The 144,179-nt window shown below is 36.3% G+C and overlaps 3 protein-coding genes across 3 annotated transcripts; 2 read left to right on the top strand and 1 right to left on the bottom strand.

Annotated features, from left to right (window-relative positions):
• Nucleotides 1-11,314: 11,314 nt before the first annotated feature.
• On the top strand, nucleotides 11,315-13,380 carry LOC117933176 (protein FAR1-RELATED SEQUENCE 5-like). The gene is made up of 3 exons (XM_034854570.1): nucleotides 11,315-12,349; nucleotides 12,421-12,498; nucleotides 13,060-13,380. Exons 1-3 carry the CDS (start codon nucleotides 11,315-11,317, stop codon nucleotides 13,378-13,380), a joined length of 1,434 nt encoding a protein of 477 aa, XP_034710461.1.
• Nucleotides 13,381-15,593: 2,213 nt separating this feature from the next.
• Nucleotides 15,594-16,571, bottom strand: LOC117934276 (ubiquitin-like-specific protease 1A). The gene is made up of 5 exons (XM_034855947.1): nucleotides 16,544-16,571; nucleotides 16,373-16,465; nucleotides 16,110-16,250; nucleotides 15,924-16,024; nucleotides 15,594-15,824 (listed from the first exon to the last, which is right to left on the bottom strand). The coding sequence occupies exons 2-5, from the start codon at nucleotides 16,460-16,462 to the stop codon at nucleotides 15,614-15,616; spliced, it is 543 nt and encodes a 180-aa protein (XP_034711838.1). The 5' UTR covers nucleotides 16,463-16,465; nucleotides 16,544-16,571; the 3' UTR covers nucleotides 15,594-15,613.
• A 9,253-nt stretch (nucleotides 16,572-25,824) lies between these two features.
• LOC117933752 (structural maintenance of chromosomes protein 6B-like) lies at nucleotides 25,825-124,631 on the top strand. The gene is made up of 28 exons (XM_034855272.1): nucleotides 25,825-26,110; nucleotides 26,201-26,306; nucleotides 30,257-30,390; nucleotides 42,359-42,414; nucleotides 44,142-44,228; nucleotides 44,318-44,638; nucleotides 49,935-50,054; nucleotides 50,506-50,640; nucleotides 56,531-56,607; nucleotides 56,692-56,767; nucleotides 56,962-57,036; nucleotides 63,937-64,041; nucleotides 69,880-70,049; nucleotides 70,156-70,258; nucleotides 70,343-70,455; nucleotides 71,534-71,738; nucleotides 82,399-82,530; nucleotides 82,631-82,745; nucleotides 82,834-82,919; nucleotides 83,067-83,162; nucleotides 99,909-100,042; nucleotides 100,124-100,226; nucleotides 109,095-109,174; nucleotides 109,312-109,390; nucleotides 109,554-109,611; nucleotides 119,416-119,513; nucleotides 119,631-119,725; nucleotides 124,327-124,631. The coding sequence occupies exons 1-28, from the start codon at nucleotides 25,954-25,956 to the stop codon at nucleotides 124,382-124,384; spliced, it is 3,174 nt and encodes a 1,057-aa protein (XP_034711163.1). The 5' UTR covers nucleotides 25,825-25,953; the 3' UTR covers nucleotides 124,385-124,631.
• Nucleotides 124,632-144,179: the final 19,548 nt, after the last annotated feature.

Raw genomic sequence — 144,179 nt, 5'->3', positions numbered from 1 at the left:
ATAAAAAAAAATTAATTACTGGATGTGCTGATGTTTAGGCATCATGTTTCCTTGTTACGGTAGGGGATAATTTTGGTTTATCTTGCATTACTTCATCCTATCAATGTGTTATATAGATTGATAATTCTGTTTTTCGTCTTTGGGAACAGATTTTTTGGAGGATGGATTCAATACAGGCCTACAAGTTAAGATTGATAATTTATCTTGCATTACTTCATCCTATCAATGTGTTTTATATATTGATAATTCTGTTTTTTCGTCTTTGGGAACATATTTTTTGGAGGATGAATTCAAAATAGGGCTAAAAGTTAAGAACGAACCTGGAAAAGCCCATAACCTTCCATTTTTCCCCAAATAAGACGAGCTGAGTGAGGAAGAACTTGAAAATATGGTAGACGAACGTTACAAGGCTTGCATGTTCTGAAGGTGTTTTATCCACTTCTCTATCTTCTATATCCTCCTCGGTCTTCTCCTATGCGAGTGTTTCAGCTTCAGTTTTGACATCCTGCTCACTTTGAGGCAACCTAACATTGCTTGTCAACTCTCTTGATGAGAAATAAGAGGAAGGGTATTTCCCTTGCTTTGGTCAAAACAACTCTCGTAATGCTGCAAATGCAAAAAACTAGAGGTTTTTATTTTAATACACACAAAATTCATAAAAATGAATAAAATGAGAAAGCACATAGTTAAACTAGCATGTTTCAGAGCCAACAATGTATGCTAAATTGTTACATCTTTTGAAAAAGATCAATAAATGCTACGTGTACAACTGAGAGAGAAAGAGAGAGCACATAGTTAACTTGCATATCACTAAGTATGTAAGTTTATTCAAAATACATGACTAACTTTCTCAAGCTATAACATATATCCAGTTAGTTTGGGATTTCATTTGAGTCACAATCTTGGTTTTAGCAAGTATGGTTTTTGTACTTTATAATTTGTACTCCTCAGACCAGAAGTAGTCGACACAAAGCTTGGATCAGCTGAGTTGATTTGGGTGGAGTTGAGTTGAGAATACTCTTTATGGTGAGAGTTCTCTGTATTCTTTCATGGATGCAGTTACTAATGTGACTAACCATGAAAATTCTAATGTTTCTATTTATGTTACTCCTTCTGTTTAAATTTTCCAGGTTATGTTGATCCTAAAATCGCATTTCTGCACAGCTATGGGTTCCCAATTGGACAAGGTAATGGCAATATTGCCATTACAACAGCTTTAACAATATAAATGTTTAACTGCTAGCAGATATAAGAAATATCTGAGAAGGAACAAATGCAGTTAACACTAACACCATGGCCACTATAATCTAATAAATAAATTAATTAATTAAAAAAAAATCATCAACATGAGATAAGAAGAATGCTCAACAAACTTACTTTGATCTTGAGGGACCAAGAGACATAAGTGTCTGAAAAATGGCCTATGAAGTCCCATCAACCACACCCACAGCCATTATTGCAGGATGATCATCTCACTGTTGAAGATAAAGCATGTTCAATGTGATGTTCATATTTTAACAACAGGCAGTCAATTAGAAAAGCTACCAACCTTTCCCTGAGAACCCCTATCTTTTGCTTCTTTAAATAGCCGTAAACCTGTATACCACCCATAATTTTAAACATGGAACTTCAGCCATCTCAAAAAGATGCAGGGACCTAGATTCGCACCCCAATGCGAACTGTAGGTGATGATGCAATTTGCGATAGAAGTTGTCCAATACTTTGGGCCATTGGGAGAAGAACAGGTGAGAATTGTGGAATAGCTAGGCTTGCCTCATGCAAAATTAGAAATATAAGATAAAACCGTGTTAATCTCAAACACTTCCAATTGGAACAAAAGGTAAGAAAGATATAAACCAAATAACTGTTATTAGCTTAGGGCATACATTGCTTTCAAAACTGAAAAGGATGGATGTGTAGCCTTGAACCGGTCGACCGGATATCCTCTACCGATTGGCTACTTATCTCAACCGGTAGCCACTGGCCATTTGACAATGCAGCAACTAAAAGGGTCAGTGGCTACCGGTTGAGATAATTAGCCAACCGGTAGAATAGAATCGGTCGACCGGTTGACATACTTCATTTTGTTTTCATTTAGGTATGTCATATGGCTTCTGATTGCAAGGATTTTGAAGATTCAATTGTTCTTTGGGTTCAATTACCACATTTTAATGATGCAAAACACAACCTTTTTTCTAATATATCTTGATTGGTTTTGTTGATAACACCATCAAACTCAGCACTCTTCATGTTCATTATTTTAAAGAATATATGTGGATTGAATTTTAATCTTCTTAGCATCTTTCCTCTTTTAGTTTACTTGTAAATATCTTTCTTCTTACCAAATGAATTTCTCAGAATTCATAATCTGCCATCTCATAAATAAAAGAAGTCATGCCTGTCGATAAAATGTGATGACAGAATGAAATCCATCATAACAATCAAAATAATTGTTTCCTTAAGGTTTGAATAACAGAAATAATGAGATAAATTTCCATATTAAGAACAGTTGCTAGTAAAGAAAGTAGGGAAAACCAGTCACAAGAACTCTTAAAATTAATAGAAAATAATTCTTACATTCATTACATAATTCTAACAGTCACAATAACTCTTTCGGACATTTTCTTCTAACTTAACTATGCCAATCAAATTTAAAAGAGTGACATCATTCTGGATTAGGCTTAGCACCAAATAGTTTGACACATGAGGCATATTAATAACATGATAGGTCCGCGAGATACAATGCATGCATCAACGATATTTAACTTAAAAGTGAATCAAAAAATATTAGAGAATCAAAAAATTTGGTAATTTATATTTATTGAATATACTAACACTATTTATCAATGATATTTAACTTAAAAGTGGTTTAGTTCTTAACTTAAAAGTAGTTTTATATAGATACTTTAGAGGTTTAATGTAGACTCCTTGACGTATACAACCTCCTTTACATGTAACATGGAAGAGCAAAGAAATACCAAGGCAACTAGTAAGGACTATTACAGGTTCATATTATCTTTAAGATTACAAGCAATGTAGACTTCTTTGAATGTTAGGAGCCTCATATTTACAAGGAAACATCATCAGAAATATGTTCAATGCCGTACATTTTACATGGCTTTTCAATTAAAAGGAGGTGTCCCAATTTTATAAAGCAGGGTTCAATGGTTCAAAATGTTCACATTAGCCATAAAAAATTCTAAAGATTATGGTTTTTCTTTCATATATCCGTAGAAAAGTTTTATGAATAAAGAGAAAATCATTTGATGATACAAGTAGTCTAAGTAAAACAAATTACATATTGCATAACTATTGGAAAAATCAAAATTAGACTGTTACTCACATTCATAGTTTGTTTCAGTTTCTATTAGTTAAGTATTATAGTTTTAGAGTTATTTTATAGAAGATAAAATTGTCTTAAGGTTTTATTATAAGAAGATAAGTCTTTATATTGATAGGATTTCTAATTGAATGAGACACTAAGTTTAGGATTTCTAGATATATTCTAGGTTTTGAAGAGAAAACTCATGACATGACAAATATGTAAGAAGGAAAACAAAGATAGAGCATGAAAACATGAGCTTCATTCATGCCTAATTAGGCATGGCTCATAGGAGTGAGGAAATATGTATATAAATCTTATTTAGCCTTCACCAGAAACACATGTTGCTTCTCACTACATCATATTGCAACTTACAAAACTGAGGGTGAACCGGTCGACCGGTAATGTGCTACCGGTATAACAATTATCTCTACCGGTAGACACTGCCAATGTGATTATGCAGCACACAAATGTTGTGCCAATCAAGACTAACTATGCATCATCACCAACAAAGCCCTTAACTTCCAATCAAACAAAACCAATATGATTCCCGGAAGATAGATTATCCTTATCAATCCAAGTAACCAAAGCTAAAGTAACCAAAGTCATCCACACTCCTTTATATAAGGCAATGCAACTCATTAAATATTTTTTAGGTGTATAAAGCTAAAGTTTGTAAATTATTTATTATATTCATAACACAAAACCAATAACTCATTCTTCACCAAATCATAACTCAATTGCCAAAAATTAAAAGAGAAACCATCCCTACCAACAGCCTTCTTCCCATTAAACTCTAACAGTGAACTATACACCTCCAAAGCGGTTCCAGTTATATCCTTCCCTCAATCCTTAATTCAAGGATCCAGCTTCTACTCAATGATTTTGATAAATTCAATGTTCATAGTCCCCCAAATCCAAATTACAATTTTCTACTCAATTGCCTTCCATCTTGACAAATTTAAGCAAGTATATATATTAAAAACATCAAAAGGAGGCAAACCCAATAAAACACGGGTTGGGGATTGGTGTGGGTATCGTAGGAAGCACAAAGGAACAAGAGAACCAAAGGAGAAGACAAAGACCAATAAAAATCCCGAAGCACTAAGTCAATCTAATAACAGCCTATTCAAAACATTTTAAGAAACATAATACACCTCCCTAAAAAATTTATGAACAATTAAACCAAAGACCTGAGGAATATACTTTTCAAAAAGATCAACTAATAATTAATATAATGTCAATGGCCAAATGGCCAAACCTATGTGGGGAAAGGAAGTGCTTGCACTTAGGAGGGTAAAGGCTTAGAGTGTGTCTCCAATAGTATAACATAAGAATGGTTTTAATAAGGAATTTTGTAGACAAATGTTCTTGAGGATTTAAGACTTCTACTAAGGATTTATTTTTCATTGTCAACCCAATATGACCCTCCTCATTTCTCCTAGGCTGAGATCAGCTTTTAAAAAAATTGACGTTCGAGACATGACACTTGTGGGAATGGAAGTGATGGGAAACGCTTAACTACTATACCTAGTGTTGGACATAACAATAGGCAAGTATGTAGTATATAATGCACATGACAAACAATAAGTTTCCATTGCTAGTAAAATTCCATCTGACCATTGACATGTGTTGAGCATGAAAATTGTTAGTCAGAAGTAAACACTACAGCTGCAGTTGGATGTGTAATGGAAATTTAAAGGCTCACAACAATAGAAATTAATGGCTCACAAGTGAGGATTAAAAATTAAAAGTTAAAACAGTGCCCCTCTTAGGGAAGTGAAAATTGCTCCCATGCCATCGGGCTGTTACCAGGAATCTCATTTTCATTGATAGGACCAATGTAGAATTGAGATTGGAACTTCAAATCTATGCAAAACACAATGGAGATATTTGTTTTCATAAGACATCCAAATGCACCTTAAATAAAATCTATTTAAAATAGTAAATCAAAAATGGTTTTAATAAGGAAAAAAGAGGGCCAAAACTTAGTACGATAATGTATGCAAGCAGGCAAGCATATCGCAACCCATTATAGTAATGATGAACCGGTCGACCGATTATATGCAACCGGTTGACATGTTCACTCGACCGATAGACACTGGTCATTTCTTGATGCGCGTCCCAAAATGGCCAGTGGCTACCGGTTGCAAACCAAGATGCGACCGGTTGAGGCTGTTTCTCGACCGGTTGACACTGCCATTTTTTTTTTTTTTGCAAAACCAAAATGGGCACTTGCTACCGGTTGATGCAGTGCCTCAACTGGTTGAAAGTGCCCAAGTTTTATTTAAAAAAAAAATATAGTAGATTACACATTATAGTAGATTAGACCAAGGGAGGAGAATACATACGTTTTACGAGGAACCAATACTCAATATAACCTTCCTAACGCATGATTCTTCTATGCTTTTGATGGTAATAGTCATAATCTTCCTTTTGCCATCCGAAACCAGGGATTACATAATCAATATTTAAAACACAAAAATATCCATGCCACCCAAATGGGAACCTAAATTATGTGATGTCCACCAAGAATTTTAAATCTACAGAAGAAGGTTTAAAGAGATGAAAAGAACCTATATATCAAGAGCTATAAACAAAATAAGCTAGATAGAATATATACATGTAGACGAAAATACATCATCCATATACCATCATCAGAATTGAGCGAATACATTTACGCCATTTATGTGAATGGCCGATCACTACATCCATAAGTAATACAAGAAGTCATAATTACAAAAGGTCATTTATATTAGCCAAATGTCCAAAAACATAATGAAAGTTTAATAACTATAAAACTAGTACAAAATGTAGAAGGGGTCATATATGGTCTGGTCCATGAAGCGGGAAGTGGGATCGCAAGAAGACCATCATCTCATCATGCTGGCCTCGTATAACTTGCATACCCTCCTTGACTTCCTCGTGTAAACCATCAATGCGATTCTCCAGAGATGTCAAACGTCGGTCATTGGTTAATACAATCTCGTCCAAGCGGGTACCAAGGGAGCTAATCTGGGCATTGAGGTTATCTGATGCCTCTGAGTCGTCCGGTCCAATTTGTGAACGATGATTTGCATCCGCCCTAGCTCTTACACCACCTGTTGACGGTATTCGTGTGACATTTTCTTTTTCAGAAGTTATTCCGTCTACATCCTGATCTTCATATTCTTCATCCTCGGAGGACCCATTGTCTGAAGACACATCAACCTCTGAGGGGGGAACGGAAGACTTCCTTGCCCATGAACCATCTTTCTTCCGAACAAAATGCATGTGCCGAAGTGAAGCCCGATCATATGTATCAAATGATTTGAGTTTTTTCCCGTCTGTCTCATTGCGCAAATTGACATTGAAGTATTTGACAATCTTTGTGATAAACATGCCATAGGGGAGAACTGAATCTTCGCTTATTGAACATGCTTTCATATGTTGGAAAATTATGTAACCAATATTAACCTTTCTTTCTGTGAGAATGCTATCAACCAAAAAAGCCTCCAAGAAAGATACATCATCTCGGTGCCCTCCTTTAGGGACGAAAATGTACGAGATCATGTGCTGTAGGATACGACTCAACACAGTCAACAAATGGGAAGTTGGTCTACTAGATCTCGGGTAACCACATAGCCTCTGTATAGATTCTGTAGGTTTGAAACCTTCCACCCTTGGCCACTTCTTAGCTTCATACAAACAAACCCCTTCATTCGGAATCTCTAAAATCTTACATAGTTCAGCAACATCAAAAACGATCCGTACACCGTTAATCGTGGTAGTAATGGGTTCTTCATCTTCGAATGTCATATTGGAGTAGAAACATTTGACAACCTTGGGATAAAGGAACTCTTTGACGGAGACAATAGGAAGCCAACCCATTTTCGCGAAAAGCACATCGAAATGGAAATAACTAAGCTTTGCAAAATCAATGTTCCTACCCGGGATAACGGTCCGATTCGCAAAGTATCGTTGAAATCGTTGGGCTAGCTATGGGGTTGTGAACGAAGATCGATCAAAGGTGGCCTTTTTTCGAATCTCAAAACTTTCTTCAACGACCGGTCGTTTCCCTTTGTTACTGGGGTGTAGTGCTTCCTCGGTTTGCTTCTGTTTGCTGCCGATGCTCCGTTGTGGGTTGGATCTCTTGCCTTTGGTCCCAGCCATTTGTGCGTCCTCCCTTGTCTTTCCTTTGCTGCCGGTGGAGGTGGGTTCGGCCGGACCGCGTTTTGCACCCATGGCCGCAGCTCGTTTTGGAGCCATGGCCGGTTGGTTTGGGGTAGAGGGATTTCGTGGAAATGGACGAGAAGGAAGTAGAACACGGAGGGGGGGTTCAAGGATGGAAGATCGGTTGCCACATGGGTATTTCGTGAAGATGAAGAAGAAGGCAGAGGAATGGGAATGGTTGAGGGACGGTCGACCTTCCTATTTAGTGTAATGAACTTGTAGTTAATTGTTTGATAGGAAATTAACCTGTAGCTTATCAATTCCTACATTTTAAATAAGTTCTCATTTTAGATATATTAAAAATTAATTTGCAACCATATTGATTTTAAAGTTTCCAAATCGAATTAATTTAATATATAATTGATTGTATAGAAAAATGTTTGGATATACCTTAATAATAGTACAAGAGGTTTTTTTATAACAAATTTAAAATAAGGAGAATATAATATGAGAACTTACTTGTATTAATATAGAATAATTAACTAACCTTTCTCATAACTAGGATGTAGTATGATAATTTTATTAAAATATAGTTAGGTTAATACATTAAAATGTATAATAACAACCATATACTACAATAGCAATATTTCAATTATTTATGGTTCTAAGACAAACATTTTCAATAACTACGATATAGCATGATAAGTTAAATAAATTAATGGATATGAATTTATTTAAAATTTGTCATAAGTATGATATTGTAACATAAATCATTTAAGTAACTAAGTGTAATTAAGTAACATATCTCATAACTAGGATATAGTATGAGGATTTTATTCAAATAAAGTATAGGTAATATAGTGAAATTTAGCATAACAACCATATACTAAGATATGGGCATTTAAATTAATTTATCGTTGTATGACAAGCATTGCGAATAAGTACGATATAGCATGGTAAGTTAATTAAATTAATGTAACTGAATTTATTAAAATTTCTCATAAGTATGATATCGTAACATACCTCAATTAAGTAATTAAGTTTAATTAACTAACCTTTCTCATATATAGGATATAGTATGATGCCTTAATTACATATACAGCACGTGAATTGATGAAACTCTATACTAAGTATGAAATGGTATGAAAACATAAAGACAATAAATTTATGAAAGAACATTAAGATATGTAAATATTATCAATAACTTTATGAAAGAACATTAAGATATGTAAATATTATCAATCAAAGCCAAATCTCCACTTTATATTTTGTTAAGTTAAACATATATCAATTGAAATGGGTGTAATAATCGAAAGTATAGGCTGATTTTCCCTCTTGCCTATAAATGTTGTATTTAATGTCACCTAATAAATTATGCAAAAAAGGCAACCTTCAACCACCAAATGTACCATTATGGTGGTTGTTTTGCTACATGTGGCAACATATTAAAATATGCAATAACTTCATGCAACAACCACATATAAAAGTTAGTATATATTTGGGAGGCAACAAGATCTAAGGAGTCTAGAGAGTGAATGTGGTCTTCTATAAAGTAGAGCATAGCTTACAAAAAACACATCCGGAAGACAATTTTGGAGGTGAAGCTGGAGGTCACTTGCACTTTCCTTTTTGAAGGTATGATCATGAACTTCATAAAGATTTGATATACAAAAGCCATAAAATTTTGTATAAAACTGAATTGCCTCTACTTTCGAAGTGATGGGGAAATTATTTCCAAACCCTAATAAAGGTAATGTAATAATATGTAATGATTTTAAAAAGTTGACCCTTGTGATTGTCTAACTTACTTTGTTACTATTTTGCATGAAATGACTTTTAAAATGGTGAATTCATGGGGAAATACACACGTGTGCAGTGTATACCGGTGGAATAATTTCTGAACCGGTTGAATTATTTCTCAACCGGTTTGAATGTTTCCTCAGCCGGTAGACACTGGAAAGTGGAAAATTTTTTAAAATAAACACCAATAGATCGACCCAATTGAAACCGGTCGAATTGCTTATGCGAACTTCCATTAACAAACTTGAGAATGGATGACGTATCTGATTTTGGTATATCTTCAATCTAATTTACTAGTTCATACTCATTTGATTTTTTTTAATGCATTTATATATAGATTAAATAATTTTAAAATACGTAAGTTTGTATTTAATTTTAAGCCATATATTGTTTGCTTTAATAATTTGTCATAAAACAACTAAATATTCCAAAATAATTTGTCTTTTCTTAGTACTTTTTAGGAACCATACATAACCTAAAATATTTAAAAACAACAATTTTTTTTTTATTTTCTAGATACTTGTTGGGACAAGCCTAACGTAATGTATTTTAAAAGTACAACAAAGAAGGGAAAACATAACGACAAATACCATAGACCTCATTATTTGATCATTTCAATTATGTTGAAGAATTGTACTCAAGCAAAACAAAAATTTAAATGTACTACAAAAGAGAATTAAGGGAAAGTGCAACCGGTCGTATAAACCGGCCAACCTCCTCCATCAACCGGTCTAGGAAATTTTCACCAGTGGCTATCGGTTGAGGAATTTTCCCAACCGGTTGAGGAATTTTCCCAACCGGTTGAGGAATTTTCTCAACCGGTAGCCACTGGTTAAAAAAATCCTCAACCGGTTGAGTAAATTCCTCATCCGGTTAAGGACTTTTCTCAACCGAAAGCCACTGGTTAAAAAAATCCTCAACCGGTTGAGAAAAATTCTTCAACCGGTTGAGGAATTTTCTCAACCGGTTGAGGAAATTTTCACCAGTGGCTACCGGTTGACGAATTTTCTCAACTTTCTTAGTACTTTTTAGGAACCATACATAACCTAAAATATTTAAAAACAACAATTATTTTTTTTATTTTGTAGATACTTGTTGGGACAAGGCTAGCGTAATGTATTTTAAAAGTACGACAAAGAAGGGAAAACATAACGACAAATCCCATAGACCTCATTATTTGATCATTTCAATTATGTTGAAGAATTGTACTTAAGCAAAACAAAAATTTAAATGTACTACAAAACAGAATTAAGGAAAAGTGAAACTTGTTTTTACAAATATAATATAACAGTTAGGAATATGAGATTTGTTGGTTTATGGAGCGTTAGGACCACTTGATTGCTTTCTTGTATGTTCCAATGGTCGGACCACTTCCTCCTTGAATGTTCCAAATTGTTTGATCCCCACAATAATTAATATGTTTGTTTTTTATTTAGAGGATATATTTAAGAAAATAAAGTTTTGTGCAAAATATTACAATATTTTGATACATTTTTAAAATATACTATATGACTTTATTATAGTAATTATGCTATGCATTGTACATATAGTTAATAATATCAACTTCATTTTATACATATAGAGAGAAATTGAATGTGTAACAAATAATCATATTTAACTAATAATGAATTTGAAGTAGTATATAAAAATAAAATATTTAGAATCCATTAAATTATAAATTTTCATTTGCATAACCTATTTATTATATTTACCCTATTTTATTGGAAGCCTTAGTTTTGTTAAGAGAGTGGGTAAAACAAACACATAAGAAATGTGCTTTCGTAACTAAATTTTCAGGTGAGATTAAATAATATAATGGATATGTTATAGTTTTTTATTAATGTTGATTCTTGGGCCTGGGCTTATATATGGCATATTGTCAAATGAAAACATTGAAAAGGTAAATGCGTAAGACCCATATTTTCAAATATCCTATGTGGACTTTATCGTAAATGATATATCAATCAATATGACAGTGATAGGATAATTTGTTAAGGTATTATGGAGACACTTTTTGACATAATTTATGAAATGTAGGTGATGGAGAAAACAATCAAGCAGGAGTTTGAAGTGAAAGCGGAGGACGTTGTCAATGACGATGCATATACAGGTGGAACTTACAAGCTGGGTGGAAACGGTTGGGAAGAGAAAGTGTTGAAGGGTATTTCAGTGGAAGAAGTATGCAAAATGAAATTTGCTTGCATAGACAAGGCCGAAACATTTTACAACATGTTAGCAAAACTAACCGGATTTAGTATTCGAAAAGATGATTTGAAGCGAGACAAGAATGGAGATATAATATCTCGAAAGTGGGTGTGTTCCAAAGAAGGACATCGAGCGACAAAGTTTATTGAGAATGACAACCGACAGCGTGAGCCACGATCGTTGACTAGAGTTGGATGTGAAGCTGCATTTCGTGTAGGCTTGAATAGGAAAGATGGAAAGTGGATTGTAAAGGAATTTATAGGAGATCATAATCATAATTTGGTCGATGCTATCAACAGACAATTCCTTCGGTCTCATCGAACAATAAGTAATCCAGATAAGGCACAAGTTGATGTTTTGCGTAAAGTAGGTGTTAAAACCACACAAATTATGGACTATATGGTCAAACAATCAGGGGGACATGAGCACGTCGGTTTCACACAAAAAGATATATACAATCACATTGATGCAATGCGTAGAAGTGAAATTAAAGACGGTGATGCAGAAGCGGCATTGGCTTATTTGTGTGAAAAGGCAGAAATGGATTCTTCATTTTTTTATAAATTCAACATTGATGAAGAAAGTCGACTAGCAAATTTGTTTTGGGCTGATTCAACTGCTCGAATGGATTATGCGTGTCTTGGAGATGTCCTAGCATTTGACACAACCTATAGGACAAATGCCTATAAAAAGCCTCTAGTAGTGTTGGTCGGTGTTAATCATCACCACCAAACTGTTGTATTTGGTTGTACGTTATTGATAGATGAAAGTGTTGGGACATATGAATGGGTGTTGGAGACATTTCTTGAGGCAATGATGAATAAGAAACCCATATCTGTTGTAACCGATGGGGATAAAGCTATGCGTAAGGCAATTAAAAAAGTATTACCCGATACGTGTCATCGATTGTGTTCATGGCATTTGCAACGAAATGCATTCAGAATGTGCATATTAAGGACTTCTCAAGCATATTTGCAAGGTGCATGTTCATGCGTGGGAATGAAGAAGAATTTGAAAAGGTTTGGCATGAAATGGTTGCAAATTTGGGACTTAATGAGAATCGTTGGGTGACCGAGATATATGGGAAACGTAAAAGATGGGCAGAGGCGTATTTACATGGAAATTTATTTGGAGGGATGAGAACCACACAAAGGTGTGAGAGTATGAATGCATATCTAAATAGATTCTTAAAAATTCGCTTGCGACTGTATGAGTTTGTACAACAATTTGATAGAGCCATAATGAGAATACGGCAAAATGAGGCAAAGGCAGAGTTCGAGTCGAACAATTCTTCACCAGTGCTTTCAACCAAACTATCCATAATTGAAAATCATGCTGCGACGATATACACGAAAGAATCTTTTATTAAATTTCTTGAGGAAATGAAAAATGCAGAGTTATTCTTTGTGGTAGGTCTTGTAAGTGATCATTCAATGCGGGCATACACATTATCCAAGTTTAGACACCCGAACTTAAATTGGGAAGTACAATTTTGCCCGGATATTGTAACATTAAAATGCTCATGCATGATGTTTGAGTCAATTGGCATCCCATGTTGCCACATGGTGGTGGTTATGAAGGTGGAGCATTTGGAAGAGATTCCTCAGTCATGTATTATGAAGATGTGGACAAAGTTAGCAAAGGTGTATACAAGATCAGTACCAGTGAATGAGACGGATAACGACATGGATCGGTTTGTACGATATGGTTCATTGAGTTCGATGTGCAACAAGCTCTCCTACTTTGCGTCAGATACGTCATCTTCATTTATAGAAGCCAAAAATGAAATACAAAATTTGACGGCGAGAATGGAGGAACTCTATAACTATAATTTGAAAGGGAATAAAATAGCAGCAGATGGAGCGACAGGCACTAACCAAGTTCGTGATCCAAAATTGTGAAGACTAAAGGGAATCCAGGCAAAGTGGCAATGAATGTTCAAAAGGGAAGACGATGCAGTCGTTGTAAAAGAGTGGGTCACACAATTCGAAAGTGTCCAGAAGCTACAATCCCTCAAAATGCTCAGCCGGGTTATATGGTATGTCATATTCAATAAAAAATTGCCCCTAAGATTAATTTTTGTAGTTGTACTTACATAAATGACTAACATAATTGTTTTGATGGCATTATGAGTACGTAGGAGGAAAATAATTTGTCTTCCCAATGTGACATTCAAATGGAAATGATGCCTTCAACAAATTCAGCAGTGGACATTTTTGCAACCATACATGTAAGTACAATAGGCTTGTTATATAATTTCCAAACATTGATAACATATAATTCAATAATAATTGACAACACTTAATTATTGAAAAATGCAGGGAATGTTAGGGGAGCAATTGTCGAATGACCGATCTGACATATACATAGATTGTGGTGAACTTAATAATGTAAGATCGGGAATAAAGAAACACTTTTGACATGAATTTGAGCTATGCATTATTTAATGATTAGGTTTAATTAATTGGAATGGAATTGGACAGCTGAAAAAAACAATGGAATGTGCATGTGCAGATAGCAGGATTTCAGCAACATGAACAAAATATGACAACACCATGTCAAGGTGGGGATCCAAACAAATATCCAAATGAAAAGGATATGCAACCTTTTTTTTATTCCTTAACGGAGTAAGGGATGGTAGGTATTAAATCTGTATTTTTATTAGTTGATGTTATCACTTGCAGTAATGTGTACTTTTAACAGAACTATTTAATGATAAGTTTGAATTTTAATTAAGAGTCAAGTTGATTGATAGAATGCAATATCCTCCACATTTATAATTTAATTGATAACAAGTGATAAAATGATTGGTAAATGGAGAAACCGATTCATTTATATTTGTTTTAAAAAAACGGTTAATTATGCGGATTTTATTAAATTCAATTGTGGCTAAAGTTTGACAATTAGGTGGTTATCAGTTAACTATAGGAAAGTAATCAATATGATGTAATTCATATGAAATAGGTAAATTAAGTGATTTTACTCAAAATGGGTAAATCGTGGTTAGGTAATTTGTAATGCTAGTGTCCATCAATTTCAACCCTTTTAATTGAACTTAATGGTAATTTTCCGAATGTTTACGTAGTGAAATATTATTGGTACAACTCATACCTTTTTTGTGGACGGTAGTCGTACTCCTAAATTGCACAATAGCATTGCAAGTCTCGACCGGTCGATGAAACCGGTCGATCGCCTCCATCAACCGGTCGAGACACTTTTAACCAGTGGCCACCGGTTGAGGAATTTTTATCAACCGGTTGAGGAATTTTCTCAACCGGTAGCCACTGGTTAAAAAAATCCTCAACCGGTTGAGAAAAATTCCTTAACCGGTAACCACTGGTTAAAAGTGGCTCGACCGGTTGATGGAGGCGGTCGACCGGTTTCATCGACCGGTTGTCGTTAGTTAAAAATATCCTCAACCGGTTGAGCAAATTCCTGAACCGGTTGATACCCATCTTCAACCGGTTGCCACTGGTTAAAAAACCTTCAACCGATTGAGAAATTTCCTCAACCAATTTGCTATATTTGTGAACCGGTTCCCACTGGTCAAAGCATTCGTCAACCGGTTGAGACAATTTCTTCATTGATCAACCGCTTTGCACAACTTTAAAAATTGCTCACTCCCTTTAGAAAAATCTTCAATCACTCAATTGAATGCCGACACGGGGTCATTCTGCATCCAAAATTGTTTGAGGTGGTTGGGACAAATCCTCAACGAGTTCACACTGCATCCATAGGGTCATTATCCATATGAGGAATGTTCTCAACCGGTAGGCATAATGCATATGCCTATGAAAAGTGGACTTAGCTAAATCGTTGGACTGGTTCTTACGGGCTGAACGTCATTCGTCAACCGGTCTATTAATGTACTAACTATATATTGTTAGCATAGATAAATGAATATTTACAAATCTGATTAGGTTAAAGAGCATACAAAAGCACACATGTCGAACATGAATGATACCAATATATTACAATTTCATTTTGCCTACCATATTGAAAGAAGAGTATTTGGATATTCAAATAAAATGGACTTAATCATTAATAATGTATGATCATCGAATCTCACAACTTCCCAATAAACATGACCATATGTGGAGATGGAAATGATAAATATTAGAAAAATAACAAATATCATAATAATAATTTTTTCATTGCTCGTGTCGACGTCTTTGTACAAACAATAGCCACAATGGTTTGTTTTTCTCTATTTCCCTCGTGTAAAACTAAATCACATGCTATTTCTCGACGTATTTTAGCAGAATTACAAAAGTCGGATATCGTCATCGAATCACCATTTTTGAATCTCTGCATATGTCTAATGACATGCACTCCACAGTCCCACCTAAGAAAGAGAAAAGAAAAGCAAAACAACTTATTGAATGGTTGTCTAATTATACATCAGAAAAAAGAATATTAATGTGAGTTATGTATTCATACTAACCCATTATCTTGGGTCGGAATGGAAGGAGCCCAATCAATGGAGAATTGGAAGACATCTTTCCCTATGTCATACAGTTTGAAGAACGTCTGACAAAATTCAACCTAATTTATTTTGAAAGTGGTTAATAAATATAGAAGAGAAAAAAAAAAACCAAATAAAAAGGAAAACAAAAAGGAGAAAGCATACCACTTTTTTCACACTCTTAAACCGGAACTCGTCCCGACTCTTCGATCGTAATGAATCCAAAATTTGGATATCAAAGTCTTTGAAGTCAATGACGCACAGATACCAATGACCAGGGCAATCGTCATGCATTGGAATAAATAGCTGTAAAGGTAGGAAAACAATATATATGAGTTGGGCCACAAAAAATATAGTATATTATAGGTGAAAACGATATCTACTCTAAATTTCATATATGCAATTAAACATTACAAATAATTACTAACCTTCTCGCAATCATCCAATTCGCTAATGTACTTACTCACGATGGATGTTTTTCTATCGAAAAAAGGTTGAGGACTCCCGTACAAAATCATTTGCTAATAAGAAAACATAATACGAACATTAGTATATTGTACTTAATATGTAAGTAAACAACAAGAGAAATATGAGCTTACTGAAAATGTCGTGGGAAGATAGCATCTTATACTTCGTATGCCTATGAATTGTCTTTCAAAATAATTTAGCTTTGAGGCTTCTAGATTTATTACCTGTTGTTGAACAATAACTTCAATAAATTTATTTAACTAATATAGCACGCATTTGATATAAATGGAGTAGGTACTTACAACATCCATCAAATTTTGTCTAGGACGTAAGCACTCAAAATCTCCACGAACTCCATGTTCATGACCAAAGTCAACAAGAAGCTCACTAAAATAATAATATGTTCAAATAAACTTGAATAAATTGGAAGCATATGAAGGCTAAATTTGTAACAACACATGTTGTGAATGTTCTAGACACGACAAACCTTTTTGACAATGCTCTATTGAAAACATAATCAGCGACAAGAGATTGAAGTACATTGAATGATTGAGTATCCACCACGTCTTCACGAATGGACATGGGGATTGACTAAATCGAAAACAAGACATAATTATTAACTATATATGTTAAGTATCAAAAATAAGAACAATGATATTAAACTATTTCTATTATACCTCTGATGCTTCACGTTTTACCATCTTCCTTAAATTGTGTACAAACGGGGAGACCTTGAATTTACTTGGTTTCCTCTCCTTGATGTACGTGTTTTCATGACATGATTAGGATAACCACATAGTGCTCGTAATGGTTCCTAATATGGAAAATGCCATTAATATACATCTATTTACTATGTAATGGTTAAGTAGTTGTAAAGAAAATAATTTTTTCTTTTATATGATACATACCTTTCCATAATCTCTTCTACTCCTTTTGATTGGAAGTGGTAAAATATTTTGATTTTCGTCTGGAATGATATGCACTTCAATTGATGTAGCACATGCATCTTCATTCTTTTCATTCAAGTCCTCGGTGCATAACTTCTCATTTGACAAAGTGTGAAGATAATGTTCATTAACATTCATATTGTTCGTATCTTCCAAACTTCTCTCGCATGAGAGAATGTCATTCTTCGGTCCTTCCTCGTGCATTCTCAAAGGTTTTCCGCTTGATCTAAGGAAGAGACCTTTCACTGTAGTATAATTCTCCTCAAATTTAGCCAAAATTTGATCACAACTACTACTACTTGCACCATAAGCCATATCAATTAGTTGTGTCTTTAATTGTTGAAAGGTTTTATCCATCTCCATTAAGTTCCCACCATCAACCTAGTGATATATACGAACGTGATTAATAACATCATAATACAAAGGATCAATGCTAATACAGATAGTCACGATGAATATTGTAAAACACTTACTCGTTTAATAACATCTTTGTTTAGATTGATTACAAATTTCTCATCGTCCTCATTCTCCCTCGCCATTGTCGTTGCATTTCCATCAACGCAATCCCTTATCTCATTTTCTATCACCCATATTTTGAGCTACAATATATTCATCAAAATATAATACATATCAGATTTTAAATCACTAAAAACTTAAATAAATAGTAAACGACTTTCAAAACTATAACTTACATTCTCATTTGCATATCCACCAAGTTTTTTCAATCTTCGTTTCCTGTCCAATACTTCATCATCTCCCCAAGCAGTAATCCGAGGAGAAGGTCGAGTATATAACGGTAGAAAAAATTTCTCTTCAAATGATATATGCTCGTGGTAGAATAACTACGAGTATATTTGACATAGATATATAGTTAATTCATAAATTATATTAAAACAAAATCGTAATTCACTATGATGTAAATTAATTACAAGGACATTACCATTAAAAACAATAAGCAACCGCAAACCCCACTTTGTTGTTTCTTCTTAAACTCTTCAATCCCGTGCACAAGATAGGACAACACAAATTCTGCCCAATTCATCTTCTTTATTGAATCGATGTCTTCCACAAGATGTAAGAAAGAACGATTCACAAAAAGCTTCATTGTTGGGCACAATAATGCACCCAACACAAATAATACAAAATGAACTTTAAAATCGTTTCCACCCTCTTTATCCTCCCTAATTTGATTTTCTAACATCACTAATGGCAATCGCCCTTTTTTATCACAATATTTTTTACATAATCATTCTTATGGCCAACATCTTTGTTCATGCCAATCTTGAACCCTCTTGCCCTCAATCCCATAATAAATTCAACATCAATGGGGGATAATTTGATACAAGTATTATACAATTGTAACATATAAGTGTTCGGATTAAAACTATTTATCAACCAAAGACATAACCCATGATCAATTTTCCTACATCGAAGTTGCAAGAGGCTACCAAATCCTATTTCTTCTATGGCTGCCTTTTGCTTTGGTTCCAATTTTTCAATCACTCTAATCACTCGCTCAGGGGAGCATCGAGTCTGAAGATATAACTGAAAAGATACACAAACATCAAACATGTTTACATTAATATAATTTCCAACAAATACATAAGTAAAGAAATTAAATTTTCATTACAAAAAAAAAAAAATTACCTTTGGAACAACACCCTTTTGAAGTGAATATTGTTTTGAACTTTCTTTGGACTTTGCTATGAAATTTTCTTTTTCTACTTTTGAAAGTGCATTCCACTTCTTGCCCAATTTTTTCCTCAACTACATTAATTGGTCACATAATTTAAATTCTAATTTTAAAATGTAATTATATTAGACATAGCAATATTATTCCTTACATCATCATTTATCTTCACTCCTTTATCCTTCTCTTTCATCATGGCTAATTGATCGTTACTACAAAACAATTTCAAACAAATTTAACAATAACAACCACAAAAAATACATTAAAAAACATTATTTTACATATTTCTATTTTCCCTTACTAGTAATGTATCCAAGTGCCGATAGGCCTCTTTGGATTTCGAACAACTTCAAGACCGTCGCGTTCGCTCCTAAAAATTAAATCAAATCATTTAAGTCAATTTTTATAATATGATTTCGGATATAATAAATCAAACATACTTTCACCACCACATTACCTCAACATAAGTTTTTTTCACATTTCAATAAATTTTATTTTTATATCTTACTACAATCAATCAAATGCCAAATAAATACAAATACCATTACAACTACAACATCCTCCCTAAATATCTTTACATTTAAAATGATGACAAAATTAACATATAAATTTTTTTCAATGTTCAATAATCTAACCACCCTCTTTTTCTATAATGTAATCAATCCATAAATCTAACAAAAAACATGAAATATAATGGACACAATATTGTAAAACACATAATTACTACTCACATTTTTTTCCCTTTATATAGAACTCGCCAAATAATTAGGATACAAGCGCCTTTTGAGTAACAAACAATTGTGTCCTTCTCAGCTTTCTTTTCCTTAGTACTACACACCCTCTTCTTCTTCTTCCAGCTACGTCTTCAATTCGGGTTTTTAAACCATTAAATTTAGAACCTGAAAACAACCCCTTACACCTCTTAAACAAAATATAAAATATGAAGAAAACATAACGGTTATGAAGATTCCACTAAAATTCTCCGTGTGAAAGAACCGAAATTATTCGTCTGACAAAATGCAGGGGTAGGGGGGAGAGAAAACAAAAATTCAAAAAATTTACATAAAATCTTCGAGAAGAAGAATCTAGCAGAAAAAATAGCTGACCTGGACATCGGGAGAAATGAAGTCTAAGACTCGGATCTTGGCACCGACCTCGCCCACAATCCTGAGCTCGCGGTCCTTGAGGGAGACTTCTTTGATGAGGTCAAGACGTCGGCTTGGAGGAGGTTGGCCCGGTTCACGACGATGGTGGTCTCCACCCACCTGTGAAGACATCTTTGATCCTGGTTGACGGCGAAGGTGGTCTCCACCTAGCTGTGGAGACGTCTTTGATAAGGTCTGCGACGTCGCCCTCGAAGAGGTTGGCCCGGTTGAAGCCGACCGTGGTCTTCACCCAGCTGTGGAGAATCAGTGGAGAGAAAAACGGGAAAAGGGAGAGAAAACAAAGATGAGAGCGGGAAATGGGTGAGCTGAGGAAGTCGGCTATGGAGGATGCGTGAGACAGCCAGCTATGGACGGGAAGAAAGATGAGAGCGGGAAATGGGTGAGCTGAGGAACGACTATGGAGGATGCGTGAGGAAGAGAGCAAATTTGGGGGGAAAAGGAGGAGAGATGAGGGAGAGAACGGGAGGGGGAGGTACCCGGTAGAAATTTTTTTTGAAATTTTTTTTTTTCATTTTCATTTGGACGGTTGAGATTTAATCATTTTCATCCAATGGATGAAAAAAAATGGAGGCATGGTACCGAAGGAGGTATTGTAGAATTTCCCTAATAATTATATGATACTTTACTATTGAGTTGAATGTGATCAAGTCCCAAAACTGTAACAATATAAAAATTGGCATATACCTTTATATATCAACACGTTTGTCCTAGTGCCCATTATTGCTTTGCTATAATTTGGTTATTCTCATGTGTCTTTCAAATGTTGGCTAGTCTTAGGTCTTTCAAGTGTATATGCATGTTTATTTTGTTAAAAAATTTCTCAATATTTTTTACATGATGTTGCAATATAAACCCATAATTGCCTATCTTACTTTTAACTATTTCAATTTTGGTATAATTCAAATTTTTACCTGAAATTTTTAAGAATTGGAGAAAAGAATTATTATTTTTATATTTTAAGATATTGGAGGGATTTAAAAAAACATGTTGTCTAACAAAAAAATGAGATACTGGAAAATTGAGAAATTGTATATTTCATTTTTGTTCACATCTCAAGGGTAATAATTTGTTTTCGACCTATTACACATGTTATCACTTCATTATCTCTTGCATCTTCCAATCGAAAAGTTGTATTTAAAATTATTTAAAAATGAAATAATTCCTTATATATATATAAATTATCAATGTATTGGTTGGGGACAAAATAGTATTAAGTCATATTTATATGAAAAAGTTTAGTTCAATATATTTGTTAGTGTTGGATTGAACGAGATAATAAAAAGTTGCAAAAGGAAATAATTCCAATAACAATGGATATAATCGTGATGATATTCAATGCAAATAGCCATAGAAATGATGTTAAATGAAATATTCAATGGATATGAAGGTGAAGTTATTCAAGGAATTAGTTCCTTTAGTCATTCTCAAAATCTAGCCAATGATTAAGGTACTAAGGTCAATAATTATTTCTTTGATAAACCAATTTAATAACTTAAAACAACTTAATAACTTAATTTAAGTCATTAAAAAATTAAGTATGTTTGATAAAATAACTTAATGATATGATTTAAAGTAAAAAATAACTTTAAATAATAAGTAAAAATAATTAATTTATTCTTAAGTATACATCTTTATTTTATTTTTTCACCTTCATTTGCATTAATTACCTCTTCGATCTTCTTTGTTATTCAACGACCTCCGCTATTCGTCTTCCTTTACCCTAATTATAATTTATGATAATAAATATATAAATTTGATGATTTAGAATAAGTTTTAAGTTAATTTTATCGAACAACCTTAATCTTTAAAGTAATAATCAAGTAATAAGTTTTAAGTCAACACCTTAAGTATAATTTAACTTAAAGTTAACTTAAGTCATTAAGTAATAAGTATTAAGTTTTATCAAACACCCCCTTAGCTTATCACTAATTCAACTATGTCCTTTGTCAACTCCTATAATTACTATTTTTTATTAATTAATGTAAGCCTATGTACATGTATATTGTAGGAAAACTTCATATTACCTTTTTTAAATATGTAGGATCCATAAAAAAAAAATAGTTGTTTCTCCTTTTAATTCTTCCTATCCAAATCGTGAATGAAATCACAGTAAAATCAAGAACCACTCCGTTTCACAACACAAAAGTCTTTTACGTTCTTTTATTAATTAATCACAAAGTTCTCTCGATCTTTCTTTTCCCAGAGAAAAATAAAAGTGAGAGAGATAGTTTTTTATTATTATTATTATTATTGGGTGGTTTCTGGGCAGTTTCTGACAGTTCCAACTACCAGAAACAACTCCTTATTTATTTTTTTTGTTTCGATCGAGATGGGTCAACCCAACTTGGGCATCCACCTTACTTCAACATATATATTTATACTTATTCATCACCGAAAGGTTAATATTTCCTACTAACAATTCTTTACGCATTATTTTCATATAGCATCAAAGTTTAAATCTACAAGCCTAAAAATCATATCTTTTTCTTTTTCAAACCCAAAGGAAGAACTTCAACTCAATATTCAATCCTTTCATTAATATTCTAGTGTGATTTCAGTCAAGTTAAGCACCACAAAATTTCTCTTATGGTGATATCAGATTCTTCCCTTAGTTCGCAACCTAGGCATGCTAGGAAATATGTTTTGTTCTCGAAAAATACAAAGAAAAGAAAAAAAATGTTAAGAAAATTTTTTTTCTCATATTTAATTTTATTATGAAAAATAAAAAAGAAAATCAAATAGAATTAAAATTATATTCTTTATATAATGCAACCTAAAATTTATATTCTTTATAATTTAGGTCACATTCTTTATATAAGCACATTTTTTGTACCTTATTATCTAAATTTAGGTCACATTATTAGTACCTTAATACTTAAATCATATTTTTTATACCTTAGTACCTACATCATATTATTTGTACCTAGGTCACATTTTGTGTACTTAAATCACTTTTTTTTGTACCTTAATACTTAGTTCACATTTTTCTTATTTGAATATTTAGGTCACACTTTTTGCACCTTACTATCTAAGTCATATTTTTCGTACCTTAGTACCTAAGTCACATATTCTATACTTAGGTCACCTTATGCCTAAATCATCCTTTTTGCACTTTAATAATTATGTTACATTTTCGTACCATAGTACCTCTATCATTTTTTTTCATACTTTAATACCTAGGTGATGTTATTTGTACATTTATACTTACGTTACATTTTTCATACCTTAATATCTAGGTCATATTCCTATACCAAAGTCACATTTTTTATACCTTAATACATAGGTTACTTTTTTTGTACCTTAGTACTTAGTCCTATTCTTTGTACCTAAGTCACATTATTTGTAACTAAATACATAAATTACCTTCTTATACCTTAAAAATTAAGTCATTATAGACCCTTTTGTCTCCTTAGCACATACCCTATTAGGTGTTCTTTCAATACTTCACAGTAGTTCCCCGGTGGCCCATTGCTACTCATAGAACTTACTTTTTTGAGTTGCTTTGGTAAAGTCATGACAACTTGATAGTCTTATGTCATGACTCACCATAGGTCATATCCAATGTATAACCATACACACTAGTACACTCACAAAAATTCATCTCAATGACCAAAATCAATCATCCTTCATATTAGGAGGTAGTGCCAACAACCTCTAATGGGTTGCCTAGGCCTATGAATTGGTTGCGAACAAGTCATCTACTTCCAAAGAACCCGTGATGTAGATCTTTTGTGCAACTCCTAATGCACCCGAATCACGTATAATGCAAGAGTTGCAAGTCAAAATGTTTACAAGGTATGATGCATGGAATGAAGATAGATAAAAGTGAACTAGAAATTTTATTAATAAATAATAAAATCTAAAAATTTATTACATCATATCATACTTTTAAGGAATCTATCCTAACAATAGTTACTCCTATAAAAAATGGTGGACTTTCAATGGAAGTTCCCATCTTTAGTTGTTCCATAATGGATTAGTAGGATCAAGAGAAAAAAAATTATTTTTATTAAAAAGCTCACTCTAATACCAACTGAAAAACATGTTTGCAGTAGGGTAACACCTAGAGGGAGATGAATAGGTGTTTTAAATCAAATTAGCCCAAACATTTAATCTTTTTTTATACAATTAACTATGAGAAATTAGGAATTATCAATAATAATCTAACACAAATGAGACAAAGGTTTTTTTACATGGAAAACCCGACACAAAATATGGAGATAAAAAACCATAGGTGAAGAGACCTCGAATTAACAATTCACTATATGAGAAAATAATACATAAAACCTGACAGATGTTACCCTTAGACTTACTCTCCAAAATCTGTAGTAAATTCCACATCCACGATGTAGTACTTCATGTGCTCCAATGTATCTTGCCTCAACACTTGAGGAGATGCAGATCTCCTCTAATAACTCGACAAAAGTTACATATCTTCTTTAAGAGATTTGGTAACAGCCAACAGGAAGGCAAACTAGGGTTTTCTAAAATGTGAGCATCAAACCCTACAAAGAATTTAGGTGGGTTATATATAGGCTCAAAGGTCTAAAGGATTAGATATAGAATTAACTTAAAAAATAAAATTTCAATTTTCTAAAACACAAACTACCAAAATCTGGCAACCCCAAGATCGAGCGCTCAACTCACTAAAGCATCACTTGAGTGCTTAAATAAGTGCTTGAGTGTTGGTTTCAATGCTTGAGCATTGCAATCAATGCTTGATTTCTCTTGTATTTTTTCAAAAATACATTTAAACCATTTTTGCACAATTTTAAACATTTGATCCAACCCTTACCCTTTCAAATCTAATTGGTCTATACCCAGACCTTTCCAAACTTACTTGTAATATCCTGGTCAATCAATCAGCAACCTTGTGTATTTAATGGATAGTAACTATCTAAAAAGAACTTATGCCAGAATGAAATAAACAAAATTGTCGATCATAAACTACAATGCTCAATGCACGAAGACTTATTTCATTGTTTCCTAGGAAAACTATTCCTAAATTTTTTTGTTATTCTATGCTTAAACCCAAACATCATGTTGACTTTAATACTATTTGTTATTTGACAGTGTATCTACATTCATGGAAGAATAGAAAATCAATTTATTATATACTCAAAGGAGTAATTATAATCTTAAAACTTTTAAATTTTAAAGTCTCAAAAAAAAAATTTTTAAAAAAGAAAAGATTGACTATTTTTGGTCAAAATCTTTGCTGTTATTTTTTTTATAAGAATATTTCAAATGGGAAAAAACCAATTTTTATAACAAAATCTCACCATAAAGCACTTTCTTTGTAAGAATGGAAAAAATCTTTAAAAAAAAATTATTTAAATAAAAGATATGAAAAAAGACTTAGAAATATTCCCAAAATTGGCATACACCTTCATATATTCAAACAGCGGTTACATTCTAACCAGTCAACTACTAGTTATTTTATATTACATGATATTGCAATATAAATCTCAATAAGTTACCTATCTCAATCCATTTGGTATATTTCACATTTTTACTTCAAATTTTTAAAAATTAAGGGAAAAGAAAAAATGTTTTATCTAAAAAAATTAATAGTTTTCCCCACATTTTACAGTCCAAAAATGCGATAAACGTACAGCGGACAGACACAGCGCTCCAATTCCCGCTTCCCGCCATTCCTCCATGGTTTCCAATCACTCGCTTCTTCAATTCTCTCTTTCAAATTTCTAGGGCTCACGGAGTCCCTTACCTACACAACCATGGGAGATTCTACGGTTTTCACCCAACCCCTATCGGCATCTCATAGATCTTCTGCTGGCATCATCTTAAAGATCCGATTGGAGAACTTCATGTGCCACAGTAGCTTGCAAATCGAGCTCGGCGAGTGGCTCAATTTTGTCACTGGTCAAAATGGAAGTAATTCTCTCTTTCTCTATATCTGTATGCTAGTGTTCAATTGGATGAGTTTTGTTGTGGACATGATTGCTTGATTTTTGATCTTTACAGGTGGTAAGAGCGCGATATTGACTGCGTTGTGCGTTGCGTTCGGGTCCCGAGCTAAAGAAACGCAAAGGGCGACCACGTTGAAGGAGTTCATCAAAACTGGTTGCAGGTTTGTGGCTTTTGGCCTGTGTGTGTTGGGGGGTGGGGTAGGGAGGTTTGTTGATTTGTGGAAAGAGTGATTTTTTTTTTTTTTTTTTTAAATTGTATTTTTTATCATTTATTTTTGATAAATCATTAAATAGAACCTTTTGGCCTCCAACCATTAATAACTATCACTTCAACAAGATCCAAAGTTTCACAAACTGAGCATCTGGCTTCTATGGTTCCGCCATGTTCATAGAAGGAATGTTGACATATAAAGGACTGAAGCTCATTATGCAAATGAGGAAACATTCAACCCTTGGGCTTTAGGTCTAGGCTGACCTTGGAGAACCAAATATCTGTAGCAGAGCACATCATAGATGTCATACCCGCTGATGCCTAACAATAGATTGATCTTCTTGACTCACTGATTCCCTAACTTAGTTGTACCCTTGCTCTCTGAACATGTGCATCTCTAACATCTAACATATGGCTGCTCCAAATAAAAGATGTATTCCTTGTTTTAAACCACTCCAAATATTTCCTACGGACAGATGAATCTTCCCTTCCTTTCGTCTATCTCAACTTGAGATGCAGACTGATCCAATGGGGGTTTGCTTGTTAACAGAAGCCTTAACTGTGTAATAAGCCACATGACCGCTTTTCTCAAAATGAGAAAAGAGAGGCCTGCTGACACCTGCTCTCTCTCTCTCTCTCTCAAAATGAACATACCTGTCTCTAGTGCTTGTGCCAGGATTTTGCCTTAAGGGAAGCAAATAATTGTTGATTAATTATAATTGACCTCTTAATTTGATGACATTAAAATTAATATATTCAAATGATAGGTCTTGCCTACTTCAACTTGCCGATATGGTGTCCATGTTGCAAAAGTTGTAGTTTGCATATATGTTGATGAAGCCCCAGCCCCTTGCCTGGCCTGGAAGGTTGTACATGTGACACACAAGCTTCATATGACTCAATAAAGTGTGATAAAGTTATTAGTGTAGTCTTCTCATTTGATTATGAGCAAATGATCTAGGGTTGGCACCTATTTGATATGATTGAGTAGATTAAATGTTTTAAAAATTAAATTAATGGTTTTATTTCTTAAGCTACCAGCTCTCCTAAAATTTTAAGTTGTTAGGATAAGTTCACATTGTATATGAGGCTAAGACCCAGTTAAAACACTTCCTCATGTGCGGCCCTATAGCTACCTGTGAAGAGACAAATCAACTACAACTGAGCAGCAACGGTAGATAAATAGATGAGGACTGAGTTGGAGAGACTCGATTTTAAGACTTCTAGTCAACCACAACTTGGATATCATGTTAAGTTACCAACTTTCTTTTAGAAGCTTCAATTGTTAAGATACGGGCCAAGAATGCATATCAGAATTGTAAAGACCTACATCCAACCGTGTAGATATTGTCCGTTCTGGACCTAAAGGGGCTTTTACGGTTTTAAAACACGTGTACAAGGTTTAAAACACGTGTACAAGGTTAAGAGGAGTTCATACTTATCCAGTGTTAGGAATTTTCTCCTTTATCCAATATAGGATATCACAAACACCCCCTTACGTAGACACAACATTGTGTCCCAAGGGATTGTGGGGTCAAATAGATAAACACCCCCTACAGGGCTAAACAAATCCTCACACTAGAGTCGAAGATCAACTTTGATGCTATTTGTAATGATTCACACCAAACCGTGTAGATATTGTCCACTTTGAACTTAAAGGGGTCCTCACGACTTTAAAATACGTTTACAAGGTTAAGAGGGGTTTATACTTATATAGTGTCAATAACTTTCTCTACTATCTAATGTGGGATATTACAAGAATAACATTATTTATTTGAGTCTAGTTAGATTCTTTGGACTATAATAAAACCTTTTATATTGTCTGAAGATGGTAAACTCATTTTATCAATATTTTTTCTTTCTTCTAAAATATTTTTTGCTAGAGTTTAAATTTCTGTATACAATAAGTTTTATTCTGATTTTGATGCTGGGCATAATCACAAGATCAAGTGAGAATTTCTCATTCTGGATTCTGTTTGCCTCTGGTTTTGTCACAAATCTCCAAATAAAACAATTTCTCAAATATAAACAAACTCCTAGGATCCACTTCAACATTTTGAAACCCTTGCAGCTCAGGCAGTAAGAGATCACCTGGGTAACTTTGTGAGTGCTTGTTTGCTTGTGTCTCTCTATAACTGTTGTAACTAAATTAGGCTACAATCACAAACTTTAAGGGTCTATTTGGGGTTTTTTTTTTCCAAAATGATTCTTTAAAAACAGTTTTTAAAACAGTTCTCTTGTGATTTCAAGAACAAAAGTCTATTTGGGAACTTAGAATTCTCTCAACTTGTTTCTTGAATTTTCAAATATAACTTAAAAATAACTTTTATTCATAATGCTTTATTTCAATCATTCCCCATATTTAACATTTTTTTTAAAACCCTTAGAAAACAAGTGAAAACAACCGAAAACAATTAAAATATGTTTTCAGAAAATGCCGTTTTTAGAACAAATTTATTTTCTATCAAAAAATTACCGAACTTTTTTTAGAATCTAGAAAACAATTTATGTTTTTAGGGAACATAGAACTATTTTTATAAACAATTACCAAATGGGCTTTAATTTTACTGAACTTTGTTATCACCAAGGAATTTAGCTATATATAATTCTATAATTATAAACTGTAATGTGTAATATATATATATATATATATATACAATTTCTCTTAAAGTTCCAAGTCAAATGAGTGACAAATTCTTCACCTTTCTTCTAATTGCAAAGTTTCATTGTGAGCAATCACTTATGCTTGTCTTTTGTTTAGAAAAGGATCCAAACATACAATGTGGTACATGGCCATCATAAATAGAGGAATAACTTTCTTTTTCACCTTTTTTTTTTTCCTTTTTTTTGAAGAGACAAAAAGATTAAAGGCATAGTTAGTCCCAATTAGTGCATCTTATGTGTGGGGATTGAAGAGTCAATTAACCATCTCTTTCTACATTGTTTGGTAACTTTGGGGTTATGATATAAGTTGTTCAGTCTAGCTAAGATGGATTAAGTTTCACTTAGGAGTATATGTGACATGATGACCATTTCTTATAAGGGATTGGGGAGTTTCGTTGGAGGCAAGAACCTTTGGCAAATCGCTTGCCTCACATTGCCTTCGCTTGTTTGTGAGATAGAAATGCTATGATCTCTAAGAAAAAGTAGAGGATAGTATAGATGTTGTGGAATTTACTTTGCTTCTATTCCTCATTTTGGGCCTCTTGTATTGTTGCATTTAAAGGCATTCAACTTAAATTTATTCAACTCAATTGGCGTTCGGTTTGTAATTCAAAAGCATTGGACAACAATGAGAGGAGCTTTGTTCGGAATTGATTCATAGCGTGTAGTGGACTAAACTTTTTGTGTAGGTCTCCTTGTATAGTGGAGGAGTTCGAGTCATACTTTGATCAAATTCCTATATTTTATGGGGAGGACCTCTTATCTTTCTCTTGTAGTTCTCATCCATAGTTAATATATCCTTATTTCTGATAAGAAAAAAAGGATTAAAGGCTTAAAATCTTAAGAGAAGTCTGATGCAACATGTCATTTTGTGTTGGACACAACACATTGTTTCTATATTAGGAATGAAGAACTTTGCATATGAATATTTTTGCCCTTGTCTCTTTAGGTTATTCTTTTTGTTTCTATTAGGTTATTATTTTTCTTTTACTTCGGCCCATGTTTTCGAAGGGGTGGCACCTTAAAATGTTCTTTTCATAGGTTACATGCGATCTATATTACTTTTTCTACTTTTTCTACTTTTTCACAGTTCTTCTTTTACTTCTGGTTTTGCACTTTGTATGGTTTAGCATATCAAATTATAATGTAGTTTCTTTGTCTTTTTGGAAACTACATGCTATGATAAAGTTTTCTTACTTTACTGTTATTTATTTATATGTATATGTTCCTTTGCAGTTATGCGGTTATTCAAGTGGAAATAAAAAATGAAGGGGAGGACGCCTTTAAGCCAGAGATATATGGTGATGTCATAATTGTGGAACGTCGGATTTCTGTATCTACCAGCTCCACTGTTTTGAAGGATCACCAAGGTTTTGTTTGTGTATTCTATCCTATCATTATATTGCAAATATACATATATATTTTAATATTAGGAAAGAAGTTGGTTTCAAGAGGAAGCTGGGAAACCATTATGCTCCCTTCACCTCCAAGGGGACACAAGAATATAAATGGAAGCTTGATAAAAAGAATATTAATGAAAGTTTGGAATACTGTAATGTTTTGAGGTTGAAATTTACTTTGTTATTTTTCCAATAATTATTCTCAATCAGATGGCTCATTGGAGTACATTTGAGGGAAAGTTCTGTTGGTATGAGTTATGCTAATTGAACTCAAGTTCTTGAACCGTTGCCTGAAATGGCATTGGAGGCACTGTTCCAGCCTGTGTTATCTGAACTCAGGTATGATTGTGAGGTGTTCATGTGCTCTTAGGTGTTAGATTTGCATACTTCCTAGATCATTAGAGACAAGTATAGAACTAAATAAACTAGTTGTTACTATTTATCATTCTGTAATCATTCAATAGCCTTGGCTAAACTGAAGCATATAAATAAAGTAAAATTTCTTAAAGTTAATTAGAATGAATTAGGAAATTGTTCTTTTCCTTTTTCTGAAACACTGTTGGTTACAAATGTAGCCGATAGGCAATGTTAGAGTGCATCCTGTATTTCAACTCTTTCCATGTCAAGTAGAATATAGAGACTTTGCATGCTTTGAAGTGTCCATGTGTTGTGGAGGTTCTAGTTTATACCAAGCCGCTGATTAAGGAAATTATGCTAGAATCAAACTCGTATATTTTGAGCTGTTTTTGGAGATGTCGTAAGGCATTGCTCTAGCTTATTTTGGGCCAACAGGTATCATAGTATGAGGGTTGATATTTCATTAATAGCAGAAGTGTTGCAAGACCAGTTCTTTGTGGATTAGGAATTCTCAAGTTGAAAGAGATGCTTTAATGGTCATTGGATGGATCTAAAAGGGATCATGAGGCCCTAAGATATACTGGCTGAGAGAAATTAGGGACTGTTTTGCCACCTTGGATGGAGGTTAGCTGAGTGATGGGGGAAAGCTAACCATCAAGGAGCTATCATTTCAGAAGCGCCTTTTAGGGTCAATTCTTTCCATGGAGTTTTGTCTTTTTGAAAGTATTTATTTATTTATTTTTCATTATTGTGATTGTTGGTTTTTTCCTCTTTTCCTTACTTTTTCTCCTCACCCTTCTTTATTTTGGTTTTATATTCCTAATAAAATTTTAATTGGCTGTAACGGAGATAGTAATAGTTGGATAGTAATTGTGGTTTTCTTAGGAAAAGATTTCCAGATTTTTCATTGATTATAAACTTGGTATACAGGGCTGAATATATACACGGTATTGCTAAAAATAAAAAGGGAAATGAAGACTACCAGCTAGGCTATGAAGACTAACTTATCTCTACAACTAATACAACTAATTTCCTATAATATCCTGACTAATAAATTACAGAAATCAGATTAGCCAGCTAATATACAATTATAACCAAAACTCTAATTTAGGAAAAATGATTCTTGATCAATTCTCTACACTCCCGCTCAAGTTGGATGGTAGATATCTTCTGTAAAATTATGGGAAGATTTAATTTGATGATTTGTCAGCAATGTTAAGGGCTAAGATTGAGGATATCTACAGCTAACAAATCATCTTTTCTTATCCCATGATTTTATGGGATTTGGTAATCTGTTACCAAATCCATTTCTGTTTTAGGTAGTTTTGGCTTTTTTTTGATAAGTTGTAAATATCCCTAAAATAGATAAGTATTATCATCTATATGTAAAGGGGAATGTAATAAGTATAATGCATGGTGGAATGTTGAGTTTTTCCTTCCACATCGATATAGTATCAGAGCATTCTCTGAACCCTAATTCCCTCATATGACCAAATACGGCAAACATAATTCAACTGCTACTGTTTCCCAAATCACCTCCAATCAGGAAGCCATGGCTTCCAGCAATAGTAGTGCAGATAGTGCAAACATAAGGCAGCGTTTCTGATCGATTTGGTGATGTTGGTATACTTGCGGAAGGTGGAACAAAAGGCAGGGATGCTGGTATACCTATAGAAGGTGGAACAAAAAGCAACATAACATTCCAAAAATTTTCTTCACCTAAGTTCTCCCCCTGAAGGGAATTTTTGGTGTAAAAGGGCTGATCTTAAAAAAATGTAACATCCATAGAGACAAAATAGTTTTGTTTTTTTGGACAATAACATTGATATCCTGTTTGAGTAGCTGAATAACCGAGAAATACACACTTAAGTGCTCTAGGTTCCAATTTGCTATGGGTAGGGTCATGAATGTGGATAAATGAGGTACAATAGAATATTTTCAGTGGAAGAGAGGTGAAGGTTCGTGTATGTGGGAAACAAGATTGAAGTTTTTTTAAAGGTGTTTGGAATTCCAAAACTCGAGAAGGCATATACAATTTATCAAATAACAGGCCGTAAGAACTGCATCCCCCCAAAAGGTTTTAGGTACATTGACAGTGAACATTATGGAACGGGCTACTTCAAGAAGATGACGATTTTTCCGTTCGGCAGTCCCATTTTGTTGAGAATTGTGATTACAAGAACTCTGGTGTATGATCCCATTTTGTAACAAATATTTTCCCAAAATTGTATTAAAGTACTCACCTCCATTATCGGTACTAAAAACTTGTATTTTTGAGTTAAACTGGTTTTGGATCATTAGATGAAATTTTTTGAATGTTTGTTCAGTTTATGATTTGTCTTTTAGCAAGTAAACCCAACAAACCCTGGTGTGGTCATCAATAAAAATCACAAACCATTTTTTTCCGGTGACATTATGAACTTTGGAAGGACCCCAAAGATTGCTATGAATCAAGGCAAAGGGTTTCAAAGGATTGTATGGATGAGAAGGAAAAACAGAACATTGCTGTTTTGCTAATTGACAAACTTGACATTGAAACAAATCATTTTTCTTGAACATGGAAGAAAACAAATTTTTCAGATAAGGAAAACTGTGGTGGCCTAGCCTACAGTGCCACAACATTATTTCTTGTTTTCTAGACAAACTAGAAGCTTTACAACTGACTGTTTGAGCTTGTTTATTAACGAAGTCTTCTTTCTTAAGATAGTATAGTCCTCTGTGTTCCCTAGCATTGCCAATCATCCTCTCCGTAGTCAAGTCGTGACAGGTACATGTAGAGCGTGAGAATTTTGCAACACAGCTAGGTACTCGTGTAAGTGTACTGATAGACAGTAGGTTGCAAGTCAAATTTGGAACATGCAATATAGAATGGAGAATCAAATCTGCGCCAATCTTGATTGTACCCATGCTTGCAACCATTGATAGGGAACCATCTGTAATTTTAACCTTAAAATTTCCTAGATTGGATGTATAAGTTGAAAACAAATTTGCACACCCTGTCATGTGATCTGTTGTACCCAAATCGATAATCAATGATTCTTGTCTTTGTGTAACACCATTCAAAGCAAATGAAAATGTACCTTTTTGAGCTAATAGTGATGTACTCAAATTATTTGGCAATGATGCTAGTGTCAACAATTTGTAGAGTTGTTCCATTTGTTCCTTAGCAACGGAAACACTGACTTTGCTATCATTTGGCTTAAGGCTCGGTTCTGTTGCAGCCTGATAACCTTTCGGATTAGATTTGTTGACTTTTTCCTTCCAATTTGTTGGTTTTCTATGTATTTTCCAGCAAGTCTCGTGGGTATGATGGGGATGTTGATAGTGATCACACTATAACCGATTTCCTCTCTGATTGCTGTGAGAATCTCCTTTGTTTGCCAAGTTTGAATCACGAACAGCTTGGGCTGAGTTGTCTGATGTGGGCAGTGGTTTTTGTCCTCCAAGCATGACACGCTCGCGACACTCTTCTCTCCTCACTTCTGCAAAAATCTCATCAATTGAGGGCATTGGATTTGTTCCAAGTGGTCGTCCCCAAACCTCATCCAACTCCTTGTTAAGTCCAACAAGGAAATCAAATATTCGTTCTTTATCCACCATTTTCTTGTATTTTTCACCATCCTCGGCAGAACTCCACACACAATCATTAAACATATCTATTTCTTTCCACAATTTGTTGAAAATATTGAAGTAATGTATTACATCCATATCACCTTGTCTCAAATTTCAAACTTCGTTTCTTAGTTTGAACATTTGAGCTGAGTTTTCAAGGTCTGAAAAAGCATGATTTACAGCATCCCAAAGCTCCTTTGCAGTTGAGCAATACATGTAATTTTCGCCAATGTTTTCTTCTATTGAGTTCACGAGCCACGCCATAACGATTGAGTTGCTGGCATACTAGGTATGAAACGTAGGATCAGTCTCCTTTGGCTTCTTTATTGTGCCATGGAGATATCCAATCTTCCTGTGTCTGCGAATAACCATTTGAGCGGCCCTCAACCATTGAAGGAAATTTTTGCCATTAAGCTTGTGAGTAGTTATTTGAAGGGATGAATGGTCAATAGCAGTGGGGACAATTGTAGAGGTTGACTGAGAAGGTTCTGAGGACGCCTTTGAGTCGTCGCCCCTGCTCGTCCCTGTCATGACAGTTTTTACCATGGTATTTTCTTCAACTACACAGCCTGCTCTGATGCTATGTTTCTAGGCAATAAGAAGAAAAACTCAAACACTGCTCTGATCTGTTATTGAACTCAATTACAAACTAATTTATAGACTTAGGTATTATGTTAGTCCTTTATTTTAGGAAACCAGAAACATCCTAAAAACTAGGAGATTAATTTGAATTAATCTCTAATTACCCCATGGATAAAACAAATTTAAAATAATTCAAATTAACTCAAATATCCAAAGCTGTTTGGATAGTTTGAATTAATTCAAACTACTTCAACTGATTTAGATAATCTCAATTATCTGAAAAAATCTCCAACAATACCATTACAATTCTGTTCTTTCTCTGCATGGTTATTGGGAGTAATGCTTTTCCAGATATAATTTTAGTTAACTAATGGGACATTCCATATTGGAAATGTTGAACGACAAATGTTGAGGTTAAGATGCATTGAACATTTCACCCTTGAAATTGTTATAATTTGTGTCTATTGGAATTGTTTTTTTTTTGATTGGAAACGCCACAAAGATATATTAATATAAAAAGAAGTACAAGAAGAAGGATGAGAAATCCTCCCACCAAAGACAACTAAAATACAGGAAAAAACACAAAAACAAAAGAACTCCCACTAAGGACCAATCCCTAAGGAGAACACACCGCTATCCAATCCAACTGAATCACATTAAGGGGAGTCCCCTTAAATGCCTTGGAACAGAAAGCCCAAAGGGAAGCAAGGAAAGCTATAGAGTCCCAAAGGGACTCTGAATTCCTTGCTTTATCCTCGAAAATCCTTGCGTTTCTTTCCCACCACACAACCCGAATTAGAGCTATGCTCGCAGCTTGCCACAAGACTACCCCTCTCTTAGAATTACCGAAGCCTTGAAATTTGATGGACATCATGTCATATATGCTCCTTGGAGAAACCCAATCCATCTTAGCTAACTGAAATAACCTGTGCCACAACCCAATCGTCAAGGAACAATGCAGAAAAAGGTGATCTGCTGATTCCCCGTGCTTCATGCACAGGATACAAATATCAGGACTAAGGGCCTTGTAGGGTCTTCTCACTTGCAACATGTCATTAGTATTCACCTTCTTGTGTGCCACTAACCAGACAAAGGACTTCACTTTGAAAGGAACTTGAGACTTCCACACGAACTTTGAAGGAAAGTTCTGAGGAGATCCAGAAGATTGAGATAATGCTAGAAAAAAGGATTTGACTGAAAAAAGCCCTGAAGAGGATAATGGCCATAATCTAGCATCTGGGACCGAAGGAGAGAGATACAAATCATCAAGAGAGCGCATGAGGCCTTCTAAGTCCTCAATCTCAGAGTCTGACAGGTTACGGCGGAAATTCAAATTCCACAAGAAAGGCCGAGATGGACCGAGAACTGAAGAAATAGAAATGTTTTTATCCACAACTACTCTAAATAGTCTTGGATATTGGGTTCCCAAAGGTTGGTCCCCCCGCCACAAATCTTCCCAGAACCGAATTCTTTCCCCGTTTCCTACCACGAACCGAGTAATCAAAGAAAACCCCTGAAAGACTTGAGCAATAGCCTTCCAAGGACAGCGGTGTGACCATCTGACTAGAGTGTTAGCATCCCAACCATTAGAGTGAGCACCATAAATGTTTAAAATGACCTGATGCCAAAGAGCTGAACCCTCTCTAGGGTACCTCCATAACCATCTCCCTAGAAGAGCGAGATTCCTCCAAGAAATATTCCCCAAACCCAAACCCCCTATTGCCTTCGGTTTGCACACCACATCCCACCTCACTAAATGATCCCTTTTGCCTTCCCCAACCCCTGACCATAAAAAATCCCTTTGCAACCTCTCGATTTTTGCAGCCACTGAAGCGGGAATTTTGAATAAGGAAAGGAAGTAACTTGGCAACTGGGTAAGACAAGATTGGATAAGAGTTATCCTCCCCCCGAAGGATAAGTAGGCCTTTTGCCACCCATCTAATCTACTTGAGATTCTCTCAATCACTGGATCCCAAAAGCCATGCGCCTTAGGGTTCCCGCCCAAGGGGAGACCCAGATAAAGAATAGGCCATCCAGACGCCTTACAATCGAGCATCTCAGCCAATCTTGAAAGATGAACCTGATCAAGATTGATGCCATAAATACTACTCTTGTTAAGATTGACCTTGAGCCCAGAAATGTGCCCAAACACTAACAAAAGACTCTTCAGAGTCTGCAGCTCTTCCTCCCTTGAGTTAGAAAAGAATATGGTGTCATCAGCAAATTGCAAATGGGACACCCTAGTTCTATTCCTACCCACCCTGAAACCCTCCATCAAATTTCTTTCCTCAGCTCTCATAAGCATCCTACTCAGTACATCTGCGACTAAGGTAAACAAAAAAGGGGATAAAGGGTCGCCTTGTCTCAATCCTCTTGATGCCTTAACCCACCCTTTAGCACTACCATTCACCAAGATTGCATAAGATACCGAAGATAAGCATCCATTCATCCATTTCCTCCATCTAGGACTGAACCCCTTCTTTTCTAACACGTGATCCAAAAAATCCCACTTCACGTGATCGTATGCCTTTTCGAAGTCTATTTTGAATACGACACCTTCCTCCCTTGACCTTCTTCTCTCATCCACTATCTCATTCGCTATAAGAACCGCGTCCAATATTTGTCTCCCTTGAACAAAAGCGCCTTGAGTATAGTGTATGGTCTCATGTAAAACCCCTCTTAGACGCCCTGAAAGCACTTTGGCTATTATCTTGTAGAGACTAGTAATCAAACTAATGGGTCTAAAGTCTGATATTCTCTTTGACAGACTCTTTTTGGGTATTAGAACAATGAAAGAGGCATTAGTGCTTTGATTGATAATTCCACTCCTATGAAATTCCGCGAACACTCTCACCAAATCCTCCTTAATCACATCCCAACACTCTTGGAATACGGCAATAGTAAAGCCATCTGGCCCCGGAGCCTTGTCCCTATCCAACTGAAAAATGGCCTTATAAATCTCTTCTTCAGTGAAAGGGGAGTCTAACCTTAGCGCACTCTCATTCGAGATAGGGGACCAATCTAATCCTTCAACACCCCAAGACTCTCCTGTAGGATTTGTGTAAAGCTTTTCAAAGTACTGTAAGATCTCCTCTGTGATACTCTCGGCGTTCTTCAGCACTAAGCCCCTCTCATCCTCCAACTCCTTGATGTATTTCCTATTCCGCCTGCCATTAGCCACTTTATGATAAAACTTAGAATTGCAATCCCCTTCCTTGACCCATTTCACTTTGGCTTTTTGTCTCCAATGAATTTCCTCCCTCAATATTAATTCCTCTAGCTCCCTTTTCTTGAGGCTCTTTGGCTTAACAAATCAGGATTGAGACCCCTTCCTGCTCAATGGCATCAAAGTTAGCTAAATCATTGAGAATACTTTTTTTCTTTTCTTTAAGCTCTCCAAAAGAAAACTTATTCCACTCCTTCAATTTAGCTTTAACATATTGAAGTCTCCTCATGAACTTATGACCTTCCCATCCATTTCCTTGAAACCCACTCCACCAATCTTTAAATTCTCCTTGAATTTAGAGTGTTGTAACCACATATTCTCAAACCTAAAAGGTGTTGGCCCCCACATAAACGGGTTGGTATCCAAAACAATTGGCCAATGATCCGATGTCCTTCTGATTAAGGCTTCTTGAAGGCCTTGGGGGAAGAGCATCCCCCACTCATTTGAGTAGAGAAAACGGTCCAATCTCTTACACACGGGAGACTCTTGCATATTCGACCAAGTGAATGAAGCATTCCGAATAGGCGGGTCAATCAACTCACATTCTCTAATAAAACTATCAAAGTCCCTCATGCTTGGAGTTAGGCTAGAACCCCCCATTTTTTCTGAGCTTCTCCTAATGACATTAAAATCACCGCCCACACACCATAGCGGGTAAGTTAATCCATATATGTCAAAAAGTTCCACCCAAAAATCCTTCCTAAGTGAGGGACTATTTGGACCATAAACAGCAGAAATCCAAAGGGGTCCACATTCGTCCAAAGAGAACTTGACTGAGACTGAGAAAGATCCTATTACCACCTCCTCTCTACTCAGCTTTTTTGAATCCCAGATGATCAAAATCCACCTGATGCCCCGGACGCCGGAAGAGCGACCCAATCCTTATTTCTGATCGTCCAGACACTTCCCACAAACTTTCTATCACACTTCTCCTTCTTTGTTTCCTGAATCATCACAACATCCGGATTCTCTGACCTAAGAAAATCTTTAACCATCCTACGCTTATTCCTAGAACCCAAACCCCTCACGTTCCAGCTTATGATTTTCATGGGAAAACACGAAGACCCTATCCTTTCGAGCCAAAACCAACAAGTCTCAATAACCTGTGGGGCCTCTATTCTTCCTCCTAGAATACACCTTAATGTCAAGAGAGCATAATACCTCTCGCACTTTGGCCATTTTCCCGGGGGACAGGCCATCAATAAGGAAATCCGAATCCTCCTTATGCGACCTGACAATAGATTCCTTAGGGGTACAGCACTCGGTCATCTGGTTAGATAAAGCACACTGGTTCTCCACCTCAACACGGTCAGGGATATCACCAGATTTTAAACAGTCAACACCACCTTTTTCATAAAAAAAATTTGAGATGCCTTGATTTTCCGTAGGAGACAGAGGAAGAGGGACTGAATTGGGAAGAAGAGGACCAGAGGAATTCATCAAGGGAGAATCCGGACTACAGAAAGGAAGAGAAGGAGACTCGGGTGGCTGAGAAGAAAAGGGCTGACATACCTTCAAGATTTTGGCTCCCGGAATTTCACAAGTCCCCTCAAAGTTTGGTCCTTTACCTCTGGTTATTGACTTAGACGGTGAAACCATGTCTGAATAGCCACGAGGATCAGACCCCACTCGTCCCAATAGCCCTCGGTTGACTTCCACGCAGCTCGCCGAGGTGTCCTCCTTCGAAATATTGCCAGTCAGAGGACATCTGGAGAGAGGATTCACTATGATTTCTCGCTCCATCTGAAACCCATCCCAAACTCCTCTTCCAAGATGCGGTCTTTACTTGACGACGACGATCCCCGAATGATAATAGGCTCACTGCGACACTGAGCTCCCTGTCGTCGATCGGCGCTTGGAGGGAAGAGGTTAGACCATGTCTTCTTTGAGATTGCCGACTCTTTCTCCTGCGTAGCATCTCTCGTGTGAACCGTGGGGGCTTTCCCTTCCTCGCTTCGATCTCTTCCCTTCGCGACGAGACTTCCATCTCAGAAGACTTCATTCCTCCTAAGATTTGGCCCAACCCGACAGGCCTTTACACTTACAGCCCACGGTGTTGTCTGACGATGGCCTAGGGTTGGGAAGAGACTGGGCCTTTAGCTCAACGGCCCGACCTTCTTCTCCAAAGAAAGCCTCGGCGCCGGCCCTTGCATCATCTAGACTGAACTTCGCGATCGCCTTTGTAGGAGAAGCATCTCGCTGGGGAGAAAGGGACGACGTCGATGCAGACTGGTGGGCTTGAGGTTTTGGGCCACCTTGAAGCCCACTAAGCCTCATCCCACTTTGGGCCCTAACCTTGTGGGCTTTAGAGGAGGACTCATTCTCAGGCCCAATAAAATCAGCTGGACCCGATCTGCTCCATCCTCCTCCTATCTCCCCTTTCTCTGCCAAACGCATCCTTGATTGCCGATGACGTGCCCGGGGAAGACTCCTCTTTCTGTAGCACTCGATGTCCCTAACATTGCCTCGTAGCCTTTCTGCAACTTTTGGCAACTGAGAGACGCAACCACCCACTCTCACCCACTCGTTCCTGCTACAGTTGATTTCAGACGTGACAGCGTCGGCATCGTCGTCTTCTCCGATGACTGAAACTGCTACTGTATAGGACCATTCTCCATCTTCCACCTCAAGCATCGCTGGTAACACGACGTTTGGAAGCATCTCCACCCACAGCTTCACCCTCGTCAAGTCCACCAACTTCAAAGTTTCCTTTGCCACCTTCGTTACTCTCCCCCATTGCTTCAAAATGAACTTCAACTGGATTTCATCCCACAAATGGAAAGGGAGACCTTTCAGAACTAGCCAGCCCCTCCTGAACTTTCCTTGAACCACCATATTTTCCTTAGGCGACCATTTCCTTAGCAGAATCGTTCTTCCTTTCACTAAAAGACTTCCCTGATCGTGAACCCTTTCCGCTCTCCTTGTTGAACTCACAAAGAAACATCCTTTAAAAGCGGAAATGGGGTTAATGGACACCATTCCTTTCATCCCCATCATCCTCGCAATGGCTCTTCCTTCGTGAGTCCAGTCTTGGACTTTTTCTTGGCTTTCACATATTACAGCTCTGGCCCATTTTCCAGCTGACCACGTACCTCCAGTCCTCAAACCAGCCTCTGCCACCACTTCTGCATATGACCGTCCTCCTCTGAAAGTGTCCCCATTCATCTGAATATCACCATTCTTCTCCTTCGAAGCTCCTACGTCTCGTTCAGAATACTCTTGCACTGATAGAATTGCCTTCCTGAGATCTTCCATCCTTTCCCTTTGACGCCCTCGGGGACGACAAGAAAGAGAGGTTTCCTTTTTGTAACAAATTCTGTAATTCTCATGAACCGCCCTCTGTTATTGAAGCATATCTCCATCAAGAGGGTCTTAGTCTTGCCCCTGATCTTTCGTACAAAACCCCTGGAAGCCTCCACCTCCACAGCTTTCTTCAAATGCTCCATCAGCCAATCCAACTCCTCCATGTCAAATCCTATTGAAACTACGAAACCTCGGCTCCTCTCTGTTACCGATACCCAAGTTCCACCATTCGAACCTTCAAACTCTACCTGAAAAGATTTTTTCTCCACGATAATCCTTTCAGCTTTGCACTTCATTCTCATGGTTTTAATGCCCATGCAAATTCAAGATTCTTCCCGGGGAGCTGGTGGATTTGCCTATAGGAAAAAGACTAGTGGGATGGCCAAGGAATCTGAATATGGGTGTTGCTGTGTCTATTGGAATTGTTGAAGTATGATATACATTGTGGGCCAAAATCCAAATCCTAAGAACTTGAACTTTTAGGAAGATTGATAATTAACACGGTTTCAAAGCTCTTGTTAATTGAATGTCCCATGTGCAAGTTCTTTCCCTATTTATTTATTTGCGATCTGCTTGTTGCTACTGCTGACTGTACCTCACATATTCCGTGGATATGGGGCCGCACATGAGGAGGGGTGTTAGAGCATGACATATGTTGTGGGTCCAAATACAAATCCTAACAATTTAAGCTTTTAAGACAATTGATTGCTCAATAGGAATATTTTATGTCTTATTGAATTGTTTTGTTCTTTTCAGATGATTAATTGGTCATTTTTATTTGCTTAAGTTTTGATGCTTAATGATTAATGCTAGAGGTTTGATATTCACTTGATCGTTTGGATTTGAGATGTTTCACAGGGAAAAGGGTTGCTAGTCGAAAAGAGGACCTTCATGAGCTTGTAGAACATTTTAATGTGAGTGTTTCTCATAATACTTGCATGCAAACTGCATGTGATCTGCTTTGACATTGTTCTGGGGATAGGTCTGTAGCTTCTTAAATTGAATTGTTATGCTACTCTTTTGCCTGAAACTAAATAATTTGTGGTTAGGTGGGTGTTATATATATATATATTCTTTTTTTTTGTGATCAGAAACAAAATATATATTAATAATAATAAAGGTACAAGAGAAGGATAAGAGGTCCTTCCTTCAAGATAAAACATTTATGAACATTTAGAGGTGATGCCTGTTGGGATCTTGATTCAATATGTTGCATGAAGTAACACCTAGAGTATGACATGTCCTCTTAAGAACAGAATATGCATTACAAATATGTATTGGATGTTTATCTCCCCTTCTTTGCCCTAAGCCTTTCTATATTTTTCTGGATAATATTTTTAATCTACAGTTATAATCCTTTTTTGTGTAGTAGGAAAAATCAGACCAATTCTGCATCCTATCCATGTTGACAATATGGTAGTCATGTTTTTCTAAATGGAAAATTTAAATTTAAGATTTGGGATGTGGCTAGATTTGTGCAATGAATGTCTAGGATTGCAAGAGTCGTGCATATGACTACTTTGTAATTGTTGCATGCTACATAGATCAAAAGGAATCTATTGGTTCCTTTCTTTTGCCTTTGTAAAGTTCAACCTTTGTGCACTAAGGCAGATTGTTATTTTTTTTTTGATAGGCAATAAAAAGAAAATATATTAAAAGCACTCACGTTTGCCATTTTGTGGAAAAAAGTGGTGTTTTTTTATCCCAATCTTTTAACCAAATTTCTCCTGATTTTTGTCTCCATGTGGTTTCTTCCATGGAGGCCCACTTTCTAAACTCCTTTAAAGTTGCCCTTTTGATCTCTACCTGTAAAGTCCTATAGATAGATTTTTTTTTTTTTTTGATAAAAAACAAAAGATTTATTAATTAATGATAAGAAAACATAAGAAGGATGAGAAATCCTCCCTATGAAATACAAACCAGATCAAAAGACCCAAGAAAACGTTTGCTTTACAAGGAGATTTGTAGAAAAACAATAAAAAGACTACAAAAATAACATCTCCAAGAGCTCATCTATACTCCTCACCATGTAAGCCCAATCCTAGGGTGTACATAATGAGAGCCAACTAAACTGAATGTCACTTAAGGGGAAGGGTTTAACGACATCAATACAATAGGCCTAAAAAGGAACAAGGAAATGTTTCAAGTCCCACATCATCTTAGGCGTCTTGCAAGTATCCTAAAAAATCCTTGCATTTCTATTTCTGCACACTATCCACATCGAAGTGAGAGAAGCAATTTTTCAAAGAGTCTTGCCTCTAACAGAGTTCCCAAAGCGCATAAAAGAAATAACCATCATGTCGCAAATACTCCTTGGAGCAATAAGCACATGCTATTCAAATTAGTCAGTTTGGATTGGGTTCCTCCTAGGAGCATATGTGATTTGGTGACCATCTCATATAGGGGTTTGGGGAGCTCTATCAAAGGAAAGTCCTATGGCTAATCGTTTGTCTCATGTTGAAAAAAAATGATTTTCATAAAAAGAGTAATTTGCATAAAATTTTCCCCATTTTCTTCTCCCCGTCTTGCTCTGTTGTGTGATAATGAAGGATTCTATAAATTCTCCTTCCCCAATTAGTTTATTTATTCAACTTTAAACATCCTGCTCAGTAATGTTTTTGATGTGTCTTACTTTTCTCAGATTGATGTTGAAAATCCATGTGTGATAATGAGTCAAGACAAAAGCAGAGAATTTTTGCATTCAGGGAATGACAAAGATAAATTCAAGGTAATGTGCATGAATGAACATTGCATGTGTGCAGCATGCACACTATGTCAATATACCTTAGCTATGACACTAACACAGTATTTACTCAGTTCTTTTTCAAGGCTACACTGCTTCAGCAGGTCAATGATCTACTGGTTAATATTGGGACTCGTTTAGATTCTGCAAATACACTGGTAGAGGAACTGGAAAAATCAATAGAACCAATTCTGAAGGAACTTAATGAGTTGCAAGTGAAAATTAGGAACATGGAGCATGTAGAAGAAATTTCTCAACAAGTACAGCAGCTGAAAAAGAAACTTGCCTGGTCATGGGTATATGATGTGGACCGACAACTCCAGGAACAAAGTGCAAAAATTGAAAAGCTTAAAGATCGGATACCGACTTGCCAAGCTAGGATTGATCGACAACTTGTAAGTATTAGACTCTTGGCAACAATTATTATTATTCTTTTAGGAAAATTATGCTTACATCTCCTAAGGTTTTTGTTAAAATAAGAACTGGTTCTAAATTACAAGAACCTGTTCTGTGGTTTACCAATAATGTCACAAACCTCTCCTTGCTGTTAAATTGAGCAAGAGGAAACCTCAAGGAAGGCAAGTGAGGTTTTTCCCAAATTTACTTCAATATTTTTAATGTGATTTGAAATTTTCTCATTTTTGTTTTGTTTCTTTTTAAATTTTAAATGTCTTCACCCTTAAGTAAAAGCAGATAGTACTAGAGTCTCTTAGGTTCATTGAAACGTAGGATGGCTATATTTATTCCTATTAAAATATCTGATGGCTAAATATGTGTTCTAATGGTTCTGGTGGTTGGACCATAACAACCGATGTCAATGTTTTTTTTATTTTTTATTTTTTTTGATAGGTAAACGCACAAAGATATATTAGATAAAGGGTGCTTGATAGGCGACCCAAAGCATACAGGGAGTATACAAACGTCACCTAAAAAAGAACAAGCACTCACTGGCCCTCAACGCGAACCCAACTAGTCCATAAAGTTAAACAAAGTTAAGGGGCCTACAAGTATAGAAGATTTAGCCTAGGAAAAGAGATTACAAACAAAGGAAATTTTCAATCTTTGAATCGACAAGACCTCATTATCAAAAACTATCCTATTTCTTTCCTTCCAAACCGTCCAAAATAAACAAAGAGGGACTGCCTGCCAAACCTTTTTATGCTTCTTGTCCTTAAAAGAAACATACCAACTTAAGAGAGTGTCTCTAACCGTAAACGGAAGAACCCAATTAACACCAAATAAAGAAAACACAAGATCCCACAAAACCTTTGCCTTAGAGCAATGAACAAGGATGTGATTTATCGTTTCCTCTTCAGCACAACACAAGGAACATCTGTTGGCTAAAATCCATCCCCTCCTCTTAAGTTGATCTTGAGTAAGAACCTTCCCCCAAGAAGCTTCCCAAGCAAAAAAAACTCACATTTGTAGGAACATACGGACTCCAAATAATACTGCACGGAAACGAGACTGCACAGCTATGAACAAGGGAATTATAAAGAGACTTTACAGTGAAAATCTCATTTTTCGTCTCTTTCCACACCATCCTATCCTCCACATCAGCATCCGGCCTCTTTCCTTGAACCGGATGTTAAACCGCCAAGCCGGACGAACTGTCCGGTTCCTAAAGAATCGGTCAAGGTTGGTTGACCCAAAATTTTGTTGGGCTAGGCTAATCCATTATTCAAGCCCAAATAGGCTTTCTTGCTACAGAAAAGGCCACTGCCCAAGCCCATTTTAGCTATGATGTTGTTTCAAGGTATTTAAACAGCTATAAAAGCTTACAACTTTTCGATGCGAGACAAATGAGAAAATTTGGAAAAGAAATTTTTTTGCGCCAAAGGGACTTGAGCCATAGGGCACTTGTTATGAAGGGCCGAACCACTAAGCCACTCGTTCACATTGGTTTTTATTGCTGTACAACTCACAAAATAATAATGTAAACTTTGATTTTTTTTTCTCCCCAATTCCACCGTATAAAACCATTAAATGAATATAAGTTCTTCATGTGATATTAGTTATATAATGATAACTATAAAAATAATATACATTAATTAATATAATAACTTTTTAAAATTTTAAAATAATAAGATACATGATATTAAATATTATTATTTTTCTATCATCTTAAATATATCTTGATACTTAAATATTATATATATTTTATTTAATAATGTTTTAAATATTAATACATTTATATTTATCTTTATCATTTAATGTGACATATCAAAATTTTTAATAAAGAAATATTATTAAAATAAATCTTGATCTGGTTTCGGAAAGGACCTTAAGAAGGAAGGAGCTAGAGGATTTGTTATTGAAGGAAGAGGTACAATGGAGACAAAAATCTAGGGTTAAGTGGATTAAAGAAGGGGATTGCAACTCAAAGTTTTTTCACAGAGTGGCCACTGGAAGAAGAAGCAGGAAGTTCATAAAGTCTCTGATTTCTGAGAGGGAGGAGACTTTAAATAACATTGAGATTATTTCTGAGGAGATTGTAAATTTCTTTGGGAATCTCTATTCCAAACCCGAAGGTGACTCTTGGAAGATTGAAGGGATTGATTAGGCCTCTATTGCTGAAAAGAGTGCAATTTGGTTGGATAGACCATTTTCTGAAGAGGAGGTTCGAATGACAGTTTTCCAATTGAATAAGGAAAAGGCCCCTGGCCCTGATGGCTTTACCATAGCAGTTTATCAAGAGTGTTGGGACGTTATAAAAGAGGATCTTATGAGGGTGTTTTTTGAGTTCCACACTAAGGGGGTAATAAATCAAAGTACAAATGCGACATTCATTGCTATGGTGCCTAAGAAAAGCCAAACTTTTAAAATCTCAAATTATAGACCTATTAGTTTGGTTACAAGTTTATATAAGATAATTGCTAAGGTCTTATTAGGGCGTTTACGCAAAGTTCTACATGAAACAATCTTTGGCTCTCAAGGAGCCTTTGTGGAAGGGAGACAAATTTTGGATGCTGTATTGATAGCCAATGAAGTGGTGGATGAGAAAAGAAGGTCAGGGGAGGAAGGGGTAGTCTTCAAAATTGATTTTGAGAAGGCCTATGATCATGTGGATTGGGGCTTTTTAGATCATGTGCTTCAAAGGAAGGGGTTCAGTCAGAAATGGAGATCTTGGATGAGGGGTTGTTTATCTTCTTCTAGTTTTGCTATCTTAGTTAATGGGAATGCAAAGAATTGGGTTAAGGCCTCTAGAGGTTTGAGACAGGGAGATCCTCTTTCTCCTTTCCTTTTTACTCTAGTAGCAGATGTTCTAAGTAGGTTGATGATTAGAGCTGAGGAAACTGGGATAACTGAGGGTTTCCTGGTGGGGAGGGATAGGACTAGAGTGTCCTTGTTACAGTTTGCTGATGATACCATATTTTTCTCTAAAGCCTCTTTGGACCTTCTTCAAAACCTTAAGATTATCCTTTTGGTTTTTGGGCAAGTATCTGGTTTAAAAATCAACTTAGAAAAAAGTACCATTTCAGGTATTAACACTAGGCAGGAGGTGTTGTCTAGTTTGGCTTTGGTTTTGGAGTATAGAGTGTCAGAGTGGCCTTTGTCTTATTTAGGCCTTCCTTTGGGAGGGAACCCAAAGACAATAGGCTTTTGGGATCCAGTGGTTGAGAGAATTTCGAGGAGGCTGGATGGGTGGAAAAAGGCCTATTTGTCTTTGGGAGGGAGGATTACTTTAATTCAGTCTTGTCTGTCTCACATCCCTAGCTACTTCCTCTCCCTCTTTAAAATCCCTGTATCTATAGCTTCAAAGATTGAGAAGATGCAAAGGGATTTTCTTTGGTCTGGGGCCGGGGAAGGGAAGAAAGATCACCTAATTAGATGGGAGGTTGTTAGTAGACCAAAGGAGATGGGAGGTTTGGGCTTTGGGAAGACTTCTATGAGAAATATTGCCCTCTTAGGGAAATGGCTTTGGAGGTTCCCTAGAGAAAGGAGCGGTCTTTGGCATAAGGTTATTGAGAGTATATATGGGACACATCCTAATGGATGGGACGCCAACATGGTGGTTAGATGGTCTCACAAATGTCCTTGGAAGGCTATTGCTCAAGTTTTCCAGGAGTTCTCCCCTTTTGTCCGCCTAGTGGTGGGCAATGGGGAGAGAATTCGGTTTTGGGAAGACCTTTGGTGGGGAAACCAAACTTTGTGTTCTCAATTTGCTGATCTCTACAGAGTTATTTCTGTGAAAAATCTCACTGTCTCAAATGTCCTTGGCAATTCCTTACCATTGTCTTGGAATTTTAACTTTCGCCGCAATCTAACGGACTCAGAAATTGATCTCCTTCAGAGATTAATGGCCTCCCTTAATTCTGTGCTTCTTTCCCCTTCTTCATCAGACTCAAGAGCGTGGTCTTTGTCTTCGTCAGGCTCGTTTTCAGTGAAATCTTTTTTCTATGCCTTGTCAAAAGTTTCAAATCCTTTAATGTTCCTTCCGGCCAAGTTTTTATGGAGCTCAAAAGTCCCTTCAAAGGTTAAGGCCCTCGCTTGGTTAGTAGCACATGGGAAGGTAAACACTAATGACAAGTTGCAATTGAGAAGACCCTACAAAGCCCTCTGTCCTCAATGGTGCATTCTTTGCAAAGGAAATGGAGAGTCGATTGACCACCTTTTTCTTCATTGTCCCGTTACCATTGGACTTTGGCACAGGTTGTTCAATCTAGTAGGTTTGATTTGGGTCCCTCCAAGGAGCCTTGAGGACATGTTGGTTATTTCTTTTAAAAGCTTGGGGAACTCATTAAGAGGCAAAACACTTTGGCAAATTGCTTGCCTTACTTTGATTTGGATGGTGTGGCAAGAAAGAAATAATAGGATCTTTGAGGATAAAGGGAGAACGGAAGAGATGGTTTGGGATTTGATCTAGTTTTATTCTTCTCTATGGGCTTCTTGTACTGAAGCTTTTAGAGGAGTTCCTCTAAGCATTCTACAACTCAATTGGATTGGGGCTTGCGTTTCAAGAGTTTGAAGATTGATGGGGTTTCTTTGTTTTTAGAGTTTTTGTTGGGTGTTTTTCCTTGGTATTTGTGTAGGAAGGACCTCTCATCCTTCCCTTGGTTTTTTCTCTTTCTATTGTCTCTTTTTTCTCCTCTGTATTTATTCTTTTATTAATATAATCTTCTTTGTTTCTGATAATAAAAAAAAAAAAAAATTATTAAAATTTTTAATTATAGATATCTTAATTTCTTATAATTATTTTAATTTTATATAATATATAAATTATATATTTATGACATCACCAGTTCAATCGTAGTTTGACCTTCGATTCGACCATTGAACTGTGAATCGCGAACGAGTAACTTTTTCTGTTTAATGACTGGTCCGGTTATGAAAACATTGGTTTTTTATAAGATTCCTAGTCTAAACTTCTGTATAACATATTCCTTTTTTCCTACATGTTTGGTTGGATAATGTGAGATGTTGAGCCTTGAGCGCCATCATTGTAATTTTGACTTTTATTTATCTTGTGTAAAATCTGTTTACAGTCCTGTATTTATGTTGGTAAATATAACATGCGATGCATGAATTCTCATGTTATCTTTTCTTTCCCTTTTTTGGAGGGTGCTTGTAATTTTTCAGATTTTGCTTCCTTTTGGTTGTATATACAGCTAGATTACATGGTTGTATATACAGCTAGATTTTGCTTCCCTTTTTAGTTAGTTTGGGCATATGATTTGATTTATTTTGCAGGGTAAAATGGAGGAGTTGAGGGAGTGCTTGACCAAGAAGAAAACTCAAATTGCATGTATGATGGAAAAGACAACAGAAGTGAGGAGAATGAAGGAGGACTTGCAGCAGAGGCTTTCCTTGGTATTTGGAACTTAGAAATTGGACATTTATTTCTTTAAAATGAACAAATGGCAGTTACATGAGATAGGATTGTTTATTAATAGTGACGTGATCTGGTTTGATTTCTTAATGCTCAAACTTGTGATTTTGCTTGCAGTTAGTATCTATATATACAGCTTACTTTCCAAAATAGATGTGGCATCTTTAACAGATACTTGTCTTCATATATGTGTATATATATATATATATATATATATATATATATATATATATATATATATATATATATATAGCCTCTTTTTATATATTTATTTTTGTTGGTTCGTTTCATTCACATTCCTTTCTTTCTATTTTTTTAACGGTTTCAATTTTCATACCCTCGTAATTATGTAATGGGGTTTTCTGCTCATTGATACCATATAATCTTAGACCAATGACTTTATCTCTTATTTATACAAAATTTGTTTTGCAGGCCACAAAAGAGAGGCTTGAGCTAGAAGAAGAACATTGCCGGAAAACTAACAAAATTCAGAAGATGGTGAATCTTGTTAGGCGGCTTGATCAACAAGTTCATGAGGTTCATGAGCAAGATCTAAAAAATACTCAGGTATATCATTCCTTCTTGATATAGTATGATTTTTTGCATGGACATGAGTTTAAACATATTGCTGCTTTACACTTCAATGTTTAAATATGCCTCTTAGGTTCTGACTTCAAAAAAAGAAAAAAACAAGCCTCTTAGTCCACTGTTCAGTTTTGTTTTTTCTTTTGCTCAATTTCCCTCCTCCATGTCCTTTTAACAGATAGTTTTTGATTTGAGTGTGACACACATTTGACTAGGCTTCTTTCCCTTGTCTCAGCATATTACTGGAAAAAAAAAAAAGAAAAAGAAAAATGAGGGTCTGACATGCCAACCTTTTTGAAAAATGCTATACATAGAGACTAAACATTTGGTGCTTGTGTGTGTTTGTTTCCAATGTCCTTCCAACATTCCAATTTGATCTAATTTGGATTATTCATACAAAGTTTTCCATGTGGTAGTGCCACCACCATCCAAGAATCTGTGGAATTCCTGTAATTCTTATTTCCTACTATTACTCCCTTGTTTTTCGGAAAAAAATATTACTAGTAGAAAGATGTCTCACCACGCCCTTGCAATGCCCAAATCTCTTTCACCTTGTTCATCCTATTTTTTTCCTTGTGGTTGTTTGTTAAATTGTAATTCACATTTATATATGCATGTGTGTATGTGCATGTATTTATCAATGCATGCATACTCAGACATGTATGCATATATAAATTCTTATCTTCATAAGTACATAAATACATCCATGCATGCCTGGTAACCATATCTAGGCTTAGCCCTTCTTCTGTGCTATGTAGGAAATATCTCCTGGGAATGAACTTTGTGCTGCCTGATAGCGGAAAAGAAAAAATTAGAAGCATCCTGGTCATGGGTTGAGTTTTCCTTTTTGGTTGGGGAGGGAGTGGGAAGTGTGTTTTGGTTGGGGCGGGGGGGACTTTGAAGTGTCAGATAACAGCTTACATTTGCATTGCTGGATATTATTTAACTGTTTGAAGTTTCTGTAGCTTATATGTATGTGTGTGTGTGTGTATATATGCAAAAGAGATTTTATAGGAAATGATTCAAAAATGAGTACTTCCCTGGTACCTGCAACTTGAACAAAGAAAAAAAAAAAAAAAAAACAAGAGAAAGAGATAGAGATAGAGACAGAATGTGTGTGTTTGTGTGTATTCATTTATCATTTGAAAGTGAAACAACGTGGCAAGAACATGCTTCTGAGCTCCCCTGACCCAGAAACAAAGTTTGTAAGAGAATCTTTTAGAGTTAGGGTGGACAATCATCATCCAGAATAAATAAAAGACAACATCCTCCTCTTAAGATTCCAATCTGTCAATTCAATGCCCCTGAAAGGCTTTCTGCTACCCTTCTTCTGTAGTTACCAAGCAATGCAAAAGGTAGTGGCCCTCCACACCTTACTTCTCCCCCTCCATAAACTCATGATGCCAGCAGGCCAGTGCTAGATTCTTAGTTTGAGGAAGAAAGCAATGCCCCCCACAAAGAAAAAAAAAAATTTACTTGTTCCAAGCCTTCAAGCAATGAAATAATTGATGAATAACACTCTTCCCATTCATTTTTGTAAGGTGTTTTTCATATTTAGATTAAGAATAGCTAGGGATTATTTCATGAATAAAAGTGAGATTAATACTTCGGGGCTGCAAGATGTGTACCAAGGCAAATGACACAATTTTGTATTGTGGTTTCAAATTTTTTTGCTGTGAATGCATTAAATAGCTAAGATTTTCCTATAGACAGCTAATGGAAGGGAAGGTATGGTTTAAAGTGGAATCTAAGTCCTTTGAGATTGAGGTAGTGAAGGTTAAGGTAGGTTGAAGGGTAAGGTGTTGGAAAGCAGAGGAGGCTTCTCTAGTTCAGTTAGGTTTGGTGAGCATGCCTTCCTTGGTTATTGGATGGGGTGGAGTCATGTTGCCTGATGGAGAAAGGGAAATATTTTAGCATGGATTGGAAGGAAGGTGGTACAAAGATGGAATTGTGGTGTAACTATACTAGGTGTTATCTCCTATGTTTAGATTTCTCAGCTGAAGCTAAAAAAATTGACTTGTTTCTAGAGGGTAAGCGGATTGTGGGGGGGATGGGCCACTTTGGTAGCCTAAGGGTGGATTCTTCATCCAATAGCATTGTGTCAACCTTGGTTTGTCAAGTGCAAGTTGTAGAAACGAGCTTTGAGGCAATTGCAAAGGGAGTGTCTTTCGTAGAAATCATGAAGGAAAATGTTAAGGAGGTAAGAGAAAATTTTTGGATCTAGCTAGGGAAAAAGAAGATGAGTAAGAGGATGGAGGTAATGGAGCATTGTTTGGTAGGTAGGTGGGGGATTTTTCATATAGAGTTCTATATTTGCACTCTGTGAAAAAGTGGGCCTTGCACAATTTGCTTTATATAGGAGAATTGCATCTAGTATCACTAAGGGCCTTGCTGGCCTCTTTTGAATTTAGATTTAGGTCTTAAGGTTGAGTGGGTTCTTTATAAGGGGTGGGACAACATAAAAACAAGTTGTTTGTCTTTGTCAAATGGTTGTCGGAGGCAGGGTACTATAAAGGTTAATTAAGGCAAAGGAATTTTGGGCTCCCATTGTGGGTTTTCCTATTCATCTATGGGATAGAGTTCTATTCTTGAAGTTGAGGGAAATGTACAAGGATTTGTTGCTATAGATGTGGGCACAACAAATGCAAGTGAGATGTAATAAGCCATGGTTCTTATGAAAACAAATGGAAGGAGGGTGCCAAGGAAGTTACAGGTAGTCTTGGACAACAATATGCTATTTAACTATGGTAAGAAGTTCCATCATGAGTTGTAAGTTGTTCTAAGATTTAATGGGGAATAGTTGGAGGTCAGGGAAGAAGTGGGTTTGTTCACGCACCTGTGGGAGAGTGAGAGAGCAAAACTATGGGGTAAAGTTGGTGAAAAACATGTCACCCCTTGGTGTAATGATTACTAGTAAAGGTATGGGTATTATAGAGGCTTTGTCCTTGTGATGCAAGTAAGGGGACACAACCTGGAAATTTCAAATTTTGATAGGTGTGCTCCCTTATGCTTAGAGCTTGGAAATGAGTTATGGAGAGGAAAACGGTATAAAATCTCTCAAGGAGCTATTTTGGAGGGGTAATAAATGGAGGTGTAGCCAATTAATGGGGATGGTAGTAGGCTTTAGCTCATGTGGGCAATTGATGTTCCAAATTAATAAGAAGAGGTTGGGCTAGGCTAAGAAAGACACTCGGATAGATGGCTTAGGGTCTTCTAATATTAGAGAAGTAGTCAAGGAATGAGGACTCTTATGGGTTGGGTTTGGATTCTTTCTTTTCTTTTTTTTTTTTTTTTGGTGAAGGCTTGGTCTAAGATAGCTCCTTTGGCTTTTAATTTTTTCATAGAAGGGAAGGTTCAAGTGGCTCATGGGCATAAGAATCCTCATGGAGCTTTGGAGTTGCTAGGGCCAGATTCTTAGGGGAAGGACCCTTGTGAGGAGGAAAATCCTAACCAAAGTGGTGTTGTCAAAGGGTTGTCTCTCCCATTAGAAGCAGAGTTGAAAGATCCTTGGGCACATGAGAACCTTTTAAAGGAAGCAATGAGAATTCTAGGTATTGTTCCTTCCTATAAGCTCTCTTTGAGGGTTGGGGCTTGGGATTCTTCTTTTTCCTTTTCTTGAGGAGGGTTTTAAGTTTGGAGTTGGATGGAGTGATGTTTCTTGGTGGTGAAGTGAATAGTGCAGTTTCAAGAGAGCTTCTGAAGATTAGTGAAGGGTCTTCAATGGTTCAAAAGGCTATTAAAGCTTGAGCCTATCTGAAGTAACCTTAAGGTTATAGCCTCAATATAGAGTAATTGAGGCTTAAGCTTCACGCTATTGAGGCTTATAGCCTTGAGGTTGTTTAGGCTTAAGCCTCAAAGGGTTTGAGGCCTTTATATATATATATATATATATATATACACACACACACATATAAGGCTTATTTTTCAATATTCAATGTGTTTTAATGGATTTTGTGCTTTTATAGGCTTTTAGTATAGAATTTACAAGCTTTGCCTTGGACCTAGGGATTGGGTTAAGCCTTCTACAAACTAAGAGCTCGGTTGACTTCTAATTAAACTTTTAAATGTGGAGGAAAAAAAATATTGAACAAAGAAATGGAGGAGTTATTGGTTATTGTAGTAGTTGGCTTCATATTTGATATTTAATCTTATTATGAGTGGACAAAGGAAAAAAAACCTCTACAATTGATGGATGAAAGACAACAATTGGTGGACATTAACAATGTTGGAGAATAATAAAGTAATTGAATATGATAACAATTCCTTGGAGGATCTTAATAGTTGTAATGATTGTATTGCTGAAGATTTTTTGATAACATGAGAGTGACTTGAATTTTAAAGGAGAGAAGAAGAAAATAAACTAAAAATTATTAATAATGACATGCAATTAGGTTCTAACAAATAGCCTTTCCAAAATTCTCTTAGAGATCCTTCAAATAATTTTGCTTGTAGACTACTCCTGTTTGAGGTGGGGGCTAATTTATAGACAAAGTTGATAGAGATATTCTTTTAGAATTAAGATTAAAATTAGTTGATAAATGTACCTATGAAATGTGTCAAAGGTGAGTTATGAGAAAGATCGGACACATAAGATTTTATTTTCTCATCAACAACTTGAAGAAGATTGAGGGGAGAAGGTGGCTTACTGTGGTTATGGAACAAGAGGTGCTACTAGTTTGGTTAACCTTTAAAACCACCAAGCCAATACTCTCAAGCCAACCCATCTTTAGTCAAGGTGGTGGTAGTTAAAGCACCTGAACTAGGGAAGCTAGTATGGAGTCCATGATACCTTAAGCTTCCTATGATCATGCCATCAATTTGGGCATGCATGAAACACTAGGGTGCATAAGGATTGTGTGGAAAGTATGTAATTGACTGAACTCTATTATATGGTTTTGTGACATTTAGTAGCATTTAATCACAAAAAAATATGACACCCTAAGAAAAGATCATATCTGTTTTTGACATTGATTATAAATAAATGTATCCAATGTAAAATGTGTGCATGTGTTGATAAATTCATTAAATGGAATTTAAAGAACAAAATGTGGAAGAATTGAGTTATATATTTACAAGTTTTCAGAAGTTTGTTTGCGAGTGTGCCTTGTAATTGCCATTGTATATTGTCTAATACTTCCTATATTGTAGCATGGCGATGTTGACAAATATCGTTATTTAAAACCATGATCAAAGACCTCAATTATATAGGTTTAGTTTATATTAACTAGTTTCAAATGATTTTCCATTATATCAAGAAAGCAGCTCGTAAAAGAAAGGGGGAAGAAGAAGAAAGAAAAAAGAAAAGAAAGGAATATTATGACTTGTTTGAAAACTCTTCTTGAAAACAGTTCAATGTTCTTTTTGAACAGAGAATAGTTTTCTAAGTTAAAAAACACATTTTACAAATTTTGTTACTGAAAGCAGTTTCTTGAAAATAAGTTGTTTTCTAGAACAAATTTGAAATATTTTCAAGTGTTTATTTATTTTATATATATATATATATATATATACGTATAATATTTTGGAAAATAATTGAAAATATGGAGAATACTTATAGGACTTTTGCATTGTATATAAGTACACAATACCTTCAGAGAATAATTCAAGAAAACTATTTTCCATATTTGAGTTCCCAAGTAGAATTTTATTCCTCAAAACAATTGAAAACTATTTTTAAGATATCTTCTTAAATTTTTTTTTTTGAGAATTATTTTAAAAAATGTTGTAAAATAGGCCCTTGCATGCCCTAACCTATTGGTTGCTGCTTTCAATAGTTTTGTACTCCATTCTTAGTGGTATTTGAATGGTTATGTTACTATTTTAAGAGCATTAAAATGTGTCCTTTCTGCCTTTAATCTTTCCAATGCTTTAGGCTGAAGAATCTGAAATAAAGGAAATGCTGAAGGGACTCCAAGATGAGCTTGATACAACAAATTTGATACTATCAAGGTCAATTTTTATTCATTTCATATATCTTCAGCCCTGCAGTTAAGGCTGATTATGCTGATCATAGTAAACTGGGTAATATTTTAGGTTGAAGGAAGAAGAAAGTGCCTTATCAGCAAGCCTATCCATCAAAATGGATGAAATCAGAAAGATTTCGGATGAGGTATGGAGATGTTTAGCTGAAGGGGTAACATTGAAAAATATCCTGCTGAGTTAAGTCTGATAATATGTGCTACTTGGATATATATAGGACTGAGTTCTTGAAAGTTCATATTCTTCTTCATTTGTTTAACCTAGTACGATGATATGTAATAGTTGAACATATATAAAATGGTGATTTATATTTTGGTTTTCCAGATTGACGATTATGAAAGAAAGCATCGTGAAAACCATTCTTACATCTGCGAACTTCAGCAACACCAAACCAACAAGGTCAGGCTAAAATGCTTTTTCTTTTTTCTTTTATTTTTTATTTTTTAGGGTTTTAGCTGCCTGTAAACATGACGCTCCTTTTAGAGTTAGGCATAAGAAAGCAAAAATCCGTGTAATTATATGCACTAGCAAAACCAACTAGGGCTGGCTTGGAAAGTAAGTTATAAAATGTTTCTGAAATTTCTTATAAAATCAAAATTGTATATATGATTAAAATTTTCTTAAAATCAATTATATAATCAATTAGATCTTATCAAATATAATGATGAATCATCTAATATAATCATTTTAAAACTCTGAATTTAATTTTTTTTTTCTTTTAAATTTCCATTCATATAGGTTGCCTCCACCTAAAATAAATTTCTAGCCTCACCCATGATACCATGCATGTCTTCCAATCTGCTAGAAAATTAGGTGCAGAATCTGGTTCTGGGGTTGAATCTGCTAGAAGATTGTGTGCAGAATTTGGTTTGAAGGGAACAACAGTGGTTTCAAGGCTGAAATTACTTGCTGTTATGGGGGCTGTTGAGGTGGCAAATTCGAATACTGGGGCTGGAAGAGCAATATCACCTGGAATAGCAATATCCCAAAATTGATCTGAATTGGAATTCCCTGAAATCTCCCCCTGAAGCTGAGTTTTGGGAAAATAGGCTTGATGCTCAAGGAATGTTACATCCATGAAAATATAGAACCTTTTTGTGATTGGAGTGTAACATTTATGACCTTTTTGGGTTGAAGAATATCTAAAGAAAAGACATTTGAGGGCTCTTGGATCTAGTTTCGTTCTATTTTGAGCATGAGTGTTGACAAAAACGTTGCAACAAAAAATTTTTGATGGAAGGGATGACACTAGCCGAATGTTAGGGTAGCAATATTTTAGGACTTTGATGGGAGTTTGGTACTGTAATACTCTAGTGGGCATTCTGTTTATCAAGTATGATGCAATGAGAACGGCTTCCCCCCAAAAATATTTAGGAACATTTGTTGTGAACATAAGGGAACGAGGAACTTGTAACATATGACGGTCTTTTCTTTCTGAAATTCCATTTTGTTGTGTTGTAGCAATGCATGAGCTTTGATGAATAATGCAATGCTCACGAAGATAGGGTCCAAGAATTGAATTAAAGTATTCAGTACCATTGTTAGTGCGGAAAATTTGGATTTTGGTTTGGAATTGAGTGTTAATCATGACATAAAATTTTTGAAAATCTCTTTTGCTTTAGATTTTTCATTTAACAAATACACCCAAGATATTGGTGTATGATCATTGTTAGATAGTGTATAGTTATTTCAGTTATTTACTTTTCCTTTTCTTTCCTTATTGTATTGTGGGTCCCACTAACATGTATATATATACCCAAGTCCAATGTGTATTGGTTAACAGTTTTTCAATAACAAAAATTAGGGATTCTCCATTTTCTCTCTTTTCATATGGTATTAGAGCCTAGGGAGAAAAACCTAATTATTTCCAATTTATCTGTGAATCAATTCTGGGAAACCTTTCAGTGATCGTGTTTCATTCCGGTCACCTTTCCCATCTCCTAAAGCTTTCTGATCAATCGTATCGCCGTCAGAAAACCCTCACCGCCGTCAGAAAACCTTCACCGTCGGCGACTTTTTCCGGCGAAGTCCTTTTCCGACACCGACCATACCATCAGGTGCGCAAGGAGGAGATCTTCAAGTTTTGTCAAAGCATCAGAGGGAGATTCTCAGCCACGCGCCGGCCACGCGCGTTTCTTTTCCGACGGCCTAAACCTCACGCGCCGCCGCGTGAGGTGCGTGGAGCACTTTCCGGCCACACGCTTCCACCTCCAGTCTCGCCTGACGCCATCTAGCCATCCTCCATCTGTGTTTGTCCCTTCCGAGCCCTGCAAGTTCATTTTTTGGGGTTTTTTTTGTCTCCGTCAGCCCTCTAAACAGCCTTTCCGGCGACCTCCGGTGACTTCCTCTCCACCCCGAGCCCTGCACGTGTCTTAGGAAGTGTTCTTCTCCCCTTTTAGTAGTGTCACATTTGTTTTTCTTTACTATTTGGTCTCTCACAGTCGCGGATCCTCGGTTTTTCTTCTTTCAGCCGCGATCTGAAGCCGTATTAGGGCTCTCTTCGATCCAAACTCCTGACCAATAGAACTAAAACGGCTAAACCATGCTCGAGGAGATTGTTTCAAGCCATATAGAGAACGACGTAACCTGCACACTAAACCAGACTCTCCCTGAGTAACAAAACCAGGTGGTTGCTCCATATAAACTTCCTTAGCAAGATCCCATCAGTCTTCTTGTGCTCATACTCCTCAACAAAATGGGGTAGCTGAACGTAAGAATCGACATCTTGTTGAGACAACTCGTACTCTCCTTCTCCATAGTAATGTTCCTTTTCGTTTTTGGGGGGACACTGTTCTTACAACATGTTATTTGATTAATCGTATGCCCTCATTTGTATTACACGACCAGATTCCTCATTCCCTTCTTTTCCCTGACCAACCATTTTATTTCCTTCATTCTCGTGTTTTTTATTGTACTTGCTTTGTTCATATTCTCACTCTTGGACATGACAAACTTTCTGCCAGAGCCACAAAATGCATCTTCTTGGGATATTCCAGACTTCAAAAAGGTTATCGTTGTTATTCCTCTGAGACTCATCGCTACTTTTTCTCCGATGATGTCACTTTCTTTGAGGACTCACCATTCTTCTCCACCTTTGAGTCTCTTCCTGTTTCTAAAGTCTTACCCTTTCCCATTATCTCCCCACCTGATGTAGTGCCTTTTCGCCCATTTTAGGTTTATCATCGCCGTCATCGTGTAGCTGTTCCTCCTTCTTTGGCCAAGGTACCTGCTGACTCACTTCCTATCCCTTCGGCTTCTCCTGCCCCGGTTCTGCCTCCTTCTGCTTACTTACCCATTGCTCTTCGGAAAGGTAATCGATCTACTCGTAATCCTCATCCCATTTACAATTTTTTGAGTTACCATCGATTGTCTTCACCCTATTCTGCATTTGTTTCTGCTATATCTTCTGTTTCTCTTCCCAAGAGCACCCCTGAGGCTCTTTCCCATCCAGGTTGGCGACAGGCAATGGTAGATGAAATGACTACTTTATACTCCAATGACACTTGGGATCTTGTTGTTTTACCCTCTGGTAAATCTACAATTGGTTGTCGTTGGGTCTACATAGTTAAGGTTGGCCCTGATGGTCAGGTTGATTGCCTTAAGGCCCGCTTAGTTGCTAAAGGCTATACTCAGGTTTATGGTTCTGATTATGGTGACACTTTCTCTCCTGTTGCCAAGATAACTTTTGTTCGTCCATTACTCTCCATGGCTGCTATGCGTTCTTGGCCTCTTTATTAGTTAGATATTAAAAATGCTTTCCTTTCATGGGGATCTTGCTAAGGAAGTTTATATGGAGCAACCACTTGGTTTTGTTGCTTAGGGGGAGTCTGGTTTAGTGTGCAGGTTACGCCGTTCTCTATATGGCTTGAAACAATATTCTCGAGCATGGTTTAGCCGTTTTAGTTCTGTTGTTTAGGAGTTTGGCATGTTTCGTAGTACAACAGACTATTCTGTTTTCTATCATCATAACTCTTCGGGGCAGTGTATTTATCTGGTAGTTTATGTGGATGACATCGTCATTACAGGCAGTGATCAGAATGGTATTCAGAAACTAAAGTAACACATTTTCACCCACTTTCAGATTAAAGACTTGGGGAAACTCAAGTATTTCTTAGGGATTGAGATAGCTCAATCCAGTTCCGGTGTGGTTCTTTCCCAAAGGAAGTATGCTTTAGACATCTTGAAAGAAACTGGTATGTTAGACTGTAAACCGGTAGACACTCCTATGGATCCAAATGTCAAACTTATACCAGGACAGGGGGAGCCTTTAGGAGATCCTGGGAGATATCGGCGACTTGTAGGTAAACTGAACTACCTCACCATTACTCGTCCAGACATTTCTTTTCCTGTAAGTGTTGTTAGTCAATTCCTACGGTCACCATGTGATAGCCATTGGGATGCTGTAATTCGCATTCTTCGATATATCAAAAGCACACCAGGCCAAGGTGTGTTGTATGAGAACATAGGTCATACCCAGGTTGTTGGTTACACAGATGCAGATTGGGCTGGCTCACCCATAGATAGACGTTCCACTTTCGGGTATTGTGTTTTTATTGGAGGTAACCTAATATCCTAGAAGAGTAAGAAACAAGATGTAATGGCCAGATCTAGTGCTGAAGCTGAGTATCGAACTCATATGGCTGAAACATCTTCTTCGAGAGTTGAGATTTGGAAAAGATGAACAGATGAAGCTCATCTGTGACAACCAAGCCGCTTTGCATATTGCATCCAATCCAGTCTTCCATGAAAGGACCAAACACATTGAAGTTGACTGTCACTTCATTAGAGAGAAGATCGTATCAGGATGAGTCAAAATTAAATACATCTGTAACAAGCTTGGTGCATATAACATATATGCTCCAGCTTGAGGGGGAGTGTTAGATAATGTATAGTTGTTTCAGATATTTACTTTTCCTTTTCTTTCCTTATTGTCTTGTGGGTTCCAGTAACATGTATATATATACCCAAGTCCAATGTGTATTAGTTAACAGTTTTTCAATAACAAAAATTAGGGATTCTCCCTTTTCTCTCTTTTCACAATCATCAATATATGAAATGAACCACTTATATCCTGTTGCATTGCTAATATTGGATGGTCCCCATAAATCACTATGTATGAGCGAAAAAGGATGAGATTTTTTATAAGGTTGTGAAACATAAGAATTTCGACAATGTTTAGACAATTGATAGAAATCACAATGAAATGACTAAGTTTTTATTTCTGAATAACAATGGAAGCAACTTTTTCAAATATGGAAAGCTTGGGTGGCCTAGTCTAAAGTGCCAAATCATTATTTCATGATCACTGGAATTTGTAAAAGATGAAAAAACATTGCAGCTTTCTTTTTGAGTGTGTCTTTCTGAAGCTTTATTGCCAAAGATGTATAAACCCTCATGCTCCCCAGCACGACCAATCATCTTCCCGTTCTCCATTTCCTGAAATTCATAGTGATTCGGAAAGAATTTAATAACACAGTTCAGATCTTTAATGACTTTGCTTATAGAGAGTAGGTTACACGTAAGCTTGGGAACATGAAGAACAGAGAGCAATCTAAAGCTATTCGGAAGAATGACACTCCCTTTACTAGCCATCAATGAGTAAGAACCATCAACTATTTTAATTTTATAACTCTCAGAACAAGGCTAACAAGAGTAAAAGAGAGTTATATCATCGCTCATGTGATCGGATGCGCCAGAGTCGATAATCCATGAGTTTGACTTCGAAAAAGCATTCAAAGCTTTGGAACATATACCTTGCTGGGCGATGGAACCTGATCCTACAGTGGAGGTACTCGAAGGATCATGTGTGAGGAGTTTCTGAAGTAGCTCCATCTGTTCTTGGCTAAAAGGTGTTTTGTTGGTTGAGTTATTGGACTGTGGTGGTTCATCATTGGTGGCACGATAACCTCAAGGTTCATTTTCCTGTGTTCTGTTCCTTTTCCAATTGGATGGCTTCCCATGAATTTTCCAATAGGTTTCTCATGTATGACCAACTTGATTACAATGATCACACCATGGCTTGTTGGATCTCCTTTGTGAATCAAAGTGTTGAGAATTTGGTCCCTTGGTGGCCAAGGCTGATCCATCGTTGCTCGAAAAGGACTGTGATGAGGTGTGATCCTTCATCATGACCTTCTTTCAACTCTCTTTTTGTCGGACTTCAGGACACGCCTCTCGAAGTGATGGGCGTGGCTTAGTGCTAAGATTCCTTCCTCAGACTTCATCGAGATTCTTATTGAGTTGAGTCCTACCAAGAATGTGAAGATCGTTTCTTTTTCCATAATTTTATGATATTTGATGCTGTCGCGAACACAATCCCATTCCATTTCTTCGAACACGTCTAGTTTTTGCCAATATTGGGAGAAAATGCTGAAGTATTGGGTCACGCTGAGGTCCCGTTGTTGTAATTCTAGAAGCTGGCTTTTGATTTCAAACACCTCTGCTGCATTTTCGCTGTCTGAAAATGTCTCCTTGGCTGCATCCCAGATTTCTTTTGTTGTCTTGTAGAATAAGAACGTCCGGCCTATGTCTGTCTCCATGGAATTAGTAAGCCAAGACATAATCATATTGTTCTCGGAAAACCAGGTTTTCTAAGATGCATCGTTCTTCGTAGGGGCTGTTTTCACACCTGTGATGTAGTCGTCTTTGCCTCTCCCACATATACACATCATTACCGATTGAGACCATTGGAGATAATTCTTGCCATTTAATTTGTGGACAGTAATGTGGTGAACGGATTTTTCAAAACCACCATTACCACCAAAATTGACAAGAGAAGAATCAAAGATGACATTCGAAGAGCTTGCTGGGTGTTTGCTAGTCATTGCAATTTTCACCATGTTTAAGTTCAGATCTTGGGCTCTGATGCCATATTGAATTTGGAAGAGAAACTGAATGATACTCTTAAAAAAAATGTGGTTTACATTCAGAACTTAAGTAAATGAAGCAATCCTTGAATTTAGCAACTAACAATCCTGCAGAATATCATCCGATATTCTCTTTAATTCAAACCAGAGATAAAAGCAAATTTAAACACACTAGGACTTATCTAAACTAAATAGTGCAGAATAATAGGATTCAATCAAGCTTTATCTTCTGGTTTTATTTTAAATTCAAACTCCTAAAAATCTAGGACTTATCTAAACTAAACAATCCAGAATAATAGGACTCAGTCAAGCTTTATCTTCTAGTTTTATTTTTAAATTCAAACTCCTAAAAATCCTACGGTTTCAACAAGTTATATTTCTAATATTTTGTTGTGGCTATGTTGCTTAACCAGAATTTTGTTCCCCTGGGCAGGTTACAGCTTTTGGAGGGGATAGGGTGATCCAACTTTTACGTGCAATTGAGAGACATCATCAAAGATTCAAAAGGCCACCCATTGGTCCAATTGGCGCCCATTTGGTAAGTAATGGAGCAAATGTGATTGTTTGCATGTTTATATGTATATCATGTACAAATGTCTTTTCATATGTTTTGTGTATGGACACATTTTTTGGACTCATTCTTTATGGAATTTGTAAATATTCATTGTGTTGAAACCAAAAAGCTTCATCTTTATTCGCTTAAAAATACTTATATTGCAATGGTATATATTTATAAAATATGGCATCTAGAAGTATTAGAAATCCTAAATATTCAGAGGGATATTAGGAATTCTAGGTATTAGGAGAAATTAGGAGTCCTAGTATAAAATACCTAAGCTACTAACCTATTTTTAATACTCCCCTTCAAGCTGGGGCTTATCTATCTATAAGACTCATCATGGTACACAAACTATAAAAAGAACTTATTTCAAGAGATTTAGTAAACTTATCATCCACTTGATCCTTAGACGACATATGGAGTGATCACCTTCTTCCTCACCATTTCAAATATTCTTTTTGCTGCACTTTAAATCCCTTGAATTTTAAAAAGTGATTCCACTTTTCTTTCACTTTAATGTATACCCATTACAACATTAGTGAATAAAAGATGTTAGGGCCGTTTAATTTTGTGGAAGTAATCTAAAAACCAGTGTAGTCTATCAAATTTCCATATTTTGTTTTTCACCAATGTTGATCATAATCACTAGCTAGACAATGAACTGTATGCTAAACTTCAACAATGAAGCAAAGGGAAAGGACAATAATTATTAACACTTAATTTACACTGAAGCACATATAGCTATCCAAATGGATGGAAAAGCAGCAAACACTGAGTTCATGCCTCACGCAGCTGCACAGACTTGACAAAGATTTCAGCACATAGAGCAGCACAAACACATAGAAAGCACCAGAACACTACATTTATCAGCAGCACACAATGAAATCAATGCCACACCATGAAAAAACAATTAGTCCAGATGGATCACATCCGAAACAGAACTATCAGCACCTCAACACATTGCAATCACCACCCGAAAGTGCCTGATCTCTCATCAGAGAAGTGCTCCAATACCGTGTTGAAATATAAAAAATTTTCATTTTGTTCACATAAAAGGACTTGTATTACACATAAAATCTAGAATCCAAGAAGTACTAGAAATTCTAGATAGTAGAAGAGTAATTTGGAATTCTCCTTGTGCTATTTTTAATAGTTGATATTGTTTCTTAGTAGTTTTTGCCTCCTTGTTCTCTGATTTATAGAAGTCAAAGAGAGATGATTAATCATTGGAATGTTTGCATATTATCTCCCTTTTGTAGAACTTCGTTACTCTTAACCTGATGGAATTAAATGATACTTGTTTTTCTCATTTTTCATGGAATTGGAAATTTTGACATTTAGGTTATATCTTGGGATTAATGAAATGAAGTATCACATTGCTGTTGTCTAGTGCATGTGCGCGAGTGAGCTACACACACTCACATAACATAAGGGTGTAGCATGTGGGATTATAAGAGGAAAAATTTAGAGGGAAATGTAAGCTTATTTGTGGAAGAAGTTAAAATAGGAAAAATTTGGAACTCACTATTGGGAAGTTACTATTTTATTTTCTTTTATTTTTTACTCAAAGAATAATATAGGATTATTTGTGTCATTTCATATGTGAAGGAGTTGTGATGTCAAGGAAAGGTTATCTTCTTTTAGTGATGATAATATACATAGACACATATATTATGAATTTTTTTTGTTAGTTTCTCTTTTATTTTCTTTAGATAATGACTTGCAGTATTTCTAGGTGCTTCTTTCTCTTATTGTTTTCAAACATGATGCAATATATATGACTTAATTATTTTTGCTCTTATTTTTTATATCTAACAAATAGATAACAACCAAATGATGAAAAAGAAGGGATACAAGGAAGAGTGGCTATTCTTTAGTCAAACAAAGTAAGAAATTATAAACAATAGAGAAAACCACAAATTAAGTATTGAAAATCTTTAGTGATACTTGTAAGTGTTGAAAAGTATGATTGTTCAATTTACCAAAGTGAAATGCTAGTTTATATCATCTAAGGAACAAGGCTTGAAATCTCAAGCAAGGAGATTTTCATGTAATAGAATACTTTAATGCCTTCTCAAGATTATGACAAGAATTGGATTTGTCGAGTAATGAAGAATGGATTTATTTGGATGATGCTACAAAATACCAAAAGCTGATTTATAAAGAAAGAATTTATGATTTCTTGGCCTGACTTTATAAGGAGTTATATGAGGTACGGGGACGTCTACTTGGAATCAACCCACTTCCGACTATTGAAGAAATTGTTGCTGAAGTAAGAAGAGAAGAAAGTCGGGAACGTGTCATGCTTGGAGGAAAATCTCCAGACATAGTGGAAAATTTGACATTAGCTGTAGGAAGATCCAAGAATTGAAACAGAGGAGAACCACAAAATAATCAAAGAGGAAATCTTTGGTGTGATCACTATAAGAGATAGAATCATAACAAAGAAATTTGTTGGCATTTGCATGGTAAACCGAACTGGAGAGGTAACAGAGGAAACAAATGTGATGCTAAAGGATTTCGGACAATGACAGACACTACAATGACATCTCAATGACAAGGAGATAATAACAGCAACCTTAACCTCACAAAAGAACAAATCGAACAGCTATTCAGGCTAAACTCCTGCTAAATCCACTGGCACTTCTCTGTTAGCCTATTAAGGTACATTCTTGACAGCCCTTAGTAGTGTCAGTGAGAAACAAGAACTCTGGGTCATAGACTCAAGGGCTTCTGACCACATAACAGGTTGTGAAAGTTTTTTCTCCTCTTATGCACCTAGTTTCAATACTTTTAAAGTAAGAATGGCTGATGGATGGCTTTCAACAGGTGTAGGGACTGGTACCATAAAAATTAGCTCAAAAATAGTTCAAGAAAATGTTCGTCCCAAATTGTCTTGCAACCTTCTTTCTATTAGTAAGATAACCAAGGATCTCAACCTTCTTTCTTGCAGTGGTCACAATTTGTGATGCTGTTCATTAGAGGAAGGGGTAGGATCAACTATTTGAATGGTACAAAACAGGCCCAAAAATTTGATGATCCCATGTACCATGTCTGGGATGCAGAGAGTTCTATGATTTTATCATGGCCCATTAATTCTATGGAACTGAAGATTGAGCAAACATATTTCCTTCTCAACACTACCAAACAACTATGGAATGTAGTGAGCGAGACGTAGTCAGATTTGGGCAATTCCTCACAAGCTTATGAGTTGAAAACGAAGATTAGAAATATAACACTGGGGAATATGTCTGTAACAAGTTATTACAATATGTTGAAAAGTTTGTGGTTGAAACTTGACTTGTTCTATGACCTTGAATGGTTGTGTGTTGAAGACAGTGCTCAATATCAAAGGACCGTGGAGTAGGACTGCTATGAAATTTTTAGCTGGATTAAATACAGATTTGGATGAAGTGAGAGGTCGTGTTCTAGGAAAAGAGCCGCTACTCTCAATCAGTAAAGCATTCTTGAAGTTAGATAAGAAGAAAGTTGTAGGGGAGTGATGATGGGAAAACCAACTGACCAACGGTGAGAATTCAACACTTAATGCTACTCTACCAGCCAATAAAACTGCTGCAACAACATACAATTGGAAACCTGTAGCCCAGATTTCGAATAGTCCTAATGAAAAGCCCAAGGTATGGTGTGGTTATTGCAACAAACCTCAGCACACCAGAGAGAAGTGCTTGAAATTGAATGGAAAGCCAACAAATTGGAAGGAAAGAAAACCTGGAGAAAAGAATGGCTGTGGAATGCAAGCTACTGCAGAAATTGAGATTCTTTTTATCAAAGAACAACTTGAGCATCTCTACAGAATGATGAATGAAGTCCAACTTTCAAGTGTACCCTCTGTTTTTGGGGTCAAATAGGTAGTGTATTCACTAGTTCCCTAAATTCAGAACCATGGATAATTGATTTTGGTGCATTTAATACATGACTAGTCAGCTACACTTTTTTACCACTTATTCTCCATGTTCTTGTCATTTAAAAATACAATTGCAGATGACAGACTGTCTCCGATGGCAGGGAAAGGTTCTATAATTATTTATGAAAATTTAATTCTCAAATTTGTTCACCATGTTCCTAATCTTTCTTGTAATCTTTTATTAGTTAGCAAAATAACGAAAGATTCTAACTACTTTGCAAAATTTTGTGACTCTCATTGTGAATTTGAGGAGGATGATTCGTAGTGTTAGATGAGACTTTAGATTTCCATATAAATTTGGCTAGGGAGAAAGAATGTATATCTGATGCATTAGACAAAGCTATGAAAAAGGATTTGATTGAAAATAATCCTAAAGAGGTCAATGACCATGCTTTCACCTCTTAGGCGGATGGAGAGAAGTGCACATGAGTGAGGGAGGATGTATGTTTCAAGGTCTTCAATCTCCAAATTTGTAAGGTTGTGATGGAAATTAAGATTCCAAGAAAAAGAAGAGTGGCCAAGGATAGTTGACTTAGTGAGATTTTTAATTGTAACAATTTTATAAAGACTTGAAAATTGTGAACATAACGGTTGGTCCCCCTACCAAAAACTCTCCTAAAAATGATTTTTTTACTCCATCACTCATAACAAAGTGAGTGTATTAAAAAAAAAAAAGAACTAGATCATTTGTGCAATGGCCTTCCTAGGGCACCGATGTGACCATTTGACCAGAAGGCTAGTTTCCCTTCCATTAGAATATGTCCCATGCATGTTCATGATAACCTGATGCAAAAAGACAAAACTTTTCTTAGGGAACCTCTAAAACCATTTCTCTAAGAGAGCGTGATTCCTCATAGAGGTCATCCTAAAACTCAAACCTCTATAGTTCTTAGGCTTACACATTAGATCCCAACTAAGCCTATTCCCTAACTAAGCCTATGCTTGCTTTTTATAACAATGTCTTAGGATTTATTAACTTTGTGGATTTTTGAATAATTATACATAAAGCACTTTAAAATTTGTTAGTAGTTGAAGCTAATCTTGTATCCATGGTCCCGACTTTCTAACGTCTTCCAATTTTGAAGTCACCAAATATTGAGTGACCATGCTTGGTTTATAAAAATTCAAACGATAGTTGTTGTTCTCTTTGTTTGGTACTTCTTAGGTTATTTCTGCCTTTGTTAGGGAGACTCTTCTAGGATGATATGGCTCCTTTTTGGGATGAAGGCAAAAGAAGGCATGGAGAGACGCTCCCTACACCATATTCTGGACTATTTGGAATGTGAGAACTGAAGATCATAAATGAAATGTCTGATCAAAGTCTCAAAAGCACTTTTCTCATTAACCTTTATTTGTGGCTCAAGGTGTACATAGATGAAGTGTCTATGTCTTTATTGGATTTTGTTGATTGATTGGGTTTTTGATGAGGGAGTACTTTTTCCCTCTTTTTTTATTTACCTCTTAGTGCCTGTTGTATACATTCCGTGTATTCGCGTGTGCTAATTCTTTTGATGTTTTTACTATACCCTCTTTTTCACTTATCAAAAACATAAAAATTCATAGATAGGATGGATTCCCAATACTGACTAAACTATGAGTCTAATCAGTTTTGGATATTGATATATAGTCCCTAGTGTTTGAGAGTTCCTTTTTCAGCATGTGATTCCTCTCAGTAGTGATGTTAATTCTGTCATTCATTATCCTTTGTGATTGTTGCATGGTTTTTATTCAAGGAAAACTACACCTGTGATGTAAGAATGTGATTGTGTTTCCTTGATCCTTTGGTTTTTGGTGTATGCAAGATCATCAATTTTTATTTTTTATTTTTTGTATAAATATCATGATAATTTCATAACTTCCTGCTAATATATTGGTTTGATGATTACATAAAGACTTTAGTCAATGGCGACATATGGGCTATTGCTGTTGAAAATGCCATTGGAAAGATGCTTAATGCTTTCGTTGTGACGGATCATAAAGATTCCCTTCTTTTGAGAGGATGTGCTAGAGAAGCAAACTATAACCACCTTCAGATAATCATATACGACTTTTCAAGGCCAAGGTAAATGAATTAATATATTTGTTTTGACTTACACATTCTCATGTGTATACTGATATGCCTTCTGAGTATATCCTTCTTGACATTGTGATTCTATGTTTTAATGTAGATTGAATATTCCATATCACATGCTTCCTCAGACACAGCACCCAACTCTTATTTCTGCTTTGCATTCAGACAATCCTACTGTAATGAATGTCTTGGTTGATATGGTAATTTCAGTGTTTCTTCAGTTAGCCCTCTGTTTCTTTTAATTGTGCCTTTACAGTATCTATTAGTACTAACATTTTTTGTAGGGCAATGCTGAGAGACAAGTGCTTGTTAGAGACTATGAAGTTGGAAAAACAGTTGCTTTTGACCAAAGAATTCCAAACTTGAAGGAAGTTTACACATCAGATGGATATAGAATGTAAGACAATTCTTTGGTCCCATCCACTGTTATCTTCTTTCAATTGAAGGAATATATTAAAATGAATAAATGCAATATAGCAGTATAGGCTGGTAAAGTTGTCCATATTATGGATAGTTGGAGAAGCAAAGATCATTGGAGTTGGAGTGTGCAGATGTCCCCTGTTTGAATTGAATCCTTATTTATGATGCCGTGTCTCATTCAGTAATAATTTGACTTTGGTTTCTAGAGTTCTGTGAAATTTTAAATGAGGGAAAGATATCCTATTAAATTTAGCTTGGTTACATTGCAAGCCTATTACCTAACAGCATAAGTTTTTAGGTCAAATTAGTAGTTTAATATGAAATTAGAGCCTTGATGAACTAGAATTTTGAGTTTGAGCCTCTCTATCTATTTTTTGCCCCATTGGTTTATGTTTAATCTGTAATTTATGATTTTCTTTTCCATGTGTGGGTGTGGGGCTCCACTTCAGGAGTGATAGCCTGGTAGGAGATGTAGGTCATTACCTAACAACCTAAGCATTTGGATCAAATTGTTAGCTTAACAAAAATAATGTGAATCTATTATTCTCTATTTCTGTTGTTGCATAAGAAGTCCTCCTTTGGGATTGATGTTGGTGGTGGGGGCAGAGCTGACAGGTAGTGAAAGGTTGCAAAGTGTTATGGGAATTTGTTTGAAATCTGCTATTTAATTTCATGTGAAAATTTTCAAAGCAAATTAAGCAGGTCCCCACAAGTGCAGTGGTCCCCATTAACTAATTTGTGGATAATGTATGCCATGATGCTTGTCTTATGTACAATGTTATGACAATGAAGATGCACCAGCTTCCTTGACTCCTATTTCTTCCGTAGATAATGCAGTTATTAGCTTGTACTTGAGTGTTTTGTGAAGTTATTCTTTTTATTTTCAACAGGTTCATGCTATCAGGCATTTTCTATTGTTCATGAGTCATGAGTACTAAGGTTGTAGATGGTGTACTGTGTTGCCAAGTACCTTATAGTTTAATTTTCTTATCTTATTGAGATGTAATTATCATTTTTAGTTACAGCACAATCATTGTTTGCTAATTACTTCCTAGGTTTTCTCGTGGTTCAGTCCAGACCATTCTTCCTCCAAATAAGAAGGCTAGAACTGGCCGCCTTTGTAGTTCTTTTGACAGTCAGATCAAGGATCTTGAAAGATATGCATTAGACATTCAAGAACATGGTCAGGACGTAAAAAGAAAGAAAAGGAATGCAGAGGAAGAACTTCAGGATCTTCAAGATAAACTACAGAGTATAAAGGTGAGAACTGTTTTGTTCTATATTTGGTATGAGTAGCTGATTGTTAATGTTTTCCATTTTTTCAAATTAGTTATTGTCTGCTTTGCTTTAGTTTTCCTTATTTCATATGGGCATATCTATATGCCTTTATTAGAGTGTCAATGAACTGGACTAGCGCAAATTTTATTTGATTTGATTTTATTTTATTTTTACCGATCTTCAGTTATAAGGCTCAGAATTCTTGACCCTCATGTCATTTTTTTCTAGCTTAATGAGCCCAAGCTAAATTCCAGATGATAGAAAAATAATATATTAGCAGGAGGACTAATATCTTTTGTAATTGCTGCAAATATCAATCACAACCTCAAAATAGAATTTCTAAATAAGAAAGGAATTCAAAGAGGAAATAGGCAAATAGCTCTTTGAGCCCAAACAGCCTCCTCTTTTTGAGCATGGCAACCATTAGCAATTTATCATAGGGTCAGATGAAGTTTATTTAGCATCCTGCAGACTAGATATGCAGGAAAACTGTGTTGCAGAGGCAAAATAAGAGTGACAGATTGAAAATATAATTAAATGTGGGATACTTAATGCAAGGTCGAACCTCCTAATGAACAGCAATGTGAGAGTTAGAATCATCACTAAAAGGAAGAAGACCAAGGTTGCTAGTTTTCTAGACAACTTCTTAGCCAGGTATCTTGTTACTATGTCATGGAAAGCACATGGAGATGTGAAAAGGTGCCATGCTACAGTGCCTGGATTTTGTGATACTACTTATAAATAATAGATTGGCAAAAAGCCTGGAACATTGATACATATAAGGAGGAAAGACTAAGAAATTGACAGTGCATCTTTACTAGTAACAGAGAACACAAAACCACCTGTTCTTATTCTATCTCTACCTAAACATGAGGTATGGGAGAAAAGAAGAAGAGGAAGGAGAAACAAGCATAGATATGGTTTAGGTTTGTCGAACTTGACTTCCCTGTACTTATTTATATTATTAATTAAGATTATAGAAATACCCCAAATTATTAATACCCAATAACTAATAAATAAGTCTTTCCAAAACAAAACAACATAAAATAAATTCAAACGCACCAATTCGAGCTAGAATATAGAGGTCAAGCATGCCTATCTTGGAACACAATCTACTAAGGCCACGTTTAGTTGACTAGATAGGATAGAGTAAAATATGTATATCCTAGGATATTATATCTCATTGGATATGATTTTCATATCTTGAGATGTTATTTTTGGTGGGTATGATATCTTTTGAAATTATTTCTATTGGAATATTTATGTTTTTTTTGTAAGTAAATGAAATAAATATATTAAAAGTGCAATTTGAAGGGGCACTAGAGTACATATGTTGTATACAAAAGAAGCTTAGAAAGCAAAACAAAAAGAAAGGGCAACAAAAAAAATAACTAACTACCCTTAAAAGAGATCCCAACTAGTCTATAAAATCTAAGATGATTAGGGAACCACCATTAATGTACATCCTAACCCATATTAAAAAATTACAAAGAAAAGAGAACTTTAGTGCGTGATTTGACATTTCTTTGCTCTCAAAAGATCTTCGGTTCCTTTCTTTCCATAATATTCAAAATAAAAATGAGGGGATAACCCTTCAAGCTTTCTTCTTTTCCCACAAAGGAACCATGTCACCCTAATAGAGTCTCTTTTATTGAACATGATATCACCCATGCAATGCAACATAGAGAATTAAATTCCATAAACCTTGAGATCGGGCACAGTGTAGAAGAATGTAGTCCTTTGATTCTTCCTCTTCCCTACAAAGAAAGCAATGGTTCACCAAAGCCCATTCTCCTCTTTGTAACTAGTTCAACATAAAACCATACCTTAATAAACTTCCTATGCAAAGAAACCTACTTTGGTCGGGACCATTGAGTTCTAAATAGCTTTTATAGAAAACAACTGCTCTTTCCTATCTTAGAAAAGAGTAGAAGGATTTAACCATAAATTTCCCTTCTTAGCATCCATCCATTTCATCATATTGTCTTCATTCTTTCTCACTGCCTTTCCTTGGAGCTTTGAGAGTCAACCCATTCCAACTCCCACTCATTCAAATTCCTTGCAAAACAGGGATTCCAAAGCCCTCCTTTGCCTGTTGGTCCCAAACATTTGCTACCTAAGCATCCTTTGTCAAGGATTTGGAAAATGAGGAGGGGAAAGATTCTCTTAAAGAGTTGATTCACCATATAAGATATCTTCCAATAACTTAACCCTTCTCCTATTTTATACATCAAAAGAGGTTCTTCCATTAATGATGTCCCAACCACTATCCGTGGCCCTCCATAGCCCAACCTCAAAACTATCCCTACTTTCCTTGGAACATTAACCCGTCCTCCTCCCCATACTTGCCAACAATAACCCTCTTCCAAAGAGGCTCATTCTTTGAGACATACTTCTATAACCACTTTTGTGGAAGAGCCTTATTGAGAATTGAAAGCTTTCTAACACCAAGGCATCTATTACATTTCTCCTTACATGTGATTTCCCAACAAGATGTGTCTTTTCCTTCAACAAACCCCCGCCTCACAAGCAGTCCCTTTCAATCTTCTCAAGTGCAAAGCATATTGTCTTGGGCAAGACAAAAAGAAACATTTGGTAAATGGTAAGACTTGACAAGGTACTGTTGATAAGTGTAAGCCTCTCACCTTTAGAGAGATACTATCTTTCTACAAAGCTAGCCTCTTGTGGACTCCCTCCATCGAATACCAAAAAATCGTCAAATTATATGAAGCTCCTAAAGGAGGACCCAAATACACAATAGGAAGCTTCCTCTTCCTACAACCCAACTCAAACACCAATTTTGTAACGTTCGGAATAATGCCTATCAAAATTAGCTAACTTTTTCTATAGATTAATTTTCAACCTTGATATGGCTTAAAACTACATAAAAATCCACTTAGACTATTTTATTTATGTTGGCTTTGCAAAAGATAAGAGTGTCATTTGGAAATAAAAGGTGGAACATCTCCTCTCTCCTACCACTTAACTTAAACCCTGAAATATAACCTTCCTCCATTGCCCTCTTCAAAAGACAACTAAGCGGCTCCATGACTAAAATGAAAAAGATAAGGGTAAAGAGGATCTTCTTCCCCTCCCTAACTGCTTAACCTAAACCAAGAAATGTAACCTCCTTCCTTTGCCCTCTTCAAAAGACATCTAAGCCCTTCCATGGCTAAAACAAAAAGATAAAGGGAAAGAGGATCACCTTGCCATAGGCTCTTAGAACTGTGAAAGAAGCCAACAGAAGTTCCGTTCACCAACACCAAATGTCTCGCAATAGAAACACACCATTTGATCCAACCAATCCATTTTGACTAAACTCCTTTTTTGTGGAGAAATTGCAGCCCAATATTTTCTATTAAAAAAAGTATGAAATCTCTCTTTTATGTAGTATTATATTGCAACGGTATTGAATTGATTGAGCTAAGGTTGAGGTGACTTCTTCAAACCATAGAGAACCTTCATCAAGGTAAAAAACTATATCTTCATTGCCAATAACAATACAATGAGATGGCTAACCTATATATGGTTCCTATGGGTTCCCATGTAAAAAAACATTCTTTACATGAAGTGATATAGGGTGCCTTCGTTGAGGGGAGGCAAATTATGGATGCTTTTCTGATAGCCAATATAAGATGAAGGTTTTGGTTAAGCGACAGATCTTGTTGGCATCGGCAGTTAGTTGATTCTGCTTTCCTTGATCTGTCCATGTTGTTACCACTATAATGTCATGTTTGTTTCGATGATATCAATCCTAGATTGTAACTTTTTAAAATTGAGTAGAAGATAAGAAAAGGAGAAAAGGGGGAAGAGGAGGGAGGGAGGTGGAAGGGGGGGAGTAAAGGGTTTTGTTTTCTGGTTTTCTTGTATGTTATAACTAGTAAGCTCAAAATTAAGGAGATACCCCATTGACACAAGATCTTAAGTCGTCCTTCGATTCAGTAATTGAAGGTTCTAGATTTTAAAATGCATTTCTATTTTCCTTTGAAAGTCCTAGATCCAATGGAATCCTAATATTTTATGTGTACTAGAGTTGTGATAGGACTCTGAAAGTGAAAATTTGGATCAATGGAGTAAACTGAAGAATCTTTGAAGGAATATAAGAGAGGCCTGGTAATGGAAAGATTTGACGTGGAAAGAAAGGCTTTTCAGGTTAAGTTTGAAGGCATCAATGGGGGAATGTGGATTTCAATAACAGAGAGAAGCCGAGGTTATGCTGTTTCATTAGGCTTTGGTGAGGAGGAGATGGATTGGTTGGTGGAACATTTGAAGAAAGCTGTGGATTTGGAGGCTTCCAGGGGTTTTACTCGGAAGATGAGGGGCAAAACGAGGACGCATTTGATGGAGATTTGCATCAATGGTAGAGGGAGATTTATGAAAATCACAGAAATTGTTGCAAAAAGAAAACCTCTAGTGCTAATTGTTCCTGAGGGTGTTAAAGGCAATGGGTGGGAAACCCTTAGGAAGGCGATTTCTAGAGTCCAAGATTTGTCTGATCAGGCTGTAAGAGTCTCGAAGGAGAAAGATAATGAGACTCAGGTGAGCAAAGGAATGTACAGAGAAGGGCGGTCCTACACAGATGTGGTTGCAGAGGAAGGACATAGAAACCGAGCTTCGGTGCCAGTTGGAAAATGGGCAAGAGCTGTAATTTGTGAGAGTAAAGGAAAAATACTTGATTGGTTTGATGTAGGGAAAGGTATTGCGAGGATGATGGGCACGAAAGGGATGGTGTCGGTAACTCCCATTTCCGAATACAAGGGATGCTTTTTTGTGGATTCTGCAAGGAGAGCTATGTGGTTTCAAGACCAAGGGAGTTTAACAGCGAGAGGAGGGGTTGTTGCGTTGAGGAGATGGTCGCCAAAAGAAAACTCGGTTGTGGGTGGAAAGTTTAGAAGGGGTTGGTTAGAACTGAGAGGCCTTCCGTTCCATTTATGGGAAGAGACTCAGTTGAGGTTCATTCTGCAGAAATGGGGGAGGGTAACGAAGGTGGCAAAGGAAACTTTGAAGCTCGTAGACTTGTCGAAGGCAAAGATGTGGGTGGAGATGAATCCAAATGTCGTGCTACCAGCGTTGCTAGAGGTGGAAGATGGAGCTTGGTCATTTACGGTTGCAGTTTCCGTCATCGGAGAAACTGAAGAAGACGCTCTTCTCAGGCCAGAGTCAAATCGCAGCAAGGACGAAGTTACGTCAGCGGAAGGTTGCGTCTACCAGAGGCCAAAGAACGTTGAAGGGCTACGAGCTACTGCTAGGGATAATGAGTTCTGGAGGCCTCGTCAGCGCTTTCGTGCTCAGTCTTCAGCTTCAAATTCAGCTGCTAAAGTGGTGAAAGGAAGGGGGAAGAACTGTTTGGGCCCAACGGCGGGAAGTGTTGACGGGCCAACAAATCCAGAAGCCATTTTTAAAGGCCGTGTTGCTAGGGCCCATTTTGAGGAGAAGAGTATTGGGCCTTTGGCGGGGGCGGGTCCAGTCCACGAAGCTGAAGCAGGGTCTTCTAACGATGGCCCAGCAACGCCTTCGTCTTCAAAGCTTCAGCGATCAGGAACCTCTGCAAAGGAGGTGTTGCCGATATCACATTCTAAAGAGTCAGCAAAGCTAGAAGGTAAATCAGTTATCGGAAGACGCAAGGCGAGGAGTTGGCCGCCGAGCCTAAAGGTGACGTCTTTTGACCCAAAGAGCAACCTAGATGGGGATGACGCACCGAAAGCAAATCGAGGCTTTATGTGGGGTAGATCAGTATTCAAGAAGGGCGCCTTTCTCCTGTTTCAGAAAAATCCCGACACTTCACCGGGGGGACAGAGGGAGACGAAGGGATCTCGCCTTGCAACTGGGTAAAAAAGGTTCGTCCTCCTTCCTTAGCTTTCTCTGAGAAGGGTCTTCCTTTGGCTGGGGCTTTTAATCCAAATATTCTCTCCGAATCCCTTGTTTCTTCGGTTCTTCCTTCTCGATGTCAGGCTTTTTCTCCGATTCCTTTGGAATCAAGCCCTGTCTCTCAGCGTAGTCCCTTTCCGAAATTTGCTGTTGTTGATCCCAGTCGTCATGTTGGCGTGTCCCGTTCTGAAGGAGTGGAGTTTCCTCTAGAAACCTCTAACCGAAATTCTGAAGACTGTCCTTTATCTAAGGATGCTCTAAGTAGCCGAGAGAAGCTTTGTGCCTCAGGGAAGGCTCCGTCCCCAAACCCAGAACCTCCCATCCTCCCTTCGGAAGGTTTTCAGGTTGAGGGACTCACGCCTGGAAATATGGTCAAGGTTCAGTCGGTTTTGGAGAGTTTGAGGATCAGAATAGTCAGAGAAAATGGAAAAGATGCGGGAGAAGAAAACCAGAGTAATTCTCTTGCGGACAAGGTTTATTCCAGAAGGAAAAGGAGAAATGCTTCTGGAAACCGAGGAGAGGATTAGGTTTGGATGCTGGTTGTACTGGGTGTTTTTTGGTTTATATGAAGATTTTAAGCTGGAATACGAGAGGATTAGGATCCAAGAAGAAAAGGAGGACTGTCAGAAGGTTTTTAAGTACTCACAATCCAGATATTGTGATGCTTCAGGAAACAAAGAGGGAAACTTGGGACAGGAGGTTTATGAGCAGTGTTTGGAAAGGCAAGAGTTTGGAGTGGGCTGCTCTTCCAGCCTGTGGGGCCTCAGGGGGAATTGTGATATTGTGGGATTCTAGTAAGCTTGAGTGTACAGAGAAGGTGTTAGGATCCTTTTCTGTAACTGTGAAGTTTAACTCTGGTGAGGAAGGATCTTTTTGGTTAACTTCAGTGTATGGCCCGATTAATCCGTTGTGGAGGAAGGACTTTTGGTTGGAGCTTCAAGACCTATATGGTCTAACATCCCAAGGTGGTGTGTAGGAGGGGATTTTAATGTTATTAGGAGGATATCTGAGAAATTGGGTGGGACCAGATTAACTTTCAACATGAGGTGTTTTGATGAGTTTATAAGGGAGTGTGGCTTGCTTGACCCCCCTCTAAGGAATGCGGCTTTTACATGGTCAAATATGCAAGTTGATCCTATTTGTAAGAGATTGGATAGGTTCTTGTTTTCTTCTGAGTGGGATACCTTTTTCTCTCAAAGTTTTCAAGAGGCGCTTCCTAGATGGACCTCTGACCATAGCCCTATTTGTTTGGAAACAAATCCTTTGAAGTGGGGTCCGACTCCTTTTAGGTTTGAGAATATGTGGTTGCTCCATCCAGAGTTTAAGGAGAAGTTTAGAGTTTGGTGGCAAGAATGTACGGGTGAAGGGTGGGAAGGTCACAAGTTTATGAGGAAATTAAAGTTTGTTAAGTCAAAGTTGAAAGAGTGGAATATAATGGCCTTTGGTGATTTAAAAGAGAGAAAGAAGCTCATTCTGACGGACTTAGGTAGAATTGATCTAATTGAACAAGAAGGGAATTTGAATCTTGATCTGGTGTTAGAAAGGACCTTAAGAAGAAGGGAGTTAGAGGATGTGTTATTAAAGGAAGAGGTTCAATGGAGACAAAAATCTAGGGTTAAGTGGATTAAAGAAGGGGATTGTAACTCTAAATTCTTTCATAGAGTGGCCACAGGAAGGAGAAGTAGGAAGTTCATTAAGTCTCTGATTTCTGAGAGGGGGGAGACTTTGAACAGCATTGAGGTTATTTCTGAGGAGATTGTTAATTTCTTTGGGAATCTTTATTCCAAACCGGTAGGTGAGTCTTGGAGGATTGAAGGAATAGACTGGGTCCCTATTTCTAGAGAGAGTGGAGTTTGGCTGGATAGGCCTTTTACTGAAGAGGAGGTTCGCATGGCAGTTTTCCAATTAAATAAGGAAAAGGCCCCTGGTCCTGATGGTTTTACTATTGCAGTTTATCAAGAGTGTTGGGATGTGATAAAAGAGGATCTTATGAGGGTGTTTATTGAGTTCCACACCAATGGGGTAATAAACCAAAGTACAAATGCGACCTTCATTGCTTTGGTGCCTAAGAGAAGTCAAACTTTTAAAATCTCAGATTATAGACCAATTAGCTTGGTTACAAGTTTGTATAAGATAATTGCTAAGGTCTTATCAGGGCGTTTACGCAAAGTTCTTCATGAGACAATATCTGGCTCTCAAGGAGCCTTTGTTGAAGGGAGACACATTCTAGATGCTGTGTTGATAGCCAATGAAGTGGTGGATGAGAAAAGAAGGTCAGGGGAGGAAGGAATTGTTTTCAAAATCGATTTTGAGAAGGCCTATGATCATGTGGATTGGGGCTTCTTAGATCATGTGCTTCAAAGAAAGGGGTTCAGCCAGAAATGGAGATCATGGATAAGGGGCTGTTTGTCTTCTTCTAGTTTTGCAATCCTAGTTAATGGGAATGCAAAGGGTTGGGTTAAGGCTTCTAGAGGTTTGAGACAAGGAGACCCTCTCTCTCCTTTCCTTTTTACTTTAGTGGCAGATGTTCTAAGTAGATTGTTGTTCAGAGCAGAGGAAACTGGGATTACTGAGGGTTTTTCTGTGGGGAGGGATAGGACAAGAGTGTCTTTGTTACAGTTTGCAGATGACACTATCTTTTTCTCTAAAGCCTCTTTGGAACATCTTCAAAACCTCAAGATTATCCTTTTGGTTTTCGGGCAAGTTTCTGGTTTAAAAATCAACTTAGAGAAAAGCACCATGGTTGGTATTAACACTAGGCAGGAGCTATTGTCTTGTCTGGCTTCGGTTTTTGATTGCAAAGTGTCTGAGTGGCCTTTATCTTATTTAGGTCTTCCTTTGGGAGGGAACCCAAAGACAATAGGCTTTTGGGACCCAGTGGTTGAGAGAATTTCGAGAAGGTTGGATGGTTGGAAAAAGGCCTATTTGTCTTTGGGAGGGAGGATTACTTTAATTCAGTCGTGTTTGTCTCACATCCCTAGTTACTTCCTCTCCCTATTTAAAATCCCAGCTTCAATTGCTTCAAAGATTGAGAAGATGCAAAGGAATTTCCTGTGGTCTGGGGCAGGGGAAGGGAAGAAAGATCATCTTGTCAGATGGGAGGTTGTTAGCAGACCAAAGGAGTTGGGAGGTTTGGGTTTTGGGAAGATTTCTCTGAGAAATATTGCTCTCTTAGGGAAATGGCTTTGGAGGTTCCCTAGAGAAAGGAGTGGTCTTTGGCATAAGGTTATAGTGAGTATATATGGGACACATCCTAATGGATGGGACGCCAACATGGTGGTTAGATGGTCACACAGATGTCCTTGGAAGGCTATTGCTCAAGTTTTCCAGGAATTTTCCCCTTTTGTTCGTCTAGTGATGGGCAATGGGGAGAGAATTCGCTTTTGGGAAGATCTTTGGTGGGGTAACCAATCTTTGTGCTCGCAATTTGCTGATCTTTATAGAGTTATTTCTGTGAAAAACCTCACTATTTCAAATGTCCTTGGCAATTCCTTTCCATTGGCTTGGAATTTAAATTTTCGCCGCAATCTTACCGACTCTGAAATTGATCTCCTTCAGAGATTAATGTCCTCCCTCAGTTCAGTGCGTTTCTCTCCTTCTTTGGCTGATTATAGAGTGTGGTCTTTGTCTTCATCAGGCCTGTTTTCAGTGAAATCTTTTTTCTTGGCCTTGTCAAAAGTTTCTAATCCTATTTTGTTCCTTCCGGCCAAGTTTTTGTGGAGTTCAAAAGCCCCTTCAAAGGTTAAGGCCCTCGCTTGGTTAGTAGCTCATGGGAAGGTGAACACCAATGACAAGTTGCAGTTGAGAAGACCTTACAAGTCCCTTTGTCCTCAATGGTGCATTCTTTGCAAGGGAAATGGGGAGTCGATTGATCACCTTTTTCTTCATTGTCCTGTTACCATTGGGCTCTGGAACAAGCTGTTCAAGCTAGTTGGGCTGGTTTGGGTCCCTCCAAGGAGGTTTGTGGACATGTTGGTTATTGCTTTTAAAGGCTTGGGGAACTCCTTAAGAGGCAAGACTCTTTGGCAAGTTGCTTGCCTCACTTTGGTTTGGATAGTGTGGCAAGAGCGAAACAGTAGGATTTTTGAGGATAAGGGGAGATCGGAAGAGACGTTATGGGATTTGATTTTGTTCTATTCCTCTCTTTGGGCTTCTTGTTCTGCAGCTTTTAGAGGAGTTCCTTTAAATGTGTTACAACTCAACTGGAGTGAGGTTTGCTCTTCAAAAGTTTGAGTTTGGGGGTTTCTCTTTGTTTTTAGCTAATGTTGGGGGTTTTTATGTTGTTCAGATTGTGTAGGAAGGACCTCTCATCCTTCTTGTGGTTTCTTTTGTTTCTTTTTTCTTTCTTTCTCATGTATCTTTCCTTCTATTAATATATTTCTCTTCGTTTCTGATCAAAAAAAAAAAAAAAAAAAAAAAAAAAAAAAAAAATGGAATCCTAATATTTTGCCTAGCATTCGGATCAGCAAGAATTTTTATGCACAAGCTTTTTAATTTTATTTTATTTTTGTTCTCTTTTTTTGTTTTTATTCTTTTTTGTTGTTTGTTTGTTTGTTTTCTTTCTTTTTGGGTCCCTGTTGGGAGTCTACACCTGCTCTACTAGAGCCAAACCTCAAGAGCAAACTTCTGTGCATGATAATTGGAAATAGGCAAGCAATTTCAGCATATATATCTCACATCTGTTTTCTTTTTATAACTTCTACTAACATTGTTAAAATCAATTTAATGTTTTGCTCTAACTTTTCATTGTGTTGCTTTGCCAAATTCTCCTTAGAGGAGGCGTCTTAATGCTGAGCGGGATGTGATGTCAAAGAAACTAAGATTGCAAGATGTGAAGAATTCATATGTTGCTGAATCCAATCCAGCACCTGCATCTTCTGTTGATGAGCTTCATCATGAAATCTCAGTTTGTTACCCTAACCATGTTACCAAGGCGTTAAAGTTTCCTTGGTGGTGTAGTAAAATTATTTTCTTTTAACATATCCTTTTTCTTTTAATATCTGCAGAAAGTACAAGCTGAGATACGAGAAAAGGAAATCCTGTTAGAAGATTTCCAATTGAGAATGAGCAAAGCAGATGCAAAGGCTAATGATCTGAAATTATCCTTTGAGAATTTATGTGGTATGTGAATGGTGTTTTTCCGATTAATATTCTGTTCATTTGTCAGTTGTCTCCAGTTATTCGTACTTATCAATAATGAAACGTGCAGAATCAGCGAAAGTAGAAATTGATGCCTATGAGGCAGCAGAGAATGAACTAGTAGTGATTGAACAAGAATTGTGTTCTGCTGAAACGGTTCCCTCATCTTCTTCTCTCTTCTTTCTTTTTCCCCCTTTTTTCATTTTTCTGGTTTTTTGTACTCTCAGTGCTGGATCACTTTATTTGCTGTAGATTTTGCTTTGGGAAGTTTGTTAATTTTATAAAACTAAATTATCATCTCAGGAGAAAACCCATTATGAAGGGATAATGAATAACAAGGTGCTTCCTGACATAAAAGAGGCAGAGACACAGTATCAGGAGCTTGAACACAATCGTAAGGTGCTTTCAAACACTTCTATAGAAATGGGAATTATCAATTTATAAATATGTGCATGTAGATATTCATGGTTCTTAACATAATGAAGTGGACAAAGTGCCATTCTCCCTCTCCTTGCATTTGTACATGATGCAGTGTGTAAATCCCAAGCACCATACCCTTTCACAGGAACCTGTTAACAGGGGTCAAAATTTAGGCCACCTTTAGCATTAAATTTGTTCCAATCTCTCATTAGGTTTTTGTCCTCAAAATGTGATGCAGCCTAGTGCATGAAAAGCTTTTGCAGCGTTGGTAATCTGTATTCAATTTAGATTTGTTTCTTATTGTTGGATAATTTCATTATCTTTTGGTATTCCTATTTTTTTTAGATTTCTTGTTTCTTTAAATTTCTTATCTTTTTAGAAGTCCTATCCATCTTTAACTAAGTCAGTTGCAGTTAGAAGTGTTTTCCTATTATTTCTAGCATTCAGAGGATTATAAGTATTTTGCTATAGTTAAGAGTTCAAAGATTTAGTTCCAATATGCTTTCTAGATAGCAACATCGAGTTTTCCCTAACTTTCTCTTTGTTTTTAATTAATTCTCTTGCTTCTAAATTGAGTCATTCATCTCTGTTGGTAAGGCAACAACATGTTTGTTAACAAAGCTTTGGTTTCAACTTGCCAATTGTTTAATCATGTCTTGACAATAAGAACCAAGAGGTGGATATAGTCAAATGTATGTCCAGGTGGAGCCTGTAACCCATTAGTTCTTATATAAAGTGCAGATTTTATGGACACAAGTTAAGTCTTTGATCTAACAGTTGGCTCAAAGCATCGTCAATCCACTGATTAATGAGCTGCTAGTTAACATTAAGTTCCTACAAGAAGATGATGTATTTAATACTAGGATTCTCATGAAAAACCCCTTCTATATTTTGCAATGTCAAAGATCACCCAATCAATGGGCCAACTGATGTTGGGAGGCAAATAATAAAATTGAATTTCCTAAACTTTTTTATGGAAACCTTAAATTTTCTCAATTGGCTTAACATCATAGAGTGTATCTTTGAAAATTGTGAGCTACACAAAAATGAAAGGCTTAAAGTTGTTGAAAAAAGAATGTCAATATGGTGGGAACAATTATATGTTGTAATATAAAGTAGGCAAAAGTCTAAGATTGTTGATTGGAAATAGATGATGAAAAAATTATGAAATTTTTTTTGCTTAAATTCTGTTTACATAATATATTAAGGTTGTTGAAAGAGAGAGAGAGAGAGAAAACCTTAATTCTCATTCATATGATTAACTTTTTACAATAGAGAAATATATATATAAGGCTAGGTTGAACTAACTACCATATATGTGACCTATATTAAGAAAGGAAAGAAATATTGTATAATATAAATACATTATGTTCAACACTCCCCCTCAAGCTGGAGCATATATGTCATATGCACCAAGTTTGTTACAAATGTATTTAATCCTAGGACCTCTGAGAGATTTAGTGAAGATGTCTGCTAGTTGATCATTTGAATTAACAAAACTTGTAGCAACACACCCTGATGCGATCTTCTCTCTAATGAAGTGACAGTCAACTTCAATATGTTTGGTCCTTTCATGAAAGACTGGATTGGATGCAATATGTAATGCGGCCTGATTGTCACAGACTAGCTTTATCTGCTCATCTTTTCCAAATCTCAAATCCTGAAGGAGTTGCCTCAACCATATGAGTTCACATGTTGCCAAAGCCATAGCTCGATACTCAGCTTTGACGCTTGATCTGTCCACTACATCTTGTTTCTTACTCTTCCAGGATATTAAGTTATCTCTAATTGAGGTGGAACGCCTATCTGAGGGTGAACCAGCCCAGTTTGCATCTGTGTAACCAACAATTTGGGTATGACCCCTGTCTTCATACAACAAACCTTGGCCTGGTGTTCCTTTAATATATCGAAGAATGTGGATCACAACATCCCAATGGTTGTCACATGGTGACTATAGAAATTGACTAACCACACTCACAGGAAAAAAGATGTCTGGCCGAGTGATGGTGATGTAGTTTAGTTTGCCTACAAGTCGTCGATATCTCCCAGGATCTCTTAGAGGCTCCCCCTGTACTGGTACAAGTTTGACATTTGGATCCATTGGAGTGTCAACAGGTTTACATTCTAACATACTTGTTTCTTCCAAGATGTCTAAGGCATACTTCCTTTGTGACATAACCACACCTGAACTGGATTGAGCTATTTCAAGTCCCAGAAAGTACTTGAGTTTGCCTAAGTCTTTGGTTTGAAAGTGGTTGAAAAGGTGTTGCTTTAGTCTTTGGATACCCGCCTGATCACTGCCTATAATGACAATGTCATTCACATAAACTATCAAATAGATGCACTGGCTCGAAGAGTTATGATGATAGAAAATTGAATGATCTGCTTCACTCCGAAGCATTCCAAACTCTTGAACGACTGAACTAAAACACCCAAACCATGCCCGAGGAGACTGTTTCAAGCCATATAGAGAGCGGTGTAACTTGCACACTAAACCAGACTCCTCTTGAGCAACAAAACAAGGTGGTTGCTTCATATACTCTTCCTCGAGAAGTTCACCATGAAGGAAAGCATTCTTAATATCTAACTGATAAAGAGGCCAATGACACATAGCTGCCAGAGAGAAATAAGCGAATAGAAGCAATCTTGGCAACAGGAGAGAAGGTGTCACCATAGTCACAACCATAAATCTGAGTATAACCTTTAGCAACCAAGCGGGCCTTAAGGCGATCAACCTGACCATCAGGACCAACTTTAACGGTGGAGACCCAATGACATCCAACTGTAAATTTACCAGGAGGTAAAGAAACAAGATCCCATGTGCCATTGGAGTGCAGAGCAGCCATTTCATCAACCATTGCCTGTCGCCACCCAGGATGAGAAAGTGCCTCACTAGTGCTCTTAGGAAGAGAAACAGAGGATAAAGTAGAGACAAAGCCAGAATAGGATGAAGATAATCGATGGTAGCTCAAAAAATTATAAATAGGATGAGGATTACGAGTAGATCGATTACCTTTTCGAAGAGCAATAAGCAAATGGTCAGTAGATGATAGGGTCAGGGTAGGAGAAATCGGTGGGACAGAAGGTGAGTCATCAGGTACCTCAGCTGAAGAGAGAGGAGGAGCAACAACATGATGTTGACGATGATAAACTTGAAGAGGACGAGAGAGCGCATCTGAAGGGGGGGATATATAGGGAAGTGACAATACTTCAAAAATGGGAAGAGATTAAGAGGATGAGAAGAATGGATAGTCCTCAAAGAAGGTGACATCAGTGAAGAGAAAATAACGATGAGTGTTAGGAGAATAACGACGATAGCCCTTCTGAAGTCGAGAGTATCCTAAGAAGATGCATTTCGTAGCCTTGGCGGAGAGCTTGTCATGTCCATGTGTGAGAGTATGAACAAAACAAGTACAATCAAAGACACGAAGAGGAAGGAAATAAAGAGGTTGGGTAGGAAAAAGGAGGGAATGAGGGATTTAGTCATGTAATATAGATGAGGGCATATGATTAATCAAGTAACAGGCTGTAAGAACAACATCCCCCCAAAAACGAAAAGGAACACTATGGAGAAGGAGGGTATGAGCTGTCTTAACAAGATGTTGATTTTTATGTTTAGCAACCCATTTTGTTGAGGAGTATGAGCACAAGATGACTGATGGAGGATCCCATGTTGGGACATAAAAGAAGTAAAGGGTGTACAAAAATATTCTCGAGCATTGTCACTGCGTAACACTCGAATAGAAACATTGAATTGTGTTTGGATTTCAGCATAAAATTTCTGGAAAATAGAGAATAACTTAGCTCGATTTTTCATTAAAAATAACCAAGTACATCTTGAATAGTCATCAATGAAAGTGACAAAATATTGAAATCCTAAAGTAGACGCGGTTCGAGATGGACCCCAAACATCAGTATGGACAAGTTCAAAAGGAGACTTTGCCCGATTATTCAAATGCTTTGGGAACGAGACACGAGTATGTTTCCCAAGCTGACACGACTCACACGCAAACGACGACAAAGTGGAAAAACAAGGGACCATCTTTTGGAACTTGGAAAGACTAGGATGACCCAGATGACTGTGAATGAGAAGAGAAGCATCGGTGGAAATGCAAGTTGCAAGAGATGAAGGTGATGTGAGGTAATAGAGTCCTTGAGACTCACGCCCTATGCCAATCGTCTTCCCTGTACTTCGGTCTTGCAAGATCACAGATTTATCATAAAATGTGATAGAACAGTTAAGAGTGCGAGTTATGTTATTGATGGAAATAAGATTAAAAGGACACTCAGGGGCATAAAGGATAGAATGGAGAGGTAGGGAAGGGAGAGGATGGGCCAAACCAATACCTTTAGCCATAGTTTGGGAACCATTAGCTAAAGTAACAGTAGGTAAGGCAGAGGTAGTAGTAATAGAGGAGAAAATGTGTTTATTACCAGAGATATGATCAGATGCTCCAGAATCTAGAATCCACGAGCCAAGAGAAAGAGACTGAGTAAAGCAGACAGAGACATTACCGGTCTGGGCAACAGAAGCAACAGAAGCTGATGTGGTTGCCTGATATCGGAGATAGGCATCATAATCACTACCAGTAAGGGTGATACTCTGAGATGTGGAGCTCGCAGCGGAGTCAGGTCGAGATAGCAGAGGATCAGATGACTGAGCAATGTGGGCAGTGCGAGGAGGCCGTCCATGTAACTGATAGCAACGATCTCGAGTGTGTCCAAGCTTATTACAATAGGTGCACTGAGGATGGTGTCCTCGACCCCGATTGCCACTACATCCTCCTCGAGAGTTAGTCTGAGAGGCTAACACAGATGAATCTGAAGGACCATCAGTCGACAAGGTCTGAGTAGAGGAGAGGCGTAAGAGACGAGCGAACACATCATCTAATGATGGTACTGATGGACTAGCAAGAATCTGATCTTGGATAGACTCAAGATCTGGACGGAGGCCAATGAGGGTTAACACCATAAAGAACTTGTTAGTCTGTATTTGTTGAGCTTCAACACCATTAGTGAAGGGCATCAAAGTTAAGAACTCCTCCTTAAGAGAGGCAATCCGGCCAATATAAGTAGACAAATCCATGTCCTGTTGTCTGACATGAACAATATCAGAAACCACCTTATAAAATTGTTGAATATCATTCGTGTATAATCCTTTAGCCTGAGTCCAAAATTTAAAGCAGGTTTTGTAGGCACGAAGATGATGTAAAATTTTGGGATCAACAGATTGTCATAATATGTTGCATAATTGTACATCGATTTTCTTCCATTGCACTTCGTCAACATCGGGTATAGCATCATCAGGTGTAACAAGATGATCCTCATAACCTTGTCCCATAAACCAGAGTTCCATGGACGTTGACTACGAGAGATAATTCTCACTACCAATCAATTTTTCCAATGTGATCGTAGGAGATCCAGAGATGACGGATGTAAAAATAGGATTTTTAGTCGCCATATCCACTTCACCTGAGATTGAATCACGTTTGGATCGAAGAAAGCCCTAAAGGGAGGTCGGATCACAGCTGTGGAAGAAGAACTTGGTATGTCGGGACCCAAACAAAGGAGAAAAGTGACTGGAGATGAAGAAGAGGCCTTCCCAAGGCACACGCAGGTCTCGACCAAGGAAAGGAGCTGTCGTCGGAGGCCGGAGGAGGCTGAAAGAAGACCCGCGGAGGTTGAAATGCTGAAAAAATGGAGAAGCTAGGTTCGGAGAGGACTGACGGAGGCTTAGAAGTGCAAGACGGCGCCGGACGAGCCTGTTGGTAGAAGCTCAGCACTAGAAAGTGGGCCACGCACCCTCATGTGCCGGCGCGTGGGATTCAGCCCGCCGGAGAAAAATGGTGCGTGGGAGGCGCATGGATCGGTTTTTGACTCCGGTGCTTTGAGAAAAGTTGTAGATCTTCTCTTTGCGCTTCTGATGATGTGGTCGGTGTCGGAAATATCGTCGGAAAAAAGTCCCCGGAAAAATGTTGACGGTGATGAGGGTTTTCTGACCACGATATGGCTGACCGGAAAGCTTTAGGAGATGGAAAAGGTGACCGAAATGAAACACGGTCACTGGACAGATTCCCGGAATCAATTACACGGGTAAACCAGAAAGAATAAAGTTTTCTCCCTTGGCTCTGATACCATGTTGAAAGAGAGAGAGAGAAAACCTTAATTCTCATTCATATTGTTAACTTCTTACAATAGAGAAATATATATATATATATATATATATATATATATATAAGGCTAGGTTGAACTAACTACCATATATGTGACCTATATTAAGAAAGGAAAGAAAAATTGTACACTATAAATACATTATATTCAACACGAACCATTAGCGCCTCACCTTACTCCAAGCAACGCTTATTGAAGGAGGCGTGGCTTAGGCGCACAAGGCACTTGCCATCGGCTAAAAGCAAAGTCCTAAAAAGGTACGCTTTTTCTTCTCCCTTTTTTTTTTTTTTTTCTTCTATTCTTCTTCCTTCACAAACCACGAATGATTTGCAGAGGCGGAGCAGAGAACCTTAATTTGTTCTTTTTTTTTTTTTTTTTTAAATGGTTAAAATGCAGCATTTTGAGTTGCAACATATTTTAAAGAAAAAGGTGCCAAAACGACGTCGTTTTGGCACCTTTCTCTTTAAAACATCTATATCTCAAAATGTTGTGTTTTGACCTAACAAAATTCAAAACGAAAATAAGGAAAAGGCCTAGCTCAGATTAGGGCTCCCTATCTCATGTGTACAGAAAAAGAAGAGGAAGAAGCCATTGAGTAGAGGAAAAAGAGAAGAAGAAGAAGCAGCAGCATACCTTTCTAGGTGTACTATATAAAATTATATATGTAAACTAGGGTGCGCCTCACTTCACTAGCCCGCGCCTTAGTTGCACCTTGGGCCTTAGGCTCTATGAGAACTTTGCTTCTTGGTACGCCTTAAGCCTTTTAAAACTATGTCTTGCCCACAAAAGAGCCATGCTACCCAAGAAGGATCTCTTTAACTAACAAAGGAAGAGCCCACAACATACCAAAGAGGGTAAATAACAACTCCCACAAGACCCTAGGTTTGATGCAATGGATTTGAAGGTGATAAATAGACTCTTTAGCAGCACAACAAAGGAAACATCCATTCAGGAGTGACCAGTCCCTCTTCTTTGGTTGGTCCAACGTTAAAATTTTACTCCATGAAGCTTCCCAAGCAAAAAAGCCAACCTAGTAGAAACACAAGGGGTCCCAATAATGCTTTTCAGAAAGGAAACTATACTACTGCCCTCCAAAACACTGTAAAGGTATTTAATAGAAAAATTCTCATCCTTGGCCTCTTTCCATCGCATCCTATCCTCCAAATTAGTAGCCACCCTCTTCCCTTATTGGGAGATGAGGAATCTCTCCACCATCTCCATCTTCCAATCATTAAACGACCTAGAAAATCATGGATTCCAGCCCCCCTCCTCCACCGAAGAATCCCAAACCTACGCCACTGACGCCTCTTTTGAGGCTGTTAATGCATACAAAGAAAGGAAAGAAACACTCAAAGCATTGTCTCCATATTACCTATCCTCCCAAAATCTCACTCTTCTACTATTCCCCATCGAGAAAATGATTTTACTTTTCATTAAACACCATTCCTTCCTAATTTTCTTCCAAAACCCCACACCATACCCCTCCCTTACTTCTTAGGTACACACCCCCTTTCTTCTACCCCAAACTTCCTATTAACAACTTATTTCCAAAGAGTTCCCTTTTCTTCTGTAAAACGCCAACTCCATTTACCCAAAAGAGTTCTATTGAGTTTAGAGAGACATCTAACACCTAAACCACCCTTTCTTTTATCTGAACATACAATCGTCCACTTTATAAGATGAAGCTTCTTTTCAACCCCCTGACCCCAAAGAAAGTTCCATTGGATTTTCTATAGTTTTAATCTTACCAATCGTGGCATACACAATAAAGACATGAAATCTATGGCCATACTTGACAAAGTGCTTCGAATGAGAGTGATCCTTCCTCTAGAAATAAATTGCCTCTTCCACATGCAAGCTTCTTCTAGAACCTCTCCTCCACGCCATCCCCAACCACCACAGATTTATGTATAGCCCCAAATAAGAGTAAGGCAGCGCCCCCACCTTGTTGCTAAGTTCAAGGGCAAACTCCTCAACATTCTCAATCCTTCTTATCGGTAGAATTTCACTTTTGTCCAAGTTTATTTTCAGACCTGAAATGGATTCAAACCACATTAGCCTCACAAAACACAGGAGTATCATCTGTGAACAACAAATGGGTGATTTGAACATCATCTCCTCCCCTTCCCCCAACCTTGCAACATGATAAAAAGCCCCCACTTACAACTCTATTAATAATGTTGCTTAGAGCCTCCATCCCAATCACAAATAAATTGGGCGATAGAGGATCCCCTGGTGTTATGAAAGAAACCCAACAGAGTGCCATTAACCAAAACCAAAAACGTCGCAATAGAAATGCACCATCTTATTCAACCTGCCCACTTCTCCTCAAATCCCATTTTTCACATCACAAGCAGCAAAAAATTCTAACTTAAGTGGTTATATATCTTCTCTATGTCCAACTTGCATTACACTCCGCTCTCATTCTTTTTTAGCATAGAATCAATAGCCTTGTTAGCTATCAATGTAGCATCAAGGATTTGCCTTCCTTCAATGAAAGTGTTTTGGGCTGGAGACACCATCTTACTCACCACCTTCTTCAGCTTGTTAGCTAGCACTTTAGCCAACAGTTTGCATAGACCTCCCGCCAAGTTGATAGGTTTGAAGTCTCTATAGTCATCTGCACCTCTTTTTTTTGGGACTAAAACCAAGAATGTAGTATTCAAGCTCCTTAAAAATCTCCCCTAGTCATGGAATTCTTTAAAAAAGCCTATAACCTCCTCCTTCATGAACTCCCAATTAAATTGCCAAAAAGCGATGGAGAAGCCATCCAAACCAAGAGCCTTGTCCCTGTTCAACTTAGAGAGGGCAGAGAAAACCTCATTTTCAATGAAAGCTTCCTCCAACTTAGCAGCATCCTCATCCTTGATTCTTTCAAAGTCCAAACCCACCAAGATAGGGCGTCATTCTCCCGTTTCCGTCAACAAATTCTGGAAAGCTCTAACCACCACCCCTAAATCTCATGCTCCTCTAAAAACCAAGTGTTGTTGATTTTAATCTTAGTCATCCAATTTCACCTTTTGTGGGAATTAACCATCCTATGGAAGTAGCCAATGTTCCTATCTCCTTCCCTCAACCAAACTTCTCTTGAATTTTGTCTCCATAAGCCTTCCTCCATGAGCACCCATTTCTTAAAATCCTTCCTTGCCTCATTTCTAGCCTCCACCTCCTCCAATGTTAACTCTCTTGATTTCTCCTGCTTATCCTAGAAATAAACTTTTTCTAGGGCCAAAGACTTGTTAAACCCTATCTTCCTGAAAACATCCTTGTTCCAATTTTTTAATTTGGTCTTAAGAGCCTTCAACTTTGCTTCCAGGACAAAACTACAGGAGTCGCTAAAATTGAAACCTTGCTGAAGAATTTCTGAATTCCTTTATTGATTTTTTAGGTACACACCATACACATATATATACACAAATGACTGAATAAGAAAATATCAATCTAACTTGATTCTCTCCTAAAATTAGGAAACTGAATCATCCTAAATGATCTCTCCTTTTTATTCCTAAAATACTTTCCTAAATTAAAAACCCTAACTTTGAATGCCAAATTTCAACACTCCCCCTCAAGTTGGAGAATATATATCATATAATCCCAGCTTGCAAGTTAAGTCTTCAAAGTTAGGCCTCGGTAAAGCTTTGGTGAGGATGTCTGCGGTTTGGTGCTTGGTAGGAACATAGTTCAATCTAACCGTCTCATTAGTCACCTTCTCTGTGATGAAGTGTCTGTCAATCTTAACGTGCTTGGTCCTGTCATGATGCACGGGTTCTTTGCTATGCTTATAGTTGCCTGATTATCACACATCATCAGAATTGGAGATGAACTCGTTTGCCCCAGTTCACTAAGAACCCTTTTTATCCAAATCCCTTCACAGATTCCCTGTGCAAGAGCTCTGTACTCAGCTTTTGCACTACTTCTGGCTACAACTGATTGCTTCTTACTCCTCCAGGTAACAAGATTTCCCCAGACAAAAGAACAATATCCAGAAGTGGACCGCCTGTCAATGATGTTTCCTGCCCAATCCGCATCTGAGTATACTTCAGTGTCACGGTTCTCTGTCTTTCTGAAGAATAGACCTTTCCCTGGTGTCATTTTTAAATATCTAAGAATCCTGTAGATTGCTTCCATGTGTTCCTCAGTGGGGCTGTGCATGAATTGACTTACAACACTCACTGCAAAGCTAATATCTGACCGAGTGTGTGAGAGATAAATCAAGCGCCCGACGAGCCGCTGATATCTCCCCCTGTCTACCGGTGTACTTCTTTCTCGATACCAAGTTTCTTCTGACTATCCATAGGAGTATCAATTGGTTGCATCCAAGCATACCGGTCTCCTTAAGAAGATCGAGTATGTATTTTCTTTGAGAGACTATAATTCCCTTCCTTGATCTAGCCACTTCCATACCAAGGAAATATTTCAAATTTCCAAGGTCTTTAACTTCAAACTCCTCTGACAAATACTTCTTCAAATTTTGTAATTCCTCCATATCATTCCCAGATAGAATAATATCATCAACATAGACTATCAATATGACCATTTTCCCGGCATGAGACTTCTTGACAAATAGAGTATGATCAGTCTGACCTTGTTTGTAGCCCAGCTTCAGGACTGCTTTTGTGAATCTATCAAACCAGGCTCGGGGAGATTGTTTAAGGCCGTACAAGGATTTTTGGAGTTTGCAAACCTGATTCTTTGCCATACTTCCTTCGAAACCAGGTGGTATTTCCATGTAGACTTCCTCTTCTAGGTCACCATTTAGAAACGCATTTTTTATGTCCAGTTGTTGCAAGCACCAATCTTGATTGACAACCAATGAGAGAAAAATCCTGATAGTGTTCAGTTTTGCAACAGGAGCAAAAGTTTCCTGATAGTCTATCCCATAGGATTGTGTAAACCCTCTAGCTACCAAACGAGCCTTGAATCTCTCGATTGATCCATCTGCTTTGTATTTTATGGTGAAAATCCACTTGCACCCCACGGGCCTCTTCCCAACCGGCAAATCTGTGATAGTCCACGTCCCATTCTTCTCAAGTGCATCAATCTCATCTTGTACTGCCTTCTTCCATTCTGAAATTTTTTAATGCCTCTTGTATTGTGTTGGGAACCTGAGTATCATCAAGAGAAGTAGAAAATGCTCTGTAAGATGGTGATAGCCCTTCATATGTAACATAATTCCCAATTGGATGATCTGTACATCTCCTAACACCCTTCCTCAATGCAATCGGCAGAGTAGAATCATCAATGTTGGGAATTAACACCTCTCCAGCCCTATCCTCACCTATGTTCTCTTCAGGAAGACTTGAATTGGAGTCAATATATTGGCCACATGTTGACTGTGATCCGTGCTCTAATTCCTGTCTTTTCTTCCTCCTGATATAAACTTGTAAGTTCATATTAGCAAGTTGTGGGGCTATAGTCAAAGTAAAAAGGAGTTGAATAGGCATGGGAGACTGGATGGTCACAGGAGAAGGAACATTTGTGTGCTGGGCTGGCTGGACTGATGACGGTATGGGTGTGGACAACTTAGTGGGCGCGAATTGGAAAGGATTTGGTGACTCTGAGTGAAAAGAAGGTATACCCTCAAGAAGAGACTCCCAAACTTGATGTTCATTCATGCTCTCCCCCTAAACATGAGATTTGGGATAGAAGAAGACATGTTCAAAGAAAGAGACGTTCATGGTGGTGTAAAATCTTTTGTTGATTGGAGAATAGCATTTGTACCCTTTTTGGGTTGGAGAATACCCTAGGAAAATGCACTTATTGGCTCGAGGAGCAAATTTGCTACGATTTTGAGGATACACATGAACGAATGCTGTGGAACCAAATACTTTGAGTGGTAAATCAGAAGAGCTGCACGGGTGTGAGGAAATTGTTTTAAGAAAAGTTGACGTGGGGATTGAAAGGTAAGCACTCTGGATGACATACGGTTAATCAAATAAGTAGCTGTGAGAATAGCTTCCCCCCAGAAATAGTTTGGAACATTAGAGGAAAACATAAGGCACCGGGTAACCTCCAAGAGATGTCTATTCTTGCGTTCAGCCACCCCATTTTGTTGTGGGGTGTCAACGCAAGAACTTATGTGGATAATGCCGTGATTTTGAAGATAAGTACTGAAACTACTAGTAAAGTATTCCTTTGCATTATCTGACTTGAGGACTTGAATTTGGAATTGAATTGATTTTGAACCATAAGATGGAAGTTTGAAAAATGTGCCCGACCTCTGACTTTTCTTTCATAAGGAAAACCCATGTTACCCGTGTATGATCATCAACGAATGTCACAAACCATCGAGTGCCAGAAATATTTTTATCCGGGAGGGACCCCACACATCACTATGTACTAGAGAGAAAACAGTCGAAGGTTTGTATGGATTTGAGGATAGACTGTTCGAGTATGCTTTGCAAACTGACAAATTTCACAGTGATAAGATGCTGGATTTTATTGATAAATAATTTGGGAAACAATTTTGCAAGGTAAACAAAGCTAGGATGACCAAGGCGATAGTGTAACATTATAATCTCACTATCTTTATTGACCTTAGAATTTGACACAGAATTGAAAGACTCTAACATACTCTGAGACTGTACGCAACTTGCTTGAGAGACTTGGTTTGAGAATTGGCCACATGAGAGGAGGTAGAGCCCGGAACACAGTTCAGCACTGCCAATCATCTTCCCCGATTTCAAGTCCTGAAAAACACACAAGTTTGGATAAAATTTAGTAACACATTGGAGATCACGGGCCAATTTGCTAATGGACAAAAGATTACAATCCAAGTTTGGAACATGGAGGATAGAGTCAAGATATAAGTCTTTAGTAAGTTTTATAGAACCTGTCCCGGCAATTTTTGACTTTGAACCATCAACAATATGGACGGATGAATGACCATTACTTGGCTTGTAATTTTGAAGAATGACAACATCTCCTGTCATGTGATCAGAAGCACCTGTGTCCACTATCCACGACTTCATTCCTCCTCGATTAGCAGTGAAGGCTAAACCGGTAGTACTGCCACTGCCAACTTGGCTTAATAGTTTATGTAGCATCTCCATCTGCTCTTTGTTGAATGGACTCGGCTCGGGAACTGATGTGCTTTCAGAGTCGGCAGCCACGTGTGCTCTGCCATCTCTGTTAGACCGTGGTTTTGGTTTCTAATCAGCCGGTTTGCCATGAAGCTTCCAGCAAGTCTCCTTATAATGGCCTGGTTTCTTACAATAATCACACCAAGGCCTATCCCGTTTCTGATGATCTCTACCACTACTATTAAATGACCGAGCAGCAAGGGCAGAGGCATCCAATGTTGGGGCATGTTGCTCTTTGGATCCCATCATCACTTTCTTTCTACTTTCTTCATGCCTAACCTCTGAAAAAGCCTCCCTGAGACTTGGTAGGGGTTTAATGCCCATGATTCGGCCTCTAACATCATCCAATTCCCTGTTTAGTCCTAGGAAAAACTTGAACAGTCTCTTTTGTTCCACAATTTTCCTGTATGTTGCTGCATCATCAGGACATTTCCATGAGTGAGTCTCGAATAAGTCAAGGTGCTGCCAATACCTTGTGAGTGTGTTGTAATACTGAGTAACTGTCTGCTCTCCTTGGCGGAAGTCATGTAGGGCTGATTCAACCTGAAAAAGTTCTGAAATATTTTCAGAACTTGAGTAAGTTTCTTTGGCTGCATCCCATATGTCCTTTGCAGTCCTAAACAGCAAGAAATTTTCACCTATGTCATTGTTCATGGAATTGATAAGCCATGACATGATCATGCTGTTTTCAATCTTCCACTTCCTGAAACCCGGTTCTGTAGTTTCTGGCATGGCTGCTTCTCCAGTGAAGTACTCATCCTTTCCTTTACCGCAAATGAACAGCAACACAGATTATGACCACTGTAAATAGTTATGGCCATTTAATTTGTGTCCTATGATGAGAATAGGAGAGGAATCACTGCCACCAAGGTTTGGAATTTCAGATCTGCCTCTTAATTCTGGTGACGTGACGCTGGATACTTGTGATGATGCCATTCCGTATTTTTTCATGGACCGGAAAGGTAGAAGAACACTTCCCAAGGCACGTGCAGGGATTGGAGTTGAGGAAAAATAGCCGGAGGACGTCGGAAAAACTGATCGGAGGGCTCGCGGAGGCAAAAGGACCCCAAAAGAGGCACGTGTAGGGCTTGGATGGCAGAAACAGGTACGTAGGATGGCTAGTCGGCGTCAGGCGAGCTTGGAGTAGGAAGCGCGTCGCCGGAAAGTGGCTCACGCGCCCTCACGCGCCGGCGCGTGAGATGCAGTCGCCGGCCGGAAAAACGCGCGTGGGCGGCGCATGGATGGTTTTCTGGCTCCGGTGTTTTGGGAAAAGTTGTAGATCTCCTCCAGACGCTCCTTGCGGTGTGAAAAAAATCATCGCCGGAAAAGTTCACCGGAAAAGTCGCCGGCGGTGAATGTTTTCTGACGACGATTCGACCGACCGGAAAGCGTTTTCTCCCTTGGCTCTGAGAACAGGGACTGATGACCGGAATGAGAGATGACCAGAGAGAGATGGTCGGATTGAGAGATGGCCAGAGAGATTTGGCCGGAATGAATGATGGCCTGAATAAGAGGTGGCCAGAAGGGATTAGGGTTTCAGAAAACTGGCTCTGATACCATGAAGAATTTCTGAATTCCTTTATTGATTTTTTAGGTACACACCATACACATATATATAAACAAATGACTGAATAAGAAAATATCAATCTAGCTTGATTCTCTCCTAAAATTAGGAAACTAAATCATCCTAAATGATCTCTCCTTTTTTATTCCTAAAATACTTTCCTAAATTAAAAACCCTAACTTTGAATGCCAAATTTCAACACTTGCCAATGGCTTTTCAACAACTCCTTAAATCCCTCCTACTTTAACCACATATTTTCAAAGTAAAAAGGAGTTAGTCCTCTCCTCACCCCCTCCTCCATCTAGCAAGATGGGAAAATGATTAGATACTGGTTTAGGGAGGGTGTACTAGACCACCCCATTGAAATGGCACTCCCAATCCTCAGTGACCAGAAAGCGATCTAGTCTAGACATGGATTGACTGTTTAACCCGCTTCTCCAAGTAAATGGACCCCCTGTAGGGAAAGGTCTCTCAAACCAAATCATTAATCACCTTTGAAAACCTCCTCATAGCTGAAGACACCCTCCCATTCCTACTACGTTCACAAGGGAATCTAATCACATTAAAGTCCCGTCCAATGCACTAAGGATCATTCCACAACCCTCGGATAGCTCCTAACTCCTCCTAAAAACATTCTCTACGCCTCTTCATAGTATGCCCATAAACCCATGTGAAAATCCACGAGATACCATCCTCACAATTTTTAAAACGACAAGAAATTGAGAATTAGCCCACCTCCATCCCAACCAGCTCTAGAACTCTGTTGTCCCAAAAATCTACCACCCCTCTAGCCACACCCCTAGCATTCACTATACCCCACTCTAAAAATCTTCCCACCCCCAAACTTCGCATCACCCCAAGAGACATTTCTTGAATTTTAGTCTTCTGCAAACACACCAAATCCACCCTGAGACCTAATTAAAGCCTTGATTAATTTCCTCTTATTGACATCATTCGCCCCTCTTTCATTCCAAAATACTCCTAATTTTTAAGAAACCCTGCTAATTAGCTACTCCTAATTTTACTCTAAAAAATACTAATTATAATTTAATTCCAACTGAAACTAATGCCCATCCTCATCACTGATATGTTGCTACATTGGAAAATCTTGTACCATGTCTCAAAATCATCTTGGCAATGGCCATTCCAGGTATGACACTCTGAACCTTGGGTTTGTGGTGGGCTCATGGTGGTGCACATTAAGTGGAATCTCCCGATCTCCCTTGATGGTAGCCTGAACTGTCCTTTGGCAGTTATTTGTTGGGTAATGTAGGTTTATGGGTGTTGGTGGTGTGTGTTGTGATCAGGCAGGAGCAGTGATTAGAGCTTTCTCCAAACATGCTGGATTATGTCTGGCTATAAAGGCAGAGATGTTAGCACTGGTTGAAGGCCAGGTCGAAGCAGTTCCTTCAGGTTGTGATGATTTGCTGGCGGAGGGTGATTCAACCACAATTATTTTCTGTTCTTCACTAATTATTTTGCAAATTGATTGGCTTGCAAGGAGTTTCCATGCCAGGGGACTTTAAAGGGGATCTTATGCCTTTTTGAATGGGGTTTTTTCTTCGATATTTGTTGGTTTGGGGTATACTTTTTGGCAGCCCTTTGCTATCATTCTGAATGTCTTATCTAAGAAGAATAGCTCATCTTTCTTATACTTCTTGATTTAATGCAATGGAATTGTTGTTTATTATAAAGGAGAATAAACAAATAAATAGTTCATGCTTTTAAATTTATGGTAATGAATTGGTTGTTTCTGTAACTGCAATACCAATATATTTAGATGGCATGATGTTGTGTTAAAAGTTTGGCCATGATTCTGTGTACTTGTGCACTATGGATATCTTTTATACCTAAAAGCCTATGGGGGCATTAACCAATGCATGTTTCATACTTGATGAAAAATTACAGGAGAGTTGCAGGAAGGCTTCTATTATTTGTCCTGAAAGTGAGATTGAAGCTTTGGGAGGCTGCAAGAGCACCCCAGAGCAACTGAGTGCCCAATTAAATAGGCTGAATCAGAGACTTCAAAGTGAAAGCCAGAGGTATTAATGTGAAACTCTTCAAATTTGTAACTCAAAAGAACTGTGCAAGTGTCAGTTTCATTTTGGGGGTTTGCTGTGCAGATATGCTGAACCTATTGAGGATCTCAGAATGATTTATGACAAAAAAGAGCGCAGAATTTTGAGAAAACAGCAAACTTATGAAGCTTTTAGAGAGAAATTGAATGTGAGTACTACTTAAACATCTCGTGTATTAATGTGCTTTTTACCAAAATTACTTTTTTATGGTATATGCATTTGTTTGTTATAAATGCCCTATGTCACACCCCTGGGTTTCAGACTTAACAATTAATACTCAAATACAACATAAGTGCTCCCAAAATTGGGAATATAAAAATTTTGAATGTTGAGTTCCTGGTTGATTTTGTGCAAAAACAAAATGTGGAAACTTGTTATAAAGAAGTATACATCCTGTAATAAACTTTGTAACTATTAATTAACAAAATATGATCTGTTTCACAAAGAGAACTTGTACTACATTACTGAAGAAAATATTCTTCTTTTTTCTGTGTCAAAACTGAATACAAAGTGACCTATATATATACAAGTGGGATTCCTAATCTAAGCCATATAATATGCACAATCACTATTTGTAAGGAAACAATAACTAATTAGGAGAGATTCTCTCATCCATAAAAATAGAAAGTATCCTAACACAATCCCTCTCATCTTGGCACTTAATTACAAATCATAATCCCATATTTCCACACTCCCCCTGAAGTTGGGTAGTAGATGTTTAGCATTCCCAACTTGCTTTTCATGTTTTCGTAGGTGGCCTTTGGAAGTGCCTTTGTCAGAATGTCTGCTGTTTGACGACTTGAAGGAATGTACATAAGTCTGATTGTTCTCCCTTCAAGTTTCTCCTTGATGAAGTGATGGTCTATCTCCACGTGCTTGGTTCTGTCGTGTTGAACTGGATTCTTTGCAATACTTATGGTAGCCTTGTTATCACACAAAACTGTCATAGTGGAGTTTGATATAATTCCAAGTTCCTTGAGTATTCTTTGGAGCCACATTCCTTCACATATCCCATGAGCCATTGCCTTGAATTCTGCCTCTGCACTGCTTCTCGCCACTACGGACTGCTTCTTGCTTCTCCAAGTCACCAAGTTTCCCCACACATAGGAACAATACCCAGTAGTTGACCTCCGATCTGTCAAGGATCCTGCCCAATCAGCATCTGTGAATACCTCAACTTCCCTACTTGAGGTTTTCTTGAAGTAGAGTCCTCTACCCGGGCTCTTTTTAAGGTACTGTAAAATTCTGTATACGGATTTCATGTGTCTTTCAGTGGGATTGTTCATGTAGCGGCTTACCATGCTCACAGCGAAACCAATATCGGGCCTTGTGTGAGTTAAGTAGATCAACTTTCCTACTAACCTCTGGTACCTGTCTATGTCAGTTGGATGACTATCATTATCTTTATCAATCTTACCAATAGGATCCATAGGCGTGTCCACTGGCTTACAACCTAGCATTCCAGTCTCCTGAAGTAGATCAAGGACATACTTCCTTTGCGTGACCACAATTCCCTCCTTAGTTCTGGCAACTTCCATGCCAAGAAAGTATCTGAGTTGTCCAAGATCTTTGATTTCAAATTCTCTTGCTAGCAGCTTCTTGAGATTCCTTATCCCTTCTTCATCATCTTCGGTAATTATAATATCATCAACATAGACAATGAACAAAGTCATTTCACCTTCCTTAGAGTGCTTCATAAACAGTGTGTGATTTGCTTGACATTGGATGAACCCATGTTTTTTCACAACTCTAGTCAGTCGATTAAACCAGGCCCTAGGTGACTGTTTTAGACCGTATAGGGACTTTCTCAGTTTACACACTTTTCCTGAATTTTCTGAAGTTTCCATACTAGGTGGAATCTTCATGTAGACTTCCTCTTCTAGTTCTCCGTTGAGAAATGCATTTTTGACATCAAGTTGGTGCAGATTCCAGTCCAAATTTACTGCAACTGACAATAACACTCTGATGGAGTTGAGCTTTGTTACTGGTGCAAATGTCTCTTCATAATCAATGCCATAGGATTGAGTAAATCCTTTTGCTACTAGTCGAGCCTTGAACCTGTTTATACTTCCATCCGGATTGTGCTTCACGATAAATATCCACTTGCATCCAACAGGCCTCTTACCCTCTGGTAATTCTGAGATTACCCATGTCCCATTTTTCTCCAATGCTTGTATTTCTTCCTGAACAACAGTCTTCCATTCAGGTTGTTGAAGTGCTTCTTGGATGTTGGATGGGATACGATCATCTTCAAGAGAAGTGATGAACGCTTGGAAATTCTGTGAAAGCTTTCCATAGGACACATGATTACTGATTGGATGTTGAGTGCAGGATCTTACACCTTTCCTTAAAGCAATGGGTTGATCAAAATCATCAAGGTCATTACTGGAATTTAGATCATAAATTGTGTTACCTGGTTGTGAGTTTGAGTTGCTTGGATCCTGGTCCAATTCTTGGTTCTGCTCAGGTGGAGTGCTATCCTCGGGCTCCTTTTGAGGAGGTTTCTCGGGCTTTTCCTTTAAATTTTTTCTAGAATAAACTATTACCTCTTTACTGCCTTGTGTAGTTGACTCAGGTGTGACAGAAGGGACATCCAAGGAATTGTTTTCGGGGACAAAAAGAGTAGTATCTGTTTGAGGAGGCAGTGATGAACTCAAAGGAAAAGTAGTGCTGATTTCGGTTTCCCAAAATTAGAATTCATCTGTGGACCAGTTCTCCCCCTGAATTGCAGTTTTGGGGTAGAAGGGTTGATTTTCGAAGAAAGTGACATCCATGGAAGTGTAGAATTTCTTGGTTGTTGGAGAGTAGCACTTGTATCCTTTTTGGTTTGGTGAGTACCCGAGAAAGATGCATTTAGTGGCTGTCGGATCAAGTTTACTACGTTGGGACTTATGGATGTGAACGAAAGCAGTACAACCAAAGACTTTGATTGGGATAGATGAGATTATTCGAGCGGATGGATATGCAGCGAGGAGGATTTGACACGGGGTTTTAAATTGAAGAATCCTAGAAGGCATTCGGTTGATCAAGTAGGTTGTTGTGAGTACAGCTTCACCCCATAATTGTTTAGGCACGTTTGAAGCTATCATGAGGGATCGTGCAACCTCCATCAAATGTCTATTTTTCCTTTCTGCAACTCCATTTTGTTGTGGAGTATCAATGCACGAGCTTTGATGTATGATGCCATTCTCCAGAAGATATGACCCAAGAATGTTGTGATAGTATTCTCGAGCATTATCTGTCCGAAGGACTTGAATTTTTGCTTGAAACTGCGTTTGAACCATGTTGTTGAAGTTTTCAAATATTTCCCTCATTTCTGATTTCTTCTTCATAAGGAATACCCAAGTCACTCGAGTGTGGTCATCAACAAAGGTGACAAACCATCTAGAACCTGTAATGTTGTTGATTCTAGAGGCCCCCCAAACATCACTGTGAATCAAGGAAAAAGGATGAGATGGTTTGTATGGTTGAATGGAATAGGAGTTGCGAGTATGTTTGGACAATTGACATATTTCGCATTGAAAATTTTTGGAATTTTTATTGAATAATGATGGATATAGTTTTTCAAGATAGGAAAAATTTGGGTGACCTAATCGGTAGTGCCATAACATAACAACACTATCCGTCAAGCAGTCTTCATTGGTAGCCTTCGAATTTCCTCAGCTCTCAGAAGGTAAAGTCTAGCACGCACCTCAGCATTGCCAATCCTCTTCCCAGAGTTCAAGGCCTGAAATTCACACATGTGAGGAAGGAATTTAGTAACACAATTAAGATCCTGTGTTAGTCTACTTATAGACAATAGGTTGCAATCCAATTTCGGAACATAGAGCACGGAGTGAAGAGTAATATCCTTGGAAATAATAACTGAACCTGTGCCGAATACCCTAGAAAGGGTTCCATTGGCAATTCGAACAGAGGAATTGTTATGGCAAGGAGTATATTAATGAAAAACCATGAGATTCCCAGTCATGTGATCTGAAGCTCCTGCGTCCACTATCCATGTAGTGTGATTTTCCTGTCTAACATTTAGGGCATGGGAAAAAATACCTTTCTGGGCTACAGATGCGGTACCAATAGTTGTTCCAGTTGATTGAAGAGTCTGTTGGAACATTTTCTATAGTGCCTCCAATTGCTCTTTGCTAAACGGTCCAGGATTTGAGCTAGTGCCAGATGTGTCTTCTTCGGCTGCAGCGGTGTAACCCCGGCCTTCTCTGTTTTGCTGTGGCCGAGAAGGTTTCCAATCAGCAGGTTTACCGTGTAGATGCCAGCAAGTCTCTTTCGTGTGTCCAGGTTTTCTACAATGGTCGCACCATGGACGATTCTTCTTCGTTTGGTGGTTGTTGTTGTTGGATTGGGTTCCTCGTGCAACTAGGGTTGAGTTCTCAAGATTTTTGGAGGAATTTTGGGTTCCCAACATCACTTTTTGTCTGCTTTCCTCTTTGCGAATTTCAGAAAAAACTTCCCTAACACTAGGTAATGGCTTAATACTTAGAACTCTTCCACGTACCTCATCTAAATTCTTATTAAGGCCAAGTAAAAATTTGTAGATGCGTTCCTTTTCAATGACCTTCTTGTATAGGAGTCCATCTTCGGGACACTTCCAAACCAATTCTTCATAAATATCGAGTTGTTGCCAATACCGTGTAAGGATATTAAAATATTCGGTAACAGTTGAATCTCCTTGTCGAAGATCTTGGAGATTACTCTTGATTTCGAAAATCACCGAGGTATTATCGATGTTGGAGTAGGTCTCTCTAGCTGCATCCCATATCTCCTTTGTTGTGCCATAATACATGAAGTTTTCTCCTATGTCATTGGTCATAGAGTTAATTAACCAAGACATCACCATACTATTTTCCAACTTCCAGGTTCGGTATCTTGGATCATCTTCCTTCGGCTGAACAATGGCTCCTGTAAGGTATTCTTCCTTACCTTTCCCGCAGATGAAGATCCGAACAGACCGAGCCCATTGAATAAAATTCTGCCCATTGAGTTTATGACCTGTTATGGGAAGAATGATGCCGTCTGTGGTGCTAGCACTGCGGGAGTGAACTGCTTCAGGTCTGGACGTCACCTCCGAGTTTGATCCTTCCGTTCTGCTCTCCATGGAAAAAGATGATTTTTTTTTATTTTTTATACGTGGTTCAGATCTGAATGCTCTGATACCATGAAGAAAATATATATTTTTTTTTCTGTGTCAAAATTGAATACAAAGTGACCTATATATATACAAGTGGGATTCCTAATCTAAGCCATATAATATGCACAATCACTATCTCTAAGGAAACAATAACTAATTAGGAGAGATTTTCTCATCCATAAAAATAGAAAGTATCCTAACACAATCCCTCTAATCTTGGCACTTAATTACAAATCATAATCCCATATTTCCACAATTACTTTATATATACCAAACCCCATGGTTCTCTAAGGGTAGCCCATACTACAAGTGTACATGCCAAATACACATTACATCATTCCTTCAAAAGATTTAGTCTTCTGACTTGCATATACCAAATACACATTAAATATACCAAAACCCCATGGTTCGCAAAGCCTCAAAACACTTTCAATGCGAGCAAACAATATCCAGTCAACAGAAAAGCAATGCTCAAGCATTATTTCCAGCATAAGTCTTCTGATCTACATTTAAAGGTGGAAGGGATAGGTTGAGTTCACAACTCAGTAGGAAAGTTTATAACCATCCTATGCATACCCTTAAAAACCTTAAATTAAATGTATAATAGCATGCATGATAAACATTTTATAACCATTAACAAATATGTAATAATGTCAAATGTGTATGCATGTGTTTGATGGTTTCATCTCTACTTTTTCTCATTCATCTTTTTACACTTGATAAATTGCTAACCCCCACCAATGTACACATCATATATCAATGCTCCACAAGATACTCGGTCATAATAATGACTATTCTAAGACTATCACCCAAGGGTAAGTCATACCCTATGTCTCCTAGGACTCATACCCAAGGGTAGGACCAACCCTATGTCTTTAGGGACTAAAACCCAAGGGCAAGATCAACCACATACACCCACATCGGAGTGTCTCCCTCGAGGGCTTTATGAACTTTCACCTAAAAACCCACGGTCCCACATAAACAATATATCAAAGGATAGTGCATGTAGTTTCACATAAACACTTTCCACATATCAATCATTTTTTGGATATCATCTGTCATTATTTCATATCATTCTTGCAATGCAACCACACAATGAACCATTTCCTCAATACTGAACCATGAATCCTCATACCAATATATGTTCCAATATCGTTGCAACTTTCCAATACAATAAACTGAGTGCAGTGACACATTAAAACATTTCATGAAATCAATGAAATGACATGAAATTTCAATAAATGTTTCAAGGAAATAAACCAAGATACACCATGGAACGGCATAAAATTCCCTACCTTACACCGACTTCCCTTTTGTAATTCTTCTATGTAAGTGACCTTTACCTATTACAAGGAATTGAAATGAAACAATATAATTTAGGTTTCCTAACCATGAAAATTATACAATTAAAACTTATGACATTTTCTTTCTTACTAATTTTAACAACTTATTGTTGCTAATTTTAATTCTCATATTCTCTAATCTACATGCCCATGGGTTTTAAAATCAAGTTTAAAAATGAATTAAACAATCTTTACAATGCATATTAATGTTCCCCAATTGATTACCAAACACTAATTGTTTTTATTTTCTTTAAGCCTAATCCATTAGCAAGTCCCAAGTGTCCAAATAAACCTAATTAATCACATGCTTTACTAATCTATTTTTCAATCAAACCAAACTAAACAAACATGCATGCTGATTCTTTCATCAAAGATACTTAACTTAAAACACTTTAAACCTTAATTAATTTTGATTTATAACTAAAACATATTTATAACTAATTACACTCAACTTTTAAACAAACTTTACCATTAATTCATTTCAAAATATCATTAGGAACCCAAATATACCAAAATCACAAAAGTTAATCTTCTTCCTTACCTTAATTGTCCCCTTTCTCTCTCTAGCTTCTCTTCTAACCCAGGCTGCTGCAGAGACGGGCTGCAAATGAAGGCTGCTAGCCCTTATAAAGGGTTTGCAAACTGCTAAGCAAGAGGTCGCAGGCCATAAGGCTACCGCCAACCTCAACTTTCCCAAAATTGTTGTTTAGTCCTTCAAGTTATCCAATATTAAACCTATAGTTGCCCATTAGTCCTTTAGGTTTTCATAACTCTAATCAGCCCCTAAGAACCTAATAAGCATGCTTAAGTCATTAACTAATCTCGCTTAACCTTAATCAATGTTTAATTCATAATTGAACAAGATTAGCATTAAACTAGTTTTAACATCTAATTAAGCACGTTCAAGGTTAAGTACTAAGATAATCATTATTACCTATTTAATTCATTAGTACTAGGTATTACACCCTAGCTTCAGTTGTTGATGATAGAGGTGAAAGTTACAGCCATCGAATCTTGATAGTTGAATCTTCCACTCAAGGAATTAATTTTGAGATGTCCCACATATATATAAACCAGCTGTTTTATCTTGTTGCAAAAGATTTACTGATTAGTAATCAGGAATCTGGATAAAATAAGTAAATAAATAAATAATAAATAAATAAATAAAGAACTTGATTTTGTGTTCTTTGTTTTTGTTATCAAATGTGTCTGTCAACTTCATTAAACTTCAGTCATAGTTTCATTGCAAATATCTAGTTAAATAACTCCCAAATCTGAATCTAAATCGTCCCACTTAATTGAGCCAACAATCAGTTTCAAACTGCTTTATTTGTCTAGTAAAAATTATCATTCATTTCTGCATGAATGGGTAACCAGATTTTTTTTTTTTTTTCTAATTTGAAAAAGAAACAAACAATGAAGATAACCAAATAGGAGATGACTGGTAGCCTCCCATAAGTACGGTCTGGTTCTATTCTAAAATATTTTAGCACCTCTTAAGGCCAAGTTATTTTCACCAGAAATCTCTCCCCTACAGCTCCTCTTGAAATCCAAATAGGAGATAACCAACATATGTGCAGCAGGCAAGACATAAGTATGGAGCGCAACCTTTGTTGTAACTCCATAGAAAATGGACAATGAAGATATTAGTGGTCAATGAAGTCCCCTGTCAAACTTTGTTTACAACAATCGGTTTTAATGACTTTGTAAAGTCTCTCTGGCTAAAGTGTGTCAGTATTGACTTATTATGCACCAATTAGCAAAGGCCTATAACTTTTTATGCTGCCTTTGACTTCCAAGTGAACTTGGCCTGGGGAATCTCAAAAAAGGAAATCTGTTTTAATAAAGAAGAATTTCAAGGAAAAGAGCTAGCTTCTGGAACCCAATATCTCTGATCTGGAACAAGGGAGAAAGAAGGACAGTGCAATTGCATTGGAATGTATAAGAGATCATCAATTTTTGGTACCTAAAAAATCTATGGAAACCATGGTTCCAAGAGGGGAATTATGTGAGAAAGAAAAGAAGCTAGATATTGGAAAACTCTTAGTCTAAAAAGGAGCTGAAGACAAGGGACATGGTGGTACAAGAGCTGCTCCCCAACAACAGATCTTAAAAGCAGCAGAAGAAATCATGGTAGCCCTGGTCATGGATCTTCTAGCACACCAAAATAAAGCTGGCATCCCACCCATTACTGTGCAAATTCTCCTAATTCCCTGATGCCACCAGGAATCTTACCAAACAAGGCTCTGTTTCTCACTGTGACCCCATTATATACCTAGGCCATCCATTCTCAATTGTTTTCTAATAACATGGTGATTCTCATTTACTATTTTGCATCTTTTTTTTTTTTTTTTTTTGACAATGATGTTTTGGTTCACATTTTCTATTTTCGGTTACTATATTACTACTTTTTTTTACTGATGATGATTTGTTCCTTGTCCTTATCTATCTATGCTTTTAAAACACTTCCCCATGCTGTCATTCTTGTTTATTGGCTTTTCTTTATTTTTCTTTTATACATTCTAAATTGCAGGCATGCAAGGAAGCCTTAGACCTGCGATGGAGCAAGTTTCAGAGGAATGCCACTCTTCTAAAGCGCCAGTTGACTTGGCAGTATGAACTGTTCTTTTCCCAATGCCAAATCCTGAACATTCTTTAAGATCCTTTTAATTTATTTTCTCACTTAAAGGGAACTCTGGTTTTTTTTATTTAATTTTTTAAACTAATTAACTAATTAATTTTTCAACTAGATTTAATGCTCACTTGAGAAAGAAAGGGATCAGTGGGCACATTAAAGTTAGTTATGAAGAGAAAACCCTATCAGTGGAGGTAAGTGACTTGCTTCATACTGGAATTTTTTCAATTCACTTATTTTGCACCTAGGATTGCTAGTTCAATGAAACTGTATGGTATTTTCCTTTGATCTATATATCTAGATAGCTCAAGATTGGTTTTATTACTTTTTCGTGATACTTGTCATTCTCTTTATTAGGTAAAGATGCCTCAAGATGCATCAAACAACATTGTTCGTGATACTCGAGGGCTTTCAGGTTTTCTTTCTCAATTTTATTCACTTTTATAACATAGATTTCATACTATGTTTGTGCTTTTGGAAACTTCATCAAGATAAATCTATGGATTAGATTGATTATGGATATTTTTAATCACCGTGACATTTATGGGTTTGAGACATGCAAAGGTTGGGAAAATGTGGAATGGAGGCAAGCATCACATGTTAGGGAGAGGAGAACAAAAAAGAATAAAAAAGAAATTGTATTTGTTTGTAAATATGGAATTACTTTGCAAGTTGAAGAAGAGAGATTAAAGAATAAAAGGTAGAAAATTCTTCTTCTTAATTCTTATGTATAGAGACTCCTACACACACATATATATACAAAAATCCTAGAACCCAAATTAGGGACTTTCCTAAATTACAACAAAATCCATTTGATTGCGGGATTGCCTAATTCTTTATTTAGAATCACATCTTTTCTAATTTCAATCTTCCACACTTCTCCTCAAGCTAGTGAATATATGTTCATTCCCAGCTTGGATCTGTTTGCTTGAAACTTTGTACTTCTTAAACCTTTTGTAAGTATATCTGCAAGTTGGCAATCAATAGATACATAAGGGGTACAGATCAATCCATTGTCTAGTTTCTCTTTCATAAAATGCTTGTCAATTTCTATGCGTTTCATTCGATTGTGTTGCATTGGATTATGTGCAATACTGATTGTAGATTTATTGCCGCAGTAAAGTCTCATTGGTCGATCCCATTTAATCTTCAAATCTTCCAAAATAATCTTTAACCATAGTAGTTCACAGACTTCTTGGGCCATTGCTCATAATTCTGCTTCTACATTGGACCTTACTACCAAACTCTGTTTCTTGCTTCTCCATGTCACCAGATTCCCACCAAGAAAGGTGCAATACCTAGTAGTTGATCTTCTATTAACCACAGATCCAACATAATCTACATCTCTGCATGCTTCAAGTACAAGTCCCGAACTTCGTTTAAACAAGATGTCTTTTCCTAGAGACCCCTTAAGGTACTATAGTACACGGTTAGCAACTTATAGATGGATCTCTTTTGAATTGTGCATGAACTGGCTAATCACACTCAGAGCATATGCTATATCCGATCTTGTGTGAGAGAGATAAATGAGTCTTCCTACCAGATTTTGATACATCTCTCTATCTACCACAGTATCTTCCTTAGCTTCTCCAAGCTTATGATTAGGATATATTGGTGTGTTTGTTGGTTTACACGCCAGCTTCCCTGTTTCCCTGAGAAGGTTTGTTACATATTTTTGCTGAGAAATAAAGATTCATTGCTTAGAGTGTGCAACCTCAATTCCTAAGAAGTATTTCAACCTTCTTAACTCTTTGATTTCAAATTCCTTGGTCAAACATTGTCTCAAAGTGTGCTTCTCTAGTTCATCATTTCCCGTTATGTTGATGTCGTCTACATATACTAAAAGGGTTGTAACTCCCCCTGAATCTAAATGCTTGATGAACAATTTATGATCTCCCTAACTTTGTTTATACCCCATGTTTTTCATTACCTTTGAAAATCTTCCAAACCACACCCTTGGAGATTGTTTTAGCCCATATAGAGCTTTCTTCAATTTACACACCTTTTTAGTGGCTAGGTCATTGCCAAATCTAAGAGAAATTTCCATGAAAATTTCTTCTTCCAAGTCTCCATGTAGAAATGCATTTTCGACATTGAATTACTATAGATACCAATTGTAGTTAGCTACCAATGATAACAGAATTCTTACAGTATTTATCTTTGCAACTGGAGCAAAAGTTTCTAGATAATCCACACCATATGTCTAAGTGTATCCCTTGACCATCAATCTTGCTTTATACTTAACTGTATAAACCCATTTGCATCCTACTGGTCTTTTTCCTGCAGGCAAATCTACCAACTCCCAAGTGTTATTTTTCTCCAAGATCTTCATTTTTGCATTCATGGCTTGTTTCCAATTTTCATTAGATAAAGCCTCGGATAAGGTGGTAGGAATATGGATATTATTCAAACTTGTAAGAAAACTCTTATAAGACTAAGACAACTTTTTGAATGACACAACATGGGAAAGTGGATACAAGGAACGTTTAGTACATTCTCTCGTTCCCTTCCTGATGGCAATAGGAAGCTCAAGTTCTGACTCGGTTTGTAAAGGAAGATGAGAAACAGTTACCTCGTTTCCAAAAGCCGGTTCAGATTCTTGGACTTGTATAAGTCTAGGGACTGCAACTTTCTTCCTTGAGTATACTTTGCTAGTCATTCAATCTTAGCAGGCTTAGTAGGTGACAACTCAAGTTCAAGGACAGGATCAATGGGTGATGACTCAGGTTCAAAGACGAGTTCAGAGACAGGTTCAAGTACTGGACCAGTTACTTTAGGAGGGATCAATGAAATAGGAATATTGATCCTTGTCTTCCTTGAAGGAATTCTCCCTTTAAAGATAAGTAGTAGGAAAATAAGACTCACTTTCATTGAAGGTAACATCCACTAAGACAAAAAATTTTGGATGGTGGATGGTGGATGGTTACACTTATATCCCTTTTGAGTTGAGGAATATCCCACAAAAATATATTTTATTGCTCTTGGGTCTAATTTTCCTTTATTTGGACTATGACCATGCACAAAGGATACACACCCAAATATCTTAGGAATGAGATGGTTTGTGGTTCTCATATTAGGATAGAAAGATGAAAGTACTTCCATGGGACTTTTGAAACCAAGGACTCTAGAAGGCAATCGGTTTATGAGATGTGTGGCAATGAGGATGACTTCCCCTTAATAAGATTTAGGCACATGATTTTGGAACAAAAAGACTCGAGTTAAAGCTGATTTTCCTTGAGAAGCTATAACACAAACCTCAAATGCTGAACATGAGTCATGGAATCTTTTCTATAAATCAGGATGTCATCAAAATAAACTAAAACAAACTTTCCAATGTGTGGTTTAAGCACCTGATTCATGAATCTCATAAATGTGCTTGGGGCATTTGAAAGACGAAACAATATGACCAACCATTCATAGAGTCCATCCTTGGTCTTGAATGTTGTTTTCCACTCATCGCCTTCCCGAATACTTATTTGAGAAAACCTGAAACCCTACTAACATATCCAACATGTCATCCAGTCTTGGTATTGGAATTTATAGTTAATAGTGATCTTATTTATAGCTCTACCGTCAACACACATTCTCCAAGTTCCATCCTTTGTTTGTGTGAGGAGAGCTGGTACAACACATGGACTTAAACTCTCCCGAATAAAGCCTGTCTTAAGAAGCTCTACAACCTGTCTATGAAGCTCCCAATGTTCTTTCAGGCTCATTCTATAGTGAGGCAGATTTGGAAGAATGGCCCCTGGCACAAAATCAATTTGGTGTTGCATTTTCCTTAAAGGAGGTAAACCCATCAGGCAATCCAGTAGGCATTACATTTTATAAACTGATCTAACAATCCCTGCACACATTTGGTACCATCTGAGGCTTGATATCTTCTTTTCTGACAAGAGCATAAATAATTCCAGCCTCCTTACTTTCCTCTACAAAGTCACTTACATTCAAAAATGAAGTTGAGCACTTATCTTCTTTCTTGGCAGCCACTTGATCTCTCATTGATTTCAACACAAACTTATTCTTTCCCAAGTAAAAAGAATAGGTATTCTTGTCATCATGGTGGACTGTTGGGAAGGGCAAGAATGCAATTGTGGTCCTTGATGAAGCTATCCATTACTTGAAATCATTGAAGCTCAAAGCGAAAGCTTTAGGACTTGATACTCCTTGAGATACAGTTTGTCTTGCCAGTAGTACTAGTAATATTGTTTGGCATTATTAGTATTAGAAGATGTTCATGGTTGCCCAGAATAAGTTAGGTAAACATGGGTTGGATGTGGATTTTTGCAAGATAAGGAGTTTCCAGCAGAAGGGCTTGAAATTGGAAATAGAGGAGAAAGAGCCCGAACTGTGCTTTCCCAGGTTGCTTTTCCTCATCTTCAATTACAAAGTTTTCTTTATAATCTTCCTCCTGATCTTCTGCAAAATTAACTTGAACATCAAGTTTTCTCTTTAGACATTCATTCATCTATAGCACTTTATCAAAATTTTTCCTTGAGCATAGTTGTATGTTTGGACTCTTTTTCCACCTGTTCTTGCGGGGGCTGTTCTTTGTCCTCCTTGATTAATATATTTATTTTACTAGTTGTTGCACTACTACGTTCAGGTCAAGATTTCTTGGAAGAACCTCAATAAAATTAGGTTTCATTTTTAAGAGCAAGCTGATAAGCATCATTGACCTTATATGGGTGTTGGAGGCTCACTTGATCTTGGATGGCCAATCTGAGACCATTGATATAGTGAATGACTTCCTGGTTTTCAGTTTCAACCAAGTTGCTTCTCTATGTCAACTGATGGAACTCTTGTGTATACTCCTTCACAGGCTTGTCATACTGCCGCAAATTCTGCACCCTTTGATACAATGTTTGCTCATAGCCTTGAGGCAAAAATTGTGCTTTTTGCCTATCTTTCATCTTGCTCCAATTTCTGAAGTTTCCTTTACCCCTCATTTCTCTATCATTTTGATAATGTTTCCACCAAGTAGAAGCTGCTTCTCTCAACTTAAGCTCCAACAAGCTTAACTTTCCTCTCCTCTGGCACTTCTTTCCAATCAAAATAATGTTCAATACTGTCAAGCCAGTCCACAAGCTCTTCTGGTTCCATCCCACCATCAAATTCTGAAATTTGAAGTTGCACACCATCCTCCTTTGAATTTTGTAGAGCCCGTACTAAGCGATCTTCCCATCATTGAGGTCTCATATTTTGCTGCATTGCTCTTACATTGTTTTCTCTTTCATCAGAAGAGCTGTTACTTTCTATTTCAGATAACTAATGGAGTGTCCCTTCCTCTTCCCTTGGATGATCTGGTTCACAATTACAACCATTGCCACGATTCTACTTACTTCTTCAAATGCAGCAGCCAGTTGTTGGATTTGCTCCTGCAACTCTTGAAACATCTCTACTGTGACATAATTTCCACCCCTACGTCCTCTATGTTCACGTGCATTCCTTGCAGCCATAGCTTCCCAATATTGAGACCTTTTCGCTCTGATACCAATCTGATGTAAACCAAGTGCTATAATAAGTTGGTGGCAGATTGCTTACCTCTCACGCAATATGCAACGGTAGAGGGATTGGAAGATGCCACTAGGTTGACTCCTCAAACCTAATCTTCCAATGCTCAAAGCAGCCTTTCTTGTGAAGAGAATATCTGGAAAAAAATTCCTTTTCCTTTCACTTTTTGTTGTTTTTTTCGGAATTAAAAAAAAAGGGGAGGAAAAAAACTGATTACATCCCCCCTCCGAGACATTCATATTCTCAGCTTTCAACTACCTATCTATGTTTTGTAAAACTTCTATAATATTCCTTATACTTACTAGAATGATTTAATGTTTTTACATAACCTAGATTGACTCTAACTATGTACTTAATAACACCTAATTCAAAGAAAATAGAAAGATTTCAAAATAAAAAATAAAAAAACATATAAGCTTCAATCATGACCTCATCCAAATCCTTGTTAAGTCCTACTAAAAATGCATAAACACTGTCATTTTCCATCTATTTCATGTATCTCACATTGTTATTGGGGCAGTCCCATTCCTCATCATACACAAATCCAACTCTTGCCATATAGTCATCAATTCATTTTAATAAACAGTCACTTCTTGATCTCCTTGTTTAGACTACCAAAACTTCATATGTTAACTCAAATATTTGGGAAGAATTTTCCACATCTGAATAGGTGTCACTAGTGGCGGCCCAAACTTTTTTAGTTATTGGTAAGAACATATAACGTTTCTTGATTGTTGGCTTCATAGAATTGATGAGCTAAGAAATCACCATAGAATTTCAGATCTCCATGTTTTCAAAGTCGAACCATTTGTTGTTGGTTTCGAATCTTGTCACTGATGATACCTTAAATTTACGTTGTCTTGGATGTTGTGGGCCAATCAGCACCTCAAGGTTTGGATCCCCATGGAGAGTTCTAAGGGTCTGCTTGGTTGTTGTTTTTGAAAACTGTTCTGGAAAATAGTTTTTGAGAACAATTTTTTGTGTTTTTAGAAAAAAAAAAAAATTGTGTTTGAGAACTAAATGCTAAAAAACAGTTTTTGTTCTCAAAAACAAAAAAAAAAATGTTTGGTTGAATTAATAAAACAAAAAACATATTTGAAAGTTATTTTTTTTAATTAATAAAGTGTTTTCTTCCATTAATTTGATATTATAAATATAGAAATAATTTTCATATGCATTATTCATTTGAATTAAAAAAAATAATTCTATTTTTAAATTTTTATACCAGTTATAATTTTCTTAAACAAATGATGACTTTGTAACCATGTGTAAGTATATTAATTTCAATAATTTAAAGAAGAAGAAAGGGATTGCAGGTGGGGGTGTGATGCTTGGGTGGAGCTTACTTTTGTGGAAACACAAAAAGCAACTAAGAAAACACAAAAAAAAAAAAAAAAAAAAAAAAAAACACGAAAAACAATAGATTCTTTGAACAGTAAAAAAACCAATGAAAACATCTTTTTATTGTTATAAAAAAAGTGGTTTTTGAGAATGCGGAAAACACAAAAAACAAAAACACACCTCCTTCCCCAAACAAGTTTTTTGTGTTTTTTGTTTTCAAGAACAGAAAACAGTTCTTGAAAACAGGAACCAAACAGGCCCTAAGAGTTTTGCCATGAAAGGTTTCTCGATTACAAAAAAAAACAACAAAACAAAAAAAAAGGGAAAAAAAAACATAAAAATCTCAACAACCTAACAACCTAACAAACCCATAACTAATCGGATTTAATGAAATAGAACAATAAAAAAAACAACCAAATCTTATCCTTATAAAATAGGAATTTGAATTTCTTTCCAAACTAACACCTAAATCTCATATTCTTAACTAACTCCTAAATCTTTGACGAATACTCTTAATACATTTTTTACAAATAAAGTTCATTAATGAAAATGAATTAGCAATAACTGAATAGTGGTATATATATATATATATATATATATATATAATCATTCCTATATATCTTAATGCTTATGTAAGTATAAGTTTCAAACTATAGGATATTTCAATTAGATTTCTTGTATGTATCAAATGCATTAAGTTTATTATGCAACACAAATCCTAAGTGACAAGTTTAAAATTCTTCTCACACCCCCACTTCTTTTCTAATTTCCATAAGCTTATAATGTTGAAATACTTAGCTTGCTTCATATTATGCTTATTTAATGGATTGGTCTTCACCATGCTATACAACCAATTTTTAGGAGAGAGACCATATACAATGATTAAAATATCGATGTGTCTATACATATGGATACGATATTTTCAATCAAGATATTGCCGATCAACTCGGATGCTCCTAGGAGTCGAACCCCCAACCAAAATGTTGGGGCTAGCATCCACCAACCATTAGGGCAAGTTTGCCCTTTGTTAATTACCATGCACCACACATATGTATATTAAAAGTGTTCATATACACAAAACATTAAAACAATCATTTAAACAACAAATTAATTATAATTATTTTATAAGTAAATAAAAATATTCCATTTAATTAAGTACCAAAAGGTTTTAATATCATTAATATATAAATTAAATATTAAAAAATTATATCTTTATTATCATTTAATACAATTCAATTAAATATATCATAATTTTAATATTAAATATATTTTAAAAAATTAAACATATTATAATCAAATATCACAATATTATTATTAAATAATATTTGATGTAATTTAATAATTAATGTACACTTTTATATATATATATATATATATATATATATATATATATATATATATATATATATATATATATATATATATATATATATATATATATATGTATATTAATTTCATTTATAAGAACTTTATTTTATATTTTCATAAGTTTTGATCAATTTTAGACTAATCGATATTTTGTATCAAAATATCTGTCGATATTTCTGATATATCCGTAAAATCGAACTACCAATATATCTGTGGTTAACGATATTTTTATCCTTGACCATATGTAAAATATAACATCTATGAACAATTTTATCCACATATTTGGACGGATATAATGTTGTTTTCGGTAAACACATAAGATGGATTGCCTATTTTGTTATGTAGATTTTGGCAATGTTGTGCTTTTAATTTGGTTACATCTAAAGATGTGTTTAAGTTGTTACACAAGCATGGTATAAATGGTATTTAAATGATATATTTTGTACCATTATGTGCTCCTTCACCTTAGGAAAGCAAATTTATCTATTTGAAATTAGCATAGCTTTTTAATAGTGAATAAAAAGTGTACACATGTGATAGCTAGACTTATTTTGTCATGTTTATTTTGACCATGGATTAAAATATCGATGAATACAAATATATTGGTACTTGAATTTTGCAGATATATTGAAAGTATTGATAAAATATCGATAGGATAAAAATTATTAAAAATTTATGAAAATGTTTAGAAAAACATTTAAAAAATGATAAAATAAGCAAAAAATATATATATTGAAGTTATTTTATAAGTGTAATTGATATAAATATGATCAAAGATAATGTTTATTAAAATTTTTAAGAAAAAATTAACTTAAATTCCTTTAATATATTTATATTCATTTATTTTAAAAATTAAAACATGTTAGATTTTTTTAAAAAAAATTAAACCGATTTACATAAAATATTTTATTTGAGATTTAGTTTCTAAAATTTTATTACAAATTTGTGATGACAATTTTTTGCTATTAACATTAATTTATTTAAATAATTAAAATTATTAAAAATTATATTAATAATTCATTTTATAAAATTAATTTTAATTTATAAAATATTAGAACTTCATTAATTTTCTTTATATTTTAGCAATTTTTGAATAAATTTATATTATAAATATTTTAAAATAAAAACATTTAAAATAAAATAAAATTAGAAGGATAAATATAAATAAAATAAAATAAAATAAAGTTAAGTGATAGTGATTTTTTAAAATAGGATTAATGAGATAATATGAAAATTAATTAAAAATAAAATGATAATATAAAATAAAAGGGTGATAAATTTAAAATAAAAGATAAATTGAAAAAAAAACTCATTTAAAAAAATATGGATAAATATATTTTTTTTAAATATGGATAAATATTTAAAAAAAAAATGGGCCTTTTTGAAAATAAATTGTTAAAATATTGGCGATTTATTAGCAATTTATCGGAGATAAATCGGTGATTTTTCAAAAAATCGTTGATTTTTTTGCTTGTCTTCCCTTGCCCATGCGCGTGTGCTGTCACACTCGATATTTTCGCTGAAAAATCGGCCAATCACCAAAATATCGGCGATAATTTGCAGATTTTTGGACGATTTTTCCTTCAATCGATAATAGGTGGCCGATTTTGTTTCGGCCACCTCCAATTCCGATATTTCGCCAAAATATTGGCGAAATTTCCCAATTTTTCAAACCATGATTTTGACACATCAAGCACTCTTTAATTTTATTGTATCTAAAAATGGGACTTGATTTCTCATCAGAAAAAAAAAAAAAAAAAAAAAAAAAGATGGGACTTGATTGCTGCACAAACACAGCATGTGTGTTACTCTAGATACTTAATTTGAGTAGTCCCATACTCCCTCAAATGAGAAAGTAAAGATGATTCATTGGGTTGCATGAGCAAAACCCTTTATTTCTTGGGTTTTTTCCATTGGACAAATATTTCCTTTCAGGGTTTTTGAATGAAGAATATTTTTGAGAGGTATTTTGGTATATTTCCCTTTATTTTTATAGGTGGGGAACGCTCTTTCTCGACATTATGCTTTGCATTGGCTCTACATGAGATGACAGAATCCCCATTCAGAGCAATGGATGAGTTTGATGTGTTTATGGTAAGTTCATGTGATATGGTCGATTGGAATAGCCAGATATCCAGAAAATGTATGGTGTTGTTGAAATGTGAAGCTAGATCATTTGAAAAGTTTTCTTATTTCTTGTTTCATCTTCAGGATGCAGTTAGCCGGAAGATCAGCTTGGACACCCTTGTGAATTTTGCATTGGCACAAGGATCTCAATGGATTTTTATCACTCCTCATGATATCAGGTGAAGGTCTTATGATTAAATGCTTTATTACTTGCTGTCCATTTGCAATATGGAATTTGTTTGGCATCACTCTGTACTGTGCAATGCAGTATGCAAGAAAACTCTTTCTTTTCTTCATAAAGATACCGAGGAGCTGTCATTTTCTAACACCCTGCCTTTATAGATTTAGGCTCAAGGTCCCTTGGTCTGCCCAAAAATTTAGTCCTCAATCTCTAGTCTAACAGAAACCTGGGTTAATAATAACAGCAAAAGTGTTGTGTATTTTACATTAAACACAACAAAATTAGAGTCTGCAAAAAATGGCCGGATGCACCAACCCAGGAATTTTCTGGTCTGGCAAGGTCTTCTTTGAACCATTTGGATCTTGGTCCAGACCTCAACCCACCCATTTATGATCAGACCGTCTGGAGAGGCTTCGGTGACTTTAGAGTTTATCCATGCCTCACCCCACCCCACCCCACCCCTCAAAATATTCATAAATTAAAACACTAATTGTTCTTGCCCAATGAAAGACCTGCATTTTGCTGATTTGGAGAGAATTTTTTCTGTACGTTTACTTCATAGATTGTACAATATTTATAATAGAGAAGAAAAAAATATACAAGGATTAAAAAGTTATACAAGGAAGAATATAAAATAAATCCCTACAATCTATTCTTATCTTGTGGCAATAATAATAATTGAATTCCTATAATCAATGAGCTAAATATGACAGCTGCAAATATGCTCCTTGTTTATGGAAATTAAAATAATCAATCCCTAAAATAAAGGATCAACTAGAATCAAATATGAAATTTAGAAATCTTCGAATATAATTATCAACAATCAACAGTCTCCCTCAAGTTGGAGCATAGATGTCTTGAATGCCCAACTTGTCAAGTATCACTTTGAAAGTCCCTTTTGATACTCCTTTTGTTAAAATACCTACAAGCTAATTCTTGGTCTTTACAAAAGGAGTACAAATTAATTCGTGTGTCAACTTTTCCTTGATTAAGTGTCTATCCAATTAGACATGTTTAGTGATCATGCTGAACTGGATTATGGGCAATGCTAATGGCAGCTTTGTTATCACAAAAAAGCTTCATTAGACCCTAAAAAATAAAACCCTACTCCTTTAATAAGGACTGCAAACATAACATCTCACATATACCATGAATCATAGCTCTAAATTCTGCTTTAGCACTTTTTGCTACAATAGATTGGTTTTTGCTATGCTATGTAACTAGATTCCCTTCCAAAAACGCTTAATTTCCTGAAGTTGATCTTCTATCCATTATAGATCCTACTCAGTCAACATTTGTATATCCCTCTACTTCCAAATGGGCCATGTTTAGAAAATAGCAAACCTTTATGAGGAGCAAATTTTAAATGCCTGAGAATCCTATGTGTAGCCAACATGTTTGTTTTCTCACAAGGAGCATGCATAAAATGACTTACCACACTCACCACACAAGCTATATCAGGGCAAGTATGAGCCAAGTACATTAGCTTCCAAACTAATCTCTAGTATCGCTCTTTGTCTGCTAGTGTACCTTTTAAACTTTTGCTTGAGTTGTGATTTGGTTCACTAGGAGTATAAACAAGCTTACAAGCCAACAATCCAATGATGTAAGTCCAAAATATATTTCCTTAGAGAAATAAAGATCCCCCACTTCAACCTACCAACTTCAATACCTAGAAAATATCGTAGAATGTCAAGATCTTTGATCTCAAATTTTGCCGCCAAGTATATTTTTAGTTTACTCATCTCCTCGCTATCTTTATGTGTCACCACAATATCATCCACATACAAGATCAAGACAGTAATCTTTCCTTTAAGTGCATGTTTGAAAAAAAGAGTGTGATCAGATTGCCTATGATGGTATTCATACTTTTGCATAGCCTGAGTAAATCTACCAAACCAAACTCTAGGTGATTGCTTAAGTCCATACAAGGAATTCCTTAATCTATATACCTTTCCCCCTTTTATTAGGTTAACGCGTCTAGATCTCCATGAAGAAGTCAAATTGTTGAAGAGGCCAATCTAGGTTTACAACCAAGGATAAGAGGACCCAAATGGTATTTTTCTTTGTCACTGATGCAAAAGTTTCCTAATAATCTACCTCATATGCCTGTGTACAACTTTTAGCCATCAATCTTGCTTGAACCTCCCCACAGAACCATCTACCTTATTTTCATTGTGAGTACCCACTTTCAACCGTCTTCTTTCCCTCTGGTAGCTTAAGTAGTTCCCATGTATCATTTTTTATAATGCTTTCATTTCCTCAATCATGGTAGCTTTCCATTTTGGGTTATCAGGAGCTTCTTGTAACTTTTATTAGGAATAAACACAAAGGATAACTGGTTTGAAACATTTTATAAGATGGAGATAAACAATGTGAAGACATAATGAGAGATAAGGTACTTAATAGTACAACTTGCAAAACCATCAAGAGACGGTGGTTTTTGCTCTCTAAAAGGATAATGAGTCTTGTTCTCTAGAGTTAATTGAGTTGACTCTTCAATAGAAGTATCAATAGAGAGTTAGGACAAGGAATTAGTTGTTGTAGAAGCATTTAATTGGTAGTTGGGTTGATCAAGAGGTGGTTGAGTCTTCTCCCTTCTTCAATATACCAATTTTATGGCTCAAGAAATCCTTTTGAAGTGGGTGCAACAGTTTCGAATGATGATAGCACATCCTAAGATTTCTCTTCTCCCTTAAGAGAAGCATCTAGATCTCCCCCTGAATTGTAAGCCTGATCATCAACAAAAGTAACATCCATGGTAACAAACGTCTTTTCTGAAGGTGGGTGGTAACATTTTTATCCCTTTTTTGTGGTAGCGTACCTTAAAAAAATGCACTTGAGCGCCCTTGGATCAAGCTTATTCCTATGTTATTTGTGTATATGAACAAAACAAGCACAACCAAACACTGTAAGGGGGATATGGAGACAAGTTGGGATAAGATGTGCTTTGGACAAGGATTGTAGAGGGGCTCGAAACTGAAGGACTTTTGAAGGCATTTCATTCATGAGATATGTAGCAGTAAGGACTGCATTATCCAAAAGGATTTAGGAACATTCATAGCAAAGAGTAAGTATCTAGCAACCTCTAAGAGATGACGATTCTTACGCTCGACCACACCATTCTGTTGGGATGTGTCAACACACAAAGTTTGATGAACAATGCCATGAGATTAAACCCTTATTCAAGTAGTCCCCTCCATTATCAAATCATAAAACTTGTAATTTATTGTTAAATTAGGTAAGAATCATTTGATGAAAGACTTAAGAGGACGAAAAGACATAACTTTTCTCTTTCGACAGATAGATCCTTGAAACATGAGTCCAATCATCAATAAATGAAAGAAACCACTTAAGGCTTAAATAATTAATAACACAAGATGGTCCCCACACATTTATGAATAATTGAGATAGGCATCGACGTTTTTTTTAGAACTTGAAGGTTAGGAAGTTCGATGATGTTTGGCTTACACAACTATCATAATGAAAATTAGGTGCTTGAACTATGGAAAATAAGGATGGAAACAATTTGTGCAAATAGCTAAATGAGAGATGTCCCAATCTTCAGTGCCATAACCAAATTTGTTCTTCTGATGTTGGCCTGCCCACTATGTGATTTGTGTGTCTAATCCAAATCCTGTCAATTCATATCCAATTAGTATGGACCACCTCTCTCTCTACCAAGACCAATCTTCACTCTTGTAAACAAGATCCTGAAAAAAAAATTGATATACAGAGGGGGCATTGTGATCCTGATGTTGGAGGTAATGATCATCTCTTCCATCTCCAGAGGGGCCAAACCACATGGACTCTTGCCTGTCTCTTTTATTTCTTCAGGCCTGCAGTTACATCTAGTGTTTTGTTTGACATGTTTGAAGTTAATAATTACATTTTAGGCAGCATCATTTGTTCTGCACTCCACACTTTTGAGTGCAAGGGAAAACATGAATACAAGAAGATTTGATTGGTCAAAAAGTGGATCCCAAATATCACTACTCAAAATCTTATGAACCCATAGGTGCTATATTGGATTTGATATTGTATTTCTTATTTAATATTCTTGTGCTTACTTGGCATTTGGGCTTGTTTTGTGTTCAAGGTTTTGAGCCCATTTATGGTGAGGATACATTGCTGTTCAGCTGTCATTTGGGTGATTTGCCCAAACTGTTGACAGCACTGGCAACATTGTTAATCTGGTCCAATTGCTTCTTGAAACTTGGTTAATTCAAATGGCTCATTGATGCTCTAGTGTGACAATGATCTCACTTAGTTCTACCCTGTAGATCAGCCATATGGTTGGACTGTTCAATCTGGCAGTCACATCTTAGGTTTCTCATAATCCAAGATGGACCATTTGCGATGTACTGATATTTAATGAGATGTCAACCATGTATGAAAGATGCTGAGCCATGACAATTTTCATCTTAATATCTGAATTTCCTGTTCCACATGGCACCAAATACAGCAGTCAAGTGTGTGTTTTTTCTGGATCTATAAATGCTGGAAAAAATTTTGAAAACCAGATATTTGCATGTGTATATGGGATTAATAAGGATGGTGATACTAACTCTTTCTTAACTTGTGGTGCTCATGATTCAGTATGGTTAAACAAGGGGAGAGGATAAAGAAGCAGCAAATGGCAGCCCCTCGTTCTTGATCATTTCCATCCTCATTCTCTGTTGATGTCTCTTCAGTCACATATTAACCACACATCTTCTATTTGGACTTTGGTTTGATCTTTCCTCTTTTTGGAATTAAAGTTGAATCATGTTGCCATATGCATCTCTATTTTGCTCACTTACAATTCACATGAATCTAATTTAGATTCTAAGTTATTGATACTGACCATCCATGGATCTTGTATATGAGAAATGTATGGAAATTGATCTGTTTTGCTACAGGAATTTTTTTTTTCTATTGTTAATACCACTCATTTCATAGCAATCTGAGAGGTGTTAATATCTTAAGATTTTTGGTCATGTTTCACTGGAAATGGAATCTAAGGCTATGTTTGGTTATCAGGTAGGGAAAGAAAAAAAATTGTTGATGGTTTTACCATAGAAAATATGAAAGAAAGTCAAGTATAATTAAATTAAAATTATTTAAAATTTTGAATTAAATTATTTAATCTTTATATAGAATTATTAAATAAATGAAAAAAAAATTAAAGTAACATATAAAAATAATTTATTAATTTTAAATCATTTTTTTTATATTTTTTTCTATTATTTTCCTTTTAATTTTTCAAGAACCAAACAAAATCTTAAAAGATAGTATTTTTGAAGATGCATATTACCAATTAAATAGTTGTTTTTTATTTTATTTTATTTTATTTTGGGTTTTTCACCTTTTAAGAAAAAGCACAAATAGTTTTGAACTTCTTGCTTTCCCTATTTTCCTCAAAGTTTCAAGTTTTCTCATGAAATGATTTTTATTTTTCTTTGTGAAAATAAATTTTGTTTCTTTTTCTTTCTCATGTGTGGTTCAAATAAACTTATTTTCATAAAATAAAAATGAATTTGAATGTATTGAAGATGGTTTCAAACTTTTTTTTTTTTATTTCTTTGAAAGTAAAAATTGAAAACGGTCTACAAAAAGAATATAATCATTTTTTTTATATAATTATGAATCTTTAATTAGAAACCCATTTAATGGGCCTTGGAACTTTTTCCAATAATGGTGTCTTCCTTACTATTCAAGCAGTTGAAGAGACAAGTAAAATTGAAGTTCATCTTATTTATGGACAAAGAATTTGGTGACTTGGAGAATAAAGTTACACATTCTGTATGTCAAGGCAGAGTGAAGTTATTATTACCGAAATATATTTTACTACTACAAATTTAATTAAAGTAGTAGGTTTGGCTATGACTTGGCACGCTAAAGGATTGGGCTTGGGTCGAGTCAACCCAATTACTATGGTGGGTTGTGTCAGCCTAGCCCAATTCTTTGGGTCATGTTGGGCCTAAGTACAACCCACAATGTGGGCCCATCGTACCAACCCACTTGGTGTGAACAAATATTACTTTTCATTTTTTTTCCTTTTTCATATCAAATGTCATAAACGTTCCTCTTTAACTATTTTTTTTTTTTTTTTCATGTCGAATGTCTCAAGTACCCTACCCCAACAACTATATAATAGTTAGTTTAAAAGATAAATAAGTAAATCATTCGCTATTAGTATTTATTCATGTCAAATGTCTATGACACCTCTCCTAACAATTATATAACAGTTAATTTTAGGGGTAAATAAGTAAATAACTCATCACTAATATCGTACAAATACCACCTTATTTTAACTCTTTTTTAGACGATTGTTTATTTTATCTCTTTACATTATTTATAATTCTCTTTAATATCTTTTTCTACAATTCTCTACAAGTTCTCCAATTTAAGGCTTCATGTTATTTACGTCTACAAGGATTCATTATTTACAAATTCTTTTGTACTAAAGATATTTACAACTCTATAAGTGTTCATTATCATAACATTGAGGTACTTATATTTACTTATTGTATTTTACTTTTTTAATTCTATATTTTTATTCAATTGTTACCTTCTTTCTACCTTTCTTTATTATTATTATTATTATTTTACTCAGAAACTAAAAATGGATTCTCATTGCAACCTTGAATATGAAATTGATGAATTCAATGAATTTTGAGCCTTTTGAGGATTTTTTTGTCAAAACTATATACAAAAGAATGAAAATTGCAACTGAAATTGGTGCTTTAAAACACCTAGCTAAAATTCCTTTGAAATTGCTTTGCAAACATCTAAACATTCGAAGCAAGGCAGGTATGACACAAAAAATTAATAAAACTGAAAGTATAATAATATGTCAGATCAAATTTTTTCTACAAAATTTATCAAATAAAAGGGGAAGGAAATTTAGAAGAAAAGGCAACAAAGTATAATCCTTGGAATACAAGAATGTTATTACACGCCCATTCAACACTGGAAACAAGCTTCCAATACCACACTAATAGCTATCCATGCTTTACTAAAAACAAGCATATGGATGCTAATTTCTCTATTTATTTCACTCCAAGAACCGTATGAGTATGGCGATAGTGATGATGCGTCCTTTCAATGGGGATAGTGGTGTCCACCGCCATGACCCCCGTGACCTTGATGGCTGAAACCGCCACCACCGACGCCACCATAAGCTCCTCCACCAAGTCCATGATGTCCCCCGCTATGACAGATGCCGTGCCCATGATGGCCGTGATGTCCTCCTCCCTGATGGCCGTGGTGCCCTCCTCCATGATGGCCGTGATGCCCTCCTCCGTGATGGCCATGATGTGCTCCACCTCCATGGCAGCCAAGAGCATGTGGAGGAGGAGCATGGTGAGGGCCTGGGTGAGGTATCATGGCGAGGACGCTCTGACCTCTATGAATATTTGATTGGAGCGACTGTACCAGTGCATGGAGGTGGTGTCCCCCTTCGTGACCACCTCGACCACCATGTGGATGGTGTCCTCCGCCAAGACCATGCTGTCCATGGTGTCCATGATAGCCATGAGCATAAGGAGACGGCTGATGATGAATCATTTTCTGGACAAAACCTGAGTAAGGAGAAGTCTTGATGTTGTGGTAGCAAGCTTAGGAAGATGAAGATTAATGAAAGTAGGTGGATTCCATACCCATCACTTCTTTCTATATATACACATTGCGTTGAAGACTGTAGCTGCCACACGTCGTCCACTTGGAGTACGCGTTTCTCTCCGAGCCGACCTTCAAAACTCGTTTGCTTGCTTCCTACTTTACTTGCCTCCGAAGTAAGATAATTAATATAATGTCACACAATTAGAGCTTACTTGCCCGAGTGTTTTTCCCAAATGTCAAAATGAACTTGCATCATTGCAATTGGAACTTTCTTGGGCTCCTTCTATCATGATTTGAACACCAATAAACTAGTGGATATACACGCAATGAGATGCATAAGATATGCAAAATAAATAAAAACTATCTTTTCTTTATATTATAAAAGCGGGAATACGACTTTGTTGTAATTTTGTTACTTTTTTATTATTATTTTTTAAAAATATCTACGAAAGCACCATTACTTTTCTTCCATAGGATGGGATAATATGGTAATTATCAATAAAATGTGGGTTGAAAGATGTAGTAAGGCGGCATCGTGTACTGTTGCCATTATGCCACCTATCATAACTGCGTTTGGAAAGCTCCTCTTTCGCGACTAAAAAGCTCATCTTCCATAATTTCATTCAACCTCACTGTTCATAAAACTTTATCATGCAGAAATGAGCAAAACAAAATAGAAAAAATAATGCAAACAAGTTATAGCAACACGGACAGAGCTGCATAGGTGGAGACATCTATGCAAACAAGTTATAGCCCTGACGCGAAGCGGTGTTGTATTTTTGACACTTATGTGCTTTAGTCTTCACCCATGCAAATTGACTTGACTTGAATACATAGTGGTGTTCAAGTTTTAATATTTAATTAAAACCAGAATAATACTTGGCATCTATGCAAGCAAGTTATAGCCCTAACGCGAAGCGATGTCGTATTTTCGACATTTATGTGCTAAAGTCTTCACCCATGCAAATTGGCTCGACTTGAATGCATAGTGACATCTAAAAACTTAGACTCATATTTTATTATCTTTCTACCTTCCTTTTTCTTTTCTTTTTTTTTTTTGTGTAGGATGACGTTCTTCAAATGTTTCAAGGAGAAGACTGTAACCATTTTTGAGGATGATAGTGAAGATTTTGAGGAAGGGACTATCTTGTCAGTGCATAAGTTACTTGCTGACCTTCAATCTTTGTTAGTGTTAGTGACAAATGACCCATTACACATTTCTTCCTAGTCCCAAGTTGCATCTTGCAAGCTTACAAATGTTAGCAATTCAAAACTTAATAAGGTGAAACCTGTTTCTGATGTTCTACTACTGAATTCCTCTCACCCAACTACTACTGAAGTTCATGATGAATTTGGATTGTTGGGTTCTCGTGTTCGTGACGGAGAAGCCAAATGGGGAAGCTCATTCAAAGTACTTGGGGAATCTTTCTTTACCGAAGGATATTGGGAATGGGTTGAGGAGGTATTGGGTCGGCATGGACCATTTCTTAAAGGATGTAAGCTTTATGAAGTTATTTTTGCATCCTTATTCAGCTATGATCGTCATGCCTCTGTGATTAGAGCCTTTTGCGAACATTGGTGTCCTGCCACTAACACCTTGCATACTTTCATTGGAGAGGCTTCCATTTCTCTTTGGGACTTGTATTGTATTGTTGGACTACCCATCAGTGGATCTTTTTATGATGAGATGGTACCGAGCGCGGAAGAGTTATCTAATGATGCAACAAAGTCCTCATTCTCGCCAAGTTGTCGAAATTTATTCCTTGCATATCATCGAATTTGCTTTGAGACAAAAGGGAAGTCTTCAATCAAGTTAACCTCTTGGGTGTCATTTTGGTACAAAGGCTCTATGAAGTATGCAAAACCTTCAAAGAAAAGTACAAGGAATAAGGCGCAGAGGCCTAAGGAGACTCATAACCCCTCCGGGGAAATTGATCCTATTAAATCTCGTACTTAGTCGAAAATGGAAATTTTTGACAACCTCGGCATAGCCGAGACATATGTTAAAAAGACTTACTTTGCCGTTTTCTTAGCATGTTGGTTATGTAAGTTTGTTCTTCCTTGGGGGGTGTCAATTTGATTTGTCCTAGAGTCTTCAAAGTAGCTAGTAGAATGGCTTAAGGTGAGACGTTTAGCCTTGTTGTTCCAGTGTTGGCAAACATTTACAACGGCTTAAATGAAATCGTTTGTTCTTCGAAACCTGGGACTAATGCATCTATTTTCCCCATTCATTACTTATACGAATAGTTAGGTGAATATTTCAACACCCATTTCATTTTTCCTTCTTGGAACCATCCCCCACGGATGACTTATTACGCTGGCGAGTTTTTTGCTAAGTGTTTTGATGATTTGCAAGCTCAGGCTTTGATAATGTCTTGCAAATGAGTAAAGTTGGACCACTTGGCATTGCGTCACAAGGAGCGTGTGCACTGGACTGATAATGAATCTATTAGTGTTACCAAAGCTTCTTATCTCATAAGTCTTCGCTCTAGCTATTTATCTTTGCGATAAGGTAATCATCGAGTGATCCAACCGTATTATCCTCATCGATTTTCCAGGCAATTTGGGTATCCTCAAGACCTTCCGAGGGGTTTGCCAGAGATTTTTCGCACTGGATCTTTAGAGGCGGTGTATCAAGATTGGGAATCATGCACCAGGCTTGGTACCTACTCCAAAGTCACTATACCAGATTATCATAGTCTTGAAGAGTTTTCAATCACCAAGGCTTATGCGGATTGGTGGATCAGAGTGCGTAATCCTGGTAAGGAAATTCTTACTACTGCTTGTATAGAGCCCCTTCCTGATTCTTCTTGGAAAATATCCTCAAAATCTTTAGAGAGTAGAACGTGCAAGAATGATTCAAGTGTTTCTACTAAGGAGAATGTTAAAGACAATGTTGAGAATGATTTCGATGATTTACCTGATGATTGAAGAGCTTCTTCTAAGCGTTCAATGGGTGGACATTGAACTAATACCTCTACACACTCAGAGCATGAGGAAACTATTTTCAATGGTGGTAGCACTCACTGTCACAAGAATTTTAAGCAACATAACAATGCATAGGGTCTTTATGTATCAGACGACGACTCTGAAAATACAAGTGAATGTCACTTCAAGCGCCGAAAGATTAGACCCAACCCTGTGTACTATGATGAGACCAACTCTTCTCCTCTTGATGCAGATGTCTTCTTTGCTGACATCCCAACTTCTACTCAACAAATAGAACTTGATGGTAAAGAGGTACTTTTTTTTTTTTAGCATTGATACTAACAAAAATAAATATTTGCCTTAGGTGGTGGGTGACAACCAATTTGTCGATGAAAGGGATGAGTCATCTCCTAAGGATCGGTTCGAAAATATTGTTGCTACTAGGGAGTCAACGCCCTTTACATTGACTATGCAACTAGACAATCACTTTATCATCCCATTACTTTTGCCTCATTCTCATTTGGGTGATGAAGGTATTACTAACATCTTAAGTGATGTTCTTATTGAATCTCAAGGTCAAAAGACCACAATTGGAGATACAACATATGATGAATTGACACTTTTAGCAGTTGCAGGTTTAATTGTTGAACAACAATCTCCATGCCCTATTGTGGTTTCTCCTTCTACTTCCACTCACACATTCTTTGTCGAACAAATCATCCTTAATGCCCAACGCCAAGCAGCACTTATGATAGGAGAAGGCATTAAGGAGATGATTATCAAAACTTCCAATGAATGTCTCCCATTATTGAGAGGAAAAATTGATGAGCTTCTTGATGCTATCACGAAGATTGGAGTGGACCCTTTACCATTGAAGTCTCAGATTGTGGATTCTCTAAACTCTGAAGGTGTACAAGTGAACCATCATCAATCATTAAAGGTTGAATTAGCTACTCTTGGTGCTAAACAAGAAGCACTTAAGAAGGAATTGGAGCAACTAGGTATATAAAAGGAGCGCCTTCACAACTCAATCTTGGAGATAGATAAGATTATAACCAATAAACAGAGTGATGTTTCTCGTTTAAGGAAAGAACACGTCATTATCGCCCAAACCCCCATGCTTACTGATGTCGATGTCAAGACTTTAGAGACACTTCAAGAAGCCTTAAGGACTCAACGCGACGAGCTTGCATGCTTGGTGTGGATATGATCATTGTACTTTTTTACTTAGTTTTAGCTCTCATTCTTTTCCTTCATTCATTATTTTTTTTTTTATTAAGATGTAAAAAAGTCTAGCATTTGTTAGCCAGATTTATTTATTAATAAAAATGAGACTTTTTTTTTTTAGTGACTGAACTCAAGTGGTTTCCCCGAGTTTCCTATGTACCCTTCAAAGAGAGTGGATCAAGTCAAACGTAGTTCCATTTTTTTTTTTTATGCTCTAATTTTTTCCAAGACTAAAAGAAAGATTTAATTTTGTGAGCATATGTCATAACTTTTGCCAAGACTAAAAAAAAGATTTAATCTTGCGAGCATATGTCCTAACTTATGCCAAGACTAAAAGTAAGAATTTTTCATTTTTTTTGTGCACCGTATGCAGTTTATGCTCATGCGGGCCAGGAGCAAAATGTGACTCAAGCATAATAACGTTTTAAGAATTTGCCATTGATAGGGTCAATTCTTAATCCGTACTCAGCGACAATCTTATAAGCACCATTGGTGTAAACTTCTTGCACCACATAAGGTCCATCCCATTTTGATGTAAATTTGTTCCCAGTCTTATGTGTGGTGATGATGGGTCTACAAATGGCAAGAACTAGATCACCAACTTGAAAAGACCGAAGGTGAACCTTTTTGTTAAAAGGTTTTGAAATGCGTGCTTGATAACACTCTAAGTGTTGTTGGGCTTTGAGTCATTTTTCATCTAGTGCTTCTAAATCTTGAAGACGTAACTTGGCATTATCTTCATCAGTTAGTCCTTCATGTATAGCAATCCTTAATGAAGGGATTTAACGCTCAAGGGGCAATACAGCTTCTACACCATAAACGAGGAAATAAAGGGTTGCTTATGTAGGCGTTCGATATGTTGTTCGATATGCCAAAGTGTTTCTCCTACTCGTTCATGCCAACCCCTCTTTGACTTATCAACAATTTTCTTCAATAAGTTGCAAAGGGTCTTGTTGAGTGCTTCTGCGAGACCATTGGTCGATGCATTGTACATTGATGACTTGTGTTGTTTGAAACCGAACCTCTCACAGAGATTGCTCATCAATTTGTAATAGAAGGGTTTCCCATTGTCAGTGATTATATATCGTGGCACCCCATACCGATAGATAATATTACTTCGAATTAAGTTCACTACATTTTCTTTCTTCACTTCTTTAAGTGGCACAACTTTTGCCTATTTAGAAAAATAATTTGTTGTTGCCAATATGTAAGCATGCCCAGCAGAGGATTTAGGAGTAATGGGTTCGACCATGTCAAGTCCCCATGCATCAAATGGCCATGACGCAATTGTAGGATAGAGTGGCTCAGGGGGTTGGTGTATAAAATTTGAGTGGAATTGGCATGATTGACACTTCTTTGCATATTCCATACAATCCTTAACCATAGTTAGCCAATAGTATCCCATCATTTTGATTCGAAAATGAAGTTTTAACCCTGACTGGTGAGTCCCACAAATCTCAGAATGAACTTCTTCAATTGTTTGATTTGTCTCTTCTCCTCCTAGGCATCGAAGTACTCCATCGAATGAGCGTCAATAAAGTGTTTCTTTGTAGTAAATGAAGCGTGGAGCTTGACATCGTATTTTTGTTCGATGCCTTAGTTCATCAGGTAACTTCCCATGCTCTAAGTAGTCAATTAATGGTTGTTGCTAATCTTCGCTATCAATAGTGAATACTGATGTAGCGTTTACTTCTTCTTGTTGTAATATTGGCGATGGTGGTAGTACCCACTTATGGCAAAGAGGGACATGTATAGTCTCATCCTTAAGCAATGTCAAACTTGCAGCTAAATTAGCTAGAGCATCTGCCATTTGGTTTCCTTTTCGTGGAATATGAACTAAAGAGATTCGCTTAAACTTTTCCATCAGTTGGGTAGCATATTGGAAGTAAGGAACTAAGTCATCACTTTTAACCTCATACAAGGCTAAAATTTGATTGATTGCCAACTTAGAATCTCCACATATCTCTAAGCTTGTGATTTTCATTTCAATCTCCATTTGTAGACCGATAATTAAGGCTTGGTATTCAGCGACGTTGTTAGAGCATCTTTCACTAAGAACAAATGTATACGGTAGTATCTGTCTTTGTGGTGAGACAAATACAACACCTGCACCTATTCCATCATAGCGTACTGACCCATCGAAGAACATCATCCACGAAGGAAAAATGTCAACATAAAAGATCTCCTCATCAGGGAAGTCATATGAAATTTCCCATGCTGTAGGGATATGATGATCTGCCAAGAAGTTTGCAAGTGTTTGTCCTTTGATTGCCTTTTGAGGGATGTAGATTATTTCATACTTAGTGAGTAACAACCCCTATCTTGCTAATCGCCCTAAAAAAACTAGCTTTGATAGCACATATTTAATGGGTTCAACGTGTGCTATTAAGTGTATTGTGTATGCCTACATGTAATGTCTTAGTTTCTTTGTCGAGAAGATTAACGCAAGACAAATTTTCTCTATTAGGGAGTAATTTAGTTTAGGTCCCGTTAGAGTTCGACTTAGGTAATACAATGCTCTTTCTTTGTTCTCCTCATTTTCTTGTGCAAGTAATGCTCCAAGAGAGCATTCTTGTGCGGCGATGTAGAGTATCAATGGCTTCCTTACCATAGGAGCACCTAAGATTGGTGGATTAGCCAAATATTTTTTTATGCTTTCAAAAGCATTATGACAAGCTTCGTCCCAAACAAATGGTACATCTTTCTTCATAAGTCGGTTGAAGAGTTGACATCGTCTTGCAAGGTTTGAAATAAACAGTCGAATGAAAGCAAAACGTCCTTGAAGACTTCTAAGTTCTTGAAGATTCCTTGGCTCTGGCATATCTCGAATGGCTGTGATCTTAGATTGATCCACTTCAATGTCACGATGTCAAACAATAAACCCTAGAAACTTACCAGAAGTAACATCAAAAGCATATTTGAGCGGGTTCATTTTGAGTTGATACCTTTTTAACCTGTCAAACACCATACGAAGATCTTGCAGGTGGTCTTTTCTATTTCTAGACTTGACAACCAAGTCATCAACATAGCACTCAACATTCTTATGGAGCATGTCGTCAAAGATTTTATGCATAACACGTTGATATGTTGCACCGGCATTCTTTAGTCCAAAAGGCATCACTTTGTAATAGTAAATACCCTTTGGAGTACGAAATGCAGTAAGCTCGTCATCCCTTGGCACCATTCGTATTTGATTATACCCTGATGATCCATCCATGAAGGATAAAACTTTATGACCAGTAGTTGCATCAACCATAAGCTCGATGATTGGTAATGGGAAGTCACCTTTTGGGCAAGCATTGATTAAATCTCTGAAATCCACACAAACACGAATCTGCCCATTCTTTTTCTTAACTGAAACGATGTTCGCAATCCATGTTGGGTACTTTACCTCCCTAATGAAACCAACTTCAATCAATTTGTCAATTTCGGCTTCTATTTGCGAATCAAGTTTTGGTCAAAATCGTCTTTAGGTTTGCTTAATCGGTCGGACACCATGCTTCACCATGAGTTGATGTACTGTAACTTTTGGATCAAGACCTGGCATTTCTTTGTACGACCATGCGAAGACATCTTTATAATCGAGTAACAACTCAAAATAACTTTTCTCTTCAGAAGGACTTAGAAGCATACTTACATAGATTGGCCTTAGGTTTTCATTTGTTCCTAAATTGAGCTCTTTTAACTCATCTACAATGGCTTGCCCACCATCCTCAAATACTTGAGAAGCTTCTCCTGGTTCATCTTCTGAAAATTCTGAATTAGAGTCAACTTGCACTGTAACATGGTAGCTAGTGTGCATCGAACTTTCTTCAACATCTTTAGGGCATCCCTTGTCCGACTGTTTAATGATCACGATGGTACGTCGTTTTACTTTTAACGAACCATTAGTACAAATTTCCCAAGTTGAATGGCGCTTCATCCTTGATGGGATTAAACTTCTTGTCTTTGCATCCTCTTTTAGTTCAATACTTTGCTTCTTATTGGGATTTCGTCGCCATGACTTTTGGGGTAGAGTCTCAATCCTTTATTGTATTGACCTTTGTGGGATATGTGCTAAATTATGTTCTACTTGGTTAAAATCACCCAACCTAGTGAACACTAAAGCTCATGTAATTGGAGCTTCAATCCGATCAAATACTGAAATTCGAGGAGGAGAATTTGACCCATTACCCTCTTCCATGTCTTCTATAGTGATATGTTGTGTACTTGCCTTAGTCTTCTTAGTCTTAGCTGAAATTTTGATAGGCTCGAAAGGTACAAACCCTAAACCTTCCCTAGAAGGTTTGACTGCATACCCTTGTTGTTTCAACTTCTTTTGAGTTTCATTAAAGCCATGCATCTTTTCACCTATAGTCTCAGGGCTAAGTTCTCCTAATCGTGATGACAAAGTGAAGTCATACCCTGTCTTGGCTAATAACTTATAAGCCTTAGGGTTGAACCCCTCATCTATTATTTTACTAGGAAATAATTCTTTCTTTGTTTGATCTCTTAAGGATTTAACGGATTTTTGTGTCTCATCCTTAGAGATAAGTTGCAAGTTTGGAAGGGGAGTGGTCGCATCTTTTTTCAAGACCTGAAGGTCCCCATTTTCCAATCTACGAGGTTATACTTCACTTTTGTCTTCTATGAAAGGTGGTTGACCCTCACTTCGTCGAGATCTTGGGATGTACCTAAAAACTGGGGAAGTAATGACAATCGTTGAGTCCAATGTCGGTTTTTTTAAGGATTTATCTTTTTTTTCAATTTGAGTCATCATTGGTTGTGAAATTTCCTCTACTAACATCAACTTACACTGCTCAACTTTTCTTTTAAGTTTAGCCTTCCCAGTTGAGGGAATGATTGCAAGAAGGACTTTCTCCGTAGCTTCATTTTCTATGTAAAATTTAGCGTCAGCAAAATAAGATTCGACTTCTGTAAATAGCTTAGTGTTAGCCTTTACTTTCTTTACCCATTCTTTATAAAATTTGAAACACTAGTGTAGTGTTGAAGGAATTACTCCATTCTCATGAAGCCATGGTCACTCGAGTAATACGTTGTAAGATATTTTTGCATCAATTACATGAAACAATGTGTTTGAACTCAATTCACCCGTAACAAGCTCTAGCCAAATCATACCAATAGCTCGTTGTCCTCCTTGATTAAAGCCCTGGATCATTAAGTGACTCCGAGTTAGTTATTTTGTAGCAATCCCAAGTCGTCTCATTATTTTTTTGGGCATGATATTTATTGCAGACCCTCCATCAATTAAGATGTGAGTGATATTTTGTTCCCGTATGTACTAGATAACAAACAAAAGTCGATTATGTGGTTTTGACCCTAACTGAAGGTCTTCATCGGTAAAGGTGATGGTTGTACAACATTTGGCACAATTGTGACTTTCATCCTCAAGTCTTTTTGCCCCCTTTATTTTGGTGGTATAGAGCATTGGATTCTTAAGTACTTGAATCAACGCATTTCGCATCTCATTAGGAAGTTGTAGCATTTCGTGGCTACTAAATGGTGAGGGTAAGTGTTGTAAGCTTGTTACAACCTCATCTTCTTCCTTAGTTTTTTCTTAACTCAACACCAAGAATGTTTTCCTCATCTTCACTTAACTCGTCTTCTTTCGAAGTCTCATTGCAAGAGACCATATGAGTTGATATTGTCACCCTTTTATCAAAGAACCCTAAGGAAAAGTATTCCCCTAGGGTGATAAGGGTGATGAGTTTCTGGACCAAAAGATCGTCTATTTGTATAATCGTTTGTTTTCTCCCAGGATTCTTTTTTTCTTTCTTCTTTAGGTGTTGTCAAGTATTCCACTCATGTCGTCCCCTCTTAGGAAGGTTAGGGTATGAATGCAACCCTTGCTTCTTACAAAGTCTTTTTTGTGTCACCAACGTCCAACCTTTTTCATCATATAGCATTGATTTATTGTCAGAGCAAAGGTGAAGAAGGTTATCCTGACATGACACTTGTGTTTGCTTTGGTTTTGGTGACTTGTGTTGAATAGTACTGGCACATGCCCCCAATTTCTTAAGCGGAATATGTAATGGAACGGGATTAAATGACCCAAATGTGACTGTAGCATGATTTGACTCCACTACTTCATCTAAATCTAAATTAATTCTTCATTGCTTTGCAAGTTTCATTATGAGATCTTTTAAAACAAAACATTTCTCCATAGAATGATTGACAATTCAATGGCAATGACAATAGTTTGGATCATTAACACAACCTATTTCTTCTGGATGCTTGCACTCAGGTAACTCGATAACCTTTTTCTAAAGCAAGTCTTTCAGCATGTTAGGCACATCAGAGTCGGGAAAAGGATACTTCTTCTCATCTAATTCCTTCAAGGTGAATCGACGCCTCTCATTTTCCTGGATTGGTCCAGCCTCTTTTACTTCCTTCTTTTTATCTCTCGCTAAGATTTTGACGGGAGCCATATTTATCATCATTGACTTCTAGATGGGTTTCTTCGAGGTCTTGTCACTCATTTTCCCATCATATATTTCTCTTTGCCGATCAACGGTAAGGTCCTTCTTAGAACCATGGTTGGCTATGTTGAGCTCTATGTCATGTGCTCAGGTAGCTAATTCTTCAAAGGTACAGGGTCGTATCCCTTGGAGAATGTATAAGAGACCCCAATGCATTCCTTGTATGCACATCTCTACGGCTGATACCTCAGATAATCTATCTTTGCAGTCAAGGCTTAAGGAACGCCAACGGTTGATATAGTCTACAACCGGTTCATCTTTCCATTGCTTAGTGTTAGTAAGTTCTATCATACTTACAGTTCATCGGGTGCTATAGAAACGGTTGAGGAATACACATTCCATTTGGTCCCAATTATCGATACACTTTGGTGCAAGGTCTATGTACCAATCAAAAGCATTTCCTCGAAGAGAATAGACGAATTGTTTAACTAATAAGTCACCATTTATACCTGCATTGTTACAAGTTTCAACGAAATGGGCAACATGTGGTTTTGGATTTCCTTTTCCGTCAAATGATTGAAATTTTAGAAGTTGATAACCCATAGGCATATGTAGGTTATCAATCCTCTTAGTGTAAGGTTTAGAGTACATGAGCGTACTCTGTGAGGGTCCACCATATTGCGCCTTAATGGTGTTAGTTATCATGTCCTGAAGTTGTTAGACAGATAATGACGCCACTGGGGCAAATTCCGTCACTTGTCTCTCACCTCGCATTGTCCTATACATATGTGGTGCATCATCGAGAGGAAATGCAACATTCGGAGGGTGGTTGAGTATGTGACTTGACTCACCCGTATTTTGTACTTGTGCCTCAACCTTGTTTATGAGGGAGGCTATCTGCATATCCTTCTCCTCAACCGTCTTAGTGAGTTTGGCAATGGCGTGAGCCATCTCTACTAATTGTTCCTCTACGGATGTAGTGTCGGTTGCCATTACCGGCATGGTCATCGAGAATGGAGAAGTAAAAGAGTCAGAACGATTAGAGTAGTTTTCCTCATTTGACATTCTAGTTGGCTATTCGAAGTATGAGCCAATGCTAGAGTTGGCATCGGTAACAGAGCAATGAGATTATCCCCAAAGTCCCTTAGTGTTGAAGAGAGTTTTCCTCTGTTATAAGGACTATAGCTCTTTGCCCCCAGAGAGGCCAAGGTGATGAGTGGTTGGTTATCATCATGTGTCCTTACCTGTTTTAGCAAACAAGCAGACTCACTTGTTTGTTTTGTTGAGAATGAAGATGTTGATTTTGCTTTGCTACAAGTCATGGGGCCCGTAGCGGTGTCATGTGTCAATTGTGCAATGATGATCTTGTCATTGCCCTTGTTGACATGCACAACTTGAGTTCTTTTGGATGTCATCGATGTGGTAGAGATCAATTTATTAACAAAAGAGATGAAAGACAGAGAGATCTCACCGAGCGTGCCAGAAATTTGTACGCACAAATTTCGTAAAATTTTATCCTGCACAAATTAGCAAAACAAAATAGAAAAAATAATGCGATCAAAATATTTATTGAAATTAAAAAATGTTGTGGGTACAATCTCAAAAATAATATTCTTTCCAACAAAGAATATTTTCCCTCTAATTCTTTTATCTTGATCATACTTTGGAAAATGACGATGACGTTTTCTTGATTTCGAAGATCAATCGAGGGTCACAAGTGGCTTATTCCCGAATGACCTTGTTCAATGGCGAAGAATGCATGTAGCAGTTTTTTTTTGCCGTTTACCGAACTTGTAAGGAGATTTGACGAAACTCTCTTTTGTTGTGAAGTCTTTTCTCTTGTACAAAGTTATCTTTGGATTTTCTCCTTAGGATTTTCCTTTCTGGATTTTTTTTTATTTCCCCCCTTCTTCTTGATAGAAGACACCTCTATTTATAGGTGAAGATAGAGAATTTGAATTTCAAATTCCCCAATTTTAGTTGCTTAATTCAAGGGATTTAGCTCCTTAATTTTAGCAAATTTTCTTTTCCACGAGGTTTTACCAACAAGATAATAACAATTTTCTTATTATTATTATTATTATCATTTTTATAGTTGGAGATTAGGGAAACTTATCCATAAGAGGATATATATATTTTGAAGACCGAATTAGTGATAATTTAACCCACTAATTTTTTTATGTCTACAGTCACTTTTTCCTTTACTTCATTACGTTCAATAGGTTATAATTTTAATGCAATAGAGATAGTTAAAACACTTTAAGATACTTTTTTAAAAACATTTCTGAGTTAAAAAATTTCAAATAATTTTCTTTAAAGTGTTTTTAGGAGGATAACTATAAAGTATTTATCCAAAAAAAATATATTATAAGTGAATGTTTAACACTACAAGCGGTTTTTTAAATTTATTTTAAAAAGTATTTACTAAATTTTGTCAAATATTTAATTTTTTTTTTTTTTTCAAAAACACTGCTAAACAAACTCATAGGATTTTTCTTCTTAGTGTTTTTAGTATAACCATTGTCTTTGAAATTTTTTTTAGAAAAATTACATATTAAAAGTAATTAATTAATTTTTATTAAATTAATTAATTAGAACTAATATAATTATACCTATTAATTTTTTAAAATTATCTAATAAACAATCACAAAGTATTATTTGTCATGGTGGTGAGTATGACCTAATTAAATAAGATCTATTTGATAAGATTTTTTCTGAAAATTTCAAGAAATAAAGAAAAACAAACTATTAATTCTATTGAAATACAATTCCTTAACTATAATATTTCCTAAACTTTTAAACGACTAAAATAATAATCTTATTTAGATGAGATTTTTAACCTCCATAATTAAAAAAATAACTAAATGTTAAATGTTAAAAAAAAATTCATCTAATAAATATACACTGTATATCCAACTCGGGTAAACAAACGAGACCTTTGGTGTTATTCTTTAATTTCATAAATTAGAATTTATGTATACAAATTTTATTATGCCACATGTAATTTTTCTTTTAAAATGAAAATAAAATTTAGACTATGAAAAGTTTATATATAAATCCAATATATTTATTAAATATTAATATTTGTAATACACAAAACAAAACATTCTCTAATTTCTTAATATACAAAATACAATCATATCAGGGGCAAATATTTTTGGCTCACCGTTACAAAAAGAAAACAACAAGAAGATGGACCAATATTTTGGAATTTTTTTTTCTGTCTACACTTTACGTCATAGAAATATCTTGGAAAAAAAGCCTTTATAAAAAATAAATAAATACAACAAAAAAATATAAATAAAAAGGTAAGAAGATAAATATTAGAAGTTGTTGTAGAAAAGTGGTTTATTTATGTATTTTTAGATAATTTACATAATAATTTTTTAAAATAATAAATTATTTAATCTTTTATTAAATAAACGGTCTATTATTTGACTTGATTTTTGAAAATTGAAAAAAAAACTAATTTTTTTAAAATTATTTTCCTTGTTTTAAAATAATAAAAAAAAAAACTTTTGAAAATCAAAACAAAAGTTGAATCTTCTTTTCAAAAAAAAAAAAAAAATCATACAAAACTAATATATATATATATATATAATATATATATATATATATATATATATATATATATATATATATATATATTATAATATCCTAATTTTAATTTGAACTATAATTGTAATGTGAAAATGGGTAAATATATTTGTTATAAAATAAAATATATTCAAACAAAACCATAGAGTATATAAAAATAATTTTCTTACAATTTTTATCAAATAATTAAAATCAATAAAAACATGAAAAAAAAAACATTATTTGTTAGAGTTCACATGCCTTGCATATGGACCAAGCCTAGTATACTATAAAAACCAAAATGAAAATTTTGTTATAACTTTTTTACCTTCTTTATCCTCATTTTGTTTAAATATTTACCAAATTACCATTGATCTCCCACTACACCAAACCAACAAGGATGACATATATGTAATTTAATTGAGAACCAAGTACAACATTTTTCTCTACTACCTGAAAAAGAGATGCAGCACATAACAACGTGTGAATCCCATTTACCCATTTTTCATTGCACAAGGGTCATGCACAATACTACGTGTACAAACCCATGTCCAATTGCACTAGTGTATAACCTTCTTATTTAAGTTTATTGAAATGTTATTTAAGAGTAATTTGGAGCAACATTTGAACCACTCCAACCATTACTAAGCAATCATTTCTTTTCTATCTTCCATTTCTCCCTTCCATTTCTCCATATATGAGATTTGCTTCATCTGATTCTTTATTTGAATGGTTTGGATTGTAGAGTTATTTTAAAAAACAAAGATTTAATTTTTTTTTCTTATTGTTGTAGAATTTTTTTCTTATTTTTATTGAATATAGTCCATATTCTATATATTAGATTTTATGGAGAAAAAAAACATAAATATTTGCTTCGCAATACAAAAAAGATTAGAAATCATTTTTTTTTTCTTCCCTTCTTCTTTCTTATTTATTTGGTGAAGAATATGATTTTTATAAAAGACTTGGAGTCGCCACTTATTTTTATTTTCTTTTTAAGGGAAAACAAAATAAGAAAGAAAACTCTAAGACTAATTATTTGGAAAATACAGTACGTGAAAAAGACAAAGTTGAGTCTGGGGTCAAGTTACCTATTGCGAAGGTACGGTGGTGAGCCGTAACACCCCTCTAAACTCGTATACATACAGTCTTTACTAAACAAATTGAAATAATTATGACAATTAATTAATTAATTATGAATACCACGAAAAATAATCACGCAAATGAGTATGTATAAGTCATGGTGAAAATCAATCTATACAAAAATAATGATGAAACCTAATTACAAGAATACACGAAATAAGTGACAAGAGAATTATGCAAATTGATTTATTGAACCGATTAAAAAAATATATTTTTTAAAGAAATTTCAAAGGAGTTTATTAAAAACAATTTCAAATTAATTATTTCAACTTATTTATTTACAAAATAAAGTTTCAATTTATTTTCAATTAATGATTTTATTCAATTTCACTTGTATTCAATTTCCAAGTTATTTACACTTAATACTGGTAAAATAATTTATTAAAAATAATATATATATATATATATATATATATATATATATATATATATATATATATATAACAACAACTATTCCTCAAAACTATGTTTGGTATGCAAGGATGAGAAGTGGGAATAGACGTCTCATTCATTTTCTCACATATAAGAATATTTGGATAACTCAAGTGACGATGAAAATGAAAAATAAAAAATGATTTTACAAGAAATGAAATCTTATTCATAAGTAAAATTTCATTTCACCTCTAGTACGAGGTATTTTGATTCCTTAATACTAGTTATGTTTAAAAATATTTTTCAAAAAATAAAAAATCAAAAACTTTTTTAGATAAGTTGTTTTTAAAAATAATTTATTTTATTTTGTAAAAAATAGAATGTAAATTCAATTTATATAATATAAACTAAATTAATTCAAGTCTTATTAAACTTAAAATAATTTTGTAGTATGAAGAAATTAAAAATAAATAAATGGTTTTTAATAAAATATAAATAGTAATATTATAATAAAGTCATAAATTATAATTTTTTTATAAACATTATAAAAGCATAATTGATTTATTTTGTTAAAATTAAATAATAATAATTTAAAATTATTAATGGTTAATGCTATTCTATTTTAAATGAATTTAAAAACAAATAAAGTTTAATTTATTAAGGTATAAATGAGCAAAAATTTTCATTACATACATACATTTAATACTCAATCATGGATATGGTGTTTTGAATTTTTTTTATCTAGTCTATAATTAATAATCAATTTTTAAATTTCAAATTATTCTTAAAAATTAGAAAAATTATTAAAAAAATTTAAAACAATAATTATGCCGATTATTTTTTTATAGCCATTATATATATATAATACTCAATCATGGCTATGGTTTTTTTAAATTTTTTTTATTTAGTCTATAATTAATAATCAGTCTTTTGATTTCAAATTAATTTTTAAAAATTAGAAAACTTATTAAAGAATTTAAAACATTAATTATGTCAATTATTTTTAAAGCCATTATATGTATATATATAATTAGGAAAAATGAGATTTGATTCATTAATATGAAAATATATGGAAAAAAGAATCCCAAATTTTTTAAATTGGTATTATCTTCCTCTATTTAAAAATAATGTAAAATACATCTATTTCTTAATGAGTCATCCAATTATTCCCAAAAATGTCAT

This window comes from Vitis riparia, chromosome 16 (assembly GCF_004353265.1).
Source record: "Vitis riparia cultivar Riparia Gloire de Montpellier isolate 1030 chromosome 16, EGFV_Vit.rip_1.0, whole genome shotgun sequence".
Classification (NCBI taxonomy): Eukaryota; Viridiplantae; Streptophyta; class Magnoliopsida; order Vitales; family Vitaceae; genus Vitis; species Vitis riparia.
This window is presented reverse-complemented; position numbering and strand designations above follow the sequence as displayed.

Coding starts and splice junctions, on each gene's coding strand:
- LOC117933176 (XM_034854570.1), top strand. CDS start 11,315: ATGGAGAAAACAATCAAGCAGGAGTTTGAAGTGAAAGCGGAGGACGTT. Junction 12,350..12,420: donor GGGATAAAGCTATGCGTAAG/GCAATTAAAAAA, acceptor AAATGCATTCAG/AATGTGCATATTAAGGACTT. Junction 12,499..13,059: donor ATGAAGAAGAATTTGAAAAG/GTTTGGCATGAA, acceptor GTGGTTATGAAG/GTGGAGCATTTGGAAGAGAT.
- LOC117934276 (XM_034855947.1), bottom strand. CDS start 16,462: ATGATTTTGTACGGGAGTCCTCAACCTTTTTTCGATAGAAAAACATCC. Junction 16,025..16,109: donor TTAAGAGTGTGAAAAAAGTG/GTATGCTTTCTC, acceptor AAAATAAATTAG/GTTGAATTTTGTCAGACGTT. Junction 15,825..15,923: donor ATTCCGACCCAAGATAATGG/GTTAGTATGAAT, acceptor TCTCTTTCTTAG/GTGGGACTGTGGAGTGCATG.
- LOC117933752 (XM_034855272.1), top strand. CDS start 25,954: ATGGGAGATTCTACGGTTTTCACCCAACCCCTATCGGCATCTCATAGA. Junction 44,639..49,934: donor CTAGGATTGATCGACAACTT/GTAAGTATTAGA, acceptor TTTATTTTGCAG/GGTAAAATGGAGGAGTTGAG. Junction 50,641..56,530: donor AAGATCTAAAAAATACTCAG/GTATATCATTCC, acceptor CCAATGCTTTAG/GCTGAAGAATCTGAAATAAA.